Source organism: Schistocerca serialis, chromosome 3 (assembly GCF_023864345.2).
Source record: "Schistocerca serialis cubense isolate TAMUIC-IGC-003099 chromosome 3, iqSchSeri2.2, whole genome shotgun sequence".
Taxonomy (NCBI): Eukaryota; Metazoa; Arthropoda; class Insecta; order Orthoptera; family Acrididae; genus Schistocerca; species Schistocerca serialis.
Genome location: NC_064640.1, coordinates 528959809 through 529103987, shown reverse-complemented (window position 1 = coordinate 529103987; position 144179 = coordinate 528959809). Strand labels below are relative to the sequence as shown.

The 144179-nt window shown below is 43.4% G+C and overlaps 1 protein-coding gene across 1 annotated transcript; it reads left to right on the top strand.

Annotated features, from left to right (window-relative positions):
• The first annotated feature begins 67681 nt into the window (after positions 1-67681).
• On the top strand, positions 67682-143915 carry LOC126470981 (feline leukemia virus subgroup C receptor-related protein 2-like). The gene is made up of 7 exons (XM_050099026.1): positions 67682-67972; positions 83365-83589; positions 91296-91437; positions 109731-109951; positions 110521-110624; positions 140690-140800; positions 143145-143915. Exons 1-7 carry the CDS (start codon positions 67682-67684, stop codon positions 143488-143490), a joined length of 1440 nt encoding a protein of 479 aa, XP_049954983.1. The 3' UTR covers positions 143491-143915.
• Positions 143916-144179: the final 264 nt, after the last annotated feature.

Sequence of the window (144179 nt, the reverse complement as noted above, 5' to 3'; positions counted from 1 at the left end):
CAAAGGAAACAAACTTGGACATTTTGTCGTCTCGCAGGGATAGCCCCGGCGAGCAATTTAAGTCCCCTCTTGCATACTCTTTATACGCATGATTTAGAACGAACAATCACTCTCCTCAAAAAATATTACAATATGCAGACGATGTCTGTGTTTATTCAATTGTAGACTCATATATTCAGGCCAAACTGGAATTACTCATTATCGCGGAACACAACGACAAATGGCTGTCTACCAGCGGGCTGGATATTTGAATTGAGAAATCGATGACCGTACCTGTTTACAAATCAGTCGCTGCTTGCACTGACAGTGACGTCACACGTGGAAACTATACTTTTCGGATAAATCTCATGCTAAAATACTAGGAATGATAGTTGACTGCCTCACAAACAATCTACTGTTGATAGATGCGAAGGAGGGCACACTGTAATGTGATGGGGAGTGCATCAAAGTATTCTACTGCCCGTCTAGCAGTAGATTATTCGGTCTAGACAGCACCATGGCTGTACACTGTATCACAACGTCCATAAGATTTTTCTCGCCAAATTGGATGCTCTGCAATACAGAGAATTCGTACCTGCTGGAGTCATGCTTGCGACACGTACAGAAGCCCATTAGTAGTGGCAGGAGAGATGCCCTTGGACATTAGACTCAAATGCTGTCAGATATGGCTCTGAGCACTATGGGACTCAACTGCTGAGGTCATTAGTCCCCTAGAACTTAGAACTAGTTAAACCTAACTAACCTAAGGACATCACAAACATCCATGCCCGAGGCAGGATTCGAACCTGCGACCGTAGCGGTCTTGCGGTTCCAGACTGCAGCGCCTTTAACCGCACGGCCACTTCGGCCGGCTGCTGTCAGATAAATTTTTATTTAAGACATGGCGTTCATGGATTGACCAGTCTATGAAAGTAGAGACTGTGATTACAATTACAGACTTCCACCAACAGGAGAAACAAAATTCCAGCAGTTTACACCAGATTTAAGTTTTTGTCTCCTATCTCACATTTCATAATACATTTTTCGTGTTTGACTTTATTTGTATTTCGTCGGCTGCTATGGCCTCTATACGATGACAATAGCCAACGAGGTGCCGCCGGTATGTGTGTGCGAACGGGGGCATTTCTCCCAACAAGCCACGTGCGGTAGCCGCGCGGTCGAGGGCGTCTTGTCACGGTCGGTGCGGCTGCCCCGTCGGAGGTTCGAGTCCTCCCTCGGGCATGGGTGTATGTGTTGTCCACAGCGTAAATTAGTGTAAGTTAGATTAAGTTGTGTGTAGGCTTAGGGAGCGATGACCTCAGCTGTTTGGTCCCATCAGACCTTACCACAAATTTCTCACAACAATCAGTATCACGCATCCATACACATAAATATTACAACAACTGAAATAACTGCAAATCTCTATATACAAAGCACTGATTTATTAAGTAACACAAATACTCAACTCTCATGTGATACTTGTACAAACAGTCCAAGTCTGTGCCAGTGTCCCGTTCAGAGACTAAGCCCAAATTGGCGAATAAGACTACCTTTTCCCCGGCGCAACACTGCTTTGCGGCGATGTCGTGTTATTGGTGTGCTGCTGGGTTCACGTCGGGCTCGTAGTCGGTGAGTATGGCGACTCCTTCGATTGAAAAGTCAATGCATCTCGGAAAGTGTGCTACGATGGAATTGTTGAGCTTAATTTAACTGAATCTTCCCGGTAAGTGGTAGAACGCAGCTTATATCTGGTTTGAACCGTGATATGAAACTGTACCCTGCTTCTCCCATGCGATTGCTCACGTGCAACTACGTTCCTATTATGCTGACGACCGCAGTTGTACAAGGTGTGGGGTGGTGAGTAAAAATTTTATTATCATTCGTTTTTTAATTTTGAACGCAGTTAATGTTTGGTAGTCTTCAGCTATTTCTTTGTATACCACAGTATTTTACAAAGGCCTGAAAACTATTTGGGTGAACAGCCAGAAAGGGATGGATAATGTACTATTCAATGGTTCACTATTACTCAGCTCTCCGATACTGAAATAAAATGTTCTATCTCATTAAAATTAAAGCAAAGGAGTCAGGAACCACGGCGATAGATAAAAGTCTAATGTCTGATAACTGAGTCGTATATTCTGTGAAAATTTCACACGCACAAGTATGAAGTATGAAAATGATTATAGCCATTCATATTGTACTTAGCACTCGACAGCGTTCAGAGGTGATTTCTCCTCTTTGTTCCAATTACATAAAGTTAATTCTTCGCCTTGAAAGTGGAGAATAATCTAAGACACTTGCCATGCGGTTTTCTGTAATATAGCGGGCAGCACACAAAACAGGGAACCGAGAACGAAAAAGAATCGTTCCAGATAAACTCTTAATCCAAGTAACTTGACTATTTCACAGCTGAAAAAGATGTTGCAATATATCATTCACACGAAATACAACAATGGCAGTCATCTGCAAAGCTATTCGAGGCTTAATCGGCCACTATAGCGGACACAACCACGGCATATTCAGTAGCGGAGCGTGACACCTTTCCCTGTGACTGACAACGAAAGAACCACCCCCTCCACCCTCCTTCCCTAGATGCAGGAAGCACGGTGAAGGAAACACTTGCTGCAAAACTACTTCCAGCAGTTTAAATCTGAACGTTATTTATTTTCTACAAAACCTTTAGTCCCATAACTCCTAAATTTTGAACTCTAGAATTTTTCAAACGGAGTCGAGCGTAGATGGTGGCCTCTGAATTGTCTCTGTTTTAATTTCTGTACCTCTCTAAAATTACAATATTATCTTGAAACTTGGTATAGCTTCGTAATTACATATAATAAATATAACATTACCATCTTGGCTTTGTGTCTTAATAACAAAGATTAGGTAATCAAATTCGTTTGACAAAATTTAGGAGCGAAAATTGTTTTTTTTTTTTTTCTTAATAATCCAAGAGTAGATGAGGTAGCTTCCTGAAAACGTCTACCATATGTTTTATGATAAACTGAACCTAATTCCAGAAGTAGAACTCTGTAACTTTCATGTTACATGCTTTTAAAATTTTGCAAAAAGTGGAATAATTCAAAAAGTGGACGAGATAGCTTCCTGAAAACTTAGACCATGTGTCCTTACGATAAACCGCATTTAATTTCAAAACTGGAACTTTCTAACTTTAATATTACACGCCTCCCAAAATTCTACAGAAGATGGATTTTTGAAGTAGCTAATAAGCGAATCATGTTGAGATTCACAATATTTAATCCTTCGAAAATCGCTTAAATACTTCTTTATTATAAACAACCAGTTTCGACGGATTTTGTTCTCATCTTCTAGTTTTCAAAAATTTTTGTTGCGAAACGTGTTCGTTGTGAGTTGGAACCTGATACTAAGTACATCTACATCTACATCTACATCTACATTGATACTCCGCAAGCCACCCAACGGTGTGTGGCGGAGGGCACTTTACGTGCCACTGTCATTACCTCCCTTTCCTGTTCCAGTCGCGTATGGTTCGCGGGAAGAACGACTGTCTGAAAGCCTCCGTGCGCGCTCTAATCTCTCTAATTTTACATTCGTGATCTCCTCGGGAGGTATAAGTAGGGGGAAGCAATATATTCGATACCTCATCCAGAAACGCACCCTCTCGAAACCTGGCGAGCAAGCTACACCGCGATGCAGAGCGCCTCTCTTGCAGAGTCTGCCACTTGAGTTTATTAAACATCTCCGTAACGCTATCACGGTTACCAAATAACCCTGTGACGAAACGCGCCGCTCTTCTTTGGATCTTCTCTATCTCCTCCGTCAGACCGATCTGGTACGGATCCCACACTGATGAGCAATACTCAAGTATAGGTCGAACGAGTGTTTTGTAAGCCACCTCCTTTGTTGATGGACTACATTTTCTAAGCACTCTCCCAATGAATCTCAACCTGGTACCCGCCTTACCAACAATTAATTTTATATGATCATTCCACTTCAAATCGTTCCGCACGCATACTCCCAGATATTTTACAGAAGTAACTGCTACCAGTGTTTGTTCCGCTATCATATAATCATACAATAAAGGATCCTTCTTTCTATGTATTCGCAATACATTACATTTGTCTATGTTAAGGGTCAGTTGCCACTCCCTGCACCAAGTGCCTATCCGCTGCAGATCTTCCTGCATTTCGCTACAATTTTCTAATGCTGCAACTTCTCTGTATACTACAGCATCATCCGCGAAAAGCCGCATGGAACTTCCGACACTATCTACTAAGTCATTTATATACGAGTATATTGTGAAAAGCAATGGTCCCATAACACTCCCCTGTGGCACGCCAGAGGTTACTTTAACGTCTGTAGACGTCTCTCCATTGATAACAACATGCTGTGTTCTGTTTGCTAAAAACTCTTCAATCCAGCCACACAGCTGGTCTGATATTCCGTAGGCTCTTACTTTGTTTATCAGGCGACAGTGCGGAACTGTATCGAACGCCTTCCGGAAGTCAAGAAAAATAGCATCTACCTGGGAGCCTGTATCTAATATTTTCTGGGTCTCATGAACAAATAAGGCGAGTTGGGTCTCACACGATCGCTGTTTCCGGAATCCATGTTGATTCCTACATAGTAGATTCTGGGTTTCCAGAAATGACATGATACGCGACCAAAAAACATGTTCTAAAATTCTACAAGAGATCGACGTAAGAGATATAGGTCTATAGTTTTGCGCATCTGCTCGACGACCCTTCTTGAAGACTGGGACTATCTGTGCTCTTTTCCAATCATTTGGAACCCTCCGTTCCTCTAGAGACTTGCGGTACACGGCTGTTAGAAGGGGGGCAAGTTCTTTCGCGTACTCTGTGTAGAATCGAATTGGTATCCCGTCAGGTCCAGTGGACTTTCCTCTATTGAGTGATTCCAGTTGCTTTTCTATTCCTTGGACACTTATTTCGATGTCAGCCATTTTTTCGTTTGTGCGAGGATTTAGAGAAGGAACTGCAGTGCGGTCTTCCTCTGTGAAACAGCTTTGGAAAAAGGTGTTTAGTATTTCAGCTTTACGCGTGTCATCCTCTGTTTCAATGCCATCATTATCCAGGAGTGTCTGGATATGCTGTTTCGAGCCACTTACTGATTTAACGTAAGACCAGAACTTCCTAGGATTTTCTGTCAAGTCGGTACATAGAATTTCACTTTCGAATTCAATGAACGCTTCACGCATAGCCCTCCTTACGCTAACTTTGACATCGCTTAGCTTCTGTTTGTCTGAGAGGTTTTGGCTGCGTTTAAACTTGGAGTGGAGCTCTCTTTGCTTTCGCAGTAGTTTCCTAACTTTGTTGTTGTACCACGGTGGGTTTTTCCCGTCCCTCACAGTTTTACTCGGCACGTACCTGTCTAAAACGCATTTTATGATTGCCTTGAACTTTTTCCATAAACACTCAACATTGTCAGTGTCGGAACAGAAATTTTCGTTTTGATCTGTTAGGTAGTCTGAAATCTGCCTTCTATTACTCTTGCTAAACAGATAAACCTTCCTCCCTTTTTTTATATTCCTATTAACTTCCATATTCAGGGATGCTGCAACGGCCTTATGATCACTGATTCCCTGTTCTGTACATACAGAGTCGAAAAGTTCGGGTCTGTTTGTTATCAGTAGGTCCAAGATGTTATCTCCACGAGTCGGTTCTCTGTTTAATTGCTCGAGGTAATTTTCGGATAGTGCACTCAGTATAATGTCACTCGATGCTCTGTCCCTACCACCCGTCCTAAACATCTGAGTGTCCCAGTCTATATCTGGTAAATTGAAATCTCCACCTAAGACTATAACATGCTGAGAAAATTTATGTGAAATGTATTCCAAATTTTCTCTCAGTTGTTCTGCCACTAATGCTGCTGAGTCGGGAGGTCGGTAAAAGGAGCCAATTATTAACCTAGTTCGGTTGTTTAGTGTAACCTCCACCCATAATAATTCACAGGAACTATCCACTTCTACTTCACTACAGGATAAACTACTACTAACAGCGACGAACACTCCACCACCGGTTGCATGCAATCTATCCTTTCTAAACACCGTCTGTACCTTTGTAAAAATTTCGGCAGAATTTATCTCTGGCTTAAGCCAGCTTTCTGTACCTATAACGATTTCAGCTTCGGTGCTTTCTATCAGCGTTTGAAGTTCCGGTACTTTACCAACGCAGCTTCGACAGTTGACAATTACAATACCGATTGCTGCTTGGTCCCCGCATGTCCTGACTTTGCCCCGCACCCGTTGAGGCTGTTGCCCTTTCTGTACTTGCCCAAGGCCATCTAACCTAAAAAAACCGCCCAGCCCACGCCACACAACCCCTGCTACCCGTGTAGCCGCATGTTGCGTGTAGTGGACTCCTGACCTATCCAGCGGAACCCGAAACCCCACCACCCTATGGCGCAAGTCGAGGAATCTGCAGCCCACACGGTCGCAGAACCGTCTCAGCCTCTGATTCAGACCCTCCACTCGGCTCTGTACCAAAGGTCCGCAGTCAGTCCTGTCGACGATGCTGCAGATGGTGAGCTCTGCTTTCATCCCGCTAGCGAGACTGGCAGTCTTCACCAAGTAGTCGTATTAGTGGATAAAACATAGCACATTATATAAAGGTTTCTCAGAAATAAAACGTTTATAACCAGGCAATCAATTTGGATTGCAAATCGGTTATTTTAGACGAACTGTTGTTTAAAGTGCTTCATTTTATCCACCGATGTGACAACTTGGCATGGGATTCTAACTCACAATGAACACGACCGTTCCTTCTCATTTATCAACAACAGAAAATTCAGTTTAACCTTTTCAGTCTCACATAATCTGACCATACCTTGAAAATGCATATAAACCTTTAATTTTGCATGAATATATTGTACAACGTGTTTGTTAGCGGCTTGCAGTGTGCTATGCTGTGTTGGACTTTGGACAAGTGACAGGAAAAAATAAATAGTTTCCTCTTCGCACTAGCGTCTGCTTGCTTCCCCTCATGTAGGTGGACAGAAGCGTGGATACACCAAAAACAGAATACATTCTCATACCTAATTCAGGGTAGGAAGACCTTTGCCCTTCAGAAACGCTTCCAGTCGTCTCACAATGGATAAATACAGGTCCAGTATGGTTTTCCAGGGAATATTATACTATTCTTCCAGGAAAATAGTAGAAATTCAGGTAACTATGACGTAGGTGGATAACGATCACGCACCCTTCTCTGCAAAGTATACCACAAAGGCTCAAGAATGCTGAGACCTGGTGACTGTGGTGGCCAGGGGACATGCGGCAATTCATCGTCATCCTTACAAAACCAGTCCTGGACGATGCGAGCTGTGTGAACAGCAACACAGCTCACCATTGAGGAACAAACATTGTACATGGGATGGACCCGATCAACCAAAATGGTGACATGATCCCTGTTAATAATGCGACCTTACAGAGAAACTACGAGGCCCACAGAACACGATATGTCCAACCAAATCGTCACCAAACCCCCGGCATATTTCGCTCTTGGAACGTAAACTCGGTCAGAAGTTGCAGACAGTATGAAACAAGGCTCATCCGATCAGTTGGCTTTCTTCCATTGCTTCATATTCCAGGTTTCCGACCCCGGTAGCTGAGTGGTCAGGGCGACAGAATATCACTCCTAAGCGCCCGGGTTCGATTCTCGGCTGGGTGTCCTAATCATCATCGCTTCATCCCCATAGACGCGCAAGTCTCAGAAGTGGCGTCAAATCGAAAGACTTGCACCCGGCGAACGGTCTGCCCCACTGGAGGCCCTAGTCACACGACAATTATTATTCCAAAAAAAAAAAAAGGTTCAAATGGCTCTGAGTACTATGGGACTTAACTACTGAGGTTATCAGTCCCCTAGAACTTAGAACTACTTAAACCTAACTAACCTAAGGACATCACACACATTCATGCCCGAGGCAGGATTCGAACCTGCGACCGCAGCGGTCACGCGGTTCCAAACTGACGCGGTTAGAACCACACGGCCACACCGGCCGGGCCGGCTATTATTCCAGGTTTTGTGGCTTCGGCACCATGTTTTCCTGTTACCAGCAACTTTGTCACTAATCAGTGGTTTTGGAATTCCAGCTCGTCCCGGAATTCCGTACTTTTGAAGCTCCCTTCGAGTTGTTTTAGTGTTGACAGTGTTCGGAAGTGCGACATTCAGTCCTTCAGTGACTTTTGCAGCTGTGGTCCACTTATTTTTGGTTATAATTCTCATCAATGGCCGTCTGTCGCGATCACTCAACACACGCTTTCGTTCGAATTGTGGCTTAGGGAATGATGTTTTTCCCTGTATGCGGAATAAATCTTTGATATAGCTCCCTTGGTTACGGAAGCATCCACCATACGAGCACCAACAATTTGCCCACTTTCGAATTCACTTAGCTCCGATATAATGCACTCACAACTATACAGAATCACGACTGGCACTTGCAACGTATAGAGGACATTGCACAGGTCTCTTTGTGATCTAACAGAACAGCGCAACCTGCAAGCAACCTGCAAGCGTTTATGTTCTCTCGGTGTTTCCACATTTTTGTCCAACCGCAATAGGCCGCTGCAGTTGCTAGCGGTCTCGTTCAGTCTGGTAGTAGGCTAACCCGTGCAACCTCTGTTGCTACAGGGAAAGCTGTATTGCGGTGAAATAGAGACAATGCTAGAGCTCACGCAGGCTTACTTGGTCGGCGCGGAGATAGGCATTCTCGTTCTCAGCACTCGGCGAGTCCACCCTTCTGTTCCAAAGGGGCGGCCGCCTCATTTGCCTATCGCCTATCCAGCTGTGAGCTTCGTCCATTACAAACGAAACATTCTCTGCTAGCCGGCCAGGCCGGCGACAGCGCTGGCGTGGAGTCCACACCGGGAGTTGCGGTCGCTCCGCCCTGCATCGCTGACATCGCCGCACTCGTGAAGGCTGAGGTAAGTGCCGCGCTGCAGGCTAAGGAGACGCTCGGGCTCGTTGTTCAAACCATCACTGATGCTGTCACTGCAGCAGTGACGGATAAAATACAGAAAACTCTGGAGGCGAATGCGAGCGATATCCGTGCACTGGACACATCGTTAAAAGCAAGTGAGGAGAAAGCACGACTACTCGAACAGAAATTGATCGAGAAGACGGACGAGCTCGAACAATATCAGAGACGCAATAATCTCAGACTGTTCGGCATTCCAGAGAGCAGCAGAGAGAACACAGATGAACTTGTGATAAACCTTGTCCAGGAAAAGCTAGGCGTGCAGGTGACTCTGAGTGACATTGAAAGAAGTCATAGAGTGGGTCGTAAGTCGCCAGGTTCTACAAAACCAAGACCTATAATAGTGAAATTTATGTCGTATAGGAAAAGATCTGAAATCTTCAGAGCAAAGAAGAATCTCGCGAAGTCGGGTCTGACAGTACGCGAGGATCTGACCTCTGAAAGACTAAACATTTTGAAGAGTGCGATTTCGAAATTTGGGCTACATAACGTATGGACAAATGACGGCAGGATAATGGTTAAGACCGAAAACGGAAAGAAAACAATTTGCAGTGTTAATGAACTCGAAAGCCTGTGCTTTAGAAGCTAAATCATGTCTAACCTTGCTGCCACTAACCTGTATGTTTATATTGTTTACACTGTCAACCATATCGTAACTAATGTATTATCAAATTGTTCGTTTCTCTACATAACTATTTTTTATCTCTAATTATTTTTTCTCGTGTAATATTTGTTATTATTTGTATTATCAACTTTTCGTTTCTCCACATAACTATTTTCATTTTTAATTGTTTTTCTCATGTAATTTTGTTAATTATTACAAAAGGTAGTCTCACTTCCATCCTTAATTAGCAACCCACCATCATACTTCAGTTGTTATCCTCATAAGTGCAATTAATATCACACTCTGTCATAACGTGCAGATTACTCCCGTTGTGTTTAGCGAAATTCCTTCCCCTGCCAGCCCACGGCTACTTCCAGAACCGTTGCAGACCTCGCTGACCTTGGCCGCAGATCCCGTTGTCTCCACGGGGACCTACCCCCACCCCCTCCCGGCCGCTTTCACTGCACAGAACTGGGAGGACACTCCCTCACCTCCCTCTCCTTCACACGCCTTCTGCATTCCTCATGCCAGACCCTCTTGTCACCGCCAACCACGACCCGCAAACATCGATCGGCAGCCTCCTCGGGCAATCAACACCCGAACGCACCAAGCTGCATATTGCACATGCAAATGTCCAGTCTCTGCCAGCTCACTTCGACGAGTTCAAATATATATTTCAAACTGCTGATATACACGTAATACTTTTGTCAGAGACTTGGCTCAAACCAAGTATTCCTACAACTTCCTTAAACCTAGATGGCTATATCTTTCTCAGGCACGACAGATGCAACAGACGAGGGGGCGGAGTAGGGGCGTACATACGTTCTGATTTGTCACCTACAGTACTACACACATCCGACAACAATGTGGATAAACAAGTGGAATATATGTTCATAGAGATCAAATCACTTAACAGAAAGTGCTTAATATGTGTCCTTTAAAAACCTCCTAAAGTACGTGGGTTCGCCTGCTTCGAAACTGCCCTCTCTAGTCTCGAATCGTCATATGAACATGTAATTATAGCTGGTGACACTAACATTAATTTTCTGTGCAATAGTCCTTCCACTGGGAAATTTAAGAGGATGCTTTCTTCCTCAAATATGACGCTACTTCAGCTGGCACCTACTCATCACACGACTACCAGTCACACTTTCATAGATATATTCGCAACGAAATCTCCGAACAGAATAATCCCCACCTCTCAAATATCTGCGCCTGGCATGTCTGCCCATGACATCATTTCCATGACGTATTCACTAGAATGCCCTAAAAAGAAACAAAAACTGTCTACATACCGAGATCTCAAACGCATAAATTTGCCTGAACTCGAAACTGAGGCACAAGAAATGGTTTGGAGGATGACCTCTACTCCCCTCGTGGACATAAACGACAAACTCCGCGATTTCACTAACAAAATTACTCAACTATTTGACAAATATGCTCCAATAAAGACCAGAAAAGTAAAAAGGCAACCTGCACCTTGGCTGACTGATGAACTAAAACAGCTCATGAATCTCAGAGATGCTGCACATCGAGCATACAAGATACACCCTACACCTGAAAATCGCGCTGTATACAAGCAGAAACGAAACAAAGTCAGTCAAGCGGTGAGAAACGCTAAGCTCAGACATGCCCGTACATTAGCTGACAATAGATGTAGACCAGCTATCCTGTGGAAAAATCTCCGTAGTCTCGGTTTAGGCAAAATAAAAGTTGCAGAAAATCCCATGGTCCCAGCTGAAGAACTGAACCAATTCTTCACATTACCTGCAATCAAAATTGATCCGCAAAAAAAAAAAAAAAAAAAAAAAAAAACAGAGAATCATTGATTACTTCATGGGGATGAACGACTGTAGCAAAGAAAAATTCTATCTACAGCACGTCACTTGCAGTACTGTCAAGAAAGCCATAATGCGGATTAGATCAGCATCTACTGGACATGATGGTATCACTATCCAGATGGTAAAACTTATTATTGACCAACTACTGCCCTCTATAACAGACATTTTCAACGATTCATTAATCACAAGTGTTTTCCCTGAGGCCTGGAAACTGGGACAAATTAAGCCACTGCCTAAAAAGGACATCGCCACAGCACCCTCTGACTACCGCCCCCTCTGCCTTCTTCCTGCACTATCAAAGGCCTTAGAGTATATAGTTCATGCCAGCTCACCAACTACCTAACTACTAACAACCTACTAGACGAATTCCAATCAGGTTTCCGTAAACATCGAAGCACAACATCCGCTCTTATAAAGGTGACAGATGACCTGAAACTTGCCATGGACAGACAAGAAGCGACTATCATTTGCTTCTTAGATTTCAGCAAAGCATTTGATACTGTCGACTTCGACATCTTACTAGCCAAACTTAGCGGTCTAAATTTCTCACCAAGCGCAGTGCAATGGTTTCGCTCATACATGACGTCTCGTCAGCAACGCGTTCTGTCTGGGAATATAAAATCACAATGGCGGCAGGTAGTGTCAGGCGTTCCCCAAGGCTCAGTATTAGGTCCTATACTCTTCTCTCTTTATGTCAATGATGTGTCATCGGTCCTGACCTATTGCAAATACCATATGTATGCTGATGACCTTCAGTTGTATCTAAGTGCGAAACCAAGCAATCTCAAGAAAGCTATTGAAAATTTCAATACTGACCTCGATGCACTGTCAAAATGGGCACAGGACGTAGGTCTAAAACTAAACCCATCTAAAACCCAAGCGGTACTTGTTGGTCACTCTAAGCTCATTAGCCCAAAACATCGGGAATCCGTACCACCTCTTATCCTAAATGGAACAAATATTAAATTCTCTCCCTCAGCAAAGAGTTTGGGAGTAATAATAGATGAAAATCTAAATTGGACAGAGCACGTAACTGCAGTGTGCAAAAAAGCATCAGCATCCCTTCATGTCCTACAAAAATATAAAAAACTCTTCCCTTTCGACCTGAAAAAGAAATTAGTACAAACGCTTATACTCCCAATCATTGACTACAGCGATATTATCCTACAAGGCCTCTCTCAGGAAAATTCCCGACGTCTAGAACTGGTCACGAATGCCTGCGTCCGATATATCTGTGACGTTCGACTTTTTGATCACATTTCACCAGCATATGCAAAATTGTCCTGGCTGCGTGCAGACAAACGCAGAGATTTCCATACACTCTGTCTCATCTACTGCCTTATAAATGTACACTGTCCCTCATATCTCTCCTCGTCCCTAACACTCATGTCGGAACAACACGACAGAAACACACGTTCCCATCATAATAAAATCCTCTCCGTTCCACTGCATCGCTCAGTCACCTTCTCCAAGTCCTTTACAGTAGCGGGAACCCGACTCTGGAATAACCTCCCTCGTTATGTTAGAGAACATAAAAACATGACCGGCTTCAAAAAACAGTTAATGACGTATCTACTTAAGCAACAGTAATGCCTTCCTCTGTACATGAGTGCACTTCACGTCATTAGTTCCCTCTTTCCCCCTCCTTAAACCTCCCTTACCCAAAACTCGCTATACTAGTAAACATCTACTTTACACACCAAGATATTAATGTACATCTGCACAAACTTTCATTACTATTGCCAATCTTTCTCATGTTTGTCATTATTATTTGATTTTTTTTTTACTGTTATTATTATTGCTTTCACCATAATCTGTATGTATAGCACCTGATGTAAAAATACTGCCAGCATTTACTTTATTAGGTCTTAGTCATGTTTATCATTATTATTTGATATTTTTGTTTTACTGTTATTATTATTGCTTTTATCATAATCTGTATGTATAGCAACTGTTGTAAAAATACTTCCGCATTTACTTTATTAGGTCTTAGTCACTACTCTTTGTTCATATTGTCACTAGAGTAAGCTAATTTTCTCATTTAAACTATGTTCATGATGTAACTCTGATGTGTGAAATGCTGCATGTGTGGAACACTGGTCCGATGTAAGAGAGGGCCTGATGGCCCTAATCTGATTAGGTTAAATAAATAAATAAATACACTGTGAGAACGGCGGCTTATGCACGCTATTTAGACTGCAAACTTTCTCAAACGATTTTAAAGAAACTATTCGGTATACACATCTCATAGCCTCGTTTCTTAGTTTCATTATGAACTGCCTGTCATCTTGCTACCTACGTGTCATGCAGTTATCAAGGGTACACGAGTGGGCCTTTGGCTCAGAAAACCCATATCGATGATGTTTCGTTGAATGGTTTGCACGCTGACACTTGTTGATGGCCCAGCATTGAAGTCTGCAGCAATTTGCGGAAGGGTTGCATTTCTGTCACGTTGAACGATTCTCTTCAGTTGTCGTTGGTCCCATTCTTGCAGGATCTTTTCCCTGTCGCGGCGATGTTGGAGATTTGATGTTTTACAGGATTCCCGATATTTACGGTACACTCGTGAAATGGTCGTATGGGGAAATCCCCACTTCATCGCTGCGTCGGAGATACTGTGTCCCATCGTTCGTGCACCGACTATAACATCACGTTCAAACTCACTTAAATCCTGATAACGTGCCATTGTAGCAGTAGTAACCGATCTAATTGCGCCAGACAGTTGTTGTCGTATATAGGCGATGCCGACTGCAGCGCCGTATTCTGCCTGTTTACATATCTCTGTATTTGAATACTCAAGCCTATACCAGTTTTTTTTTGCACTTCATTGTAAATCGCTCTCATTGATTCAATTTCTGTATAATCCTGTACAAATTGTGTTTTTAATAAGAAACGATTCAGTTGTCGAATTACTTGTCATACTGGCATAATCTTCTGTTAATACGATCCTTTGCATACTCGCTAGCCGTAACTTATATGTTCTGCGCGGTAGTCGTTTGTGCGAAGGCTTTCAGTGTAGAACTACACCTCTATCGTACTGTCCTGTCCTCAAGACAGCCCCATATAACAATCGTTGTCCCCTTACCTACAGCGCCTTCTAAGCAGCTAGCGGCCAAGTAATACTGCACGCACTCTACATATGGTCACAAAATCTATCCCCCCTCCCCTTCCCTCCAAGGAAATTTCCTCTTCTGCTTCTACTACTGTGGGCAGATAAGATACAACTCTATGCAACCCTCTGCGCTGTTACTGATGGGCTCAACCCCCATATGTTGTGGTTGCTTCTTGGTATCGGCACTGGTTGATGGCGACGATTCTGCTACATCTCCTTCTCCCTCCTGGACTGCCTTGTTGTCCCCATCTGAAACTGAAAAAGATTTGTATCTTCTGGAATGAAAAAGATATCGTGTACCATCCGTAGCTGATACATATGCTTATGGCGGGTAATATCAAAGCACTCCGTCTTCAGGCCACAAGAGACCCATCGGGACCAACCGACCGCCGTGTCATCCTCAGGTGAGGATGCGGATAGGAGGGGCTTGTGATCAGCACACTGCTCTCCCGGTCGTTATGATGGTTTTCTTTGACCGGAGCCGCTACTATTCGGTCGAGTAGCTCCTCAATTGGCATCACGAGGCTGAGTGCGGGTAACATCAACTTCGTCCATTATGACTTCCAAACCGCTCCTCGGTTTACATACTACTGTCCCTGGGTACCATACTTTCTTCCGTATATGCACCGCTGAATATATGATTTTATTATAATTGTTGAATCACGTTTTCCTAATTTCATTCTCTCCTGCAGCAGTTATTTCATGCTTATGAGGTGTTGTTAGGGAAAATAAAGCTCTCATCATCCATGCTTGGAGATGCTCAGTTGGAGAGTTTACTTTCGTGTGGAGTGTTCTGTAGAATATTAGAATCGTCGTAGTGCATCTTCTACGTTGTATTCGTAACATAGATTTCTCATTCGTGCTTTAAATGTCCTGACGGTATGTTCAACTACACCATTTGATTCATGGTTGGATGGTGTTACGAAGGTGCTGTATTTCGTTTGCCATACAAAACTTTTCAAATTCTGTAGTGGTAAGCTATAGGCCAATCTGGTGTAATGTAAAAGTTCTCATTTCTACCAGCAGGTAAACATGATAGGATATCTGTGTTATTGTGTATTGAGGAAGGAAGATGTTCTGTTAGATAACTGTACGCTAGTAGCAACGATGACCACCTTTGCAACTTAGTTGACTTTTTACCGGAATTCCCGCTTCAGGGTTGAATATCGTTACAAAGTTTTGTGGTCAGGTAGTAGAAAAACTTTCCACTCATACAAATAATTATGGAATTTCTTTGCAAGAAATATAGGGCCTATAACTTCTTTTTTATCTGATAGTAACCATGTTGCTCTGAATTGAAAGTTTGGAAAACTAAAGCAATGAGTTTATCCACATTTCCCTCTCTATGTGACTTCACTGAACCAAGTCCTCTATCGGAAGCATCGGATGCAACTACTTGGGCTTGCTGAAAAGTAAAGCCTCCGAATTTTTATGTGAAAACCAACAAAATATGTTAAATGAAAAAAGCATTATTAACATCTAACATCTTTATTCTTCTGTCTACATATTTCCAAGCCTCTGCCTCAGAGGGCTCCGAAATGCAGCCTGTAACATGGCGGTGTGTAATGTAGTTATGCTGGTGTGTGAGAAACAGCGTGCTGTAATCCAGTTTCGAATTCGAAAAGTTAGTCCACACGTGGAGCAGCCTCTCCTTCAGCATGACAATATTAGGCCATACCACATCGTGTGCTACCACATCTACAACAACCTGACGCCTTAGGTTCACTATCATCGATCATTCTCCACACAGTACCGATTTGGCCACATCCGATTTTCACCTGTATCAAAACTTAGAGAACACCTTCGAGGACTGCACTTTCATAGTGATGAGGCGGTGCAAGCAGAGGTGAGGTTGTGGCTCCGTCAACAAAGTCAAACTTATGCAGTGACGGTATCTACAAACTGATCTCTCATTGGCAGAAATGTGTTCGTCGCCTGTGTTACTATGTTTGAGAAATAAATACGTAGACAAGAAGAATGAAGTTGTAGAATGTTAATAAAGTTTGTATTATTTAAAAAGGTTTGAGATTTTTCATATTGAAATTCGAAGACATTACTTTGCAGCATGGCCTCGTATTAACTGCTTCTTAGGGTTGTATATTACAAAGTATTTAGAATACAACTGAGCACTTTTGAGTTTGTCAAAAGCCATCCGACAACCCTTCATCCAATTCCATTTTTCTCCGTTTCATAGCAGCTTGTGTAGCGTTTGGCTATTGTGATTGGCACAGGAATGAATTTTCTATAATATATAATCTGATCTATGGTCAACGGCAAGATTTTCACATTTTTCGGTACTGGAAGCTTTGCAAGTGTTTTGTTGTAGGACGTGTACCCTCTCCTAATTGTACTTGGCCGCGCGGGATTAGCCGAGCGGTCTAGGTGTTGCAGTCATGGACTGTGCGGCTGGTCCCGGCGGAGGTTCGAGTCCTCCCTCAGGCATGGGTGTGTGTGTTTGTCCTTAGGATAATTTAGATTAAGTAGTGTGTAAGCTTGGGGACTGATGACCCTAGCAGTTAACTCCCATAAGATTTCACAAACATTTGAACATTTGAACAATAGTACTTGACATAGATAAGCTATCCCTTCTTGAAAAATGGAACTTTCTTCGTTATTAACGCAAAGCCCTGCTTTTGGTAGTCCTTTACATAATTTCTCTAAGTTATGAAGTGTTCTTTTATAGTACTTCGTGATACTACTATGGCATATGTGTAATTTGATGTTGCTGGATTCTTTTCTGATTAATTTATCTCGGTATATCTGATATATTCCGGAAGTTAATCTCTTATACAGTATTCATAGATGCCAAATGGTGTGTTATTGACCATTACTTTCTTGCTTTTTCCATCGAGTTGCAGCTGAAGATCAGTGTCTTTTAAATAGCATCTACCTCCATTTAATTTTGTCATTCTCTCTCTCGCTCTTGGGATTGGGTATGCATCAATTATAGACTGGGCATTCTCAGCTCATTCTGTTTCTCTGAAATTAATAAGAGTGTGGCCTGATGACTGTTCGTAACAGATTCAGTTACGCCCTTCCATTCCGAACTACACTCCTGGAAATTGAAATAAGAACACCGTGAATTCATTGTCCCAGGAAGGGGAAACTTTATTGACACATTCCTGGGGTCAGATACATCACATGATCACACTGACAGAACCACAGGCACATAGACACAGGCAACAGAGCATGCACAATGTCGGCACTAGTACAGTGTATATCCACCTTTCGCAGCAATGCAGGCTGCTATTCTCCCATGGAGACGATCGTAGAGATGCTGGATGTAGTCCTGTGGAACGGCTTGCCATGCCATTTCCACCTGGCGACTCAGCTGGACCAGCGTTCGTGCTGGATGTGCAGACCGCGGGAGACGACACTTCATCCAGTCCCAAACATGCTCAATGGGGGACAGATCCGGAGATCTTGCTGGCCAGGGTAGTTGACTTACACCTTCTAGAGCACGTTGGGTGGCACGGGATACATGCGGACGTGCATTGTCCTGTTGGAACATTAAGTTCCCTTGCCAGTCTAGGAATGGTAGAACGATGGGTTCGATGACGGTTTGGATGTACCGTGCACTATTCAGTGTCCCCTCGACGATCACCAGTGGTGTACGGCCAGTGTAGGAGATCGCTCCCCACACCATGATGCTGGGTGTTGGCCCTGTGTGCCTCGGTCGTATGCAGTCCTGATTGTGGCGCTCACCTGCACGGCGCCAAACACGCATACGACCATCATTGGCACCAAGGCAGAAGCGACTCTCATCGCTGAAGACGACACGTCTCCATTCGTCCCTCCATTCACGCCTGTCGCGACACCACTGGAGGCGGGCTGCACGATGTTGGGGCGTGAGCGGAAGACGGCCTAACGGTGTGCGGGACCGTAGCCCAGTTTCATGGAGACAGTTGCGAATGGTCCTCGCCGATACCCCAGGAGCAACAGTGTCCCTAATTTGCTGGGAAGTGGCGGTGCGGTCCCCTATGGCACTGCGTAGGATCCTACGGTCTTGGCGTGCATCCGTGCGTCGCTGCGGTCCGGTCGCAGGTCGACGGGCACGTGCACCTTCCGCCGACCACTGGCGACAACATCGATGTACTGTGGAGACCTCACGCCCCACGTGTTGAGCAATTCGGCGGTACGTCCACCCGGCCTCCCGCATGCCCACTATACGCCCTCGCTCAAAGTCCGTCAACTGCACATACGGTTCACGTCCACGCTGTCGCGGCATGCTACCAGTGTTAAAGACTGCGATGGAGCTCCGTATGCCACGGCAAACTGGCTGACACTGACGGCGGCGGTGCACAAATGCTGCGCAGCTAGCGCCATTCGACGGCCAACACCACGGCTCCTGGTGTGTCCGCTGTGCCGTGCGTGTGATCATTGCTTGTACAGCCCTCTCGCAGTGTCCGGAGCAAGTATGGTGGGTCTGACACACCGGTGTCAATGTGTTCTTTTTTCCATTTCCAGGAGTGTATTTACACTGAGCTGACAAAGGTCATAGGATAGCAACATACACATATACGTATGGCAGTATATCGGGCACACCACGTGAAAAAGGGCGGTGCATTGTCGGAGATGTCATTTGTACTCAGGTGATTCATGTGAAAAGGTTTCCGCCGTGATTGTGGCTGCACGACGGGAATTAACAGGTTCTGAACACGGAATGGTATTTGGTGCTAGACGAATGGAACATTCCATTTCGGAAATCGTTAGGTACTTCCATATTCCGAGATCCACAGCGTAAAGAGCGTGCTGAAAATATCAAATTTCAGGCATTACCTCTCACCACGGATAATGCAGTGGCCGATGGCCTTCACTTAACGACCGAGAGCAGCGGCGTTTGCGTTGAGTTGTCAGTGCTAACATTGAAGCATGGAAAATCGTGTACTGGTCACATGAGTCCCAATCTCAGTTGGTAGGAGCTGATGGGAGGGTTCGAGTGTGGCACAGACCCCACGATGCGATGGACCCATATTGCCAACAAGGCACTGTACAGGCTGGTGGTGACTCATTAACGATGTGGGCTGTGTTTACATGGAATGTACTGGGTCCTCTGGTCAAACTGCAACGATCGTTGACTGGAAATTGTTTTTTTAGGCTACCTCAAGACCATCTGCAGCCAGCAGCGATGCAATTTTTATGGGTGACAATGCGCCATGTCACCGGGCCACAACTGTTCACGATTATTTTGAAGAACATTCTGGACAATACGAGCGAATGAGTTTGCAACCCAGGTCACCCAACATGAATACCATCGAATATAATAATCGAGAGGTCAGTTCGTGCACAAAATCCTGCACCGACAACACTTTCGCAATTATGGATGCTTGCAAAGGGAGTGTGGCTCCATATTTCTGCAGAGGACTTCCAAAGGCTTGTTGAGCCCACGCCACGTCGAGCTGCTGCACTACTCCTGGGAAAAGGAGGTTCGGGGCGAAATTAGTTTGTATCTCATGACTTCTTCGATGTAATTTATGTTCCACTTTATCATTTACTGCTTGAGGTACTGGCCTAGCCTTGCTAAACTTAAGTATTTTGTTAGGTTTGAAGGTTATGCGCACCTTGCAATCCTTTACACTCCCTGCGGTTTCACAAAAATTTCTTTGTAGTTTGTACATGGTTCTGCACATTCTTCTCTCTCATCCGTCACTTTTATTTATTTTGCTGAATCATGGAGTGTAAGCCTAAGGTTTCGAAAGAGGTCGAGTCTTATGATACTTGTAACCGTTTGACACTACGTCACAACCAGTGTTGCTTCTATTATGATGTTATACTTCGCATTAACTGCGTAGTGTCGGTTTATTTTGATCTTTTTATCACTATAGCTTCTTAGCGTATTCTTAAATTTTCTTAATTTAGGTAATTCAAAAACATTAATAAATTGTAAAATTTATTATAGTTTTAGAAGAACTTTCATCTACTTGGAAGTGTACGCTATTCGCATTTATTTTTTGACTATAGTTACTGCCTTAACACTACTCTATGGTGCTATATGTATCTTACTTTCGAATTCTTCATCTGTCCTTTCATTTACTTCCTTACATGTATTATGCTTAATTTTCCTATCTTTGTTGTAGGTATAATTTTGCCTTATGACTTTTTGGCTACAATTAAAACAATTCCTTTAATTTGTAATGGCATACTTCTCTATCATGTGCAATGAAACGTTTGGAAAATGACTTTACTTAACTTTGCTTATTATTGTCTGTATATCCAACCATTGTTGTATATCAACGTTTTTGCGGGTAATTTTGTGCTTCTGCCAAATGTCTATCTCTTTGAGATTTCTGGAGTCTTAAAATTCTGTTTTAAGGACTTCATTTTCTGTATTACCTAGAGTCCTTCTTGTCTTTGTTCAAGTGCCTGAATTACATTTAAACAATCCTTTAATGTTGGGTTATTTACCATAATTAGGTCATTTGTGAAATTTGCGTCAGGAGCATGTACTGTTACCATCTCCCTATCTGTCGTATCCGCACATGACAGTTACTCTCAGAATTTTCTCATTTAAATTTACGGTGTCTGGTTGAATCCTGGAACACAGCGACCAATTTCTGTCATATGATTTATTGTATGTCCTGCGAGTTACTGATAGACTGCAGCAGGTCCAATACTTGCATCATAATTTTAAGTTGTTGCCACGTGTGAAAATCTACTCAACATAGATAACTGTTCGCTTTCTCGTACTGGAAGAAATTGGTTTAGTGCAGGTTAGGCATAAAATTTTTGTAATTATGTACAACTTATTTAAAATATTCTACTACACTATATTTTGTCATTATTGTGGCGTTCTACACCACTGAGTCCTCGAGTCATTTTCACAGACTATTCCAACTGCACCAAGTCCGTTATATCCGTCTGTATAGCCTCGTCGCACACAAACAAGTTTGTCGCCAATGGGTGTAGCTACTGGCAATACTCTTTGTTGACAACAGTCTACGAGGTGCCGCTGGTACGTCTGTTTGAACAGGGGCGATATTCCTACCAAACAGTATCACAAACACATACACATAAATATTACAACTACCTAAATGCAGATAAATACATATGACCCAAACACCGATTTCCTCAGTAAATCATCACGCAACTTTTATGTGTCTTTGTACAGATAGTCCTATGCTGTGCCCGTTTCTCATTTAGTGACTTAACTTCAAATAGATGAATACGACAATCTTCTTCTCGGCGTTGCCGTTGCTCCTTGGCGAGGTCTTGCAATGTCGCTGGAATACTTATTTCACATTGGACTCTTCGTCAGTGAGTGTGGCGATTCCTTCGGCGAACAGGTCGATGCTCCTCAGCAGATAGCTGCGACAAAATTGCTGAGCTCGAGGCAACTCAACACAACAACAAGCAGCGGGCCGTGGCTTCAAACCGATTTGCCCAGTCATATGAAACTGTGCACAATTAGATCCATGTGAATTCTAACGTGCAACATAGCTCCTACACTATGTGACCAAAAGTATCCGGACACCTGGTTGAAAATGACTTACAAATTCGTGGCGCCCTCCATCGGTAATGCTGGAATTCAATATGGTGTTGGCCCACCCTTAGCCTTGATGACAGCTTCCACTCTCGCAGGCTTACGTTCAGTCAGGTACTGGAAGGTTTCTTGGGGAATGGCAGCCCATTCTTCACAGAGTGCTACACTGAGAAGAGATATCGATGTCGGTCGGTGAGGCCTGGCACGAAGTCGGCATTCCGGAACATCCTAAAAGTGTTCTATAAGATTCAGGTCAGGGCTCCGTGCAGGCCAGTCCATTACAGGGATGTTATTGCCGTGTAAGCACTCTGCCACAGGCCGTGCATTATGAACAGGTGCTCGATCGTGTTGACAGGTCCAGTCGCCATCCCCGAATTGCTCTTCAACAGTGGGAAGCAAGAAGGTGCTTAAAACATCAATGTAGGCCTGTGCTGTGATAGTCCCACTCAAAACAACAAGGCGTGCAAGCCCCCTCCATGAAAAACACGACCACACCATAACACCACCGCCTCCGGATTTTACTGTTGGCACTACACACGCTGGCTCATGATGTTCACAAAGCATTCGGCATACGCATACCCTGCCATCGGATCACCACATTGTGTACAGTGATTCGTCACTCCACATAATGTTTTTCCACTGTTCAATCGTCCAATGTTTATGCTCATTACATCAAGCGAGGCGTCATTTGGCATTTACCGGCGTGATGTGTGGCTTATGAGCATCCGCTAGACCATGAAATCCAAGTTTTCTTACCTCCCGCCTAACTGTCATACTACTTGCAGTGGATCCTGATGCAGTTTGGAATTCGTGTGTGATGGTCTGAATAGATGTCTGCCTATTACACATTACGACCCTCACCAACTGTCTGCGGTCTCTGTCAGTCAACAGACGAGGTCGGCCTGTGCGCTTTTGTGGTGTACGTGTCTCTTCATGTTTCCACTTCACTATCACATCGAAAACAGTGGACCTAGGGATGTTTAAGAGTGTGGAAATCCCGCGTACAGACGTGTGACACAAGTGACGTCCAACCACTTGACACGTTCTAAGTCCGTGAGTTACGCGGAGCGCCCCATTGTGCTCTCTCGCGATTTCTAATGACTACTGAGGTCGCTGATATGGAGTACTTGGCAGTGGGTGGCAGCACAATGCACCTAATATGAAAAACCTATAATCACATAGTGTTGCAGGTGAACCACATGTTAGAGCCTGCGTAGTAGGCTATCCCGTGCGATCGGCGTTGCTAGAGGGAAGGCTAGCTTCAGGTGGAGTTGCTAACACGCGACTCAGGGTCAAAGCACATACCTAAAAGGGCTACAAAACGAGGCAACAGAAGGAAAAAAACGAATACAAGTGACGAACGACAGATGTGAACCGACTGTGGCGGTCAATTAAAACAGGAGAGTTGGGTCTGTTCATTTCATGAATAGAAAATAATGTTCATGGAAAAGAAGAATTTGCGTAGGCGAGGCGATTTCAAAAGGTAAGCTACGCACTGGCATGACAGGACAAGTAACTTTTATTGAATGCTGCTCTACTTTTAATAGTGATGAACATACATGATTATTTTTCAACATAGTCACCACATCTCTGTGCTCGTAAGCATTGGTCGGAACGTTATACCAATATTTGAATTCCTTGACGATAGAAATTCTTTCCTGGACCACGGAGCCATTCGAGAACTACTGTGTAAACGTTCTCGTAGTTGGAAAATCTGTGATTACTGGGAATCAGTTCCTAGGTTGCTTGGAAAATGGCCTTCCTTCCCGATCAGCATCATCCAGGCCTGTGCGGCCTTGATCAAATTGTTGACACTATACATTATGGATGGTCGTGATATTGCAGTTGGTCTATGTTCCGCCAGAATTTCACAGTGATTCAGTGTGCAATTTAGACATTTTGGCCTCACGTATCATACTGTCTTCAACTTTGGAGTCCGTTTCCAGGTGCCACAGCACTTCACTCACACACTCTGGTCCAGTTATCAGTGCTGCAGCAGAACTGTGTCTCCAGGAAATCCAGTACACGTACTCACTTCTAACAATGTACCACACTTGTCGCGCAATGGTCTTACTTAGCTTGGAACGAGATCTGTAACTTATGAAGAGCGTTCAATAAGTAATGCAACACTTTTTTTCTCGAAAGGAAGTTAGCTTTAATCAGGATTTCAATGTACCATATTATTTTCGGCTCTTTTGGCTACAAAACTCTATTGTTCAACATGATCTCCATTCAGTGCGACGGCCTCATGCCACCTTACTGGGAGAGTCTGTATGCTCGCATGATACCATACCTTCGATTACAGTAAGTGTTGGACGACTGTATTAGCACTACCAACAGAGACTTCCGGTTGTGCAGCGAGGTGTTTGATTGTGATCCGTCGATCACCTCAAATGAGAGTGTCCGCACGTTCCAACATTGCAGGCGTCACAGCTGTGAGCGGCAGGCGAGCACGGGGGACATCGGACTGGTTTGTGTAGTGTTGTTGCGATGATGACAGAAGTCTCGCCCAACGACTCATCGTGATTTTGTCTACAAAGACATTCTACAGGCCTCTTTGAATATCTGCGATGTCATGTCTTACCCCGAAAAGAAACTCAATGACAGCTCTCTGCTTTGAATGTATCTTCGTTACAGGGGCCATTTTGAAGCCTATATATAGCGTCGGGAGCTGGCGGAACTTCATGAAACTGTAGGGACTGAAGCGTGAGTATTCCACGGAGTTCCACTATAAATTCTTCGGTTTTTCAACCGAAATTGGCTAAGGAAATGAATGTGTTGTATGTCTTGTTTAAAACCCCTCGAACTTTTGAAGTGCAGTACTAAAATAATGAAGAACTTAAATACAGGTACAAAAGATAATATGTACATCGAAGTTATAAGAAAGTCACAATGGCCAGATTACCATAAGAAATTTTGGAAAAATAATATGAAGCAAATGGAAAAACACAAGAAGAGATTGTAGCACCTGAAGGGAAAGAATATGTATGACGGAATTAGAAATGTGCTACGTGAAACGTAAATCGGAAAGGCACCGGCAAGCACCAATATAAACCTCTAATTCGTCAAGTATGCGACTCTTCCCGGCCGGGTCGGAGATTTTCACCGCTCGGTGACTGAGTGTTATACTCTCCTTATCCTCGTACCGTCATTACTGACACGAAAAAGCCGCCTAGCTGGTGGAGCATGAGAAGTCTTCAGCTCATGTAACTTCGTACCAAGGTACGAATTCAAACTACTGTGTATTCTGAGTTTCCAAAACAAACACTGTCGTTTCTTATTTTCACTATTAAAATTGTCGTATAGGCACGAACCTGAAGCAAAACATTAAAAAAAAAAGAATTATGCATCTCCTCTCATGTAACACTGAGAGAATTATTGGGGCATCTCTTTATTCAGTACTAGATATAAAATATATTCTAAAAGAATAACACAAAGATTTGCAGTAATTTTAGAAAATATTTTGTTCGAGGAGCAAGCTATGGTTCAGGAATTATCTTTATTCAAGTACTACTCTTCAGATAATACGTCTGCCAGCAGACAAATAATTGAAAAGTATGTGAAATTTAATAGATAAACGCATCTGCTATTTGTTGACTGCGTGAAAACCTTTGATAAGCTAGATAAGAGAATGTTGTGGGAAATATTAGACGGGAAATGCGTACCATAGCACGTACTAACAGTTATTCAGCAGATGCACGAAGACTCCAAAAGTGTCATTGCCAGAAAGGAGAACGTTAAAGTAACAACAAATCTAGGCTAATGGGAAGGATGCAGTTTGCTACCAATACTTTTTAATATGTATGCTGATGATATGTTGAGATAAATGCTAAAATAAATACAGTTTTACACCCATAACTTTTACCGAAGACGTTATCTAATAACAACAATATGTACTGATGACTAGCTTCTTATAGCTGACAGCGAGGACATCTTTACAAAAGATTTTTAAAAAAAATTAAGTAATACAATCTCGACGTAAAAGACAAAAGTCATGGCATTTAATGGTCAAGATCACGTCTCAAGAAAAATTGAAATAAACGATGACAACATAGAGAGAATGAATGAATTCAGCTTCTTGTGAAATAGTATCTCCTACACAAACGAAAAAGACATACCGAAAAAATCGAAAGATTCAAGTATGTTAATGGGACCATATACACAACAGCGAATGAAAGATAAGGGAAGAAACCCTGATAAATATGTACAGAGCACTGACAGTACTATCTATACTTTATGGCAGTGAGACTTGGACAACATTGCTTAGCATCTAATCCGATCTGATCCATTAGAAATGGTTTGTGAAAACCTGTGACTGTGAAAACAATAGGTTTTCTTATAAATAATTTTTAATAAATATTCTTATAAATAATTTTTTTCCAAATACAGTTTTCAGCAATCTACCTGCCGAAAAACTGCATATTGGCTTCTGTCTCTGGCTCTTCGGCCGACATTTGTTTGGTGGTTTTTCTGACGTTTCGCCACCACGAGTAGCTGGAATTATCAAAAACTTCACCCTCAAGTGCTGGCGGTGGACTGGAGTCAACATCGCGGACGCAGATTGTATGTACCTGGTGCTCCAAAGACCAAGGACTTTTCCTTGGTCATTTTCGGTGCTGTTCTCTTCTTGCTACCTACAACGGACGTTCGCTGGGGACACACGAATGCAGGATCAGTCCACCTTGAGGCTTTCTTCTTCCTTGTTGAAGGTATTCTCATGTTTGTAATTTCTGTAGCTTTTCTGAACAACCGGGTGTGATAGCTCTTCTCTACAACCAGAACTTATGTGCCGCCGAATTTTAGTATGAGATCGCCCTCACACACGGCGTGCTCTGTTTGCCACGGTTGATTTCTCCACCTACCCCAACATGCATTGCCACTTATGTCCTGTGATACTGGCGTTGACTGATCGTCCAGTGATTCCAGCATAAAGCGCATGTGCATGGTATGCGGTATATCCCGACAAATATGTGGGTCCCTTTTCTCCTTTTCCGACCTGAGACAATCTTTAATCTTCTCTGTCGGTTTATCAATAACCTTTACGTCGCGTTCGCGCAATATATGGCTGATTCTGTCCGTCAGTCTGGATGATGGCAGAAAGGCCGCGCCCAACATTTCTTTTTCCGATGAATAATTTCGCCAGCTCTGTCTATGCCTGATATCTTGTGGTAGGACACTGCACCAGGTGCATGAAAACTACTACAACAATCAGTTTCTGTTTATCGTCGGATCACTACTGCTGTCGGAACCCATTGCTTCGCTTCTGCAATATACATTATTGTAACCTGTTGCGTGATAAAGTTTCAAGGATTGTTTTCACATTATGGTAAGTAAAGTTTAATATCGGTAACAATTACTTTTTAAATAAAGAAAAAATATAAAATAAAAAAAACAGGAAACGCTGTTTATAGCACATAACAGCCCACAAAACGGAAGTGGGAAACCCATTTATCATCATAATTTTAATACCTTACAAAGGTGTCGTGGTGATATATGTATCACCATAGCTTTTGGTCCTAAATCACAAAAATAAAATTAGCAAAAAATAAATATAGTCAGTTGATCACAATTCTAATAGGATTGCAAAAATTTTTTTTCGTTGAGTTGCTGCAAAAATTGCGTCCGTCATTCCTCTTTTCTGGCTCGGGTAGTGATTTGACGGTCTGTGCAAGTATCGGACCGTATGTGCCGGTTTTAGATATATGCTGTGTTCCAGGTGTTCACCATCCTTTGTGATCAGAAGGGGTAGCTGTTTGTTTTTTTCTACTTCCATCTTAAATTTTATTTTGGCATGGAGGCTGTTTAAGTGTCTTAGGAATTCACCGACCTCTTCTTCACCGTGGCTCCACAAAATGAAGGTATCGTCGACGTTTCTGTACCACACCTTAGGTTTACAGGGTGCCAAGACGAGTGTCTGTGCTTCGAAATGTTACATGAAGAGGTTGGCCACCACTGAACTAAGAGGACTACCCATGGCAACTCCTCCAAGTTGTTTGTAGAAGTTACCATTCCACTTGTAATAGCTCGAGGTGAGACATTCATGAAAGAGCTTGGTAATGTCTTGCGGGGAAATGGAACCGATGTGCTCCAGAGGGTCACTGACTGGCACTTTGATAAACAAAGAAACAACATAAAAGCTGACCAGGGCATGGTCTGGTCCAAGTTTTAGTTTCTTTAGCTTCTCAACGAAATATCCTGCGTCCTTTATGTGTATGTCAGTCTTCCCCACATGCGCCTGGAGCAGAGAAGCCAGGAGCGCTAATAGTCTGTCTCAATGGAACATTATTCGTATGGGTCTTTGGTGATCCATCCAGCCAATGTGGTAGTGCTTCTGAATTGCTCAGGTACCTCTGTATGTCTGCAGAGAGAGAAGACGCCTTGAATAACCGATCCGTATTCCGTGTGATCCGCTGCCTCGGCTCTGCCCTTAGTTTCTGTACGTCGTCGGATCTAATAGGTCCCGGATCTTCTGCTCATAATCTTCGGTCGTCATTACGACGGTTGCATTTGCCTTATTGGCAGGCAGTGCCAATATACTCTTGTTGGCGTTAAGACTCTTCACAGCTTGTACCTCTTCTTTCAGGTTGAAAGCTTGTGGTTTTACTCAGCGCAGTATCCTGATTGTTTCAGTGCGTATTTCCTCAGCTCTTTCACAAGGAAGGGTCGGATGGGTCGGACTAGTCGCTTCGGTATTAGCAATGATGTCCTCCATAGGTACAGTTCTCGGGATGATAGCGAAATTTCCTCTATTTTGAAGGACAGACTATTCCTCTTCGGTCAGTTGTTGCCCTGTGAGGTTGATCATTGTGTGTGACGTGTCGGGTATCACCTTGGCAATCTGCTTCCGGCATCTTGCAAACTTTGTCTTCTGTCGCTCAGTGCAGCGCTCGAGTTCGTTCTGCATGTTTCAGTGAGTGATGCTGTCGATCTTATCCTAGTCATCTCATTGTTATAAAGAAGTTCACGAAATATAAGCGCCTATTCGCCACCGCCCAAGCACATCGTATCTACGACAGAATGGGACTAGCTTTTCCTCCTGAGCGAATTCATGCAAACGGAGATACTTGGCAAGAACGGCTGAGGAACGTTTGGATATTTTCTATCAACAAAGTAGTAGAACTGACGTTCGTAACGGCAGAAACGAATCTGGTGCACCCTAAGAAAGACAGACACGTTTAACATGTACAACCATTGCAGACTTTGTAAATTGTAGCTTCACAGGTGAAGTAATTTCAATTACTTGATACAGACCTTGATACCAGATGACGAATTTCTTCATTTTTCCTTTTGGGGTGTATGGGCTCATTAATGTCGCCCACTGTCCTACACAGTAATAAGGTAGCTTTGCATTTAGCTGCCCCACTCGTTCCTGACATATTGGCTTTTTGTACCTGCTTTTACACCTCTCATAATGCCCTTGGGACACTCCACACTGGCTCGCCTTTCTTCCTCACTTTTGGTTTGATTACCTTAAACTGTGACGGCATTTTTCAGCCATATATTACTTTGCATGGTGACTTGCCTGCGCTTTCATGGATCTTAGAATTATAAACTGTGACAACATATGGCAATAGGGTATCGTAATCCTTGTGATGATTATTCTGCGAGTAGCTTAGCATTTTTCTTATTGTCTGATGCATTTTCTCTGTTCTTTCGTTCACCTGAGGATGCAATGCACTTGTTCTAAACTTACGAGCACACAATACATAGCACAGCTGTTTCACCCATTCTGACATAAAATTGTTGCCCTGATGCAAATTAACGTTTCCAGAACACAAAATTTCGGCAACCAATTATTCACTATTGCAATTTGCATTCCTATGATTTCTACTAGGTTTATGGATAACTTCAACATCAAATTCGCTTAGCTCCAACACCTACCACATTAATCTACTAGATGGATCCTTTAACCTTAATAACCATTTCAGAGCCAGATGAACCATTACTGAAGTACACATTTTACCATATAGACAATACTGTAAGTACGTCATGCCATATTTCCTTCTATGTAGGAGAATAAATTTTCTATGCTTCATTTAACTGATGTGATGCAAAGGCAACCTTATGATCACTCCCCTCCCCTACTTCTTGACTTGAAACTCAATGCAACACATGATTGTTTGCATCACATGATTTGGAAGACCAAGATTGCACTAGTTCCAAATTATTAAGGCTTTGATGGTCATTTGTTGACAAACTGCCTGCTGGCCTCGGTCTCGGGTTCTTGGGCCAACGTTTATTTGATGATTTTCCTGACGTTTCGCCCCCACGAGTGGCTGGCTTTGTCAAAGCATCACCCTCAATGAATGGTGGTGGACTTGTGTCGAGCTCATGGCCGCAGTTTATATGTTGCTGGAGAGCCAACGTCCAAGGGCTTTTCTTGGTCATTTCCGGGTCGATTCTCTTGTTGCCATCTGCAACGGACGTTCGCTGCAGCACACGAATGCAGGATCCGTTCACCTTGAGGCTTTCTTCTTTCTTATTGGAGCTATTCTCATGTGTGTGTATTTCTATAGCTTCTCTGAACAACCGGTGTGATAGCTTTTCTCTATAGCCAGAACTTCCGTGTAGGCGAATTTTACTATGAGGTCAGCTTACACAGCGCGTGCTCTGCCACTGCAAATTCTCCATCTGCCCCAATCTGCTAAGCTGCTTATGTTCTGTGATCCTGGTGTTGATTGATCGTCCAGTCATTTCAACACAAATTTTTTCCCATGTGTATGGTATGCGGTATATCCCCCGCGCGCTCGCAGAAGTGCCGCAACACGACGTGGCATGGACTCAACTAATGTCTGAAGTGGTGCTGGAGGGAACTGACTCCATGAATCCTCTTCTGAACAGCACGTTGCAAGGCACCCCAGGTATGCACAATAATGCTCATGTCTGGGGAGTTTGGTGGCCAGCGGAGGTGTTTAAACTCAGAAGAGTGTTCCTGGAGCCACTATGTAGCAATTCTGGACGTGTGGGGTGTCGCATTTTTCTACTGGAATTGTCAAAATCCGTCGGAACGCACAATGGACGTGAATGGATGCAGCTGATCAGACAGGACGCTTACGTACGTGTCACCTGTCAGAGCCGTATCTAGACGTACCAGGGCTCCCATATCACTCCAGCTTCACATGCCTCACACTAATTATATGACTTCCACCAGCTTGAACAATCCCCTGTTAACAGGCAGTATCCATGGATTCGTGAGATTGTCTCCATACCCGTACGCATCCATCCGTTCGATACAATTTGAAACGAGACTCCTCCGAAGAGGCAACATGTTTCCAGTCATCAACAGTCCATTGTCAATGTTGACATGCCCAGGCAAGACTTAAAGCCCCGAGTCACGCAGTCATCAATAGTACATGAGTGGGCCTTCGGCTCCGAAAGCCCATATCGATGATGTTTCGTTGAATGGTTCGCACGCTGACACTCTTTGATTTCCCAGTATTGAAATCTGCAGAAATTTGCGGAATGGTTGCACTTCTGTCACGTTCAATGATACTTTCCAGTCTTTGTTGGTCCCGTTCTTGCAGGATCATATTCCGGCCACAGCGATGTCGGAAATTTGACGTTCTACCGGATTGCTGATGTTCACGGTACACTCGTGAAATGGTCGTACGGGAAATTCCTCACTTCGTCGCTACCTCGGAGATGCTGTGTCCCATCGCTCTTGCACCGACTATAACACCACGTTAATACACACTTAAATCTTGATAACCTATAATTGTAGCAGCAGTAACCGATCCAACAACTGCGCCAGACACTTGTTGTCTTATATAGGCGTTGTCGAATGCAGGGCTTTTTCTTGCCTACTTACATATCTCTGTATTTGAATAGGCATGCCTATAGCACTGTCTTTGGTGCTTCAGTGTATTTCCTACTTACAGAATTGTGTTACGTCTGCGGTCTTGAATTTTTGGTCGGCAGCTTAGTTTTTAATACTAAGCTGTGAATGGCTGGAATAAAGGGGGTGAGGAAGGGGATGGGAGGTGGAGTGGAGCACTGGAGCAGAGGGGAGGGGCTGGGGAGGTGAAAGGGGTATTGCTTGATAATGTCACACATAGGAGTGAAGATGTCACTGATGACATCACTCATGAGAGTGATGGCATTAGATCAGTTACCTCGGTCATGTTGTAATACCTATTTTGACATGTTTTGTATATGTATCGTTATTTCTATGTCAGTTTGTAGTACTGCTTATGTATAATGTTGTATCTGTCATGGAAATTCTTTGACTATGTATACATGTTTCAGTTATGTGGATCTTTTAAACTATGTTGTTTAAAATGTGCTTTTGAATTTAAATAAGACTGAAATAATTGTTATGTAATGCGCTGTAAATGACTTGGTCCATAGTTAGTGAACATAGGGTTGAATGTAAAATATGTGGGGAAGCCCCACAGCTACGGAAGTAGCCTGGTGGAGTGGAAAAGGTGTGGTTGGTGCGCAAGTGGCAACTCGTCCTTTGTGATGAGTAAGGAGTCTCAGTAGCGGATCATTGTGGCTCCTATTCCTGGAGTTTTGAGGCGAAAGAGCTTAAGGGCAGAATTTATGGGCCGCGGGTGCTGCATTATATAATTCCGACGCCAAGAAGATATGTAACAGGACGAGACCAACAGTATTGCTATGACTGCATCGCCGCCAGGTTAATAGCCACTGCAAATTATGCAACCAGTGCCACCAGCCTTCCACTAAATTGTTTATATTTGGCACTCAGTAAATGGACTAGGTATTTGTGAAATTTTGTTGATTTTATAGTTCAAATGGTTCAAATGGCTCTGAGCACTATGGGACTTAACAGCTGTGGTCATCAGTCCCCTAGAACTTAGAACTACTTAAACCTAACTAACCTAAGGACATCACACACATCCATGCCCGAGGCAGGATTCGAACCTGCGACCGTAGCAGTCGCGCGGTTCCGGACTGCGCGCCTAGAACCGCGAGACCACCGCGGCCGGCTGATTTTATAGTATTAATTGTGGTGTTGCTGAAAACTCTGTCTTACACCCGTGATTATCCCAAATCAAAAACCTGGATAGGAATCCTATCCCAGTAAATTTAATTCCGAGTGTCCTAGTTTCTTATGAGAAATTGGTTGAACTTGAATTTAATGTTGAGTTATCATTTGCACAGAGAATTATAATTTTGAGTAGGTCAATAGACTGTTTATGAAAGCACATTTGTTATTTAAAGAGTTATAGTTTATTGTGTTTTACTTAATTAATAACTAATGATAAGAATACTTACCATTTCTGTTACATACTGCTGTAGTCTTGTTAATCAGCATGGTTCTTCAAACCATGAAAGTTTAAGGGTCTTCATGTACAAGGCTAGTTAGTTAATGAGGCAATGCAAAGGCTCCATCAGAGCCAGTGTAATTAGATTTGCATTCTGTTTACTTGCTTAAATCCGAGTTTAAGAAAGAAATATTTACTGTGTTATCTATTCTAATGCAAGCTGGTTTATGTACAGGAATAGAGACTCGGTATTAAGCAATGAAGTTATAGGTTGTGATGATTATCAGACGCCCAGATTTAAATTCAGAATCACTTCAAGGGTAATTGGTTTTATAAACTTTTACACCTAATTCATTTAAGGTATATGTTGTTGAGAGGCATCTGTTACTGTTTACTATCTCTTTAGCCATTTCTTACTAGCCCATTTATCTGCAAGGTTAGATTACTGTGTTGTAGTATGAGCAGTTGTAAGGAAAGAGTTTAGTCTGTGTGTGTGTGTATGTGTGTGTGTGTGTGTGTGTGTGTGTGTGTGTGAAGGAAAGTTAGGTTAGCCTTAGCACTGCCTTCTGTTTTATCATTTTTCTTGACACAAGAATGCCTAATTAGGCTGGCGACCGGTTTTAGTACGTAATGTTACAACTTGCTTTTGTATTGGAAGGACGTCTGTTATTGACCCACCGTTTACTGCTGCTTACACTTTGCTGGAAGATTTTGGAAACGAATCCCAGTTTCATTTTTCTGTTTCCATTAGGTTATCTCACGGTCACATCTCAAACATTCCTCGCAGAGGTATAACGCTAGCATCGATTGTAGGTTAAGGTTGTCGGTGGTGCTGTTACATTGTGACACCACAAGTGTTAACAAGATGAGGCAGAATGCCCAAGGCATAACTACTTTCGTGTTTTCCCATTATTCTGCATATAATGCGTCTCAGTATTTTGCAACCACGACTCTTAAACTGATGGTTTGTTAATATTCAAACCAGTCAGCAACTGCCTTCTTTATAGTTGGAATTCTTACGTTCTTGGTTCAAGTGGCTCTGAGCACTATTAGACTTAACATCTGAGGTCATCAGTCCCCTAGGACTTAGAACTACTTAAACCTAACTTAAGCAGTCCCCTAGGACTTAGAACTACTTAAACCTAACTTAAGGACATCACACACATCCATTCCCGAGGCAGGATTCGAACCTGCGACCTTAGCAGTCACGCGGTTCCGGACTGAAGCGACTAGAACCTCTTGGCCACAGCGGCCGGCTATTACGTTCTGCTACACATTTGAAGGTATTTCGCCTGCCTCATACATCACACATATCATGTTGCATAGTCGTGTCATAGATGGCCCATTTAAGGATCTCAACAATTCTGAGGGAGTATCGTCTACTCCAGGGTCATGTTTTGAATAAGATCTTTCAGTGCTCTGTCAAATTCTATTCACAGTACCGATTTTCAACTCTTTCTTACGTACCTCCTTTTTCATAGCTACAATATTGTTTTCATTGCCTAGCTCTTGTATGCATTCCTTCAACAATTCAACATTCCCATGTTTGCCTAGCACTGACATGTAATCTGATCTCCTGATATTCGCACAGCTACTTGTCCGAAACTTTTCCTATAGACTATCTATATCTCTACATAGTCACATATATTTCTATAGCCTTGAAATTATATTCTAGCCATTCCCACTATGCCACAACTCACCAGATGAGCGTACGTAAGTAGCAGGGAGATTGCGGCGCTAGCGCAATTTTGATATCAAATAGATACGCAAATTAAGTAATTGATCGATTAATCTCCCTCTGACCCTACCCAGCCCCACCCCCGGATGGCGTCATGTGTTTTTTCTCAACCTGCAGGTGGGCTACCATCTCGTCCCCCTTCCCCTCTCCCCCACCAACCCTATTGTCGGGAATTTCGAATTTTGGCGGGAGTTTCGAATTTTGGCGGAAATTTCTTTGTGCCACGGCTGTGCTGACGTCCCAACCCACCCCCCACCCGGGAATTGGAGGGAAATTAAAAATAGCGGTACGCTTCCTGGGACTCGAACCCTGATCCTCCTGGAAGGAAAATCCAATTCCATTCCCCTAACACAATTATATCATCAGTGTCGCTTGAAATTGGCAGTAGCCAATAGAAACGCAGCATCCAATCACAATGGGGATATAAAGTGGTCCGAGCAGCTCTGCAGCCTCAGTTGCAGTCAGTCAGTCAGCATGAAGCACCAGTCGAGATCGTCCAGCGCCGGCCAGCTGCAGCAGCAACAGAATAGCAAGAAGCCGTAGAAGAGTCTTCGTGCTTATATCACCGCTTGTAACCATTCATCTTCTTTGCTCATCAGCAGATGCGACGTCCTCCAGCCTGTCGGGGTCAGCAACAGTGACGTCTCCCAGCCTGTTGCGACCCGCAGCCGCTGCAGCATCCGGGGATCCTGTCGCACACCTGGTCAGATTGTTGGAGCAGGACAATCAGATGTTACTGTCGGATGAAGACACCCTGTGAGCCCCTGAGTCGCTGACGTGCACCGGGGGTCGTAATCAGCATGACGCAAGTTGATACTGAGCTCCATAATACGCGCCATAGCAGAATGTTCCAGTGATACTGCATGGACAAAGTGAGGTTGTACTGGCTGAGAAGATACCAATTAAGCCTTGTGCACCACTACTCTTCTCTTATGTGTATAATTTAACCGCTAGTCGTTCGAAAGTTTACATATTGCAATAGAAGCAGCCATAGACAGAGAGTGGCGTGTTGTGACAAAGATCGAGAATGTAACTAAAAGTGTTAAAGTTCGGTTTACGGAGGTGAAATGAGATGAACTCTTCGTGAAATCTTCTCGGGTGATCAGCCGAGTAAAGGCGTCGTCTTCTCGCAACGTTTCGAAGGGTTTCGTACCCATCATCTTCAAGCGAAGTGTCGAGATGCTGTGTTGCGCGGTCTTATAAAGGCTCCTGGACCAGTGACTGATTCCGGGCGCCGACCAATCAGGTACCTGCGGAATCGGCCGCCGCGCCAGTGGTGGAGGGTTCGCGGCGCGGACCGGGCGTCGAGTCCCTGCCGGTTCCTAATACGTCTGTGGCCGCTACCGTCTTCGTGCCGGAGCGTTCTCTTCTAATTTTAGTTATTGCGGGATTCCAAGCTGTACTAAGTTGGAAACCAGTGTCTCGATTGATCAGGTTGCTGTTCAACCGAATTTCTACAGCCTCTTTGAAAACTGAATCCCAAAATCCTTTAGCGTCACACAGCTTCTTCGTACCCTCAAAGAGGAAGGTGTGTCCTTCGTTAAGGCTATGTTCCGCTACCGCCGATTTTTCTGTCTGACCCAGGCGTACATTTCTAATGTGTTCCGAGCGCCTTTGCGTGATGCAGCGCTGCGTTTGTCCGATGTATTTCGTACCACATTCACATTCAATACTGTATACGCCCGGAGTCTGCAGTCCTAGGTGGTCTTTGACTGAGCCAAGTATGTCCTTAATTTTACTTGGGGCATGAAAAATTGTCTTGATGTTGTGTTTCTCCAGAATGCGGGCAATCTTGGCTGTTGGCGGTCCCGCGTATGGTAGAAATGCCAGGCATCTGGTCTCATCTTCTTCTTCTGGTGTGTCTACCTTCCTGCTCTTGTGTAGGGCGCGCGAGATTTGCGTCTCATTATAACCGTTGCTGCGGAAGGTCTTCCTTAGGTGTTGTAACTCTGCAGGTAGGCTGTCATCATCACAGATAGACTTGGCCCTGTGCACAAGTGTGTTAAGCACTGTGTTGCGTTGTGCTGGGTGGTGGCAACTCTGTGCATGAAGGTATAAATCCGTATGTGTCTTCTTCCTATACACAGCGTGACCCAAGGTGCCATCAGGGTGCCTCTTGATTAGAATGTCAAGGAAGGGCAAGCTTCCGTTTTCTTCCACCTCCATGGTGAATTGTATGTTGCTGTGTATGCTGTTGAGATGTCGCAGGAAGTCTTGCAGGTTCTCTCTGCCATGTGGCCACACGACAAAAGTGTCATCCACATATCTGTAGAAGGCTTTAGGTTTCAATGGGGCGGTGTCCAGGGCTATGTCTTCAAAGTGCTCCATGTAAAGATTGGCGATGCCTGGAGCTAAGGGGGACCCCATGGCTACACCATCCACTTGTTCATAAAATTTGCCTCCATACTTGAAGTAGGTGTTTGTTAACACATGCCGGAACAGCTTTATTGTGTCCTCACTAAAGCGTGTTTCGAGCAGCGCTAGGGAGTCTTCCAGCGGTACTCGTGTGAAGAGTGAGGTGACGTCAAAGCTGACAAGAAGATCTTCTTTATCCAGGCGAAAGCCTTGTAGTACCTTCACAAACTCCGCTGAGTTCTTGACATGGTGCTCACAGTGACCCACGATCGGTTTGAGCAGTTGTGCTAGGTACTTGGCTAAACCATATGTCGGTGAGTTGATGGTGCTCACTATGGGTCGCAATGGAACTCCGTCTTTGTGGATCTTAGGGAGCCCATATAGCCGTGGTGGTGCCGGTGCTCTGGGGTACAGCTTCCTGATGACGTCCTTTTCCAGTCCAGAGTCATTGAGCAAGGCGATGGTCTTGCGAGTCACGGAAGCTGTCGTGTCCTTGTCCAGTTGCTTGTAGGCAGTATCTTGTAGCAGTGAGTTTATCTTCTGCCAATAATCTTCTTTCCTCAGTATCACCGTGGCATTGCCTTTGTCAGCAGCTAGAACGACAGTGTCCTCATCCTCACGTAGGGCCTTAAGAGCCTTCCATTCAGCAGACGTTATGTTGTTCTTGGACATTTTTGCCTTCTCCAGGACCCTACACGTCTCTCTCCTAACTTCCTCAGCTGCCTCCGTAGGGAGGCCGCGCACGGCTTGCTCGATGCTGCTGATAATGTCTCGCTTAGGTAGTGTCCTGGGTACTGGAGCAAAATTAAGTCCTCTCGACAGCACTGATATTGTGGTCTCGTCCAGTTCTTTGCCTGCCAGATTGATGACAGTCTTGGCATTGGTTGTGTGGTCGGCATGTTGCCGGGCTCCAGACAGTCTGGTGAACTTGCCACATTGTTTTTCCGTGGCTTTTCTCTTGTGGATCTCACTGCTTGCATATGTGTTTCCGTCGATCCACTCCCATGTGTGTGGTGGGAGATAGGATGCCAATCGAAGGTGTTGAGTAAGCAGCATCCCTGCGTTCTTATCTAACTCCTGCCTGGTGACCCGTATATGTTCGCGCACCAGGGCCGCACCGGCTCGTTGTAGTATGCGTCTGGATCTTGTCGTGCTCACAGGGTGTCGCAAGTTGGCAAATTTCGGCAACACTTCTTTATCTCGACACCGTTGTAAGAAGGCCAGTCTGCTAAGCAGCTTGCCCGTCTTGAGTCGTAGTTTCTGTAGCATCTGGTAGCTGCGATGGATATCCTCCCCGTAGAGGTATGTTAAATGTGATTTGAGACTTTCTCGGCGTATTCCATTCGTGAAATCTTCTCGGGTGATCAGCCGAGTAAGGGCGTCGTCTTCTCGCAACGTTTCGAAGGGTTTCGTACCCATCATCTTCAAGCGAAGTGTCGAGATGCTGCTGCTGCTGCTGCTTACATCTGTTACTTTCCCCTCTTTGGGGAAGTGTGTGTGGGGGAGTTTGTAGCCTTTCGGCTTTTACTCCCCTGTGAACTTGTGTGTGTGATTTTTCTATAGTTTTTTGGTGTCTGTGACTTGTGATGTTTGTTGTGAGTGAGTCTAGTACTTGCCTGAGGTAGGCGAGAAGATTGGTGTTACATGGGAAGGAACTGGATTAGGGATTGGGTATTGGGATTTTCTCTTCGACTTAATCGTCGAAGATCGTCATAGGGCGCTTATGCTTATCGCGGGACATGTCGTACCGACCTAGGGAGTGGATGAGATGCTGTGTTGCGCGGTCTTATAAAGGCTCCTGGGCCAGTGACTGATTCCGGGCGCCGACCAATCAGGTACCTGCGGAATCGGCCGCCGCGCCAGTGGTGGAGGGTTCGCGGCGCGGACCGGGCGTCGAGTCCCTGCCGGTTCCTAATACGTCTGTGGCCGCTACCGTCTTCGTGCCGGAGCGTTCTCTTCTAATTTCAGTTATTGCGGGATTCCAAGCTGTACTAAGTTGGAAACCAGTGTCTCGATTGATCAGGTTGCTGTTCAACCGAATTTCTACAGCCTCTTTGAAAACTGAATCCCAAAATCCTTTAGCGTCACACAGCTTCTTCGTACCCTCAAAGAGGAAGGTGTGTCCTTCGTTAAGGCTATGTTCCGCTACCGCCGATTTTTCTGTCTGACCAAGGCGTACATTTCTAATGTGTTCCGAGCGCCTTTGCGTGATGCAGCGCTGCGTTTGTCCGATGTATTTCGTACCACATTCACATTCAATACTGTATACGCCCGGAGTCTGCAGTCCTAGGTGGTCTTTGACTGAGTCAAGTATGTCCTTAATTTTACTTGGGGCATGAAAAATTGTCTTGATGTTGTGTTTCTCCAGAATGCGGGCAATCTTGGCTGTTGGCGGTCCCGCGTATGGTAGAAATGCCAGGCATCTGGTCTCATCTTCTTCTTCTGGTGTGTCTACCTTCCTGCTCTTGTGTAGGGCGCGCGAGATTTGCGTCTCATTATAACCGTTGCTGCGGAAGGTCTTCCTTAGGTGTTGTAACTCTGCAGGTAGGCTGTCATCATCACAGATAGACTTGGCCCTGTGCACAAGTGTGTTAAGCACTGAGTTGCGTTGTGCTGGGTGGTGGCAACTCTGTGCATGAAGGTATAAATCCGTATGTGTCTTCTTCCTATACACAGCGTGACCCAAGGTGCCATCAGGGTGCCTCTTGATTAGAATGTCAAGGAAGGGCAAGCTTCCGTTTTCTTCCACCTCCATGGTGAATTGTATGTTGCTGTGTATGCTGTTGAGATGTCGCAGGAAGTCTTGCAGGTTCTCTCTGCCATGTGGCCACACGACAAAAGTGTCATCCACATATCTGTAGAAGGCTTTAGGTTTCAATGGGGCGGTGTCCAGGGCTATGTCTTCAAAGTGCTCCATGTAAAGATTGGCGATGCCTGGAGCTAAGGGGGATCCCATGGCTACACCATCCACTTGTTCATAAAATTTGCCTCCACACTTGAAGTAGGTGTTTGTTAACACATGCCGGAACAGCTTTATTGTGTCCTCACTAAAGCGTGTTTCGAGCAGCGCTAGGGAGTCTTCCAGCGGTACTCGTGTGAAGAGTGAGGTGACGTCAAAGCTGACAAGAAGATCTTCTTTATCCAGGCGAAAGCCTTGTAGTACCTTCACAAACTCCGCCGAGTTCTTGACATGGTGCTCACAGTGACCCACGATCGGTTTGAGCAGTTGTGCTAGGTACTTGGCTAAACCATATGTCGGTGAGTTGATGGTGCTCACTATGGGTCGCCTCTAGGGAGGAGTTCAATCTGATTGACTCCTACCCTATCTTCACAGAGTGGCAGATGCGCTGTATCATCATCTCTCTGGTAAACGGAGAGTATGATAAAGCGGGATGCATTTTGCACAACATCCCAACCGAGGAAGGGCCCTCAACAACAGCCAAGAAGAAGAAGAAAAGTCGCCACACCGACAAGTACAGGAAGTAGGTCATCGGCACTCCTTGCCAGTACAGAGAAACCTACCAGTACAGACAGAAGATCCAACCAGATTCCCAGGGGAGTAAAGGCCAAACGGCCACAAACTTCCTATAGAACATCCTCACAGTGAGGAAGTCACAAAAGGAGAGCAGAGGGAGCATCTCGACACTTCGCTTGAAGTTGGTGGGTACGAAACCCTTCGATACGTTGCGAGAAGACGACGCCTTTACTCGGCTGATCACCCGAGAAGATTTCACGAATGGAATACGCCGAGAAAGTCTCAAATCACATTTGAGATGAACTCTGTCGTCCAAAAGCCTACATCAAGCAGCAGTTGACCGTCAAGTATCATCCGTGCCGTCCTTCTCGGGACATTTGCTATGCTACTCTAACTCTCCCCTTTACAACAGTGTACAATGACTCAGCACTCCATGTGAAATCAGATGACACATCCATTTATCTACAGCACTCCAGCAACAAATTTTTTTTCAATCTACAGAGGGTGGCATCCATTGTGTTGGAAAGACTGAACAGATGGCTGCCTTGTGTTAAAGCTGTGTATGGAGACATTACATAGTGAAGTATGAACAGAGAGCATGTAGACGACTTCGAACAGTGGGTCAGTATGGTGCTGGCGAAAACTAATGTACTATCAGTAAGTTTAAGATAAATACGTGCTGGATTCTGTGCTTCAAGAAGGCTTTATTTTCTATATTCTGTATTGGTGTTAAAATAAAAAAAAGAAAGAATATACATGATCACAACTGGTCTCTCTAGTTAACATGATTCACTTTCACCACGTAATGATGGAAAGGGAGAGGGGAGCGCGGATCTGGCTTCAATGTAATTTTATGCAGGCACACAATTATACCTAAATCCATGAATATTACAACCAATTACTAAAGGTCACTCAGAACAAGTTCAGCAAAGACACTACAAGCGAACTCGTTCAGGGCGGAAGAGTATTTGCCTAAAAATTTCAATTTTCGTTGATACGTACGCTGAAGAATCGGTAGCAAGTGCTGCACTTAACTATTAACGAATCTTGCTTTGAGAAACAACACCACGTTACTGAGCTGGGGGGAAGAACAAGCTGGCCGGTGTGGCCGAGCGGTTCTAGGCGCTTCAGTCTGGAACCGCGCGACCGCTTCTGTGGCAGGTTCGAATCCTGCCTCGGGCATGGATGTGTGTGATGTCCTTAGGTTAGTTAGGTTTAAGTAGTTCTAAGTTCTAGGGGACTGATGGCCTCAGATGTTAAGTCCCATAGTGCTCAGAGCCATTTGAACCATTTTGGGGACGAACATTTACTATTTACTACTAAGTCCTTATTCTATCAATAGGCATTAAAATCTGAACTTTTCTGGATACAAGAGTTTAACCCGTATATTTTATGTAACGTGCAACATTGCCAGCAAATCAAATAGTTGGGGGCACAAGAATCATTAACTAATTATCACGTTAATACTATTCCACACACGTGCGCAAGTTGCACTAGCCAACAGAAATGCAAAAAATGCGGACACACGAGATTATACCTTCCCTGTCTTACACTCGCTCACTACCGTATGGTTATTCACTCGTCTACAACACATTTCCAGACCGAAACTGCACGTTACCAATGTGGCGGTTGCTCAAACCAACCACGAGGTGGGAAAGCAAGTACACAAAGAGAACATATGAAAAATAAGTAAAAGTCCCTCAAAATACTACTGTAAAAGAAAGACCTCATTAAAATACATTAAATGAGGGGACTTCCGTTAAACACAGAGCAAAAATACGACCGTGAGCTTAAGGCCCATGGTGCGTGGTCTGACCAAGGCACAAACGCAAAGTTCTTACTGAAATTTGACTAAATTATGAAATTAAACCCCCTTATGGGGTTTGGTGGTAATCTCACACCTGATTTCAGCATCTGGACTTTATTATTAGCAGTTTTGAGATCTTCTGATACCTTCGTTAACATTACCAAAATCGAGAGCTGCGTCTCCAAGTCTGTCCAGCGCCGCTACCCAGGAACAAGAGCGGCTGCGAACACCTCGCCTAACCGTTGTTCGTTCAAAAGGTGGTAGAGGGGATGGTTCGCCAACCTGACACAGCCAATACTCGTGTCTTCGCGACCTCTCTGACCTGACGTGCACACTATCTTTGCCAAACTTGTTCGCGTTTAGGGGTTGGTACTATCCTACCAAAGAACCACTCTACTCATCCAATGCTACGACCTCTGACCAAAGCTTTCTGCTACTTCACATTACATCTCCATACAGTCCAAGGTCGCATAAGGGAAAGGATGCAAGGAAACGTGACACACACGAAACAAAACTAAATAATTAAATAAACACCGCTTGGCCCATTCTCTACTGCTTGTTACTCACATACTTACTTCTGCAGAGTAAAAACACTCTCGCTATAATTCTCCTGTGCCGGAATTTATTGAGAAAAATATGGAATGGGACAAGAAATGGCTCTGAGCACTATGCGACTTAACTACTGAGGTCATAAGTCGCCTAGAACTTAGAACTAATTAAACCTAACTAACCTAAGGACTTCAAACACATCCATGCGCGAGGCAGGATTCGAACCTGCGACCTCAGCGATCGCTCGGCTCCAGACTGTTGCGCCTAGAACCGCACGGCCACTCCTGCCGGCTGGGACAACAAGTTCCGTTTCAAAACTACCAGTCAAATTACACATTCCTGGACATAACTACTGCGGACCTGGAACAAAACTTCATAAATGCTTGGCACGCGTTGATGAGGGGATAAATCTACTCGACGAAACGCGTATGGAACACGACATCGCTTACGCAACAAATAAAGATCGTCATACCACCGATCGAATTTTAGCTGATAAAGCTAAGACAATACGTACGAAAGGGATATTGGTATAGGTTAGCGCACTGCAGCATTTTCAGCTGAAAAAACTATGTGTGGTAAAGTTAAGTTAGGCTTGGGCGTGAAGAAGTTCAACTAAGCTACGAACGCTGCACGTAGGGTGCCAAGGAGCGTTGTATGCAGCTAAAAGCGCCCTGAAGCAGAAAGAAGAGAGAAAAAAAAGATCGATTAAATCACCCAGTGTTCTACCAATACCCAAGACGTCGGGTGGAATTATTCCCTTCCTCATTCCTGCCCTTGCCGGTCTCTCAGTGGTTGATTGACTGGGTGGGGGTGCTAGGGCTATTGCCAGGACAGTCAAGAACGCACAAAACTCTCAGGAGCAACTTCAGGAGGCATGAAGACATAACCGCACGACTGAGGCAGCAGCCATCGGAATAGGGCTATACTTGAAACAATATAAGAAAGGACTAGGTGTCTTCAAAAACAAGGCCCGCTAGCAGTCCTACCACACAGGGCGCTTACAAATACAGATCTATTTAAGTTTGTTACGAAGGAATTCAACATTCCGAGATTCCTAGGTGTGTTTATGAGGAATACCTTACCTAAGACTACGTGGAAATCAGGAGAATGCGGAACTGTTAATCTGGCTATAGCAGGGTAGCATATGTTAAAACAAGAAATGCAAATAACGTCTACTATTTCGAATTATTCGGTGACCTGCGACCCCAAGAAGAATTGCAACGATACTTCGCAGGCAGAAGACATGTGTTCTACAATTTTCGACGCTACCAAGACTTTAATACATTCCTGTGTGGTCATCTATGCATCATGTCGCTCCTGACGTTTACGAATGATGCATAAGGACGGGTATTAAGCACCCACCTACCGGTCGATGTTTGGATGCAATGTTGTACACTCTGACTTTAAAAGAACGATCGTCTGTACTACGTGCGAATTACTTCCCACCAATTGATTTAAGCGTTGGAAATTGGAGCATCTCGCTGATTGGACTGGAGACATTCAAAACCATCCCAAATGTCACAAAGCCTAACAATAAACTGCATCTGGAAATTATTGGTAAAAACGAAATTGTGGAAGCTGAACCTGGTGCATGCAATGTTGACGATTTAAACGAAGTTTTAAAACAGTCTGAAAAAAGGATTGAGCTCTGTGCAAACATCAGTACACTTAAATTTGAAATAAGGACGATGAATGCATCGATTGACTTTAAGCAAAAAGGTTCAATAGGCCCACTACTGGATTTCACAAAGGGACATGTTTTGAAGACGGATCCCAATAAATTTTACAAATCTGATCAGACAGTGGATATTGTCCCTGTCAGTACAATCCGTGTTGAGTATAACGTCACAACGAACTCGTATCTCAACGATAGATTGGTTTATTCAATTTACGGATTCTTCCCATCAGTTGGAACAGGGTATAAGATGTTGAGACTCCTGCCAACGCTAAATGCCTTCCAGTGGCAGTTCAGACGCTGGACTACCTGGAGCTGCGTATTGTGGATCAGAATTATCAACTTGTTGACTTTCACGGTGAGGAAATCATTGTGCTACTACATCTAAGACAATATGGGCGTAAGATATAAAACCAGGCACACAGCGCACAGCACCGCACTTCGCAGCAGAACGTGCGAACTACGAGTTTATTAAATCAGGAGGCTTGAAACCTCGCAATGACGCCGTCGCTCAATATATCTCACCCAGTGGAATATGATGAGCGAATCATACTCCAGGAATACTTCTCGTATAAACCTTATGCTTCAGCGGTATTTAACAAGAACACACCTACGGGTGTCCTGTCATCCAGCACCAAGACGCTTTAACTCTTCCATGCAAGAGTTTCATATATTTGGATGGATCCTTTAAGAAAAAGGATGGTAGTCATACAGTGGGGTCAAAGTTTACACGTAATGGCTTGGCATTCCTGTTCCAGGAAATACGTTATGGGGTAGAGATTGAGCACACACGTTATGATATCATAGCATCAATGCTTAAAACATATGTCTCATCATCACCCTCTAATTTGAATGGCTTAGAAAATGCAGAATGGTTCATAGACGAGCCTGCGGCAGAACAGCCCGCCGGAGTGGCCGAGCGGTTCTAGGCGCTACAGTCTGGAACCGCGCGACCACTACGGTCGCAGGTTCGAATCCTGCCTCGGGCATGGATGTGTGTGATGTCCTTAGGTTAGTTAGGTTTAAATAGTTCCAAGTTCTAGGGGACTGATGACCTCAGTAGTTAAGTCCCATAGTGCTCAGAGCCGTTTGAACCATTTTTTTTTTTTTTTTTTTTTTTTGCGACAGAACAGCAGAAGAGTACCACCTATTTACTACATGCATACCTCTAAAAATGCATATAGGGTACTTGGGGACATGCAGTGGATTATTATGAATGCTAAACAGGAGCTTATTCTGGTTCGGAGCGCAACGGATAGGATCTCATACATTCAAGGAGCTCAAGGTTTTAAAAGTTCTGAATACCGGTACATATCTGCCTTTAACTTTCCGCTCGTTGTAAGCTTTTGAGTACCAGTGCTATCGACAGCGATCAGACAAACATGGGTTATTAGAACATCAGTGCAGCTGTAAACACCAAGATTCATCACACTTGCATTCCAGACCAATGGGAGGTGGAATTTAGCAAATGATTCCACAGTATTTGACAACAGTAATTTAACTAATGCTAGAGTCTTCTTGAATTCCGAATTCCGTACGTATGTATGCAAGGTTCCATGCTTCTTACTATGAAGGTGTTGAAGAGGAAGGATGCGTACTCAGTCCACGGAAATCGAAGGAGCAGGCACCAGCCATCGTGATAGACTGTTCTAAGCAGAATGAGATAATTAAATCAGTACCAATAGATGTATGAATCGAATTTGAATCCTTATCAAATTTCCAAGAACACATTGCAGTCTATGCTCTAGTTCTACATGACTGTGTGATTAACTATTGCCCACTTACTGGTGTTATGCAGCGTACTGTATAAATGATGAAGTGCTGTGGCATGCCAAAAGCATTTCACAATGACAATTTGCAATGTGAACGCCGTTGCCGACATTCAAGGTTTCCATGATGATGAGGGTAGACAATTCACATTTAAAAATGTTGCACTCATAGTATACACAGAAGATGCTGTTGTAATAGAGACATTCTCAACAAGAATTGCATCACCAAGGCCTTTCAAGGGCGTGAACTGTGTTACAGCACGGAGGAGTGTAAAGTGGCTTACACGTTTCTTTCATGGACTCTACTGGGACGATCCTGGTATACCTTATAAAGAAGTGACGACGTCACTTCGAATATTCGATCATCGTGAGACCATCATCTATGTCAAAGGCGAGGAGAAGATCACATGGATGCAGCGAATCTTCAAGTCTGCATCTATTCAAGGTTTGGAATTCTACGGGTGTCCTGCTATCCGTAAGCTCAAGAAGAAGAAGATGTGTGAAAATAGTGCTGTATCTGCTTATGAAAATGTAAAATTATTTTTAAATTGAATTAATGAAAATAAATGAAGTTTTTACCTCACATTCTGTGTTTTTCTTTCTTTCTACCCAGCTCCTACTTAGATAGTAAGTAGCTTTGCCCAGATCCTATGTCTGTGGCTTTGTTCAAGCACAGAAGATACAATTTCAGCCACGTTTGCTATGTGTCTTTGGAACCGGACACGAATACGGGCCGCCGTGCAGCACGATAGGCGAAATACCATGTAATCGTTTGCCTACATCTTGAACGTCACGTCCCTCATGCTTTAAACTAATATCTTGTGCATCTTGCACAGCCTTTATATACATCTGGATGTTGTGAAGTAACAATAAAGATGTACGGTAACGAATAATAATTTTTTATTTGGACATAAAAACAGCTTTACATCCACAAATTTTGTTGTTTTTACAATACACGAAGTAATACTGATTTTAAATTCACAGTCCCTGTTACTGTTTGAATTATTTTTATTTGCAGTTCTTGGTTTTAAAAATAATAGCACTGATTGAAAAAAAATTACTTTACATTGCAGTACTGATTACAGCTATTGCAGAGCTATAATTCTTCTCACGCTAATACTATTAATACTGAAAGTCCACCCAAACACAAGACTTAATTTATACTTTGAACTGGGCGGCTCCAAACATTTCCCACCTCAAGCAGCTGAAATAATTTAATAATAAAATGAGGCGGTTGGCTCTAAAATGTTCATCCCAAACATAATGCTTATATATTCGTGCCTAGATATTATGCTACTTATTCAGAAAAAAAGCAGAATATATTGTACACAGGCATACATATTTGCACAGGCGTCCACACTCAAACGCACTCACATGCATACACACAGACATACATAAGCACTCACACATGCAGGCACGCCATACATCACACATACAATATTTAAACTACGATAAAAGGGCCATACTATAAGGTACAAGCTCTCACTCAGCCAGTCACTCTCTCTCTCTCTCTCTCTCTCTCTCTCTCTCTCTCTCTCTCTCTCATTCACACCATCCACACCATCAGAGTCCTCCATCCTCTCTCCCGCTTCAAGTGAATAGTGTGAGTAGGGGAGGGTTTCAATCCCATAATGAGAAATGGCTCTTTTATCGTGAAGAGGTGATAATCAGGCTTTAGACTGCAACACAGTGTACACCTCATGACCTCGCAATCGAATACTAGTATGCTGCGCCAAATGCGGAGGTTGCGGCGGAGCACCGCGAACGCCACATTACCGTGACACATGATTACTTCATGTGGATTACAGTTCTTCACCCAATACATGAAGCTATCTGTATCCATATAAAGTAACTTTGGTTCCACGAAATGAGTTTTAGCAAACCCATAGTGGAAGTAGTCCATGTGGAGTTTGGAGATGTCCAGTACACACATACCAAAATAAATTGGTTTTGTAAATTCTACTGAAACCTTCGACATCTCCACAGCAACAAATTTCTCATTGAAAATAATGACCTGCTTAAAATTTGGGCTAGCGATGCACTTTCTGACTCCACACTGCCCGTCCCATTTGGTCCTAATCAAAATATCGCATTCATATCTTACATTCTGTCTGGTTTTACTGAAAATGAAATTATTCATCTATTTTTAAAAATCTTTTTCGAAATCACTAGTCGCGCCCGCCCTCTTTTCGGTATTTTATTCAATATACTCCTTCAACCAGGTGGAATGATTGGAGGAGATAGCTCCATTCCTAACCTGAGACACTGATGGAGATTATGATAATGAATTACACAAACCTCTGCTTGAGTCCAACAGAGATCATCAGTTTAGGGATAATGATTCCTTGCGGGACTTGTTGTTCTGGACATAATGTCAAATACCTTGTCATTTCAAGAAAATTAACAGCATATATGAGATCTGCCTCCACCACATACCCTACATCAGAATCAACTGCCAGACTCAATATTTTTTCACCTAATCCCTCTAATTCGTTTTCGGGCACCCACTGAAACCCACCACCCAGCAATGGCTGCATTATGGTGTGCCCGTATAAGGTATTCAAATCTAAATATAGAATATAAGTTGAATCGAGGGATTCGTTGAACCCTGCACACATACGTGGACTATTTGCCTTGGCGTGTCTATGGACACATTGGAAAAGCCTTCCACAGATCCCGCCCTCAAAGAAAAGAAGCATATCAGTATCAGTCAAAAGTTCGTTGCTGCACCTCGTTTTCTTGAGTATTGCATCCAAGGACAACCCAGGTGCCATGTAATAAAAGATGGTGTCCAGAGGATGTGGCCATGCATACACTCCATAAATTTTCAGAAACATCCACAAGCAACCGCACGTCGGTGTCCACGTATAGTCTTGCGTATTCACCAAAATTTAGAATTTTGAATTCTTGCCAGACATTCACGGCATGCTCATAATCTGTACTAGTCATGGCATCGCTTGTGAGAGTACTGGTAAATGGAGAGATGTTGGGTAGCCTGCTTCCATCGAGTTTCGCCTTACTATCCAGATGCTCATAAGGGAAAAATCCTTTCCTAGCCACAAACTGAAACTTTTCCTCATTGGGGTATGCAGATCGGGTGATATGCATATCCTCCTGAGGTAGAGTGTAGCCTTCATAAAACGTTGCGTGTCAAGGAAGCGGAGCGTAATTTTTGGCGTCATTCGTTTGGAGAATGAAATATACTTCTCAACACTCTCAGGCAGGACACTGACCTGACTTTTCTCCCAATCGAAGTTAACAAATTGTTCAACTAGAAAGTGAGCGTCTTACCCACGTAAATTATGGAAGAAAACGGGTATGTGCCATGGTAACTGATACCTCAAATTGCATGCTCTATGAGCTGCACTGCGGAACTTTCCCGTTAGATAACGATGACCTCTATGGGGAGTTCCAGCTTTTCTATCTAACGGCAGCCCACAAATATGTCGGTTAACCGCATCATTGTATTACTTTTTATCTTCCGTTGACTCGGTCATGGGGAAGTTGGTGCTGTAAAGCCCATCATCACCCCACGAGAGTTTTTCAAGTTCAGTGAGCAACCAAACCACAGGAATATCCCCGACGTAAGACTTGATCATACGAACATGCAAGTTGGTATGCCACTGCATGCGGTACATGCTTTTACGTGAAGGTGGTATGTGAAGTTAAGGGGTTCTCTTCACAGCAGGTGATAGGGGCAAGGAGACATTCTAAGTCTGTGTATACAACAAACAGATATCGTTCCTGGTGGTGACCATTCTTGAATTTAATGAGCGCGTTTTCTTCTGCAGGCACAACAACACGTACCGGTTCCTTGGATTCACAGTCCTCTAGATGCGTTTTTAAATACTTTTTTTCTGAAAAGGTGTTTAGAATCCTAAAGCAAATGTGTTTTTTATGTTCGTGTTTCGACAATTGGCTTTAAAGGAGGCGGGCCATGTCTTTGATCCATATGTAATACTGGTTATCACCTTCAGGGAAGAGCAACATGTTTACATGAATATCACGCTCACCTGCATATTTCGAAAAATGGAATGATGCATCTAAAGTATGCCTGTCCTGCTCATTTGGCTTGCTTTTCTGATTCTTCTTCAGGCCATAAACATGAACTGATATTCTGGGATTTTGTGTCTCAAATTTTGGTATGTCCTGAATCTTTACAGGGAACTCAATACTGTCAAAGTTATAACATCCATGAATGTTAACATCTATTCCATATCGAGATGTGCCCTCTGGATTTTGTTTAATTTTTCTTTCACAAGCCAGGACTGACCATCCAAAAGAAGTGTTATACTTTGCATTTTGATTGTTAATACATACATGCTTATTCTTAATATCATCAGGGAGTTTGATATAACTGGACAGCCCATTTAAGGGACCGTAGACACGAATATGGATGTCGAGATGTGGTATTTAGCTGAGTGCTTTAGCTGATCCTCTCATTTCCATCTCGGAAAACCAGGCCAATATAGCACCCAAGGTGGATTCACTATGCCACTCGGCTATTGATGGACTCCAAAGCCATTAACACCGCAGTTGTAGTGCAAGTTTTCTCCTCAGCAGCTCCCTGCTGTTTGGGTGGGTGAGTCAACTCACTGCAGAGTAGTGCTTTGAGGAGCTCTGTCTCCAGCACTGGGAGGCATGCTTCTCGAAACCTGACTGGGTTGCGATACCCCCCAACCGGATCCTCAATTCCATTAAATGAGATACTCCCCTCAAAGGCCCTAGCAACCGCTAAATATTCTAGAGGGCTGATGACACCGCCAATCTGATGTCCTTCACTACAGGATGGGATAGAGCACTACCAGAGCCGCAGGTTCATTATCATTAATACCACAACAAGGAGACGACTGCGTCCAGCAGGTGGATGACGGCATTGGGGGCGAGGCGCTTTCAGGTTGTGGCGAGGGTGCCCGTTGATGCTGCAGCATATTGAAACCTACACCATCATCATCCTGTCGGGTGGGAGATCGTTGCTCTGACTGAACCACACACAGTCGCCAGAGGGTATACAGTGGCTCAGGAGCTGGTACTGGAGCAGCTGTGGGCACATCTCGCACAGCAAGGAGTGGCACTTTGCACAGCGGTGCATGCTGCTAGGGTGCATGTTTGATATCTGCCCCCACAACCACCACTCAAGGTGCACATGCCACAGCAAGCTGTTGTTGTGGCAGTGTTGGTGGCACATTTGTGACATGAATAACAGAAAAAATTAAGCACAAGGCTCAAGATTTTTTGAAACATATGCTGTAAACAAACAATAACAATTAAGTACATAAGCATTCCAGAATAACAATTATATGCTGTAACGATAATGGTCACATTATAATCACCTTTTACACTCTGGATTCCAGGACTGAGCAGTTCAGACGATCTTCCTGGTTGTTCTCCCACCTAGTCAAATATCTCCAACTCCTGTTCCAGAATGGAGAAATCACATTGCCTTTCAGGAGCCACCACCCCACACTCTGACTCAGGCATTTCACCCTTGCCAGAAATGTGGTCCTTATGGAGCCACCGATCCATCTCATCAAAGTCGTCTACAACAAGATATTGATTGTCAGAAAAAACAGCAAGAAAGTTTGTACTGAATTTGACTACAGTGAGATATTGCTTATATATAACTACGAAAAAATTAAATAAATACACTCCTGGAAATTGAAATAAGAACACCGTGAATTCATTGTCCCAGGAAGGGGAAACTTTATTGACACATTCCTGGGGTCAGATACATCACATGATCACACTGACAGAACCACAGGCACATAGACACAGGCAACAGAGCATGCACAATGTCGGCACTAGTACAGTGTATATCCACTTTTCGCAGCAATGCACGCTGCTATTCTCCCATGGAGACGATCGTAGAGATGCTGGATGTAGTCCTGTGGAACGGCTTGCCATGCCATTTCCACCTGGCGCCTCAGTTGGACCAGCGTTCGTGCTGGACGTGCAGACCGCGTGAGACGACGCTTCATCCAGTCCCAAACATGCTCAATGGGGGACAGATCCGGAAATCTTGCTGGCCAGGGTAGTTGACTTACACCTTCTAGAGCACGTTGGGTGGCACGGGATACATGCGGACGTGCATTGTCCTGTTGGAACAGCAAGTTCCCTTGCCGGTCTAGGAATGGTAGAACGATGGGTTCGATGACGGTTTGGATGTACCGTGCACTATTCAGTGTCCCCTCGACGATCACCAGTGGTGTACGGCCAGTGTAGGAGATCGCTCCCCACACCATGATGCCGGGTGTTGGCCCTGTGTGCCTCGGTCGTATGCAGTCCTGATTGTGGCGCTCACCTGCACGGCGCCAAACACGCATACGACCATCATTGGCACCAAGGCAGAAGCGACTCTCATCGCTGAAGACGACACGTCTCCATTCGTCCCTCCATTCACGCCTGTCGCGACACCACTGGAGGCGGGCTGCACGATGTTGGGGCGTGAGCGGAAGACGGCCTAACGGTGTGCAGGACCGTAGCCCAGCTTCTTGGAGACGGTTGCGAATGGTCCTCGCCGATACCCCAGGAGCAACAGTGTCCCTAATTTGCTGGGAAGTGGCGGTGCGGTCCCCTACGGCACTGCGTAGGATCCTACGGTCTTGGCGTGCATCCGTGCGTCGCTGCGGTCCGGTCCCAGGTCGACGGGCACGTGCACCTTCCGCCGACCACTGGCGACAACATCGATGTACTGTGGAGACCTCACGCCCCACGTGTTGAGCAATTCGGCGGTACGTCCACCCAGCCTCCCGCATGCCCACTATACGCCCTCGCTCAAAGTCCGTCAACTGCACATACGGTTCACGTCCACGCTGTCGCGGCATGCTACCAGTGTTAAAGACTGCGATGGAGCTCCGTATGCCACGGCAAACTGGCTGCCACTGACGGCGGCGGTGCACAAATGCTGCGCAGCTAGCGCCATTCGACGGCCAACACCGCGGTTCCTGGTGTGTCCGCTGTGCCGTGCGTGTGATCATTGCTTGTACAGCCCTCTCGCACTGTCCGGAGCAAGTATGGTGGGTCTGACACACCGGTGTCAATGTGTTCTTATTTCCATTTCCAGGAGTGTAGATTAAATTTGGTGTCACCGCCAGACACCACACTTGCTAGGTGGTAGCCTTTAAATCGGCCGCGGTCCGTTAGTATACGTCGGACCCGCGTGTCGCCACTATCAGTGATTGCAGACCGAGCGCCGCCACACGGCAGGTCTAAAGAGACTTCCTAGCACTCGCCCGAGTTGTACAACCGACTTTGCTAGCGATGGTTCACTGACAAAATACGCTCTCATTTGCCGAGACGATAGTTAGCATAGCCTTCAGCTACGTCATTTGCTACGACCTAGCAAGGCGCCATGTTCAGTTACTATTGATATTGCGAATAATGTACAGTCAAGAGCGACGCTCATCATTAATGGATTAAAGTTAAGTATTCCACCAGCTACGTCCGTTTTTCTAAAGTCTAATTTCCTTGTCCTGTTCCAGACCTCACGCCAGCCTGCGTGAGCTAAAACGCGTGCCTTTCGGCTTCCTCTAGTAACCCAGTGTTGGTTCTCCTGCCAACCCACAACAAAATAAATAAAAATTTCATACCAGATGAAATTGGTAACTCCTGATCATCATTTTCGACGCATACCCCTACTAGAATCTCATTTTCCTCTTGATCTGCAGCATCATCTACAACAATGAGTAATATATACCTCGCAAAACTATATACAATGAAAAAAAGTCTAATGGCAATTTATTAGAATTGTACTTACGTTCTGCTGCATTTCAGTCTGCAACAGCAGCTCAATGTTCATCGGTAACTGCTCTAATGCTGCAACAGTGAGGTCAAAAGTCTAATAAAGACTTGTTACGATCTGAATACATCAAGAGCTGTTTTGAGAACATGTTAACTATCACACAGAATTTGGAGATGTAATTACATGATGTTAGCATAAACTCTTCCAGCTGCTGTTGCTCTAATGCTAGAACAACAGTAGAAATGTTATAAACACTTGTTACAATTTTAATACTTTAAGAGATACTGTCACACACAGAATTTTGAGATGTTCTTACATGATGGTAGCACAAACTCCTCCGCTTGCTGGAGACTTTCAGCTTCCAACTGGCGTTCTAGTTCTAACAAAATTTCGGAAATGAATGTTGTAATGGTAATGAAGAAGAACTTTTATAACCATTTGTTTCCAAAATGTATCACAATTTCGAAAAATTTGAATACTGTCACAGTTTGAATTCATAATGTTATTTTATAAACTCTTACATCGAAATTGCCCCAAATTTGGCCGTTTCCCACTAGCACTACCGCTGGCGTCACTGCTGGCTGACCATTTCATATTGCAAGAATTACACTGACACAACTGGGCAGCCGGCCGGTGTGGCCTAGCGGTTCTAGGCGCTTCAGTCTGGAACCGCGCTGCTGCTACAGTCGCAGGTTCGAATCCTGCCCTGGGCATGGATGTGCGTGATGTCCTTAGGTTAGTTAGGTTTAAGTAGTTCTAAGTTCTAGGGGACTGATGGCCTCAGATGTTAAGTCCCATAGTGCTTAGAGCCATTTGAACAACTAGGCACTGTCAAAGACTGATGATTATTCTAGTGGAGTTGCGTTTCATATACCTTCAGACTTCACCCTCTATTTTGCAGAGGACCAACAGGAACTAAGAGGGCCAACCAGTAGATTATAACTTGACTTATTTATTTCTTCAACCAAGCTTGGTGCAGGCGTTTGAGGAAAAAATTGCACCTGTGGGGAGAGGATAAAATCTAAGGAAAACATCCTTTGTTTGCTGGCAAGTGGCACCTTTCATGTCAAACTGCCTGCAGCAGGCCAGAAGACAGGGGCAGGCAGCCGTCATGGATGCGGCCTGGCTGGGAAGGGCCCGAGCCAGCAAGATTAGGTGACGCCTGCTACCTGTTGTGAGTGTGATGGGGGGGGGGGGGGGGGGTGCTGGTGGCGCAGAGGCAGCTACAACAGTGTTGGACTAGCCTGGCAGCGCACCGCGGAGTGTCTTATTGACTTGCAATCGCACTATACAAAGCAATGAAGCTATCGAAAGTTAAACGAGAGTATCCCTGTCCTTTGAAATGCAAAGCAAGGAAGCGATTAGAAGTCAAACAAGAGTATCCGTGTCCCATTAAATACAAATTACGTCCTTACCAGAGCATAATTCTCCAATTTCCCATCCTATGAATTGTTTCATTCTTTCGATTTCTACCATCTATTTCGGTTTTAAAAACAATTTCTGTGAACAATTTCTGTTAATTTTATGTCCTCTGAACTGACAATTGAACTGTACAGCGAAAATTCGGAATTGGTGCCAAAATTCGAAATTCTCGCCAATACGGTAGGTAGGAGAGGGGAGGAGGGGGCTGGTGGAGAGGGTGAGGGCGCTGGAGCCCACGTGCAAACTGAAAAAAAAAAGTTCAAATGTGTGTGAAATCTTATGGGACTCAACTGCTAAGGTCATCAGTCCCTAAGCTTACACACTACTTAACCTAAATTATCCTAAGGACAAACACGCACACCCATGCCCAAGGGAGGACTCGAACCAGCCACACTGTGCAGGCTGAGGAAAACACATGACATCGTCAAGGGGTGGGGGTGGGAGTGGCTAGGGGGACTAATTGATCAATTTCATTAATTTGCATAGCAATTTTATATCAAAATTGCACCAGCACTGCCATCTCCCGACTACTTACATAATTCATCCAGGAACATAATCGAAAACGATAGTTTTTGCTCTCAGTGTGTTATGATGGGGGAAGCCATAATGTTGTATGGGTGTACTGACCTCGAAATGTTTTGAACCTGGTACACTCAGTGGTCAACGTTATTATGACACCTCACTGCTTCCCCATGTGCATCTTTTCAGGATGGTATTCAGCCCTGAATTGATTTAACGAATGACAGTGCGCCAACCCATCGAACAGTGCAGGTGCAGGATCTGTTGGCAGGAGAGGATATCGGCGAATGGGCTGGTCTGCCCGTTCCCTAGACTTAAATCCCACTGAGCACGAGTGGGGTGCCTTGGGGAGATGTATTGTGGCACCACCGTCTATATTTTGTCAACTGTGCTGGCAGAGGAATGGAGAGCTCTACCCCAAGAACTCCTTACCAACTTTGTATCCAACATGGGAACACGTTGCAGAGCATGCATTGTCGTCCATGGTGATCACTCAACCTGTTAAGAACCAAACCGGCCCTTTGTATTGTCCAGGGGACAATTATAAATCTTGGCGACTTCTTTGAATAAAAGCGTCTTTTCTGTTTGTCTCATTACGTACTTCTTTCAGTTACTTTCTGTGCTGCACTGTAGCAGTTCTGTCTGTGGAAGGTCCAAGTTTCAATGAGGTATGTTACTTTTCATTGATACGGCATGTGAAAGTTACTTTCGTCCTTCAGTTTAGCGCACCAATGAATTACATTATCTCCACTGCATTTTAGGAGTAATTTAGTCCCTCGGATTTAGTTGCAAAAGCTTCGCTAGTGTATCAGCTAGGATATTTATTAGTCTATTCGATGTCTCTGGCTGTAGTATTCCATTCGACTTGGAACCAATGGGCCACGATCAGTTATGGGGACAATGTTGCATATTGCGTGCTTCGTTGAAATTCCGCAAACAATAATGGCTCAATCTTCTCTGCTAGTCGCTTTAATGGTCAAAATACAACCTTTGAGCTTAGATGACAGGCAGTTATTGTTCTAACGTCTGACTCTTACTGTAGCTAGTTGAACCCAACGATACGCAGCAGGAAAGGAGAGGTAGTTGGAATTGTGGAAAGAGGCCAAAATGAGCGGCTGTCAGTTACACTAGAACACATATAACTTTATTTATTTGGCCAAACATTACGGAACAAATCCTTGAACTTAGTTATCGGCTGAATATGACACACTATCTTATGCCTTAAGGGCACAACCAATTTAATTTAAAAAAAACGGCTAAAAGCAATTAACTCAAAATTCAGACGCCAAAGAGAATATTTAGAAGGCAGAAGTCCTCGCGTCAAGTAAGTTCTATAATTTGGCTGAAGGCCCAGAAATTTAACACTTAAAAAGCAACAACCTTAATTTAAAGACGGCTCAAGGCCCATGATTTAAAACTCAAGGTAAAATTAAATAAAAAAAGAAACACAAGGCAGAAGGCCTTATCTTCAATTAGGCTTAAGGCCCCAAACAGTCTGATGCTCGAAAGACAAAGACCCTAAATTAAAAAACGGCTGAAGACCCCATGACTTAAAACTCAAGGTAAAATACACTACTGGCCATTAAAATTGCTACACCACGAAGATGACGTGCTACAGACACGAAATTTAACCGACAGGAAGAAGATGCTGTGATATACAAATGATTAGCTTTTCAGAGCATTCACACAAGGTTGGCGCCGGTGGCGACACCTACAACGTGCTGATATGAGGAAAGTTGCCAACCGATTTCTCAAACACAAACAGCAGTTGACCAGCGTTGCCTGGTGAAACGTTGTTGTGATGCCTCGTGTAAGGAGGAGAAATGCGTACCATCACGTTTCCGACTTTGATAAAGGTCGGATTGTAGCCTATCGCGATTGCGGTTTATCGTATTGCGACACATCGCTGCTCGCGTTGGTCGAGATCCAATGACTGTTAGCAGAATATGGAAACGGTAGGTTCAGGAGGGTAATACGGAACGCCGTGCTGGATCCCAACGGCCTCGTATCACTAGCAGTCGAGATGACAGGCATCTTATACGCACGGCTGTAACGGATCGTGCAGCCACGTCTCTATCCCTGAGTCAACAGATGGGGACGTTTGCAAGACAACAACCATCTGCACGAACAGTTCGACGACGTTTCCAGCAGCATGGACTATCAGCTCGGAGACCGTGGCTGCGGTTACCCTTGACGCTGCATCACAGATAAGAACTCCTGCGATGGTGTACTCAACGACGAACTTGGGTGCACGAATGGCAAAACGTCATTTTTTCGGATGAATCCAAGTTCAGTTTACAGCATCATGACGGTCGCATCCGTGTTTGGCGACATCGCGATGAGCGCACTTTGGAAGCGTGTATTTGTCATCGCCATACTGGCGTATCACCCGGCGTGATGGTATGGGGTGCCATTGGTTACACGTCTCGGTCACCTTTTGTTCGCATTGACGGCACTTTAAACATTGGACGTTATATTTCAGATGTGTTACTACCCGTGGCTCTACCCTTCATTCGATCCCTGCGAAACTCTACATTTCAGCAGGATAATACACGACCGCATGTTGCAGGTCCTGTACGGGCCTTTCTGGATAGAGAAAATGTTCGACTGCTGCACTGGCCAGCACATTCTCCAGATCTCTCACCAATTGAAAACGTCTGGTCAATGGTGTCTGAGCAACTGGCTCGTCACAATACGCCAGTCATTACTCTTGATGAACTGTGGTATCGTGTTGAAGCTGCATGGGCAGCTGTACATGTACACGCCATCCAAGCTCTGTTTGACTCAATGCCCAGGCGTATCAAGGTCGTTATTACGGTCAGAGGTCTTTGTTGTGGGTACTGATTTCTCAGGATGTATGAACCCAAATTGCGTGAAAATTTAATCATATGTCAGTTCTAGTATAATGTATTTGTCCAGGGAATACCCGTTTATCATCTGCATTTCTTCTTCGTGTAGCAATTTTAGTGGCCGGTAGTGTAAATTTAAACAACAAAGCCTTATCTTAAATTAGGCTGAAGGCCCCAAAAAATCTAACACTTGACAAGCAAGGAACTTTAATTTTAAAGCGGCTGCAGGCTTCAGCTTTAATTCAAAACCATCGGCTATGAGCCATGCAAATACACACAACAGAAAATAAGAAAAGGCAGTGCAGCTAACGGCGCTCAGAAGTTTCGTAGGTCAGACAGCACTTGAAATACTAACTTTCACTTAGGTGAGATAGGCAGTCGGCTCAACCATTCTCGATCCGACGACAACCCAACCAACAGACCCACCGACAAGGTAACTTGCGCTCCACTCGACCAAAACACAACCGGGAGTTCAATGCAAACGTAAAAGGCATGGACGCCCTCAATCACCCACATTAAGCTTTCGAACTACACACCGTGCTGGACAGCGACAACACGGTGAGGAAAGGACACTGCCTAAGTTTACGTCAACGGCCAGGGCAGGTAACCGGAACGTTAACGGCCACAAGGCAGAAAATTCCACTGGTGCACTTCAATTGCAAATAACCAAATATTGTTAGACTCCACTGTACGGTAGCTAAACCTTCGCCAACTCGAACACATACGGTGTTGCTCATGGGAATGTCCCAACAGCCAACGACGAGAACCAAATGGCACAATGTGTACTGTCTTGACTTGCTCGTAAATTAAATCCAAACTCAACTTTCGTTTCCAGGGTTGCGGTGAGCCACGGACCTCGTAGCAATGGGAACAGCGCCACACACTCCAACACTGCGTAGAGACCGCCAGCGGGGCCCGGCCAAACCAAGCCCCGCGGAGATTTCCTCGCTGCTCAACGCCAACCGACCGACTCCTTACACACCAGCATGGAGACAGCACAAAATAACTGAGCAGCCGACATCACAAGCTACACACAATTTCACAAACACTAGGGCGAAGAACGCAACCAATGCTAAAAGCAGTGACCGAGCAATGACATGGCCAAACCACGAGTTGAGACACACACCGCCCACACATAAGGGACCGGCGAGCAAATACACGTCGTCTGGCAAGCCGACCAACCGACGATCAACCAAGACCGTCCCCAGTTCAAGTCATGTGTGCTGGCGACAGTCGGGCGCGTCATGGTTATCCAAGCCTCACTACTGCTCCAACCTGACCGACTTCCGCCGCGTCCCCTCTCTACGACTCCCAGGTCCGAACTGCACTGCAGGCGCGTTCCAACTCGCTGCACGACAGATGTCAACGGGGAACTAATAGCAGTCTGTAAAGATAATACGGCAGGGCTATATTGATAAGCACTGCTGCTGCCGCTCACGGGCAGGCAAAGCAGCAACTCAGATCCAACAGAAATTGAAACTAACATAACGAGGTGGCAGTATGGTAAAAAAAAGGATGTAAAATAAGAGATGGCGCGAATACGAGCCACGCATGGCTCACCCAGTTCCCCCAATGGCTGCAGAAACAGCCTTTTCAACATGTTAAATGAGGCTTCCAGCCACACACACTGAGTGCTCTAGGTGAGCCTTCCTAACCCTTGTGCCATTTCCCCATTGGGTATCAGGTTCCATGTGCGTTCCTGCTTTTGATTCGTAGCATAAATTAAGACGAAAGGCAGCATGATGTTTTGATGGGTTTTCTGTCAGGTATCGTCGTGGATGTATCCACTTGTAAACAGCGGGTCTTGCAAACAAGGAAGTCTTTCTCTAAGATGTTGTTCTCCTCCCAAGTCTTACCGATTCTTCAACAAAGTATGGGCCTCTATTCTAAAAAGGCACACGTGTCTGCAGTGTTAAAGCTGTTGTCACAGCTGTTCATACATCAAAAAAATGGTTCAAATGACTCTGAGTACTATGGGACTTAACTTCTGAGGTCATCAGTCCCCTAGAACGTAGAACTACTTAAACCTAACTAACCTAAGGACATCACACACATCCATGCCCGCGGCAGGATTCGAACCTACGACCGTAGCGGTCGCGCGGTTCCAGACTTTAGCGCGCAGAACCGCTTCATACATCATTACTAGCAACTTGTAAGTTAAGAAGTATGTGTCATAAGGCGACCGGCAATGCATTCCACAAGTGGAATTTGTCGACTAGCGAGGAAAGAGAGTGGCTGTAATAGTTCAGTAATAGTTCTGTGAAGTTTTTATGGAAGTTTGAAGAAACGAAAGGTAAGGACGTCAACTTGACATCGAGGTAATTAGAAACGGTTTTAATATTAATATTATTTTTATTGTTTGATTGGTATAGTTTTCATCGTTGGAAGTTTAGATTTCACACCAATGCGGAGACGAAAATACCCTGGTAGAGGGCTGGTGGAAAGTGAGAGACTGAGAGTTGGTTCAAATGGTTCAAATGGCTCTGAGCACTATGGGACTTAACATCTATGGTCATCAGTCCCCTAGAACTTAGAACTACTTAAACCTAACTAACCTAAGGACAGCACACAACACCCAGCCATCACGAGGCAGAGAAAATCCCTGACCCCGCCGGGAATCGAACCCGGGAACCCGGGCGTGGGAAGCGAGAACGCTACCGCACGACCACGAGATGCGGGCTGAGACTGAGAGTTGGAACAAGTGGCAAAAATATCACTGCATTTCTTGAAATGGAGTTGCAGCTCTGAACTAAATTGGCAGGAAGGAGAGTAGGGTGAGAGATTAGGGTTTAGTGTCTCGTAAACATTAAGAACATTATGGGCGAGGACAAGCTAGGATCGGAATCAATGTCGGCTGTGTCCTTTTCAAGGGAATCATTATAGTAACCGGAATACGACACGATCGGGAGATATTGGCGACCGGTCGAGAGCGTCGAAAGGTGAGTAGCCAAAACCCACCAAGGACAAAGAATAAAGCACAACGACAACGACAACGGTGGACGAACAACAGGACAACAAGACGGAATGACAAGTCCGGAGTGTAAACCAAATCGCGAACCTAGGCGTAGCAATATGTGAAGCTAAAGCAACGTTGCGTACAACGAGCGATGCGTAGGCGCAGTCGGAACACGACTGAGATCTGGACCCCGCCGCTGTTGACGGGCGGTGATAGGCTGGCGCTTGAGACGCGGCCCGCGCCTGGCGCTCAGGCTTGGACAGCAGCGCACGCTAATAAACACAACAAAAAAGTTTCGCATCACCCCGGTTCCCAGAACCCCTGAAGATAGACGTTGACTTTGGATATTGTATCACAGACACAGTCCCATTGACTGTTCAGAGATGTCACTAAACACGCCCAAAGATGTAAACAACCATGCAAGAACAACACCTCTTAGAGGGAGGGGTCCGAGAGCCGATCAGTTTCAGTCATTCCACCAGGGAAAAGGTATACGGCTAGTGTTGACTGTAGTTCAACAACGCCTGGACGGTCAATACCGCGTTTCGATCGCGTCCGCGTTGTTACTTTGTGCCAGGAAGGGCTCTCAACAAGGGAAGTGTCCATGCATCTCGGAGTGAAGCAAAGCGATGCTGTTCGGACATGGAGGAGATATAGAGACAGGAACTGTCGATGACTTGCCTCGCTCCGGCCGCCCAAGGGCTACTATTGCAGTGAATGACCGCTACCTACGTATTATGGCTCTGAGGAACCGTGACAGGAACTCCACCATTTTGAATAATACTTTTCGCGCAGCCGCAGGACGTTATGTTTCGACTCAAACTGTGCGTAATAGGCTGCATGATGCGCAACTTCAATCCCGACTTCCAAGGCGAGGTCAATCTTTGCAACCACAACACCATGCAGCGCGGTACAGATGGGCCCAAAAACATGCCGAATGGACCACTCAGGATTGGCATCACGTTCCCTTCACCGATGAGTGTCGCATATGCCTTCAACCAGACAATCGTCGGAGACGTGTTTGGAGGCAACCCGGTCAGGCTGAATGCCTGAGACACACTGACCAGCGAGTGCACCAAGGTGGAGGTTCTCTGCTGTTTTGGGGTGGCATTATATGGGGCCGACGCATGCCGCTGGTGGTCATGGAAGGCGCCGTAACGGCTGTACGATACGTGAATGCCGTCCTCCGTCCGATAGTGCAACCATATCGGCAGCATACTGGCGGTGGAGAAATTCATGGAGAAGAAATAAAAACTTTGAGGTTCGCCGATGACATTGTAATTCTGTCAGAGACAGCAAAGGACTTGGAAGAGCAGTTGAATGGAATGGACAATGTCTTGAAAGGAGGATATAAGATGAACATCAACAAAAGCAAAACAAGGATAATGGAATGTAGTCTAATTAAGTCGGGTGATGCAGAGGGAATTAGATTAGGAAATGAGGCACTTAAAGTAGTAAAGGAGTTTTGCTATTTGGGGAGAAAAATAACTGATGATGGTCGAAGTAGAGAGGATATAAAATGTAGACTGGCAATGGCAAGGAAAGCGTTTCTGAAGAAGAGAAATTTGTTAACATCCAGTATTGATTTAAGTGTCAGGAAGTCATTTCTGAAAGTATTTGTATGGAGTGTAGCCATGTATGGAAGTGAAACATGGACGATAAATAGTTTGGACAAGAAGAGAATAGAAGCTTTCGAAATGTGGTGCTACAGAAGAATGCTGAAGATTAGATGGGTAGATCACATAACTAATGAGGAAGTATTGAATAGGATTGGGGAGAAGAGAAGTTTGTGGCACAACTTGACCAGAAGAAGGGATCGGTTGGTAGGACATGTTCTGAGGCATCAAGGGATCACCAATTTAGTATTGGAGGGCAGCGTGGAGGGTAAAAATCGCAGGGGGAGACCAAGAGATGACTACACTAAGCAGATTCAGAAGGATGTAGGTTGCAGTAGGTACTGGGAGATGAAAAAGCTTGCACAGGGTAGAGTAGCATGGAGAGCTGCATCAAACCAGTCTCAGGACTGAAGACCACAACAACAACAACAACTGGCGGTGCATTCGTCTTCATGGACGACAATTCGCACCCCCATCGTGCACATCTTGTGAATGACTTCCTTCAGGATAACGACATCGCTCGACTAGAGTGGCCAGCATGTTCTCCAGACATGAACCCTATCCAACGTGCGTGGGATAGATTGAAAAGGGCTGTTTATGGACCTCGTGACCAACCAACCACTCTGAGGGATCTACGCCGAATCACTCTTGAGGAATGGGGCAATCTGGATCAACATTGCCTTGATGAACCTATGGATAATATGACACGACGAATACAGGCATGCATCAATGCAATAGGACGTGCTACTGGGTAATAGAGATACCGGTGTGTACATCAGTCTGGACCACCACCTCTGAAGGTCTCGCTGTACGGTGGTACAACATCCAACGTGTGGTTTTCATGTGCAAAGCAAGGGTGCAAATGATGTTTATGTTGATCTCCATTCCAATTTTCTGCACAGGTTCCGGAACTCTCGGAACTGAGGTGATGCAAAACTTTTTTTCTATGTGTGTATGAGGAGCGCCGCCTAGCGGCTGCCGTCTTGGTTCACGTATTGTGGCGGGCTTTCAGATTTGTCGGCCCGGTATACCAGAATTATCATCATCATTATCATCATTATTATCACCATCATCATCATCATCACCATCAACATCCTCATCGCCTTCGTAAGGTATCGGACACTCCGTTTTCGTCAAATCGAGAATCAAGCTCATTCACAGGCGTTCATCATGTCTCCAACCAGTGTGTTTGTAAAATAAAGCCTTTTTCGACGTCTTTTCGTCCTCCGTTCGTAACAACTCCTCGTCCCAACTGCAATTTTGTTCTACCTTTCATTCTACCTTTCTTTGCATTAGATATCTTTAATTCGCATATGATACTTTCGTTTTTAAGAGTGAGCATAATGAAAAATGAATTAGTCACCCCCTCGAAAAGTAATTCTAATACCGTGTAGCGCCGCCTCCACTCATGATAAGGGCTTGAATTCGGTAAGAAAGAGAGTCCACGAGTTTCTTGATGCGTCAGATATCCAGCTCAAGCCACTCGCACATCCCGTAAAGCTACTAAATTGCGGGAGCGATGTTGATTGCTACGTTTGACCCGATTTTCCAAACAGTTCCAGGTATTTTATATGAGATTAAGATCCAGTGAATTACTGGGCCAGTCAAGATGCGATAAGGTGCCTGAGTTTTCATCAAACCAGTAGCGTATCCGTGCAGCCCCGTGCACATGGGTGTTGTCATTTTGGAAGGCAGAAGTTTGCACAGCATAGTCATCATGTTTATGTAGAAGAAAGGGCAACACCTGAGTACCGATAATGTTAAGATAAACATCCTAGTAAATGTTTATGGTAACCTGAAGGCATTGGCTCAAGCCACGGTACGAAAAACATCTTTCGAACCTCACAGAACAATTTCCAGCCTGAACTGCACCCTCCAAACATTGCTGATTGAAGGTCTCATTGGACGTCCCGTGCTGTATCAATTGAAAAGGCATAAAACAGCGACTCGTCGGACCACACTACACACCACTACTGTTTGTTATTTGGCTCATTGAATACGTGCAGATTTATGTGTTGCTGTCTGCAATGTCCATTGGCGAGGTAGCCGGTTCAATTTGGCCGCTGCACGTTGTTTCGCAGTGTGAGCATGGAAACTGATTGGAGTGGACGTATATTGATTGCTAGCAGTAATTCGTCTCGGATTTGAAACCTATTGTATCTGACAAGGACTGTCATTCATCTTCAGTCTTAGTCAGTTACGATCTTCATACAGCCACTGTTATCACACAGTGTTACATGGCTGTGAGTGCTTGGACAGTCTGCTTTAGTACACAAAAATATCGGACAATCTCATTCACGGCGCGGTCAACGGTCGCATTGAAATACAATTGCTCCTTTCATCGATTTTTTCACGACTCATCGTACCGCGGTGACTCCATACACCCACCTGCCACGTGGAGGGTCACGTGATCGCCTGGTACCAGTTATACACCATCGACAGAGTGGTTATAACTAAACTTTCGCTACTTGAGTTAGAGTAGCAGGAAAGCTATTTTACGTATGGTTAGCCAACTTTATAGGAATGACGCTTAGTCTGTGTGCTCCTGGATTTGCGTGGTTAGTAGCGTTAGTGTCATGACTTGCCGTTAGGCACCGGTACTCTTACGGGGACGTATAGGAAACTCAGACCTCCAGGATCAAGGGCAAGCAGTGTGAATGGCAAACGTTACTGTGATCTGCTTCGCCAACACGTGATCCCCGCCCTACGCGAGAGAGGTACTTACGACTCAACTGTTTTGATACACGATCGAGCTGCACCTCACGCTGGACGTTAGGTCACTCTGCTACTTCTAACACATTTGGAGAAAACCGAATCATTGGCCGATCTTTCCAAACTGCGTGGCCACCAAGATAACTAGATTTGAACCCGAGTGATTTCTGACACTGTGGGGTTACCTGAAGGACAGGGTTTATCAGTGGTACACTAACACATGTTGGATGTTGAAGATGAGCATAGCGAGAAAGGTAGACAACGTCACATGTGGATGTTTTAGGCACCAGTAGTGCGGTTGCAGACTGTTATCGATACAGATGATCGTCACACTGAGCAACGTTTCTAACCTGGAACGTGCACATGGTACGCAATTAACAAATGTAAGCCTCTGATTTGGAAATTAAAATGTGTTTGTTTCATTGGTTTATTCGTTATTTCTCTTCCACATGTCCTTATAAATGTTTCCACGAAGTTTCATTGTCCTACGATCACTCGCTTTCCATGAAGACCCTCTCAACTAGGGAAAGTTTAATTATAACAACCCTACACGTCAGTCCAATGCGACCAATTGCTCTTTTAACGGGGCGATTAAAATTTTATCCGGTGAGCTTATTAATCACTCACTGAAGTAAGATTTTACGCTTTATAGTGAGTTTAGCACTCTACTTAGTTCTTTTGTGCGGAAGTGTATTCCTCCGTTACACAGCCGTTTTATCGGTGCCCTCGCGCTTCTTATAGACATATATACTGTGTGTGTGTGTGTTTGTGTGTGTGTGTCTGTAAATCAGTGAAAACAGAGAAAAATAAATCCATTTGGACAAATTTTGAAGCAAACTTCCCTTAGATATTTCTAACAAATTACCATGTGACAGTACGTTTTTTTATATTAATTTTTGTTTTTGCACATTCAGATTTGTAGCCGCGTCGCTTCCCTTCACACTTTTTTTCCTCATTCTGCCTTAAGCTACCATCATTTAGAGCTACACCAGTCAGTTACTCAGTGCTCATGATAAAATTTCAGTTCAAACAGCACATCACAAATCCTTGTCCCAATCTTGTACGTTAGTTTTTTTTTAAGAATTGTTTGCCAGTACGTGCTAATCTCGAAAGACAATCGACTCGGCTTTAACACATGACTCGGCTGAGAGCGCGTGCTGGCGTACGTAAGACGACGGAGAGGAGTCGGGATTAGGCACTGGCATGTGACACTGGGCGCCAAGTACATAAGTGCCGGCACCTTGAGCCCGCCGGGAGTCCATCGCAAACGTCGCGGCGCGGAAGATGTCCATCAAGAATAATTACGGCTCGCCCACGACGCAAGATGCGGAGGCACGGCCACATGGCGACCAACCGACCGCGTTCAAAGTCTACCGCCGGCGATGGGTCATCCTTGCCATCTTCATATTGTTCTCCATGTGCAACACGTGGCAGTGGATACAATACGCAATAGTTGGAAACTTGATACAAAAATACTACAATGTTAGCAGCTATGCCGTCGATTGGACTTCAGTGATTTTTATGTTGGCCTACATTCCATTTGTATTTCCGGCATCCGCCTTCATCAAGCAGAAGGTAAGCGTAATTTCGATTTGGCTTCCGATTGTTTCATCTGTTTATTTATATTTAATCCAATACACCTCCTCTTCAATGACAAGTGGTGATGGAACAGATCATTAAACTCCTAAAAATTAAAATAATTAGAAATATAAAACTACTGAACAATGAAATGCCAAAATGCAAATAGTAAACGACGTAGTAATAAATCAGTATAAGATTTTTCCTGTTTTAGAAAGGTTAATAATGCGAAAGGTCTCGTCCATGGCCTCTCAATAGGAACCACCCCTGAATTAATATAGAGTGATCTTGGAAAATTGCGTTCAACTTAGATCAGGGTAGCTGGGTCACGTAAATAAGCCTTATTCCTTTTTCCAAGAAAGAGTTTGCATTTTCCACTTCAGTTTGGTGTGCTACAAACCCAAGAACAATCGAGCAGACGTGAAGAACTCGTATATGCATTTCAGGGAACTACAGTCATCGTACCACAATTAATTAAACCTTACGTTTTTCGTCAAGGTATAGGTGGTGTTGGTCAGGAGAGAAGTTTTTACTTTGACTCTGAAAACTTGTGATTTGTCATTAACAGTCTTCTGTACATGCAAAAATCTATTGAAAATGTTCGTTGAATAATGCTACACACTTTGTTGACTAGCAGTTGGATGTGGTTGTAAATTAAAAATCGTTCTTCATTCATATCTTTAATTAAGTTGATGAGTTGGGACATCAAGTGCCCGTATGAACAGTAACTTAAAAGTTTATCTTCCTATTCATTTTTGTGCAAATGACATTTCAAAGCTAAATGTGGTTTCGCTCAGTAATATCTTCAGTGGGATATGAATGGATGAAAACAGGGAAATGAGCATGTTAACGTTCTGTTATTTTCTTAACACTGCATAATATGCAGTACATAAATTAGTAAATTTGTCTGAAGAGATGTGGAACATGATTTCAGTGCCCAGTTGTATTCAACATACTAGTGAAAAATGTTTAATTCCATTTTTAGTACCGATATTCATCCTGCTTATTCACTATTGTGGGGTCTATGTCGAGAATAGTACAGAATTTGGTCCGAGCTGGAGAACCGTCCATTTATTAAAAAAATCAGCATAATTTTTGTATTAATAACATTTGTCATCCCTCATGTAGAGGCTTCTTCACAGCAGATTTAAAATGGTTGAAGCATCCAGATGACACACTATTAAGACACAAAAAATGCGGTTAAAGATTTTATGTGCACAATTAGGACGTCCTTAAAATATACAAAATGCACGTGTTGTTTGCGCAGCACGGTCGATTTTATCTTAGACATGAAATGGTTTGGTTTGGAACAAGTTAGGTCAACACAGAATATGATTACTTCAGAGCAGCTTAAGATGACATAACGCGATGTGTGGTAGTGTAAGTAACAATGAAACGAAGTGAATATCATTATTAGTGCGAAGAGAATATTATTATTGCGAAACCAATTTCAGCACAACAGGTTACAGGTGGAGAACTCCTAGCAGCAAGGGGCTTCCAGAGAGAATCTGAAGACATTCTCTTCTGTATTCACGTCGGGAGATCAATTTTCAAGCACCTAGCGTTGAACTGTTTGATGTTTAAGATATTTTTTGATAAGACAAACTCTTTGTGCCCATACTAATGTTCTTGTACGGTAAAATAATCGTCCATTTACCTAATACGAAAGCGGTATGACTATCAGCACAAAAGTTGACGTATGAATTTTGTATAAGTCCTCGTCGTGAGACGTCACCTTCTCTCAGCACTATGTGACTTAACTTCTGAGGTCATCAGTCGCCTAGAACAGGATTCGAACCTGCGACCGTAGCGGTCGCTCGGGTCCAGACTGTAGCGCCTAGAACCGCACGGCCGCTCCGGCCGGCGATTCGAGATAAAGCCAGGCTAAATAAGTGGAGAATGCCGAAGAGTACTCTCTGTAAAATCTTGGGATACGCATCAGCTTCCGCACGCTCCATTTCATGAAGCACCCAGTTCAATTTCTCTTCACTTTTGGCGACCGCTGTTATGTCAACAGCGTACCATATCATGCTGATTTTCTGGCTGCTACAAGTAACTTCCGCAACGAGACAGTTCTTTACTTCTCTGATTACCTCTTTAACACACAAATTACATAGCTATGTTGCCAGTGATCAACCTGACCTTACACTTTCCTCGACTTTGGTGTCATGGACCATTCCGCCAGTGCCTGCTGCTGCAATTCGCCCTTCTATCCAAATAGTTGATACTACCATTTCACGTTATAAAAATCTTTGTCGAACTCCAGAAATGAATGTATGTGTCCATGTTCTTGCTATATATGCCCTCTAATGTTAACTGTAGACCTAAAACAGCTTCTCGGGCGCCTCTGCTTCTCCTGAAACCGAATTTGTCGTCTGGTAGTCTACTTTAAATTTTCCAATTCGTTGTTCCATACAATAACCTATTGAATTATTTGGTTACTGTCCATGAAAAACTGATCCGTTTAACAAGTTCATTAATGCGGATGAAAGAGTTATTTATTCTTTGGTGCACAAGCATTGTAGAGCTGTCAGGCGTTGCTGAGGAGCAAAATTCGTACGAATACGATTAACTCAGTTTCAGCGAGGTCATGTTGTGCATGGCTAAGTGTTGCTTCGAGAACTTTTCCAATACAACGGTTGAGACGTGTTAGTTCTTTGTCAATATTGGTTCTGCGTTCCAAGGAAAGAGGACATATTCGTCGTCCTGTTTCCGGTAGTGCCTTGCACATGCTTGGTTGGGCCGCTCCATGAAACGAGCAGACGTTGCTGATGACACGTCGATGGCCGCGATATCACACTCACGTTGTCCGACTAGAGTATCAGGAAATGTATATCGCAGGCTGGGCTGCGAGCAAGGATGCCAATCGCCGGCTTCCTCTCACACTTCATGATTACACAGCTTACTTACGATTGTATAGAAAGAGATCAAACTGGACGATGAATGATGCAAAGTTGTATTTAGTGATGAGAGGAGATTTTGCCTTGGTGCCGTTGCTGGTACAGTGGTGTGCAAAACTTAAGGAAGGATGTAACTTCCACATGATGTGTCAGTGGTAAGTAACATAATTCGATGAAATTTGGATCATACGTAGAAAGAACTACTACAGTAAAGTACAGAAGGTAACTGAAAAGAATAAGCAGACTGACAAATAGAACTGACACTTCTATTCCGTGACAATAATAACACTGAAGTCACAGGGAATTATAATGGCCCCTGGACATTACAAAAGCCGGGCCATGATCCTTAATGCGATGAATGATCACAATAGACTGCAGTGCATTCTCCACAACGTGCTCCCATGCTGGCCACAAGGTTGTAAAGGAGTCCTTGTGGTATGGTGTTTGATTGCCGAACCAGCGCGGCTGACTAGTGTTGGACGGTCGTTGGAACATATGGACGTGCTGCAGTACGTGTACCCTACGCATATCACACGTGCTCGATGGGATTTGAATCGGGGGAATGGATAGGTCAGCGCCTACGTCGAATATCATCTCGTTCCAACGGGCTCCTCCACCTGCAAATTTAGATGCAGTCACTGATTGTCATCCATAACAATGAAGTGAAGCCCGAAGACATACCCGAAAAGACGCACATAGGAAAGGAGTGCAGTGTCACAGTAACATTGACCAGTGAGTGTACCGTGTTCAAAAAAATAAATCTTTCTTATTGGACAATGCTGGGTCTGCCATCATATGGCCCTAGGAACAATGTCGAATATGATCGCCTTAGTGGTCCAAGCTTTACGATCTGGGACACACAATGTTGCATGGGCGTAATGACCTTCGAAGTTTTGAACACGGTATGCCTACCGCTCAACGTCACTGCGATATTGTACTCCTTCTCCATCTGCATCTTTTTCAGAGGTGCCATCGGCAATGACTTCACTTTTTGGACGACAATGCACGAACAGCGCAGTCGGAGGCGTTCTTGGGAAGAGAGTATATTCAGCGAATGGACAGACCTGCCCGTTTCGCCGACTTAAACCCCATCGAACACGTATGGGATACATTGGGAAGACGTACTGCAGTATCTCCACAGGCACTAACTACCATCCAGGAGTTGTCAACCGCCATGGTGGAGAAATGGAGCGCCAAGCAGGACTTCCTTACTCACATCGTGGCCGTTGCAGTGCATGCACATCCGTCCGTGATGATTATACACCATTTTGTAATGTCCATGGGACCATTGTAAATAGCAGTGACTTCAGTGTAATTATTGTCTTTGAATAAAAGTGTCATTTCTCTTCGTCTCATTGCGTATTTATTTCAGTTATATTTTGTGCTGTAAAGTAGGAGCTCTTTTTATTTATGGTCCAAGTTTCATCGAGATATGTCACTCGTCAGTGACACATCATGCGTAAGCCGTTGTTGTCAGCCGCGCTGGTTGAGGAATGCAACGCCATACCACAAGGACTCCTTTCAAACCTTGTGGCCACCATTTGTGGCATGGGAGCACGTTATGGAGAATGCACTGGTGTCCACTGTGATCATACATCCCATTAAGGATCATGGTCCAGCTTTTGTAATGTCTAGTGGTCATCATAATCCCTTGTGTCTTCAGTGTTATTATTGTCATTGAATAAAAGTGTCAATTCTATTTGTCTCCCTGCTTATTTTTTTAGTTACCTTCTGTACTTTACTCTAGCAGTTGTTTCTACGAATGGTCCAAGTTTCATCGAATTATGTTACTTACCAGTTTTGCTCGACAGTTTTGTTACAAATATTGCAGCCACGGAGAAAGCGAAACATGAAATAAACAGTTTCCATCTAGATCGCTTAATTTTGTACTTGTTAAATGTAAGATTCTAAATATTTCTTGTCAAATTTGTCTTCGGTTTAAAAAAAACTATGTTAACTCGGTTTTACTCTATCATGACATAAACATATTAAGAAATGAGTAGGTTCCAGGTATGAGTTAGCGACAATTTTCCTATTCGACTAATTAATCTCTGTCTCCACTTTCTCATAAACTGACCTACAGATTTTTCCAATAGATGGATCTGTGTATTGTATATTTAAAAAACAGGATCTTTCACTGCAAACCTATGTCATAAGCTTAACTTAAACAATAATTCCAATCGTGAAGCCTTTTTAGGTACTGAATATAAGTACAATATGGCCGTTTTTTGTGATGTGGTAACTTTTACATCTACCAGATGTTTCAGAACAATACATTTCTTACTCTTACAATCATTAACGTAGCCGACGTCACTAAGGCACGCCTGTACGACAGTGCTCTACTTGGATGTAGCTGGGCTGATTGCTGCTCGTGAAAAAACGTTGAGTGTCTAGCAGGCAAGAGGATAGGTGGAGGTGGGGCACAACCCCAGGTCACCAGATATTACGCGGGGTTCTAAGTTAAATTCAAAATACCTCCACATTGTCTCAGGGAATAAGGACTTGTGACACTGTTGATGACCATCCGTCCTTCCGATGGGTGCGTTAAGCTAGACGAACTTGATGTTACTCGAGAGGAATGGCCTTTTTGCTAGCTCCGGGTTTCATCCTCTCCCTAGTCATTAGCAACATCATCATCATAAACAACAACAACATCCTGCGCGCATTCACTACAGTGTCCTATACACAGCAGTTTACTGTTAAAAACATCTGAAAAGTAAGTCGCCCAAGGGGCGTCTGCTAGAATACTGCACCAGGCCGTACTCCACCCGAGTAAGCAAGAAAGAGAAAAAGTTCTGTCATAGACAGAAAGTAAGACATACTTTTGCCTCAGTACAAACGAAGATGTCTATCAGAATGAATTTTTGAATCGGGAAGAAACGCAGAGTGAAGTTCCACAGTTTCGTGTGACCACTTACGTAATGGATGAGGCAAATATTAGAGCACAGTTTTGCCTAACATCACTCAGATTCCAGGAATAAAATTCTGCTGGGATTTTTGTGATTAAGACGATAAGATTGCGTGGTGACTCGTATTTCATTGTCTTGTTTACGCGCTGCAGGCGGACTCTTACAACCGCCAGATACGTATGGCTACAGCTCTGCAGTCACATGGAGGAAACACCATCTCTCGAGCGGGTATCAAGCACAACTCAGAGTCAAGTACCTTCACGTTTTTTCAATGTACAGCTCCAACTTATTTTATCCGTTACTCGCGGTAACAATCAGACGCCGTTTACCATGGACCTAAATAAGTAGTTTCGACAAAACGTTGTACGTGCATGTCGATAAACAAAGAATTAATCTTACCTTATCTACCCTTGATGCCCTAAGGATAGTATAATTTTTATTAATGCGTAGGTCACATAGACAGTGAATTCTTTTGAGGCCGACAGTTAACTCATTTCAGCGGCAGAAGTCAGCCACAATATGGCTTTAGGAAACATTATAAGCGTAAGTAGGATAACTTATTATACGTGTTCGGACAAGTACTGCAGTCGGCAAGAAATACACAACAAGGAAAAAGTAGTATGAGGACCCTAAAATTAATTCCATGTTCAGAATCGAAAAAAGCGTAAAGAAAAGAAAAGTAAATAGATCATCACAAAAATTCACATACCCGTAACGGTCCATTATTGTCACCAAGAAATTGGTCTATGATAAATAAACAATTAAATAGTCGGGAGAAAAAGTGGAATCTGTGTCTAGCCTCAGTGCATGTAGTACACATTTTTTTTTCATTTCCTAGCACCTCTGCGGTTTTCTACTTACAATCAAAAGCAAACCATGTAACTGCTGCTTCTTCTTCCTTCTTTTACGTAGTGTTTGTCCAGTGTATCGTGAGATCTGCTCTTTCAGGATATGGTAAATTTAATTTTATTATTTAACTTTGTGGCCAGATGCCCATTAAGACACAACAGCTGTCAAGATAACCTAACGGAGGGAAGTCATGTGTGCCATCCGTCTGTGAATCGTGGAAACTTTGTTCTGTATGTAATCATATTCAACTGTTTGTGTATCGCATTGTCAGAGGTGGAATTTGGTGACTAGCCCAGCGTTTGGCTAAACGAAAGTGGGAAACCACCTAAAAACGACACACAGGCATGCACGTCTACCAGCCCACGGTTGTTATCTGCCGCGCGAATTCGGTCCAAACCTGTCTCATATTACAGGTCTCACAAGCTAGCGCATTGCGTGTTAAGCACTCGGCACATGGGAAGAAACAGCTAATGTACACATGCACGCAGACAGGATATCCAGCGTCACAAGACACAACGCCGTTGGAACACGGGCGATCTGGTTAACGTGATTTTGCGCTCTCAGTGCTCTCCAACGACAGTTGTCAGCCTTATTTGGCCCGCAAACAAAATAGTTTGTTCACGGAAAAGGACGCGCGTAAAATTCCTACGTTAGCTCCATCAAAACCCACATTTCCACACTTCTGATAGAGAATGTACTTATATTTACATAACATCAAGTATTAAGGAAATTATTTTTATCACCTCCTTAAGAAAGTCACATTACATTTTACGTGACAGTTAAAAATTTAGATACAGCAGGACTCGAACTCTAAATAACCACATATGAAAATTCTTTAACCACCAATATGATGTTTCACGTCTTTTTATTACAACAAATCGTAGCAGTAACGATTAGTTCTCGAGACATTCATTGTGCTAGTGCTTAGAAACAGCATTTATTCACCTCTGTAAGAAAGTCACATTACATTTTACGTGACAGTTAAAAATTTAGATACAGCAGGACTCGAACTCTAAATAACCACATATGAAAATTCTTTAACCACCAATATGATGTTTCACGTCTTTTTATTACAACAAATCGTAGCAGTACCGATTCGTTATCGAGACATTCATTGTGCTAGTGCTTAGAAACAGCATTTACTCATGGGATATAAGGTGTAACATAAAACTCACCGAATATACGCTCTTCTACTGAACGTGACAAATATAATATGGCGTCTTGCTTTCTGCAGATTTCAGGCTTTCTACTTGTGACCTACAGAGCTTTCTTGCTTCCTATTGGTTCTATTCTACGTGACATGTCACCAAAATATCGCAGACCTCACTTTGAGTTTAACGTGACGAAAAGGCTCTTCAACATGAAATAGCAGGAAGTGACGTCATCATTAGGTAGCTTGCCCTGTATTCCGACAGCTTTACGCTATACGAGCAGGTTCATACAGCTGCTACTATAATCATTTAAACGGGAGAAAGAGAAGAAAATGTATATTAATTACATAAAAAATGAAGTCTAGAAATGAAAACTTACTATCTAATTTTTTTCTTTATAGTTATTTCATACCCCTACACCATGTGGGTAGGGGTGGGCTGGCAGCGGCACAGTTCGCCACTCTTCAGCCAAGAGACTGAATAAAATCGCAGGAGAAACAAATGTATAAAATATGGGAATAACAGATGAAGTTGATACAAGGAAAGGGGAAACAGAGGAAGTTAAAAAATACAAAACAGGAGTAGTTTGACGAGGCACGTTCACATAAAATCCATGTATAGATAAAATGACACTGGACTAGGATGTAGCAGATAAACACTGGTGGCATGAAGAGCACGATTAAAACGGCATTCACAGTATGAAGGCCACAAGGGACAATCACACTTCAAACACACTGCACTTGAGTGACAAGCACGGTAAGCACCAAAACACGATGGAGAGTAACTGGACTAAAACTCAAAGGACCTGCCAAGGGAGGGAGGCCAAAGAGGAGGGAAACAAGAGGGAGAGGAGGGGGGGTCGATGGAGGAGGGGGAGATGGAAGGGACGGAAGGGAAGGGGAGCCAGTAGCACACCAAGTGACAGGAGATTTGGAGGGTGGGGAAGGGAACAGCCCAAGAAGGAGCACAAGGACTGGGAAAGGGGGAGCTGGAAGGGATGGAAGGGAAGGGGAGCCAGTAGCACACCAAGTGACAGGAGATGTGGAGGGTGGGGAAGGGAACAGCCAAAGAAGGAGCACAAGGACTGGGAAAGGAGGAGTGAGAAGGACAGGGGGTGAGAGGGGGAACAACAATCAGGGAGAGAAAGACGAGGGAGCCCTGGGAATGAGGGGAGAGGAAGAGGAGGGTCAGAGTTGGAAAGAAGGATAAATATTGGGTTGAAGTCATTATCCAGGATGAGGAGACACCAAACGTTTCTTTGGGAGAGGAGATGGAAGGTTTGGAGACGCAGAAAGGGCGGGACACATCGGTAGAGACATGGCAGCAGGCAAGGGGTGGAAAGGAAAGGTGACACCAGCGTGTGAGGGGGATCGAGGTGGCGTTTGGTGAAGAGGATATCGATGTGTTCGAGGAAAAGGAGATGTACGAAAGGGATGAGGTCATAGAGGATTCTTATGGTGCACTGGAGGTGGATTCAGAAAGTGAGGCAGAGCATATGGTGTTTAAGGATTTGGAGGGCTTTATGTAACTTGGGAGGGGTGGAGATCCAGGTGACACTGGCGTAAAAGAGGATGCGATAGATAAAGGATTTATAGGTATGAAGGATGGTGGAAGGATGCAATCCTGTCCAGCCAGGCAGGAGTTTCAGGCAGCAGAGTCTGTTGTGGACTTTGTGTTGGATGGTAAGGAGATGGAGATTCCAGGTAATGTGATGGTCAAGGTTGAGATCTAGGTATTTGAATGTGAGAGTAAGTTTGATATGATGGTCATAGATAGTGATGTAGAACTCATGGAGTTGGAATGAGGAGGTGGTACATCCTATTGTGATTGGCCGGCCGCGTTGGCCGAGCGGTTCTGGGCCGTTCAGTCTGGAACCACACGACTGCTACGGTCGCAGGTTCGAATCCTGCCTCGGGCATGGATGCGTGTGATGTCCTTAGGTTAGTTAGGTTTAAGTAGTTCTAAGTCCCATAGTGCTCAGAGCCATTTGAACCATTTTTTATTATGATTGCCTGGGTTTTTGAAGGACTGATCTGAAGAAGCCACTGGTTGTACCAAGCAGTAAACTGATCCAGGTCGGTTTGGAGGGAGCGCTAGAACCATTGAAGGCTAGGATAGAGGGCAAGAAAAGTTGTGTCATCAGCATATTGAAGGAGATGGACGGATGGGTGTGGTTTTGGCATATCAGCGGTGTACAGGAGGTAAAGGAGAGGAGAAAGGAGAGAGCTCTAGGGCACAGCTGCAGAAGGGTAGAAGGTACAGGAATTGGTATTATGGATGGTGACATAGGAAGGACAATGGGAGAGGAAGGTGGCAATGTGATGGATGAAGTTGATAGGAAGGACATAGGTATGGAGCTTGAAAAGGAGCCCAGAATGCCATACGCAGTCATAGGTGTTCTGTAGGTTGAGGCAAATAAAGTTAGCAGACTAACAGGTGTTAAGTTGGAAGAAGAGGAGATGGGTTTCATATCTAACAAAAAACCTGCGTAAAATCTAATTCTAAATGAAAATTATCACCTTAGTACATGTGCTCGCCCACAGTAAATTCGTTTTCTCAAATTATAGTATCATGCTTCGGTTCTCTGTGACACATGCTGCTGGCTCCCAGGTTTACTACCTGCCTATTATGTACCACACATTTTCTTGCTATAGACACAGTCCCGTCTGATTAATGTGATTACCGCCTATGTTCGAAGTAAACGTGCAATAACCACTCACAGACGGCAGATGGCAGCACTAGCAGTGGAAGGTATATAAATCATGTTGGAGGGACACGGAAAACTGCAGCAGCTGTTGCTATGGGCAAATGGAGCGATTTATCAGACATCCAAAAGGGCATGATCATCGGCATTCGGGCAAAAAGTTGAAGCATTTCCGAAATGGCTAAGTTTTTAAACTGCTCGGGTGCTGCCGTGGCTAAATTACACTGTGCGTGGCAAAATGATGCTATCCAAAAGCGGCGCTGGGGCCACAGTGGTGTACCACGGGCCATAGATGACAGGGGCTAACCACGGCTGCGGAGATGTGTATGGGCGAATAGATGTGCAACTGTTGAGCGACTGACCTCTCAGAGTAACCACTGGGCTACCAACAGGGTCTTCTCAAAGACCGTTAAGCGAACTTTGGTGCGTATGGGCCTCTCTACAGCAAGCACGTGGTCCATGCATTCATGTTGACTGCTTATAATAGACGACGAAAACTGAAATTTGCAAAACAGTACCGCAAGTGGACGTCCACTGAGTGGCACCAGGTAGCCTTTTCAGAAGAATCACATTTTATACTCCATCAGACAGGTGACCGTCAGCGTGTACGGTGCGAAACGTCTGTAAGCCAACATCCTGCAACCAGGAGGGAATATTGTGATTTGAGGAATGTTTTCGTGGCATTCTCTGAGTGATCTCGTCATTCTGGAAGGCACAGTGGATCAACAAAAGTACGCATCTATCCTTGGGTCAGTTTATTTTTCTCGGCATGATGACATCTACCAGCAGGTCGATGCGACATGTCACACAGTTCGCAGTGTACGTGTGTGGGTCTAAGGGCAGCAAGATGAGGTTACCGGGCTACCGAATCCTCAAGTTTTAAACCCAATCGATCATCTGTGGGATCGACTCGATCGGATTGTTCTCGCCATGCATCCTCAACCGGGAAACTTATCGCAGCTAGCCACGGCACTGGAGTCGGCTTGGCGCCGCATCCCTGTCGTTACCCTCCAGAACGTCACTGACCCTCTTCCTGCATGTCTCGCGCTGCAAAAGGTGGTTATTCAGACTTTTGACAGGTGTTCACATTAACGTAACTAGGAAGTGTATATTCATTTTCTTGTAATTAGTTGTAGTGTTACGAAATGTATCAGGATGCTTGCTTACAAATTTTGTGGACTACCACGTCTTTGTATCACCTTGCGTCCACTAAGATAAGCCCTCACCGGGTCTATGTTTATTGCAACTCTTGAACGCTGCTTCAGAAACTTGACATCGACCTGATGTTTCCACTTAATCTGAAACATGTAGGTTCAAAATGGCTCTGGGCACTATGGGACTTAACTTCTAAGGTCATCAGTCCCTTAGAACTTAGAACTACTTTAACCTAACTAACCTAAGGACAACACACACATACCTGCCCGAGGCAGGAAGCGGACCTGCGACCGTAGCGGTAGCGCAGTTCCAGACTGTAGCGCCTAGAACCGCTCGGCCATACCGGCCGGCAAACATGTAGGAAGTGATAACCTGGAGTGGCCCGCAAAGGGTTCTCCGTTTATCGACATCCTTACACGCTGCAAATATTATCCCACCTATTTTATACACTGCTCAATGGCGCATTATTACTTAAAACTTAAATACTATATGCAGTTAATGATAGAGGTATTTTTACGTGCCATGAGCTCCTTATTACTTACGAATTGTGTAGTACACTGGACAAAAATGAACACCGTGTTTAACTCATTCATGTGAGGTGTTAACGATTCTCCTGACTCGAAGTGTCGCTCACGATTTTAGGCGTTTTATTACTATTGTTTCCCTTGGACGGTGTCTTCCTAAATGTGTTTCTATGACATACAGTATCACTAGCTCTAGCTATGGTGCCTGGTATCTTCTTGTGGCCAGTCACTAACGACTGTGCATTAAACTCTAACCTTCCTTCCTTCGCGTCGGCTTAGTGGCCGAGCGGTTCTAGGCGCTGCAGTCTGTAACTGCGCGACTGCTACGGTCGCAGGTTCGAATCCTGCCTCGGGAATGGGTGTGAGTGTGATGTCATTATGTTAGTTTGGTTTAAGTAGTTCTAAGTTCTAGGGGACTGATGACCTCAGCAGTTAAGTCCCATAGTGCTCAGAGCCATTTGAACCTTCCTTCCTTCCTTCTTCCTGTGACTGGATCTTGTATTGTCAAATACTACAAAACGTCGTACAGTTTGCAACTGTTAATCAATAGACTCTTCTCCTCCTGCAGAGACTCAATGTTCCGCAGGTGTCATCTATAATTAAATCGACACAGCTGACCAATGTATGGGATTCAAACGTCTTTTCCCTCCTAGGAGCACACGTTTTTCATCGCTGGAAGCTGTTATGGATTCGCGTTATTACGGCCACCACGGTAATATTCGATTGCACTACGCGTAGCTATTTGATGAACTGGCAGTAGTCAGGAAACAATGGAAAAGTATGGTTTAACGCGACGTCGACGATGAGCTCAGTACAGACTAAGCACATTATGGATTGCAAAGGTATACGTCCATTTCCTGTTTAAAAGAACCATTCCGATATTTGTCTTAAACAATTTAGGTAAACCAGAGGAAACCTAAATTTGAATAGCCGGACTGGGATTTGAAGGGCCGTCCTCCCGAATACGTGTCCAGTGTCTTAACCATTGTATCACCCTGCACGTAAGTGAGTCAGATAGCTCCCATGCATACTTGGAACCAGTTTGTTTGCAACGACTACTACAGCTATTCAGAGATGCGTGATAGAGGATTCTCACAGTGTTTATGAAGATAGACATGGACCCTCAGATTTTCAGTCGGATTATGATACTCGTAATGTGTGACCGTAGGAAGTACTCTGAAGTCTTGATCATGTTCTCCCAACAATTTGCGAACTCTGTTACCCATATGGTGGATGACATTATCCTCTACGTGTTTTATATCTTTATTTACTTTAATCCAGATATTGTTAGGAGAATGGCCAGTCTGGGAAGTGAATGAGGGAGTCCAAAAGCAGAGGGCACTATACACCTATCTGTCAAAAACTCATTGTATACATCTCTAGAGAGACCAAGGTGCAAGTGTTTAGTACCGCAGTGCGACATAAACGTACCTACTGCAACGACACCTGACGAACGTAGATGATCTCATGTTACGGTCTTTGAAATAAAAGCACTTCTGCTAATCTTCGGATCAACATTCATCAGTAGTGAATACAAACGATGCATCAGTGGAGAGGTGCAGTAGCTACACTTCAGGCCTAGCACAATACATACAGGCTGCCTCATAAGTACGGAACACAATATCACAATCACATTCTGGGACGACCATGTGAATCTCGCAGTTGAGAAAGAAAATGCCTTCCTTAGGAAGGATTCTGGGGCGAGCAGTTTCTGTACGAAACAAACGTGCGTCACTGGTATCTTTTAGCATTCTGTATTGGTAGTTTGTCGAGAAAATTGTCAAGTCAGAATAATTGGTGAAAAAAATGGCTCTGAGCACTATGGGACTTAACATCTAAGGTCATCAGTCCCCTAGAACTTGGAACTACCTAAACCTAACTAACCTAAGGACATCACACACATCCATGCCCGAGGCAGGATTCGAACCCGCGACCGCAGAGGTCGCGCAGTTCCATGTTTGGTGAAATTGCATCTAAAAATAATATACGCAGTGTCAGGCATTGCCTGACACGATCAGAGCTATTTTCGTGAAAACGTCAATCATTTGTAGTATACTGAAATTAAATAAATTTTTTGGAGGTTGTTGGCGTAGGTAAAAGTTCAACAATTTTGTCACTCCCCCCTCCTACATATTGTGTATGTCAGGTGGGTCCTATTGGTATAATTTAACTACAGTCTACTCTCCATGTCACCAGCAACAAAATTGCCATCCATACAGACTCAGAAACTTCACCTGTAGCCGTAGTTCTTCGGACGCGGTTATGTTTGCTGTATTCGTGACCGTACTGCACGCTGCGTTTTTACCGTTTATGTTGTGATAATCTCTGTAATTTTTCAGCTCTAGACACTACGCCCGATTATTGCAATTCTGAAGGCACTTTATCTTCGTGTATTGCGACATTTTAAGAAAATCTTAAAATTTTAAAAACTTTTGAAATTCCTAAACTTCTCTCGTTTTCAAATTCTCGTGACGATCACTTGGAGGGCAAGACAGGTTTGAGTGCATGCATCCTTCTTCAAAATAATCACTCGGGTCGCTGGAATTGGGATAAATCTCAGGCAAATGATCACGTTCATGTACACATGGTGAGTTCGTGATGTCCTTCATAATGATTTCACATAATGCGGTCGGAATTTCGGATGTGACACTGACACTATCTTTCATCATTCGGCATTAAAACGAGACTGAAATGGAAGCACTATGTCTTGTTTTAATGAATTCAGTGGAATTTCGGATTACTTCAAGAAAATCCGTTGCTTAACTGAGTGTGAATTCTCCCCACATGTTTTCTATTTTAAAGACATTTAAACATGAAAATGGGAGTGTCTTTTGTCACCGATTTACTTTACAGGTATTCATGCACAACAAAGTGACATACACTTTCATTGACCTTCAGTCAAATATTTTATCGGTTTTATCGTAGCGAGCCATACGAGGAGTTACTTTTAAAAACGCGAGATCTTCACTGCACAGTGTATTCTGAGAATATAGAATTTGCTTCACAGCTCGAACGCAAGGACACCAATGATACACAAAAAAACAAATACTGGATCACGTATGGAAGTTGTCAGGTGGTTGCTTACCCTGTGTGACCTTCTTGTCTGGATTATTAGAGGATAAGATAATGGTGGTAATAAACACCCTGAGTCAAGCGGTCTGTGCTGGGTGTGTAAGCGCTTACCTTGCTACCTACAGGGCTTGCGGCTGTCGATCGTGGTGGGCGCGGCTATGAACGCTGCGGCGACGTGGCTGAAGGTGCTGGCGGTGGCGCCCGACCGCTTCTGGCTGCTGCTGCTGGCCCAGTCCATTAGCGCCGTGGCGCAGGTCTTCGTGCTCTCCGTGCCGTCCACCGTAGCTTTTGTCTGGTTCGGCGCGGAGGAGGTGTCCACGGCCTGCGCGCTCGGCGTCTTCGGCAACCAGGTGCGTCGTTAGTGTTTAGTTAGTCACTTCATACCAAAAACTGCATAAAGGAACAACCAAATCGTTCGTGTTGCTATTAGGAAATGGCTACCTTGAAACTATCTTACAAGGTGCAAGCAGTGCATTATGAAAGATGCACTGAAGATACAATGAATATACATATAGTTAGATGTTCCTCAAGGATGAGTTTTAGGGCCACTGTTATTTTTGTGGGGGGTGGGGGGGAGGTGGGGGGGGGGTGTCTGTGTGTGCGTATATACACTGAATACACTGATGAGTCAAACATCGTGACCATCTTCTTAATAACTTGTTTGACCGCCTTTGGAACGAAATATATCACTGATTCTGTGTATCAGGAATTCGACAATTTGATGGCAGGCTTGTGGAGGTATGTGGCATTAGATGTCTACGAACAGGTAATTGGCGTAAACAACGAGTCACTGATTTGCTTCCGCAGTGATGGCGCTCGATAGCGACCCAGATGGGTTCCATAGCATTTACATCAGCGAATTTGGTCGTCGAGACATCAACGTGAATTCACTACAATGCTACTCAAACCACTGTTGCACGCTTCTGGATCTGAGATACGGACAATTATCCGCTGAAAGATGACATCGTCGTCGGAGAAGACATCAAGCATGAAGGGATGCAGATGGTTCGCAGTTGTCAGCTTGCCTTCGAGTACTACCACAGATCGCATGCAAGCGCAGGAGACTGTCTCGCATAGAATAATACTACTGCAATCAGCCTGCGTCCGTGGCGCGTTGCACGTTTCACCTCGACGACGGCATTTGTGAAGACGTCCATCGACCTAGTGTAGCAAAAATATGATTAACCCGGAGAGCCAGTACGGTCGAATGCCGATGGTCCCGCACCCGCTGCAGTCGTAATTGACGATGTCGTTGGGTCAACATGTGATCACATAGGGTTGGTCTACTGTGGGGTTCCATGTTCAACAACATACGATGAAGGGTATGCTCTGAAACACTTGTGCGTGCACCAGCATTGTGCTCTTTCGGCAGAGATGCTACAGATCACCATCTATCCTACTTTACAGAGCAGTCAAGTCTCCCAACACCATGTTGTGTGAAGAGTCGTGGACGTCTGACCATTTAGCGTCTACTGGTAGTTTTACTGTCCTTCCATTTCTTTCCATAGATACTCACGACAGCAGCACTTGAATATTCGACCACCTTCGCCGTTTCCGAGATACTCGTTCACAGGTTCTGTTTAATAATAATCTGCCCTTTGTCAGAGTCGCCTATCTCAATGGATTTCCCCATTTGCAGCCCATATCTTCATTAGGCTGATCCGCTGCCCATGTCTGGTCCGCTTACATACACTCCTGGAAATGGAAAAAAGAACACATTGACACCGGTGTGTCAGACCCACCATACTTGCTCCGGACACTGCGAGAGGGCTGTACAAGCAATGATCACACGCACGGCACAGCGGACACACCAGGAACCGCGGTATTGGCCGCCGAATGGCGCTAGCTGCGCAGCATTTGTGCACCGCCGCCGTCAGTGTCAGCCAGTTTGCCGTGGCATACGGAGCTCCATCGCAGTCTTTAACACTGGTAGCATGCCGCGACAGCGTGGACGTGAACCGTATGTGCAGTTGACGGACTTTGAGCGAGGGCGTATAGTGGGCATGCGGGAGGCCGGGTGGACGTACCGCCGAATTGCTCAACACGTGGGGCGTGAGGTCTCCACAGTACATCGATGTTGTCGCCAGTGGTCGGCGGAAGGTGCACGTGCCCGTCGACCTGGGACCGGACCGCAGCGACGCACGGATGCACGCCAAGACCGTAGGATCCTACGCAGTGCCGTAGGGGACCGCACCGCCACTTCCCAGCAAATTAGGGACACTGTTGCTCCTGCGGTATCGGCGAGGACCATTCGCAACCGTCTCCAAGAAGCTGGGCTACGGTCCCGCACACCGTTAGGCCGTCTTCCGCTCACGCCCCAACATCGTGCAGCCCGCCTCCAGTGGTGTCGCGACAGGCGTGAATGGAGGGACGAATGGAGACGTGTCGTCTTCAGCGATGAGAGTCGCTTCTGCCTTGGTGCCAATGATGGTCGTATGCGTGTTTGGCGCCGTGCAGGTGAGCGCCACAATCAGGACTGCATACGACCGAGGCACACAGGGCCAACACCCGGCATCATGGTGTGGGGAGCGATCTCCTACACTGGCCGTACACCACTGGTGATCGTCGAGGGGACACTGAATAATGCACGGTACATCCAAACCGTCATCGAACCCATCGTTCTACCATTCCTAGACCGGCAAGGGAACTTGCTTTTCCAACAGGACAATGCACGCCCGCATGTATCCCGTGCCACCCAACGTGCTCTAGAAGGTGTACGTCAACTACCCCGGCCAGCAAGATCTCCGGATCTGTCCCCCATTGAGCATGTTTGGGACTGGATGAAGCGTCGTCTCACGCAGTCTGCACGTCCAGCACGAACGCTGGTCCAACTGAGGCGCCAGGTGGAAATGGCATGGCAAGCCGTTCCACAGGACTACATCCAGCATCTCTACGATCGTCTCCATGGGAGAATAGCAGCCTGCATTGCTGCGAAAGGTGGATATACACTGTACTAGTGCCGACATTGTGCATGCTCTGTTGCCTGTGTCTACGTGCCTGTGGTTCTGTCAGTGTGATCATGTGATGTATCTGACCCCAGGAATGTGTCAATAAAGTTTCCCCTTCCTGGGACAATGAATTCACGGTGTTCTTATTTCAATTTCCAGGAGTGTACTTTCGTTACCTCGTCACGTGCTCGCAACGCCACCAGGTGGCAGCCAATGTCGCGGTGAGCAGTGGTTATAATGTTTTAGCTGATCAGTGTACGCACTGGAATAAATGGAAAATGTTACACCATGAATCACAAGTCAGATAGTTAACAAACTTTGTAAAGATATTCATCATATGACGGTTATTAAACGATTAAGCTTTCATTCCAGTCGGAACTGATGTCCATCGTCAAAAGTCTACACATCTTCAGGGCAGTTGTGATGAGAACTGCAATGTGGGCTCTTGTTTATCCTGTTGGAAAATGTCATTTGGTGCTCTGGTCATGAAGTACATGACAAAAGGGTTTACCATGCTTGCCTCATACTGGTACCATTCAGTCTCACTTCAGCAATTACCAAATCATTCCTGTTGTCATATTCGGTAGCTCCTCACGCCATTGTTAAAAGAGCTGGAGAGGTATGGGTCTTGATAATCGCTGTTTTCAACAGATAGTCTACAGAAACGTTAGTGACGACGTGACTATCACAAACAGAAACAAGACTCATCACTGAACACTACAGAATGTTACTTATTGTCCCAAATGACTCTGTCTACCAACATGGAAGTCTCTGTTGTGTTTGGTATGCTGACAGCGGTAAAAGACATATGGAAACTCGATATCTAACCCATGGTGGTGAAAATACGCCCGGATTTCAACTTTTACCATTCATTAATGCGTCAGGGCCAGTTGAAAAATTTTGCGATCCTTTCGTGTTGTAGTCCTTGCCAGACAGCTGTCCTGAATCCATCTAGACACCACTCGCTCGGGACTCATTGCACTGCAGCCAACAGTCTGAGCGATTTGGCGGTATGATAAACCCATATTCCTTAAGCCATTGACTGAAAATCCGAAAGATGACGGTAAATTGCGCGTGCATGTACTTTGGCAAACTGTGCTCCGATTTCCACGTGAGAGGTTCCAGTATAGTTAATCACACCCAAGAGCCATGATGTTTTCACACGATTCTTCATCTGTAGGGCTGGCTGTTTTCTGTGTTGAAAATAAGTTCAAATAAGACTGACATTCTAATCAGCATACCCCACAGGCGTTGAGGCACAAGAGTATCAGCTAGGTTGCGTTCGACCAAGGTTTTCATGGTGTAGCTTTTGATTTCCGTCAGTATACGTAAAGTTGATCATCACCCACACAGAACTGAAAATTACAGGCTGCAAATGTGAACGAGCATCTCGGAAACGGCGAAGCTGATTGGACGTTTCTGTGGTGCTGTCATCATACAATGCGGAAGTCGGAGGCTTGCGCGCTCTGTAAGTCAGGAGAGGCGGCGATCTGTTGCAGATTTGAAGGCAGAGTTCAATGTTAGTGCACGAACATTTATTTCGGGGCACGCCGTTCAGCGCACGTTGTTCAACATGGGGCTCCACAACAGATATTCCCTACATGTTTCGATATTGACTCAACGAAATCGCCCATTACGATTGCAGCTTGAACGTGATGATCGAGATTGGACCGTGTATTAGTGGAAGTGAGTCGCCTAGTCGGATCAATCACGATTTTTGCTTCACCAGGTGGATGACTGTGTCGGGATACGTTCTCGTTCGAACGATAGGCTGCTCGAAACATGCCAAGCGCCATAGACGTAGGCCGGTGGGGGCAGTATTATGCTATTGAGGACATTCACTTGAGCTTTCATGAGACCTGTGTAGTAATCGAAGGCACCAAGGCAGCTGTCCAGCAGGGTAAGTATCATTGTTACAAGGGCACAATCGTGCTACAGTGGTTTCAGTAGCATGGTAGTGATCTCACGTTGGTGTCTTGGCCATCAAATTTTCTTGATATTAAGCCCATGAAATTATCTGTGACGTTACCGGGCGCCAGTTACGCACCAACAAACCACCGTCCTGTAATTCACGGGACTTGCGTGAAGCCATATTGAAGCGGAGAGCTACCAAGGACTTGTCGAATCCATGCCACGCAGAACCACTGTAGTCTTGCATTCTAAACGTGGACTGTCAGGATATTAAGCACGTGGTCATAATATTTTGGCTCATGAGTGTACGTATCCTAAAATATGTCCTCCTGCAAAACATGCTTGCTCCTGTGAATAGCTCTATAGACAACAGCACACATAATAACAAGGATGACGTTTAGTTCCTGTCCTACTGGACTATGATAATGGCTGTTAAAATCGAATGACTTATGGTGAGGGTTACAATTCAGTGTTAGATAAATGTATATTAGATAATTACAACGGAGTCTGTGTTGCGCCCATTAAAGAACATGGAGAATTACGATGCACGTTATCAAGCAGTACTGATGATGCGGCTCAGGAAATTCCTATACAAGGCATGCATACTAGTACTGCAGAAAAGCAAAAATATAGAACTAAAAACCAAGATCAACAGAGAACAATTTCTTGGAAAAACACATGACATCGTAAGGGCTTCCTCAGGGCATAAAGTATCTGAGATGCTATTCGCAAACGTACTTCAGTTTCAGCTAGTGGAGCAACAAATGGAAGAGAAAAACACAATGCATGCATACGAGACATCTATACGCGATTATTCTTTGGACATATCAGGGACAGGTATTTCCTGCACTTCTATGCATTTCTTTCTCCCCAGCTAGCCCTCAGTACACGCTGAGACGATGACACATCAGAAGAACATTGTGTACATGAAGTGCAGAATGTTTCATAAAGATTTATCCTATTTTACAAAACTACATCTTTTACATTAATGAAGATAGAAACTTCAAGTAAATTTTAAGTTACGCATAAGATTAAGAAGTTTTATTTTAAAAAAGTACCTGCTTCTACTATGGTACTTCTTTTACGTGCAGGTCTTTTTAATATGTTCTGTTGTGGCGTAGCAAGACAGCCACGCCACGGAAGTAGCCGAAAGGCACGCGTTTAGTTCACGCCGGCAAGAGATAGGTCTCTAACAGGATACGTAATGAATGCTATAAAGAAAAGTACGTAGCTTCTGGAATACTTAACTTTAATCCATCCTTGGTACATCGCTATTGACGATATAAGTGAGACTCCATAGATACATGCAATGTTACTAACGGCGCCTTGCTAGGTCGTAGCCATTGACTTAGCTGAAGGCTATTCTAACTATCTGCTCTGCAAATGAGCAATGCTTCGTCCATGTAGTCGCTAGCAAAGTCGTCCGTACAACTGGGGCGAGTGCTATCCCGTATCGCGAGACCTGCCTTGTGGTGGCGCTCGGTCTGCGATCACACAGTGGCGACACGCGGGTCCGACATGTACTAATGGACCGCGGCCGATTTAAAGCTACCACCTAGCAAGTGTGGTGTCTGGCGGTGACACCACATGTTCTATGTGCCTTCCACCGGACGCACAAATAACATCCAGACGATAGTAGAACTCGACCCATACTTTTGCAAGCATGCTTAGAGTTACTGCACCGAACGTGGTGGTGCAGTGGTTAGCACACTAGACACGCATTCAGGAGGACGGCTGTTCATATCCGCGTCCAGCCAATCAGCGTTAACTTTTCCGTGATTTCCCTAAATCTCTTCAGGCAAATGCTGTACTGATCCTTTCGAAAGGGCCCAGCCGATTTTCTTCCCCATCCTTGAAACATTCCGTCTCTAATGACCTCGATGTCGACAGTCTGTTAAACAATAATGTCCCCTCCTTCCTTGCCTTGAAGTTACCGCATTCACTGCAGCTTCTATGTAGCATCGCTCTTCCCTCAAAGTTGTTGGAAGGGGAAGCATATCATCTGAGTCTGTGACGAGACTTGCGACAATTTTGACGCCACTGGAATCCCCTGGTGAATCAGACGTCGCTGCATTGTTTGATACGCAACATCTGACTGGTCCATCCTCACTCCAGAGTGGGTGGCAGACAGTGGTGGGTTCACGTGTCACTGGGCGGAAGGCGAAAGAGGGAGCAGGCCGTGCGGCTGGCTCCCTACGTCTTAGCAACAGGTACGAGGTGCTACCCAGTGTTGATGATAACTCTGAGCCAGCACGGAATGCCTCTCCTGTTGGGCTAGTGGTCGAGTTTCCTGCCCAGTCCGGACAAGTACAGAGGGTGGGTACGCTAGTCATTGGGAGCTCCAATCTTAGGCGGGTGATGGAGCCCCTCAGGGAAATAGCAGGCAAGGCGGGAAAGAATTCCAGTGTGCATTCGGTATGTTTGCCGGAAGGTCTCATCCGTTATGTGGAGGAGGCCCTGCCAGCGGCTATCGAGCGCACTGGGTGCAACCTGTTGCATGTAGTGGCACATGTCAGCACGAATGACGCCTGCCGCTTGGGTTCTGAGGCTATCCTCGGCTCCTTTCGGTGGCGTCTGTGTGTCTGTATTGGTGGATCATAAAGTGCAATGAATAATCTCCTAAGCATGATAAGGTGGTGTGACCTGTAGGAAGAGATTCAGGCATGTTCTTCGAGAGTATATTCAGTGGAAGCATACCTAGAACTTGGGATGACAGAGAATCTATTAATTAAACAGCTGATAATGGTATACGCTGATTATATTATGTCTTGAGGAAAGTAATACACTATTAGGCAGAAACATAATGCTTAACCCGAAATTCCTTCTAAACTGCAAAAGATTCTGTCTGTTTTTGAAATATAGGTACCAACTGCAGGATGAAATTAACAAGAGTAAAGAATAGGACATGAAGTTCCTGAAAAAAATGACATTCACAAAAAAACCTGTTGTGTTAGACAACAGATGTGTTATCACACTGCACCTAGCCACAGTTGCCAATCAGTGTAAACTTCCATCACTCTTCAATAAAGATCAGCTACTGAAGCGCTATTAAAGCTAATGGACGATTTGCTCTATACTATAGACATCTAAGAATAGAAAGCATTTTTCAGGGGCAAAGAGCTTTTAATACTGATCTAATTAGCTGTTATGCAAGACGACAAAAGTACAGCTCACGAAAGAATGGATGTCTGTTGCAGCTTGGAGTATCCATTAGCTTCCTAGTGAATCCCCTCGTAGTACGGGATCACGAGAGCGTGGAAGACATTGGATGGGACCTCAAAGTGGCAGCCTACGCCTTCGCTGGTGGATGCACGTTAGTGTTCCTGCTTGCCCTTGCATGTAAGTAACGCCAGCCCGACTAGCAAGTACATTTAAATTTATAATAACATGGATGCCATTAAAACATTTGTAACATTGTAAACTGTTAGGTAGATGCTGAGAGTTGCTACACATAGCACTCGAATTTCAAAGACATCTTGCATTCTGTAGGTTTCCAGTAGTTTGTGAAGAGGAAATACTAAGTTAAGTGTATCATGTACTCCACCATAAAGACCGACCGAGGGAGATGGAGGCTTCATTAAGACCAATGGAAACTCTAGTGACAGTTTTTTAGGAGCTCACTTTGGATGAGACTTTTGCAAAGATCGGTTTTTGTGGTCAGGACAACATTGGGAGGCTATGTTAGGTAGTGGTCAGTATGATAGTGCGACTCTAGAAGCTAATTTATGTAGTGGTGCATTTATTATACTACCAAGCTTGTTTCTGAAGAGGAAATACTAAGTTAAATGTATCATGTACTCCAACACAAAGACCGACCGAGGGACATGGAGGCTTCATTAAGACCAATGGAATCTCTAGTGAAAGTTTTTTAGGAGCTCACTTTGGATGAGACTTTCAAAGATCGGTTTTTGTGGTCAGGACAACATTGGGAGGCTATGTTAGGTAGTGATCAGTATGCTAGTGCGACTCTAGGAGCTAATTTATGTAGTGGTGCATTTATTATACTACCAAGCCTGATAATCTCTTTTATATTGATAACGTTTTTTAACTATAAACTTTTTCTCTTGAGTGACGCATTTGTAATTAATATGAGGTAAATGAATTAGGTGTGCTAGCTGCAGGAACGTTTTATTTCACTAAACTTCAGCTGATTCAGGACTACAGATTAACTGATTCAGTTATCCTTTGGAAAACTTATTCTGAAACAATTATCATCTTTTCGCCATCATTAAAATTAAAAAAGATAATATACCCATTGTTTCATTATTATCTCAAGGTCGCTTTCCTGTAAGTTAGTTACAGAATAATTGCAAGTGGACTTCTACTTATGTGCATTAATAGATGGGTGTTGAAAATGTGAAGTCGTGACGATTTGTGGACAGGACAGATTATCCTATGTAGCAGGTGCATGATGACGGCAGCGAGCTGTGTGTGCAGTGGCTGTGTCAAACTAGGGTAGGCATTTAGTGGCTCCAAGTGATGGACATAATTTATGTCCACGACCAAAGTCTAGAGTCATCGCCTAACAAATGTTGAAATATTTTACATCTGCAAAAACAGTACGGTGTCCTAGTAGGGTATGTCACACACGACATTCCACTGAAATATGCCATTGTAAAACCATTGCATAAAAAGGGGGATACATCGGAGGTCAACAACTATCGCCCAATCTCTCTTCTGACAGCTCTATCAAAAATTTTTGAGAAAGTAATGTATTCAAGAGTAGCCTCCCATATTTGTAAAAATAAAGTACTAACAAAATGTCAGTTTGGTTTTCAGAAAGGCTTTTCAACAGAAAATGCTATATACGCTTTTACTCATCAAATATTAAATGCTCTGAATAACCGGACATCACCCATTGGTATTTTCTGTGATCTCTCAAAGGCCTTTGATTGTGTAAATCATGGAATTCTTTTGGATAAGCTAAATCATTATGGTTTGAGGAGGGCAGTGCAAAAATGGTTTAATTCATACTTAACTGGAAGAATGCAGAAAGTTGAAATAAGTGGTTCATGTAATGTTAAAACAACAGCTGATTGCTCAAACTGAGGGGCTATCAAGTACGGGGTCCCACAGAGTTCGGTCTTAGGTCCTTTACTGTTCTTGATATACATTAATGACTTACTATTCCACATTGACGAAGATGCAAAGTTAGTTCTTTTTGCTGATGATACATGTATAGTAATAACATCCAAAAACCAAGAACTAAGTGATGTAATTGTAAATGATGTTTTTCACAAAATTATTAAGTGGTTCTCAGCAAACGGACTCTCTTTAAATTTTGATAAAACACAGTATATACAGTTCCGTACAGTAAATGGCACAACTCCAGTAATAAATATAGACTTTGAACAGAAGTCTGTAGCTAAGGTAGAATTTTCAAAATTTTTGGGTGTGTCCATTGATGAGAGGTTAAACTGGAAGCAATACATCGATGGTCTGCTGAAACGTCTGAGTTCAGCTACATATGCTATTAGGGTTATTACAAATTTTGGTGATAAGAATCTCAGTAAATTAGTTTACTATGTCTACTTTCATTCACTGCTTTCGTATGCCATCATATTCTGGGGTAATTCATCGTCGAGTAGAAAAGTATTTATTGCTCAAAAGCGTGTAATCAGAATAATTGCTGGAGCCCACCCACGGTCATCCTGCAGACATCTATTTAAGGATCTAGAGATCCTCACAGTAACCTCACAGTATATATAGTCACTTATGAAATTTGCTGTTAATAATCCAACCCAGTCCAAAAGTAATAGCAGTGTGCATAGCTATAACACCAGGAGAAAGGATGATCTTCACTATGCAGGGTTAAATCTGACTTTGGCACAGAAAGGGGTAAATTATGCTGCGACAAAAGTCTTTGGTCACCTACCAAACAGCACCAAAAGCCTGACAGATAGCCAACCAACATTTAAAAATAAATTAAAAGAATTTCTAGATGACAACTCCTTCTACTCATTGGCTGAATTTTTAGATATAAATTAAGGGAAAAAAAACCCAACTTAAACATTAGTGTCATGCAATATTTTGTGTAATGTAATATCTTGTACAGACATCTTTTATTAACCTGACACGTTCCACATCATTACGAAGTGTCGTATTCATGATCTATGGAACAAGTATTAATCTAATCTAATCTAATCTAATCTAATCAAGCTGTTCTTTGGGAATGTCCCTACATTTTATTGGATAATTTGTACTCTGAGTTCCGCCATTGAATTTATTTTTTAGGAACTTTCTTGCTTTTGCGTAATGACCTTCTTCCCTGTGTGAGGAAACAATCAGCAAATACGCTCATTTCAAAAAGCATATTAGTCTTGTGTAATGTTTAATTTCTGTGATATCTGCAAATTCCGTGTCCTGTTGGGTCAAAAATTTTGTCAGTGTCCTTGGACTGTCTTCTCCATTGTAATATTAGTGTACTGGCGTACAGGTAAAAAAGTAATAAGCACCTATTCGATTCTCAGGCTACTTTGGTAATATTCTCCAGAAGGCGACTGCAACGTCATTGCCTGGTGAGTCCCTCTGTTTCCCATGCCTGTGACTCAGTTGGCTTGGTGTCCCTTCAAATAGACATGCAGACATGCTAAGACTCGTATTTGAGGCACTCGTGGTTCAAATTCCGGTCTGGCCGACTAAATTTAGCTTTTATGACTTCTCTAAATCACTTGAGGGGAATGCTGGAATGATTCCTTAAAACAAGACCAAGTGCTTTGTCCAGTCCGAGCTTGCGCTCCGTCGTTGATGACGTTGACATCGATGGGACGATACAGACTGACCTTCCTTCCTTTATCAGAGCGGCTGAGATTCTGCACTTGGCACATTGGATGGCTATACAGGCAGCCTAGTGATGTGTACAGTGGTAGAGAAGCTACACTGCAGAATCACAGGTGACCTCATTGCGGCATTATCATCCATATGTTAAGCACCTCTGTGACACAGAAGAAGCATCTAAAACGAAAGTATGTGGTTGCACAGCGTCTAAGATTCAACACACTATAACGACCGCACAATTTCTGATTCGACTATGGATTTCGTCTCGATACATACCACAGTACGTAATTACATAATACATTCATGAAAAATTAAGTTACAGACTGCTGATTTGTCGGAGAGAGATCGTTTATGTAGCTGCAGAGAATGTAATGGTTCCACGTATCACGTGACTGGGATGTCAAAAGACGTTATACTGGGTATTTGTGTGACAGATGGGCGAAATATGGGCAAGATATGCTATACCAAAGCATTTCCTTGTTGCGATATAGTGGGTAGCTGATGCATGGTATAATCTAATTCCGATCTCGCACAGACACGGGACCTTTCACGTGCAACCGTGTCAACGGTCTTAAATGAGTACCTCCATTCGTGTAAAACAGCTTGCGTCGTATAAACTAGCCTGGACCGACCAATGCCGAAGATACAGGGTGCTGTCGACTATTGCGGGTCGCAACAACGGTTTGACATGCAGCCGTATCGAACATCAGTCGCCAGTTCGAAGATGAGAGATCTGCCACATCTGGCTGCAACAACGGCTCTTATCCGGCTCGACATCAAGTCGACCCTTCTTTCCCGAAAATATTTTCCGGCCTTTGTTTTCTCCCTGTAACGTAATGCTTCTCAGAATGTTCTGAGTCATGAAGAGATGCGGCGCGTTGCCGCAAGAGATCCATTTCCCACTTAAGATAACTTCCTGTGGTACACAAGAATTGCTGATGATACTAACAGTACTAGTTTACACCCACCCAGAAGTACGAACTTATCCCAGTTTTCATAACTAACAATAAAACAGCATCAAACCACATAAACTCAAAAAATCTAACAAGTACAAAATATGTTATCACAGCTGTGCTGTTCAAAAACCAGCAACACTGTGATTTGCTGGAGTCCTTTAAAACAGCAGAAAATACCAAATTTAACGGAAGGGTAATAGATTAAGCTTATCCACTATAGATGTTTATTCAATATAAAACAGAAAACTGCGACAAATCATTTGCTTAAAATACACGTTTATCCCATAAACCGGTTCTGAACTTTTCAGGCTCATCTTCAGATGGTGCACATGGAAGCTACATGACTATTTCACAGCGTGATACTGGGTACTGGCTCTGTGACAAGAAGAAACAGTAATACACACATCAAAAAAAGTTTTGCGTCACCTCGGTTCCGAGAGTTCCAGAACCTGTACAGAAAATTGGAATAGAGATCAACATAAACATCATTTCCGCCCTTTTTATTGCTCATGAAAACCACAAATTGCATATTGTACCACCATACAGCGAGACCTTCAGAGGTGGAGGTCCAGCTTGCTGTACACACCGGTACCTCTAATACCCAGTAGCACGTCCTCTTGCATTGATGCATGCCTGTATTCGTTGTGGCATACTATCCACAAGTTCATCAAGGCACTGTTGGTCCAGATTGTCCCACTCCTCAACGGCGATTCGGCATAGATCCCTCAGAGTGGTTGGTGGGTCAATTCGTCCATAAACAGCCCTTTTCAATCTGTCATAGGCATGGTCGATAGGGTTCATGTCTGGAGAACATGCTGGCCACTCTAGTCGAGCGATGTCGTTATCCTGAAGGAAGACATTCACAAGATGTGCACGATGGGGGCGCGAATTGTATTACGAGAAGACGAATGCCTCGTCAATATACTGCCTATGTGGTTGAACTATCGGTCGGAGGATCGCATTCACGTATCGTATAGCCGTTACGGCGCCTTCCATGACCACCAGCGGCGTAAGTCGGCCCTACATAATACCACCCCAAAACAGCAGGGAACCTCCACCTTGTTGCACTCGCTGGACAGTGCGTTCAGCCTCACCGTGTTGTCTCCGTACACATCCCCGACGATTGGTTAAAGTCATATGCGACACTCATCGGTGAAGAGAACGTGATGCCAATCCTGAGCCGTCCATTCAGCATGTTGTTGGGCCCATTTGTACCGCACTGCATGGTGTCGTGTTTGCAAAGATGGACCTCGCCATGGACGTCGGGAGCATCATGCAGCACGCAGTATGCCCATCATGCAACCTATTGCGCACAGTTTGAGTCGTAACACGAAAAGCATTATTCAAAATCGTGGCGTTGCTGTCAGGGTTCCTCCGAGTCAGTAGCAGCCATTGAGCAGCCTGAGGGAGACATGTCATCGACAGTTCTTGTCTCCCTGGATCTTCTACATGTCCGAACAACATCGCTTTGCTTCACTCCGAGACGCCTGGGCACATCCCTTTTTGAGATCCCTTCCTGGCACGAAATAACAATGCGGACGCGATCGAACCGGGGTATTGACCGTCTAGGCATGGTTGAACTACAGACAACACGAGCCGTGTTCTTCCTTTCTGGTGGAATGACTGGAACTGATCGGCTGTCGGACCCCCTCCGTCTAATAGGCGCTGCTCTTGCATGGTTGTTTACATCTTTGGGCCTGTTTAGTGACATCTCTGAACAGTCAAAGGGACTGTGTCTGTGATGCAATATCCACCGTCAAAGTCTGTCTTCAGGAGTTCTGGGAACCGGGGTGATGCAAAACTTGTTTGATGTGTGGATTTTAATATATCGCCATGAGTAATGTTGATATGGTATTTGCAGTCAAAAATTAATTCTGTACTTACTGCGACAGTATGGGCGCCTTTGTAATTAGTATCCATCTAGCAGCTTCCATTACAGATCATTTACTTTTCACTAGATATGAATATATATAAAGATTGTCACAATACATTTCCAACATCCAGCATGTAATGTACAACTGGTGCTTGTTACAAAGATCCCTCACTTTACATCCTATACATCCTAACTACATTTATGTCTATGTCACTAACCTGCCAAAGAATACATCTTGTACTATGAAGATAAATATCCAAGCCTTCTACTGTTAAAATAATTTAATACTCATATACATATTATCATGTTAGATGCAATAAACCGAATTTGATTTTATATTAAAATATTTTTCTATCTTGTTACAACAGAACCAGCACCTAGCATCACGTTATGAAATGTTCATTTAACTTTCGTGTACACAATCTGAATACCGGCCTGAAAAGTTTAAAAAACTGGTTTATGAAATAATCGAATATTTTAAAAAAGTTACTGGCTTCAGTTTACTGTATTTGTGTAGAAGGATGACAGTTGTTGCTCTGAGAGCAAAACATGGCAGCTGGAGTAACCAAGTTGGTAGAATGGCACAAAATGCAATGGAAGGTCATTGGTAGAACAGTATCAGATCAAACTCAGACAGCTGGTTAGATGTTCGTCCCATTGTTCACAGTGAGTGGCAATAATAGCTAAATATAAATGGTTCAAATGTTTGTGAAATCTTATGGGACTTAACTGCTAAGGTCATCAGTCCCTAAGCTTACACACTACTTAACCTAAATTATCCTAAGGACAAACACACACCCATGCCCGAGGTAGGACTCGAACCTCCGAAGGGATCAGCCGCACAATCCATGACTGCAGCGCCTCAGACCGCTCGGCTAATCCCACGCGGCAGCTAAATACAGATACGGAGCCTCTCTAAAATAGTAAAAGGGTTCGACGACCGACGTGTTAGGCTGAGAGATCGGAGAAATAGAACCGCAACCCCGTAAACAACGCTGTGCTCACCTTCAGGATTGGTGATATGATCAACTACTGTCTACAGAAATCTTCATGACTATGGCGTGTATGCGGTGAATTATCTTCATTGAAAGGATCGTTTACAGTTGCCACGTAAACGTAACCACGCGACTTCAGAACAATAAGCGACGGTACTCTTCTCGGTTTAGCGTGTAAAGTGATGGTGAATTTTGATTTGCTGCGAGAGTGGATCACATAGTTATCCAAAAGGCATCCGTGAAAGGAATGTTTTCGGACGTGACATGATCTGTTTGTGGAGTGCCATGCGTATTGGTTAAGTGAAATTTTTCAGCTATGGGAAGATGACTAGTTGATCACCAAAGAACACCGGGGCAGATTGGTCTGGAACGAGGAAACAATTTCACAGCGAAGGAATGAAATAAACGTGGGCACAAAATAAGGTCAAATGACGTTTCCAAGTACTTTGTGCAGCTCTAAATAGGTTCATTTTCATAAAAAATATGTAGGTGCCCGATTAGACTAGTATATCTTCCCGCGTGGAGCTGTAACTGCTCAGATATGCAGAGATAGCGTCTTTTTGCATATGTACGTCCGTATGTCAGTGAAAACGCTGATGCCATTATCCTTGAACGCGACAACGCTATGCGACATATATTTTCCTTGGTGAATGGCTTCATCAACAAACAATTTAGTGAATAGAGTGGCGAGCTCGACTTCTGAATTCGGAATAAATGGAATAGAGGATCCTCAGTGTTGTTGATCGGTCAGCCCTCAGCTGCTGATATTGAGTCAGCTTTTTATTTTTGTCTTTGTAGAACTGAATAAGTGGTATTTAAATTTATTCAGATGCGTTTCTCCTCGGTTTACTGAATCATCAAACACATATATTCTACAGGTGGCCACACTGCAAAAACTAAATATAATAGCATGTGGAAAGGTATGTGTACAGTTTGTATTGCTGGAATGACAAATATTTTTAGTGGTTGAGGCAGAGGAACAGGTCACCTATAACATAACATCAAAACATACTCTGACTTACAAATCATACCTCATCAGCGAGAAAGAGCCAGGGCCCGACTTTTTGTATATTATCCTTATAATGGAACAATAACTATATGAAAAGTCCAGCATTTAAACGAAAACGTGCAGTGATTTCATAACAATGAAGACACCTCAACATATAGTGGCGACCCGCATTTGGTAAAATGTAAATTGCATTTATTCCATTGCACATAGTCACAAGCTAAAAATAATTAGTATGATGAATAGTACAACTTCAGCACGCTCTCAGATGGCATGTTACTGCTTGCAGTGCACTTCTCCAAAGTTTTTCAGAACCGAGTGCAGCTTTACAAACCGTGGGAAATTTATTTACTATAGAACTCGCTCATGAAAGTTAACAGCACAACAATTCAGGCTGAATGTGGTTTACTAATGCACGGAGTAACAACACTCTATAGCCTTGAAACATCCACTCTGAATACTTCAAAATATTCTATGTTTGAAGATAAATTTTAATTTAGAATTGTGGTTTTACTTTCATTTATGCCGTCTTATGTGCTCTACAATGCATTTTGGTTAAGTTTCATCGCATGCGAAGTACGAAATTTTGAGTTATTATTTACGGAAACCTGCAAGTAATTAAAATCACAATGTGGAGTTAAAACACAAACCTGATAACCATAGCTCTGTACGTGCCCAGCAGAGTGGCTATCATTGCTAATATTTCCAGAGCAACGTGGTGTATTTGTAACGGCAGTGATTAACTGATGAGCACTGAGTGGTAGTACATCAGAAGTACGAATTTAGAAGCAAGTGAATCATTGATAGTTACCACCACAACAAAATGGGAGTAATAAAAGCTAAGCATCAAGAAAGAGATGTTCATCGTATGAAGGGTGTTGGGCACGATTGCACACTATCACTACATTTTCGTTACGCTTTTGTCGAAGAAGTAACGAAGGAAGTCAAAAAAAGTTCAGACCACAAAAACATGAAGAGGGAACTGCAACCTATGACTAACCGATGACGCAGTCCTGTACTAGAGGAGGGATATCGTAATCGATTGAATGAGCTGGTAAGGTAACTTGGCAGTCTTTCGGTTAAAGGTAAACAATTTAAGACATAGTAGTAAATAGAGAAGACAGTGTTTAAATCTCATAATTGGGGTGATGGTAAAAGAAGCAGAAGTTATAATCTATCTAGGAATCTAAACCACAAAAAAAGAATAACAGAAGTAGTTTCTTATAGGCAAAGAAACCTTACTTTCACAAATGCACGTTACTAGTACAAAATATCTACATAGAATTAAAGAAGACATTTCTGAGACTGCAGATCTGGAGTACAGGGTTACTCGCAACTAAAATATTGCATATGGGGAAACTGGCTAGGAATAGACTGGAAGCATTTATTGTTATTACTACAAAGGGAACTGGAATGAAGCAATGAGATAAAGGACGAAACGAAGATGTACCACTAAGAAATAAATAAGAATAAATTTATCAGAAGCACTTATAAGAAGAAAAGGCTGGCTCCTCTAACACATTTAGGATAACTTAGTTTGCCAAAAAAAAGCTCTGAGCACTATGGGACTTAACATCTGAGGTCATCAGTCCCCTAGAAACGTAGAACTACTTAAACCTAACTAACCTAAAGACATCACACACATCCATGCCCGAGGCAGGATTCGAACCTGCGACCGTAGCAGTCGCGAAGTTCCGGACTGAAGCACCTAGAACCGCTCGGTCACCGCGGCCGGCTTTAGTTTGTCAGTGGAAGGGGAAAATCATTGTGAGAGACAAAGATTAAAATACACGAAACAGATTACTGAGGATGTTGCATGTAACTGATATGAAGATATCTAATGTGTGCTACAAATGGGAAGTGGTGGAGAATCACGTCAGTCACACTAAGAAAATTGAAACAGAAAACAGGAATATTTGTGCCGTTTAGACCCACGTCGTTTTGCAAGACTTCCTTCCTATTTCATTAAATAGGTATTTTTCGTATGTATTTCAGCTTCGTCCAATACGTGTGAGATATTCAAGGACGTATACGACGGCAGGAGACTTGAACAACAAAGAATGTTTTACTTCTCGCTTGTGACAAGCTAACCATTTCATGAAACTGTCGAGATAAGTCTCCGTGATTGCTTTATGAAGTTCCTGGCAGACATTCCCCCGAAGGTCTTCTACATCTGTGTATCTACTCGACAAGAAGTTATGATGCTCATGGAGCAGAATAAGTTGTTATGCAGTTGGGGAAATTGTTTGGAACACCGACTCTGAATGCTTCCGTAGGCTCCATAATCTTCCTTATCTTGACGTCATTCTTCTTGCTCGAAATATACTTTGGAGGCCACAATATCGCTCTGCGGTCTATCTGTCGTAACGGTTTTCAAAATATACTTTCCATTGTTTTACGCGATGACTATGGCCTTGGACTGGTGTTCGAGAAGAGCAGAGTTCAGATCCCTTAACTGACATTTGTATTTAGGCAAGGAGTTACAGAAAATGCCGGAATGCTTACTCGAAAGCTCTACAACTTCCTTCGTTCCGAGAGTACCCTTTAGGTATTAACAATATTCTTTTCCTTGTAAGACGTTTTCTATAGAGTGAAGCGGAATGCATGGTTATCACACAAATATCGAACACCGTGATAGTGGACGGTGATATTAACGATTAAGGTCAAGAGCGTAACCAATATCGCACTTGAAATGAAAATCCTAGGCAGGCTTGTAATATTTCTATCCGTTCCTGAAAAGTAATCTCGGTTACCGCTGGCAGCAATCAAGTCAGATAGTGGAAACATGAATATACAAAAGTTGTGGTGAGGTCACTTTCTCAAGGTATATATTCAACTTCGTGGACGTGTCCCGGTAATTATGAGGTGTGTCAACCCTAAAGACGCAAAAGGTAGCTCTGTGAACGTCTCAGGGTATGAAACATAACTATATGGCATGTGTGACACTTCCATAGTAAACTGGACAATTCAGTTTCTTTAGCAGACGACATTGCTACGAGAAAGAAGAAGCGTCGACGTATGTGAATAAACATTGCATATTACTAGCCTCCGAAAAGATGAAACGGATGCGGAACACAGGTACACTGCTATTTTTATACGTATGTTAATAGTAAAATGAATTCTGTGGTATATAAAGGACCTCATTGCAACAATTACCTCGGAAAGCTAGAGTGAGTGCAACTCCCTAAAATTACCACGTCTGCGGAAGGAATCCTCTGTGGCTGTAGGCAGCAGATCTTGCAGGCATTCGGATGCAGCAACTTACGAAGTTCCCTCAGGCAGCTTAACGCGGTTTCCGATTGTAACTGCGACTGGGACCTGCTGCTTGACGTATCTCTACTGAAAGGAAAGACTCACGTGTCCTTCCTTCGTACAATCGCGTACAGCCACTCGTCAAAAATTACGTTTTTCACACAGAAACCGTTTTCACAATGTTTGCTTGAACGTTTTGTCGTATAGTTTCCTCCGTGTTAGTTTTCGATACTGTTATTATACACTCTGTATTTTAGTGACGAGCAGCTGATTAAAGAAGAAATACATGGTAAATATGACCCAGGTTATGCAAACTATAACCGCATCCTTCACAGTCAAAATGACTGTAGGGTTTTTCTGCGTTATTGTATTAATCATATTGAGTTACGAAATAAGAAGTGATTATAAATGAGTAGCTTAGAATCCTCTGCTCAATTTACGTAGAATATATTGCCTATTTAAGGCCACAGAAACATGGTCTTTTCCGAATGCACTTCCGGCCAAAAATTGATTCTGGCAGCTGAAGTCAGAGGTTTCTGTTCATCCTGCCTGTTGCGTTTCCTTGTGGTGATATTTCCATAGGAACTTTCATCCACGAACACATATTTCTTTATTTCTAACCGAGATCCTTTATTTTGCCACATTAAGGGCTGAATTTCCAAAAACACTGAAACACATATTTTTTAATTTCTAACCGAGAAATCAAATACCAATTTTAATAGATGTAGCTTTTAGTAGTTCTTTAATAATGATTTATTTAAAAAAAGTCCACACACTATTTCACAACCTTAGGGATTGGATTACCAAAAATGCTGAAACACTTATTTTTTTTACTTCTGACTGAGAGGCCTAATATCAATTTTCATAGGTATAGCTTCAAAATTGCCTTTAAGCGAAATATTTTCGAAAACCTTTCAACCCCGGTTTTCTTTATCCCCATAAGGGTGAAATTCCTAAAACTTCCTTCTTAAATGATGCTTACAGTATAACTTTAACACCCTCAGCAAACTTCAAGTTTCTCTCCGTAGCCTTTTGGTCTTGGTGATGATGAGTCAGTGAATTAGGGATGACATTTCCTTTTACATATAATTATATTTTTGTTGCAAGTGATTATCTATATTCTACTTGCAAGGAATACAGGTACACGAAAAACTTCGTCATTTGTAAAAATAATTGCCTGTTTATATATCAAAACAACACTAAACGAATTGCATCATACATAAGGAGTGCTGTGCCACGGCCTCCTGCAGACTTACCGGTTGTTCGTTTCAATAATTCGAAAGTAGAGAACGTTTTCCATTTGTAACACTTGTGGCAAAGCATTGCTCTCATCAAAAACACTATACCTACAACGAGACAGCAAATTCGCTATTCCCAAGACGACACCTGGAGGAAAAGTTTCCAAACTGCTAGCGAGAGGGTTGCTGACAAGACGCTCACCTGGAACACTCTTCTGTAGCAGTGTCGCCAACGGATGCGTATGCAGTGCTTCTCTGCCTGAACATAAACAGTAGGAATCTAAATAACGAAAAAAAGTAATCATGGAATTTGGCCACGAAGGGAAGGAAACATTGTGGCATAAGCTTCCTGATCAACATGCGAAACCCCCGCACTGCCTCCCTCTCCCTCGCTATTAAAAGAGCATGAGAAACGATGCTAGTTAATTGTCTATCTAGATCTCTCCCCTGTGAACCACGCCAAATAACTGTACGAAATTCAAAGATACGGTAAATTCCTGAGTTTATTAGCACAAGTTGATTTCGTTAAAACTTTGCCAAGTAATTTATTAAAAGTTACTCGAAATACAACGACAACAATAAACACAAAACAAGAAAAACTGAAGTGACTTATGGTTGGCAAAGTCCAAGAAGGGAAGCACGTGATAGTAAGTTCAGCTCTCGAACCCATTCAATTTTAACTGAATCAAATCCGCGACTCGACACTAGTGATTGCATTCATACTTGGAATATAAATAAAGTTGTGCAGCTGTGCCTGCCACAGTAGCCAGGTAGAACCTAACTGAAATTGTTAAAGGTTCGCAAATTCTTAGCGACCTATACCGCTGGTGTTGCCCGTAAATCTCACCATCACTAAAGTGTGAAGGTGCTGGCTTCGGGAAATGCTGATGGCTTGCTAAGCGCGGCTGCGTAGACACTTCTGCTGCATCGCCCTCGGACGAGTTCTGACACAATAGTATGCTAGAGAAGTTTCCACCTAGAGCGTCGTGAACGCGAAGTGCCCCAGCTGCGTGCGGAACCCAAAGTATCTCTATCGAGTGTACGACGCGAAGTGACTTGCTGCAAACAGAGGCCGAAGTGTCCCCTCTGGAAGCAGAACCTGAAGTCACTCTGCACAGAGCAAAATCCGAAGTGAAGATAAAATAGCAGAGCGCGTCATTGCTGAGGACGTTTCCCGCGTCTCAAGCAGAAAGTAACATTTTTGTTCCGCCAATGAAAAGTTTGAGCAGACGCCACTGTACTCCCAACTAGGTAGGAAAATTCGCCTCCGTAGCGTAGCGGTAGCGTTTCCACCTACCACACAAGGGGCTCGGGTACGATTCCCGGCAGGAGACTGGGTGTAGTGTGCCTTTCATCATCATTGACAAGCAAGTAGCCGAAGTGGCGTAAACTAAAAAGGACTTGCCATACGGCGGCTGAACTCCCCCGCATGGGGCCTCCCGTCCAACAATGCCACACGATCATTTCATTTTTAGGTAGGAAAAATGCCGCCCTTCCTGTGAAGTGTACAGAAACCCCTCTACCAGAAACTTACGCGTAAATAATACTCCATACAGTCCAGAAGTTTTATATTTGGTGCCTTTTAAGTGTTGTTTTTTAGCGTAGGAACGCATAAAGAGAAAAAAGAAAAGTGAAAAATGTTGAGTTAGATGCTGAACAGGCGGCGAAGCCTGTGACCGTCATTTCGAGGGACTGCTCGTGTCTTAGAAAGCTTTTAGATCGATATCTCCCCTGGAAAGTGTACGTGAGCGACAATGCCGAGCTCTTTCCGATTTAAACTATTACTAAGTGCAAGGCGGCAACTGTCTACAGCAAAACGCGTCCGCGACGGAGACGCTGCATCTGTTGGATGACATCAAAACGGAAACTGAATGGACTGGGGCGGTGACGGTCAGGCATTTTATGACTTCGGAGATGCCGCCCCGTAGTGAGTCACCGACCCAAAAAAATTGGGTCATTGGCAACTTACATGCAGGAGTAAGGGCCAAAGCCTACCTGCTGTGATGTAGTGAACTGACCAAGTATTTTGCTGGCAGAAGTTTCACTTTATGGCTCTGTCCCAACAGTCGGAAAAGCGGTTCTCATTTTGCTCCTATATGCCGTTTTGAGTAAACTAACAACTCTAAAAATGACCGCCTCGGTAGCTGCGTGGTAGCTGGTATTGTTCATGACATAGAAAATCTTTGGTTCGCATTGTAAGCTGGTAATACCCTTTGACTTGTAAGGCACTGTATTTCTACATCTCTACAACCTCTGGACGGTGTGTGTTGTTGTTTCGTGTTTCTGTGGCACATAATGATGAAAATGTATGTACATGACGTCAGGCAGGATTCTTTTAGCTCGACCACCTTACAAATAACTTTGTTATTGTTTTAAGATATATAACTGAAGTGCTATATTACAACAAAAAGTAGCAAATTATACCTTATTTGCATCGAAATGAAGTCCAAAACAGACGCTTTGCTACACCCAGCCAATGACATTGGAAGTAAATAAAAGTGGCTGTCACACATAATTAGTTTGATTTTTCTTCTAGATTGAAGACCCAGATTCTCGGAAGTTTCTATGAACAGCGATAAATTTCTTCCAGTTACAATTACGCCTGTTTTGAAAGTTTTCTATTTCTATTCATTCGATTTTCGGGGTACAACATGCTACTGCATCACACATGATGAGCCTTGAGTAAAAGTTCCTTTAATGTCTAATGCTCCATATTCAGCAATCAGATACAAACAATAAACGTCGGTAAACCACATCGTGGACACATCACAGATTATTATGCATTGATTCTCAGCATCCTAAGGCCGATAGTCATTAAACATTGGCAGTTTACGAAGACGTGCCTCGCATGCATAACTCATGAAAGACCTCGAAAAGCCGGTCGGGGTGGCCGAGCGGTTCTAGGCGCTACAGTCTGGAACCGCGCGACCGCTACGGTCGCAGGTTCGAATCCTACCTCGGGCATGGATGTGTGTGATGTCCTTAAGTTAGTTAGGTTTAAGTAGTTCTAAGTTCTAAGGGACTGATGACCTCAGATGTTAAGTCCCATAGTGCTCAGAGCCATTTGAACCATTTTGAACCACGAAAAAGGTAAAATATTCATTTCCGGCTATTGTTTCTTAATCTTAGAATGCTCAATTTAGGATCTTCTACAGTCTGTATATTTTTAAACCTACAGGTTTGGCGTAACATATTAACGTTAAATCGTTGGTATTTTAATATTAGTGTACACTTGAGTTATGAGATGTCAGTATGCCGCAGCATACACGTAGATATGATCATGATGTTTTGAGATAAGGAACCAATAATCGGAAAAGAATATTGTAGGCTGTATGAGAATGTGAATGAACAATGCAGTTGTAATGTGTCCACGGCGGAGTTCACCACTGTATATAGTTAATAACTGGGTGTCGAAAATGAAGAATTAATCGCTATAGGAACTTCCACACATGCATTTAATGTATGCTGCAGCTGTATGTAGAACCTGGGAAGCATAACGAACGTGAAGAGAGAAGCTTTGAAATAGGCGTCAACCTAATTATCGAGAAATTTAGCGCCTTTGACAGAAACTTATGAGTAGCTAATAGTTAAGAAAAGTTCGAAAAATATATGAGTTTATCTTCTTGCGCGAGAAATGTACAGTACGAAGAGCATAATGCGAAAGATACTGGTGGAGCACGGATTACACCCCCGTCTGGAAAATCAGTCATATAAGAAATCGAGCAAAATGATTTTGAATCCAAAAGTTTTGTCAATGGATTACGCAGTTGCAATATATGCAATGAAATCGTCAGTCATCACTTCGAACCCATGCTATGATCATACGTTATTCCTGTAAGGTGTAGGACCTTTATGTCAATAGAAATTAAGTATTCATGATTTGCATTTTTCTGCTACCAGTCACGTTTATTTATTTGATGTTAAATTAACCTAAAATAAATGAATAGGATTCCTAGAAGAAAAATACAAATAATTCTTCTGCGCTGTGCTATTGTGTCTGAACGTGGCCATGACCACTTTGTGAATGAAGATGCGCGATTTGTTGGTGTCGACGCAGACTATACTATGTGTCTACAAGGAATGGTTTGCCACTCGTCACCGTGTAACATGGCATAAGAACACTAGTCGTAAAAAGATCACAAGCGACAGGAAATGGAGATGGCTGTGACGTCTCGTCAATGACAACCCGTCAGAAATGGATGGTGTCTGTGAATGCTCGTCCAACTCAACAAGTTCCCGAGCGAACATGGAGAGAGAAAACTGCATGCAGTAGATATTTAGAGTCGAGTACCTCGCAAAGACAATTATTCACAGCGGCACGTAAAATTAGACTTCTTTGATTAACCAAACTACATGGAAACTGGACAGGTATGGGACGGTCACACGAGTTGTCATTTTGCCTTAATTTCAGATTACACAAGGCATCGAGTATGGTGTCGTCCAGAGGTCGCAGTGCCACATTAAAGTCGTGAATCGATACAACAGACATTAGCGAGTGCTCGCTGCAATCCGCAACAACATATGGGGGGGGGGGGGGCGCTCCTGCAGATCACGTCTCTTCCCTGGTACTGCAGCGCCCTCACACTGAGGTCAATATAGTGCTGAGCGTGCAAAAGCTCTGCCCAGTTCGAGACCTCATATAGAGCAGTCAACATCATAGTATAGGACCACGAGTAGTTATGATTTAAGATGAACTTTTAGTGTTGTTAATGTTGAACTTTGTACCTCATGATAGTTTGCTAATTAGCGCGTTGAATGGTGCTTTGCTAGTTCATGACAGTAGTAAATTTTCCAGTACTGTTGTGGCAAAGGGGTGTGTCAAGTTAAGTGAATCTTTTATTCAGCAATGTAATAAAGTTCTCTAGTATTTCACGTGTTCTAGTCTGATGAGCCTTCTCCCATAGCAATAAAGAATCCACAGTTGTGGCCAGATGAAAGTAGTCATAGCTTCGCGTGCTCATAACATCGAGTGGACTGATGTGCCAAAGAGGCTTTTCACCTCGAGTATATGGAGGGTGTAGTTCAAGGCGGAGATGGTTCTGATATGTTTTGGGGTTGTTTATTGTTGCATGACTTGGAACCGCTCATTCAGGTTACCGTGGACATGAACCAGAACGTTTATTTCAACATTCTCGTGACCAAGTGTTTTTCTTCTTCATGTTTATGATGCGTGCACTGTGGACACTTGGGCCTTCCAAGTTTACTACACCAGTGTTCACAGGGCTGCATTATACATATGTGGTTTGATGAACACTCAGACACACCATTGCACCTCGACAAGCCCGCTAAATCATGCAATCGTAATCCTATAGAAAATATCTGGGACTACCTGGAACAGGCAGTGAAATATAGTAGTCAGCATCTCCGCAGTGAGGTAGTTCTGTGGAATCTAGTCATCAGTGAGTGACTTCAGCGGGATAGGACATACACGAACAAAATTGTGGCCGTACTGCAACCTTTACCGAGGGCAGAGGCGCGGTTTCATGGTATTAGCTTCATGTTTCCTCGGGTGACTATCTTGTTTGTGGCGCTTAGTTTTCCAGGACAAGCCGAAGACGCCGCCGAGCGCGGCCATGGCGGCGCGGGAGGAAGTTCCTGCGGGGGAGGAGGGCCCCGACCTGAGCACGATGGCCGTTGTTCGCCGCCTGATGCGCTCTGTGCCCTTCCTGCTCGTCGTGCTCTCCTTCAGCCTTGTCCTACTTGCCTTCAACGCCATCGCCACGCTGCTCAACCCGCTCATCCTCAAGTACTTTCCGGTAAGTCCCCTACAGTTCACTCACTCCCTGCGCTGCTCCCACTCCCGCCCGAACACACCGGCTGAAATCAGGTAGCAACACGTTGTTTCCAGATTGAATAGTTCACTCTGCAGCGGTGTCCTGAAATTTCCATTTCCTCACGGGACTCGGACCCGGAACCTTGTCTTTGTGGAGCAATGTTATTACCGACTAAGCTAACCAGGCACAATTCACGCCCTGCTTTCACTGCCTTACTACCTCTCTCCTACCTTCCAAACGTCACAAGAGAGGATGGGATAAGAGTCTCTTGTCCAAGCCTAACATTAGCATCCGACATTTCCACCTGCCACACACAATGTTGCCGTAGCTTAATTTTTGTTAACGTGCCGTTAGGTTGCGGTTGTTCCTTTGCATTAAGCACGAATGTGCAACTGAACTACTGCTCTGTGTCTTAAGTAGCTGAGGCCTTAAACTCTTAACTTGCTTTTCTAAATGTAATTTACATGTGATATTGTCTGCAGAGCAACTGTACTGTATGTTAACCAATTTAAAGAATTTAATTTTTAACAGAATTGTCTTGCTTTTTCTAGGGCGGAGAGGCATTTGCTGGACGCGTTGGACTGCTTTTCGTAGTCTCAGGAACTGTTGGTGGTGTCATCAGCGGATATATTTTGGATAAAACACACAAATTCAAGTACGTATTTACTGTCAGCATCGATCTACATCACTGGTTATGTACGCAAATCGCTACACTGATCAGCCAAACCATTATAAACCACACTCGTAATAGCGTGGTTGCCACACAGAACCGCTTCACTTCGTCACAGGGCGAATCTCAAAATTCTTAGTTTGTAGCTAGGTGGTGGCAAGTGTCCACGGACACATTACACGCACGCTATTTACATACTTCGGATAACTCTCGAAGACATCGCCATTGCGTTCAGTAAGTCTGCTATCTGGCTAGTTTGGCGGTGTGGATCTCACCTGAAACTCCTCGGCCTGGGCCTCTAACCATAGTAGCATAGTTCTTGACTTCTTAGGCGGAGACGTTATTCTCCTGGAAGAAAACACAATATTCGTTGGGGGATACGCTTGATTAGTACTGATATTGAACTAGTTCACTGTTTTCGTAGTGTCTTGGAACGACTGTAGGCGGTTGTCTCCCTTGGGACAACTCTGCAACCATCGGACCATGTATTATCATGGTCAAAAGTATCCGAACTACCTGAATTGCATTTCTCCTGATTCGCATGCAGCCCACATAACGTAACTGTCTTGCAGATCTTCTAATCTCTTTTCGGTACAATCGCTTGACTGCACAAAATGGTTACCACAAATAACCACTATAAAACATTGCTCTGTATTGCAATAGCTCCAGGTGTAAATCAAAACCACATAACTAAAAATATCAGAAAACCCGAGACAGTCCTTAACGCTTGTATACACACATTTATTACAAGAAGTGACATTTCTGAACTTTTACAACTCTCATTAGTATCTGACTCAAACAATGCCAGCAACTCTTGAAACATCAATTATTCCGTAATCCGTACTCAAAACTACATTGTTTTGTGAATAAGACATTTTCAAGAATATCTGGACTTCCAAATCTCTGTGATTACCCGAAATATTCTTGCTCTCTTAAAGGTTTACCAACCACTTATTAACCATCGTTCACTAAGAGAGAACTTCTGCATAAACTGAATAATGAACTAACCAGTTACAAAAACCATGATTAACAACGTCACATGTTCCATCAAAACTTCACTATCAACAACGTATCACCAGTAATTTCACTATCTTCATGGTGGCACGTTAATCTATGTACGAGGGTTGCTCAGAAAATAATGCACTACATTTTTTTTCTCAGCCGAAAACAATACCACGAATGCGAAACGTCACGTAAGAATTATTTGAAAGCTCCCGAGTGAGCTCGCCAAGTTTCCGTCACTTCCGACAGATAGCGTAGCTGCAGAATAGTTTCAAAATTGTGTCTGCAGGTGATGTACATTACAAGCAACGTGCCGTCATTGAATTTATCACTGCAGATAACGAAGCTGTGAGGAATATTCACAAGCGCTTGTGCAAAGTCTATGGAGCATCTGCTGTCGACAGAAGTACAGTTAGTCGCCAGGCACGGAGTGTGAGGTCATCAGAAGGTGGTCCGGCGGAGCTCCACGATTTGCAGCGGTCGGGGAGATCATCCACAACATTCACACCTGACATGTTGCAGCGAGCTGATGTTGCCATTCGCCATTAAAGGATGCCATTCATGGAACACATATTGAGGACGATGAGGAGGTGATTGACACAGTGAAGCACTGGCTCCACCGCCAGGACAAGGATTGTTGCCGGCAGGGCATACATGCCCTTGTTTCGCGCCGGAGGAAGGCCATAGAACTGGACGTGTGTGTAAATAAAACACCATTCTTTCGTGTGTGTAATTCTCATTATGTTCAGTAAGGAACTGTTGAAGAAAAAATATGCGGTGCATTACTTTCTGGCCAACCCTCGTATAGTTCAAATAACAAAATGGTTCAAATGGCTCTGAGCACTATGGGACTCAACTGCTGAGGTCATTAGTCCCCTAGAACTTAGAACTAGTTAAACCTAACTAACCTAAGGACATCACAAACATCCATGCCCGAGGCAGGATTCGAACCTGCGACCATAGCGGTCTTTGCGGTTCCAGACTGCAGTGCCTTTAACCGCACGGCCACTTCGGCCGGCCTTCAAATAACACCTATCGCACTTATTATCTAACACAAAGTGACATAAAAAAGTTATTAAGGAGCATGTAGCTGTGGATATGTTTGAACTTTAAATGACATGATGAACTGTTTTGTTCTGGATATTACTAACTAAGCAAAATATTCGTACCTGACCGAGATTCGATCACATCACTGATCGTCATTGATGACTAGCTTTAAAGAGACTGATATAATATATTTTTATCCAGTATTAGTTAGCATATCTGAACTTTAAATTACACAACGGAAAGTTTTGTAATGGATCGAGACAAATATCCAGAAACTGTTAACTAACGAGGAATGATGTTAAATATGGTTTCAGTCCCAAATAACAAACCTGAAATGACGCAATGTTTGTGTTGGATGGCGATTCGAACCCAGCGCCGAGTCCGATTGTTATGTAAGCACAGTCATGTTTCAGATATCGAATTTTCTTAGCAGTAGCCAGATTTTTGGAACTGCAATGACAATAAAAATAAATAATATATTCTTCCCCGGGATTCGAACCCGGAATCTATGGCCGTTGTTTTGAGCCACGAAAGGACATTAAATGTAGATTTTTTTCACAAGAAGCGAGATGAACGCATGTTTGAACTGGAAGTGACGTGACGAAGAGTACATTGATGACTGGGAGTCGAACGCCACACATATCATCGTTTACTACACGCGAAGACACGTTAACTATCGAATTCTTTTTCACCAGTATCTAGGAGTGGCATGTTCTGTGAGTCGACTTTCTCTTTATCTGGTTGCTTTTCGCTAGAAGCTTCTGATATTTAAAATATAATTATCTGTTTATCTCAGTATCAGAGTAACCATTTCTTCTGAAAGTAATTTTTAAACGATTGAGCTCTTTCTCCAATTACTGTGGCTCACATATTTTTCCAGTCCAGTACACAAACGTATTAATTACTCCTGTTTTGTGCTCGGGAGGATGCTGACTAGAATTTTTGTGGAGGTATCTGTCAATATAGAGGGCTAGCTTTAGGTCTTGTAGCCTAAAATTCCGCCAGTTCTCCCATTTATTTGTACTACCGTTCTCAAACGTATCCGGAAGATCTGAATTGCGTTCTATCAAATTTGCATGCAACGCACATAGTGTAGCTTCCTTGAAGGCACTCTGTTCTCTTTTCGGTACAGTACTATAGAAAACGAGTACTTTGTTCTGTATGAAAGAGAGAGATGAAAATCAATACCACAAAACGCAAATATCAGTAAGAACGTTATTACAGATTATACAGTCTTTAAATGTTCTCAACTCAAATTTATTACAATAAATGGCATTTCAAAAGACTGTTCTCACATTAAATTACATGACGAAAATTTTTGTATTGGTCCATGACCCGGGACTCTTATCCAGCGACTGTTGTCCCAGTTAACCAACCACAAAATAGCTTACATATACTTTCAGTCATTGGTAACAATGTGTGAGCATCTTAAATCTTGAAATGACATGATGAAAGTTGCGGATTGTTGACTTGTCACAATTAAATATTAGACATAGACTTTTTCTCCCAGTACTGAGTTCACAAACTGAAAGGACGAGACAAAAAAAATTTGCCTTACCGTTATTCGATCTCTCACTTCTCTGGCCACGAATAGACGTTAAATATCGCTTTCTCTCACCGTAGTGAGATGTGTATGTCTCTGAAACGGAATTAATGTCACAAAAGTTCGGCGCTGACTGGAAGTCTAATCCCACACCTATCATTGTTCTTGACTACACACAAAGGGACATTAACTACTGAATTATTTTTCACTCTTAGCTAGGAGTGACATGTTTGAAACTGAAATGATGTAGCGAAAAGCTCTGTGTTCGACTGAAAGTCGAAACAGGCACCTATGGTTATGGTTGACAAAGCACAGGAAACGTTAAAAGTCATAATAATTTTTCACCTGCTGTTTGATGTGCATATGGTATAGCTTGAAATGATATGAGGAAAACTTTTGTACTTGACGACCTGGGAGACCCGTATAGAGGCTCTGGACCTTCCTGTTACATTGGTTTCTTTCTGTCTTAAGCAGTCTGCAAATTGGAAGCCTCATTCAACAGACACCTTTCACTTTTACTGACAAAGCATCACCAGCTGTTAGATTGTAATCGTTATGAGTAGATAATACTTCCTTTGGGTTTTATAGACTGAATGTCAGTTTCCCTTAAGGATGACATATTAGAGACGTTATTGTCAGAATTTTGTGTTCCTTGTTCCACATTCCCAACAAAATTGCTTTTCCTTCCGTATTATCAGAATCTGGAATCCAACCTGCGCTCCAATCACTCATTTCTTTCATTTCCTTCGCAGTTTTTTGTGTAATATTTTTCGGTCATGCTGGAAAGTTTCCATCCACAGTTTGCTTCTCTGGTTTACAATTATATTTTATTCACAACTTGCAAAAAATGCGTAAGTGAATTCACTTGAAACTCAATGCCGAATTTAATTTACGTGACTGATTTACTAACACTATAATTTTTTTAGGCCCTAGCAGTGAATCTTAAGGTGAGGGACTGACATAATATTTATCACTAAAAAAATAAATGTGATGGTAAACTCATGATTTAAATGCACTCTATGGTTTATTACAAACAACTTTTAAAAATATGAAGCTTTCAAAACAACTGTGAAATTATCAACGTTACAATGACATACTTTCCGATGAGAATTAAAAAAACTAAGACTATCAGTTGGCAAAGTTACTTTATGGGGTGGAGTTGCTTAATCATCTCTTATCTAACTCTCCGGAATGTATCGCAGCCTCACTGTATCACGATTACAATGACTGTTGGTGTGAACCAAAAACTGAAGAATCCCCAAGATTTGAGGATGCTCTGACGAACATGAGACAGTGGAACCTATCATGAATCTGAACTCCAAACTCTTGCTCGTCTAATATTCCAAAGCTGTAACACGCTCACTATAATGTTGGTGTAACATGAACAGAGTGGAGACACCGCACCTCACTATCATGCAGCTCACCACCATGATCGATCGTCTGAGACTCGAATATTGGACTTGAAGGCTCCGCCACATGAGAGAGTAGCCTCCAGAGCACGGATCTGTTCACCTCCAAGCCCCGCAACGAAGTCCCTACTTTTCAGTTCCGTAAAAAGCTGCTTTCTCCCTTCTTGCTGCCAGTAAAATGCGACCAACAATCCTCTCAAAATTTACTACAGCCCTCCAATGGCGTTCTTGTCTCTTTAACGAAGTATACTACTGAGAAAAGGTGAAACGTGAACAGGGCAAGGAACTGAATTTCCTCCCCTCTTCTTTAAAAAAACTTCCCACTAAGTGTTACGTCGTGCAGTCGCCACTTCTATCACACCACCAGCTTACCTTCATATTACAGGTAATGAGAAATGTTAAAAAACTGTCCATAGGGCTAGCTGATGACTCGGTCCAACTTCTAAACCTTTAGTAGGTCAGAGATGTTTCACCATCTTTTATTGTAAAGCCGGGAGCTGTTTATCTGCTGAAGTATTTCTACTTCAAGCTGAGAAAGTTCCGCCCTCCAGAATGAGTGCTTTTATTTCAGTCATCCACAGTGGACCCATACTGCAAACTGCACAATGGATCCTGCACGAGCAGAAAGCGACTTTAGCTTCGACAAGGCGAGGCTGCTTTACTTGTTGCTCTCCTGCCCTCAATTCTAGGAAGAACGTTTCATAAAGAATCTACGATTAATCTCATATCCTATGTTGTGAATTACACTGAAGAGCCAAAGAAACTGGTACACCTGCCTAATATTGTGTAGGACCTCCGCGAGCACGCTGAAGTTCCGCAACACGACGTGGCAGGGCCTTGACTAATGTCTGAAGTAGTGCTGGAGGGAGCTGACACCATGAATCCTGCACGGCTGTCCATAATCCGTAAGGGTACGAGGGGTGGAGATCTCTTCTGAACAGCGCGTTGCAAGGCATCCCAGATACGCTCAATAAAGTTAATGTCTGGAGCGTCTGGTGGCCATCGGAAGTGTCTAAACTCAGAAGAGTGTTCTTGGAACCATTCTGTAGCAATTCTGGACGTGTGGGGTGTCGCATTGTCCTGCTGGAATTGCCCAAGACCGTCGGAATGCACAACGGACATGACTGGATGCAGGTGATAAGACAGGATATGGGACCCCAATACATCTAGATACGACTCTGACAGGTGACACGTTTGTAAAAACGTGTCACCTGTCAGAGTCGTATCTAGATGTATTGGGGTCCCATATCACTCCTACTGCACATGCCCCACACCATTACAGAGCTTCCACCAGCTTGAACACTCCCCTTCTGACACGCAGGGTCCATAGATTCATGAGGTTGTCTCCATACCCATACATATCCATCCGCTCAATACAATTTGAATCAATCCAATCAGGCAACATGTTTCCACTTATCAACAGTCCAATGTCGGTGTCGATGGACCCAGGCGGGGTGTAAAGCTTTGTGTCATGCAGTCATCAAGGGTACACGAGTGAGTCTTTGACCCCGAAAGCCATTGTCGATGACGTTTCGTTGAATGGTTCGCACGCTGACAGTTATTGATGGCCCAGCGTTGAAATCTGCAGCATTTTGCGGAATGGTTGCACTTCTGTCACGTTAAACGATTCTCTTCGGTCGTCGTTGGTCCATTTCTTACAGGATGTTTTTCCGGCCGCAGTGATGTCGGAGATTTGATGTTTTACCGGATTCCTGATATTCACAGTAGAGTCGTGAAATGGTAGTGTGGGAAAATCCCCATTTCATCGCTACCTCGGAGATGCTGTGCCCATCGCTCGTGCGACGACTATGGCATCACGCTTAAACACTCTTAAATCTTGGTAACCTGCCGTTGTAGCAGCAGTAACCAATCTGACAAATGCGCCAGATACTTGTGTTGTCTTATATAGGTGTTGCCGACGGCAGCGCCGTATTCTGCCTGTTTCCATATCTCTGTATTTGAATATGCAAGCCTATACCAGTTTCTTTGGCGCTTCAGTGTATATGTTAACGATCACTATGGCAATAACAGCATACTGCAAGCACTACCGGCTTGTTAGCTAAGTAGTAACACGGCTGCTTGGTGAAGATACGTCAGCTATTGGTTCTAATCGCGCTGGAGACCTCCACAATTTTTCGACTTTCTACTCGTCTTACCAAGCTACAAGGTTCCAGATTGAAAAGCATTAAATGAATCTTAATTTTTCCATCTTAATTCTCCTCACCATTTTGATTTAGTATCCCCTAGACCTACAGGTGAGAAGTATAAGAAATTGCGGCATTGCACCTTTATTAAAGCTTTGTCCCCTTATACCAATATAATTTTTAGTTTCTTATGAATACACAATTGGATTGATTTATGTGTGGCATTGAATAATTTGTGAACAGTGTTTCTTCTTGGGTCTACTGTCACTGCCAGATTTACATATTTTCATGGTAGTTCCAAAACACTTCTCTGGCAGGGCTCACGTAGATACAGACCATACCGAAGTCAGACGTACATAATATCTCACTAATCCATTAAGGTTTGGACAGGCTCGTATTACAGACACTATTTGTTTTATTAAATTTGACTTCTGTTCAAATGGTTCAAATGGCTCTGAGCACTATGGGACTCAACTGCTGAGGTCATTAGTCCCCTAGAACTTAGAACTAATTAAACCTAACTAACCTAAGGACATCACAAACATCCATGCCCGAGGCAGGATTCGAACCTGCGACCGTAGCGGTCTTGCGGTTCCAGACTGCAGCGCCTTTAACCGCACGGTCACTTCGGCCAGCTGACTTCTGTTGTGAGGTTCTCTTGTAAGTTGCGATTCAATAATACTAGAACTCTTCATAATTCTATAATGTTTCTCGTCTGTCTATTGAACAGATTTTATACTACTTCTCTTTTGTTTATTAGATAACAGAAAAACTAAAGATAGAAATTAATCTTCAAAAATATATTCTCTCACATTAAATAAAGAAGTCTTATGATGCACAGAAGTTTTTGGATTCTCTACTTGTAGAAAGCTATTCCTGAGGAGATTAAGATAACGTCAATCCAAGTTTAGAGTGCATATTCTTCCACAAAGAAATTTTCTTGAGAATTGTTCGATAAGGAGCAAGAAAGGCAAACATTTAAGGGTGCTAAGTTAGAAGAAATGTGTGATAGGGATTGCTTTCCAGTCAAGTTCCTGCATAGGTTCTTTTGTGAAATAAGAAGAGTGTAGACAAGTGTTCTCGTTCAGTAGCAACACCTTATGTCGTTTCGTTGTTCGTTTTTATTATATGGCCACCGCAAAGCGTCTTTATTATTGGCAACAGATGCCAGCTGAGACGGGCACAGCTCCGGGATGTAGTTCATAACATAATACACCTTCCTAGCGCCACCAATATGTGTACTCACACTGACCTTTGATGCAAATATTTTTTGCTAGGACCGACCATTATTTTCATTTTATGAAGTTAACGCACAGTGCGTCTTGGCGGGATTTGAAATTCCGTGTGCTGTGCAGGCTGCAAATTAGAAATTCACCTACCTCAGAACGGCGTCTGCTCGATGTCCCTTCACTCGGCAACGTAGATACTTACAAGATGATGTAAAGGCAGCGTTGATAAGAAACACCATCTAATATCTACAGTTACTGAGGTCGCACAACTCTAGTAATGAAATAAAGTTCTGTAGGAAAACTGTCAATAAAAACTTTATCGGGCAGTAAGATAAGGGATTGGCTTCTGGAAAATAATGTCCGAAATTTCCACACAAAGATGTTAATTTGTTCTTATAACCAAAGAAACGGTACTATTCAGTCTACATTTAAACTATTGGTTATTTTCGTCAAGTTCACAATTCATACACTCATTTCGCACGCACAGCATTCAGAAATCTGTCCAAATCCGACCCGAGTTAAACAACATTTCCACATTCATTAATTTCACCACTAACATGGGTTATTACGTTCGGTCCTTCTGGTGGATTTGAAAAAAGAAATTGCTCGCCAAAAATGCTCAATGGTTGAATACTGAAACATGCCACGCGGATACTATGAAGACCAAATTTTCACACGCCAATATCATTCCAATAATACAATTCTAAAACTTCCAAACTTCACATAACTGTCCGTAACTACATCAGCGTTAGTCACGACACGTATCAAACACGAGGAACTCAGTATTCCTTCATGTTACACATTATTGTGACTCGCGCTAGTAACATGACCGTCTGCATTCAAAGCTAGCGAGAGACTCCTTCTTGTGGCCTCACTCCCAGTATAACTCTCAGGTAACGAGTAGGAACCGTCTCAATTCTGATTGGCTAACCATACTCGCTGCCAATCAGAATGCTTGCTCATGATCATACTCGCGCCAAAACTGGCCTGCACCAATCCTTACATACAGACGCATCTCGGTCATTCTGATGTGCAAATATTAAAGTTATGTTTAATAAATGAAAACGAAAAGGCAACAAATCTGGAAATTTCTTTAGACAGAGATAATACTTCAGCTGAATTTCTGGCTGTTCTGTTACAATAGCAATCACACCTAGAAATATGTCATCAGTGAAGTGGGTAAACTCCCTATGAACATTTTCCCACTACAGGCTTGCATTAACTCTTGCAGGTTTCTTAAGGCGGTATATAATGCAACATTAACATTCGACGAATGTCTCACGTACACACTCTCATTCATTCACATATACTCCCACAACAATCTTAGACACCTATAATAATTTTGTCCGATTTTTATATTACGAAAAATAAAGTTTTAATATGAAAACCTCAATTAATTATTTCTGCACCCTGCGAGTTCTGTTTATGTTTTCAGATAATACCAAAGGATAAACTATTATATTTCCAAACTGAATTTAGTTTCCTAAGTGTTGGTTTTTTACTTTCTTAGCGATTTTTTATCTCTGAAACTATGATTGTTATAAAGCTGAAATTTGGATAAAAACTTCTCCTGAATGTCAAAAGGCAGTATATCGATTTTGAAAATGATTGAATAATATTTAATATCATTTATTTAGGTTCTTATAGGTGGTGAATGTACGCGTGCAGTAAGAGACATTGGATAGCTTTCCCACGGCAGGTAGTGACAGATGGTGTGTCTCCCGGTTAGGCCGGCAGATGTCAGCCCCCGAAGTTACAAGCATTCTAAAACAAACGTGCGCTCGGAACAAACTTGCGACGCTACAACAGTAATTCAAATTCCCGTCTGGTTATCCTGTTTTATGTTCTCTGTGATTTCCTTAGTATTTACTGGAATCTTTCCTTTGAAAGATACAGTCGATATCCTCCTCCTCCTTCGTTGCCAATTGTAGCTTCTGCTTCGTCTGTAATGACTTCGTCGTCGACGTAGTGCTTAACTATAATAATCTTTCCTTCTTTTTCGCCCAACATTGCCTATTGAAAGGAACTGTCTCACCAAGGTTAAATGGTCGCAGTTGATCACATTTGTCAATAACAGGTTGGATCCTAGTAGTAAACAGTAAAAATTCCCTTCATCATACTCCCATTGGTCTTCTTGAATGTGTCAAATAATTCACGTCGACAGGATCGTACTTGAAAGGAGAAACGTAGGTTGTGACGTGATTTTTTTCGATACACTTACTCCAAACATGACAAAAATATTTCTAGCTGCCTCCGCTGCCTGCAGCTCTCCTTTAAAACGAAGGAGAACAAAATGTCACAAGTGTTAGAAAACGGAGTGTGGAATGGAAAAAAAGTTTAATAATGAAACAATATTTCTTATAACCTTCAACTGTACAATATTCAATAAGTCACGCGAGAACAATTACAGAACCTTAAATAAAATTGTTATATATGCTTACAGCAACCTGTGTGATAAAACACCAAACAAAATCACCAAGAACTTATGCACCATGTGATAAAATGCAAAAAAAACACCAAGAACTTATGCACCAATCGACTTTTTTCAGGAAGATTTTATCTACAATGGTAAAAACGTAATACAGTAATGGTTCAAATGGCTCTGAGCACTATGGGACTCAACTGCTGTGGTCATCAGTCCCCTAGAACTTAGAACTAATTAAACCTAACTAACCTAAGGACATCACACTCATCCATGCCCGAGGCAGGATTCGAACCTGCGACCGTAGCAGCAGGGCGGCTCCGGACTGAAGCGCCTAGAACCGAATACAGTATTCTTCATGTGTCATGCTGCAGAAACCATGATGACAACGCCTACACAATTGTATCAGAAGAAATGCCTTTTACAAAGTAACGACATCAATGCCCTCCATATTTCGGCTTTGCATCTATACTGCACCACGTTTTACACTAGACACTATTACATACAGCACCACAGCACCACCACAGCAATATTTCCTGTAGAAATTTTCGCATCGTACCGTGCTGCCAGTTCGTGCAGATGTCTGTTACATGATTTTGTTTCAGTGATTACAAAATCAGGTCGAAGCACTCTTTGGGTATCCGAGGCAGCGATGAATGGCGATGTGGCAAAACAAGGAAACTGTTTTGATAGGCCTGTATATCACTTCAGGGTGTCAAAGTCCAGTGTGGAGCATCTTTTGATACGACAGAAAACAGTAAACTAGCGCTATATTTACTTGCAGAGATGCTTTTCGTGCTTAAGGGTTGCATTCGAGTCTCACGTGTCAGGCTAGCAATTTTAACAAGCAGGAACAGACACTCCTCACCTGTGATAACGCCAACTGAACAACGTAGGTTTGCGCAGTGGTTCCAAATCCACCTTAAACATTACGTCCCTTGGTTATCGACTGGAGGAGAGTCAGTGTAGGCTGGGTCATGAGAGAGACAGAAGTCGAATCAAGGTTTCTTGGACCAGAAATTTTGTTTCATTTATGGACGAATCGTCGTGTAATGTCACAGGGCAATTATTTCTTGTTGTATTTGAACTCGAGGTTTTGAAAATATTGGTCCTGGATTGGTATTAAAATTTAGATTTACCTTTCATGGGATTTGACCTCTTCGGGATGATACAGTTCCATCGTTTCAGTGTTTCTTCAAGGGTCCAAATTCTTCAAGGTCTCCACGAAAAGCTCATGTCTAGATGGAATCCTAATCCTGCACAAGCAAACTATAGCTGAAAAATAATAAAATGGCTCGAGCACTATCGGACTTAGCGTCTGAGGTCGTCAGTCCCCTAGAACTTAGAGCTACTTAAAACTAACTAACCTAAGGATATCACACACATCCATGCCCGAGGCAGGATTCGAACCTGCGACCGTAGCGGTCGCGCGGTTCCAGACTGTAGCGCCTAGAACCGCTCGGCCACCTCGGCCGGATGAAAAATAATAACTATTTTTAACATCTCCCCGTGCATTGTCAACAACAACAACTGGTGCTTGTTTTGGCTCCCAGTGCAACACAGAACTTATTTTGATATCATTCCAGATTCAAATATACCACTCCTAGTTACTGGTGAATATCGTCTCATCGTTAGTAGTCAACGACGATGATATGTGCGTGTTCTACTCCCAGTCAACACAGAACTTTTCGTCACGTTATTTCCAGTTTAAATGTACGCACATCTCTCTGCTGGTGAATAGCCTGGTATTTAACGTATAATCGTGGCTAGAAAACAAAAGTGATAGGTGCCAGTTTCGAATTCCGGTAAGGTTATACTTTTTCGTCTCGTCATTTCTGTTTCAGTCATCTAGCTACTGATGAAAAATATCGTTAGCCTGCTTTTGACTGTGTTTAGTTAACAGTCGATTAGGTGCTGGCTTCGATCGCCACCCAACACAAACTTTACGTCACATTGTTTCAAGTTTAAATATTCACATACTTTGTTACTTGTGGCTGAAACCTTATCCAAGATATTTTGTTGTTGGTTAAAAAAGGCAATAACTGCTGGATTGGAGACCCGGGCTCCATTCCAGCACAAAAATTATTGTCATGTAACTGAAAGGTGAAACTTGTTTTCTAGAAGTGTCGTTTATTGTAATAAATTTGAGTTTACAAGCCTCTTGTAATGTGTTTCCTGATATTTGCATTGCCATGGCATTAATTTGCATCTGAACCGATTGCCATACAGAGAAATGTTCTCCGGTGGTCTCTAAAGAGGTTAGAACACGTGCAAGCAAGTGACGTTATATTCCTTGTATGCAAATCAGGCGGAATGCAATTCAGGTCGTTCGGATACTTTTGAGCGTGATAGTACATCCAAAAGTGAAATTTGTCTCTTTTTCTCTTTTTCCATTGAGAAGTTCTTTTAGAACTCATATCACTAAGAAAATTTAGAAATTTGGATAGTTTATTTTCTCGATGAGTCCATGAGACGAAAGCGTCATCAAAGAACTGAAATCAAAAAGTGGGCTTCTTCTTGGCCGTCTAAAGGACTACTTTTTCAAATTTCTTCATGCAGAAATTCGTTACAACAGCGTTGAGGTATTCCCCATAGGCAAGTTACCAGTTTGCTCATTCCATTCGATTTCTGTAGTACTCATTTTACGCGATCATCCCATTTCATAGCACATCCCTTTCTTTGTATTGCCCCTAAATACTTACACGATGTGTCGTGCTCAAGATGTTCATCCCTAATCTTGTAATCAGATACTAACATGCTCTTTCTCTTTGTTGCAGCAATTTTCTTACGTTTATTTACATCCAAGGAAAACTGCCATTCATTACACCAAGCGAAAACGCTTTCCAAGCCTTTCTGCGTTTCCCTACGTTCCCCCAACGACGATACTATTCGGCAGTTTCCAGTTGCTAAAGTTTGAATTTGAAAATTAACTAACTTGCAGCGTCTACGGATGTCTCCCGTAGTTGGAGATGAAAGTTTAGATACAGAACATGCCTTAGAACAAGCCTAATGTCCATAAAACTATTGTCAACTAGCACATATTTCTGTTATTGTAATAAGTTCCATCGTACAGCTGGTGATACTATCTGCATATTCGTCAGTGTGGCATGCTGCATGCAGAAGCTTTAGCATTATGTTGGGCATAGTCATGCCACCTCACTCGATAGAAATCGAGAGAATCTGCCGACGTGGAGTAGCAGACAAGACACAGTGTGATATGTGGTGACACCATAACTACAGTAAGGCTCTTGAAACACGAACAGCTGGCCTTTCAGTTTCGACTACGTGAAAGGTATCCTGCAGGGTTAGTCTTGGGCCCTCAGCACCTCAGCATCGTTTTCTCTTCTTCAACTCTTTGGATCTGGAAGGATAGCAATGGCGGCACATTGTAGTTCGAACTTGATGCAAGTGGTGACCGTGCATTTCCGTGCTGCAGCAGGTTCTATAATATTACGGCGGTGTTTCTAGGTTTCGCATCCCAAACGGTAGACGCTACACCAAGCTGCACTTCTGTGTCTCTCCTTGGCTTTTCAGCTGCTGGTATTTAAATTTTATTTTCAGTCTTTCGTTAGCATCAGTAGTCTCCGAATTTTTTCGTTCTGCATCATTGCTGGGGAACTAGTCAGACAGAAAGCCGAATCCTACACGTGGCTGCACAGACATTAGCCAAGGGCCCCTAATTGATTGTTACTGGTAGAATTTCCAAAGTATCGTAATACGTTCTTCATACAGTAGGTTAGCAGGAAACCGAAAGTATACTTTACTTGTGCAGGAAGAATGACATTTTATCATACTTACTCCTTGTTTGATGAACGCATTAGTTTTTCTGGACCCAGATTGGAACATTGAGTGGTACCTGAGTCTCACATTCGATTACCATAAGCTTTTTCTTCTTCTTCTTGTTGATAATTTGAGTTCTGAATGACGACTGCGTTACTCTTCCAACAAAGACTGCCAGCTGGTTCCTGCTGAAAACAAGAGTGGTAGCACCGTTAACAAACCAAAAGTCGAGAATGAATGTTTCCTCTGTAGCTAAGTATGCACTGATATGAAACTTCCTGTCTGATTAAAACTTTGAGCCGGACTGGACTTGAATCTGGGACCTCTGCCTTTCGTGCTCAAGTGCTCTGCCAGCTAAGCTACCCAATCACGACTCACGACCCGTCCTCACAGCTTTACTTCCGCCAGAACCTCATTTCCAACCCTACCAAATTTCACAGAAGTTCTACTGCAAGTTTCGCAGTAGAAACTCTGTGAAGTTTGGAAGGTGGGAGATGAGGTACTGACGGAAGTAAAGCTATGACAAAGGGTCGTGAGTCGTGCTTTAGTAGTCCAGAGCACTTGCCTGTTAAAGGTAAAGGTCCAGGGTTCGAGTCCCAGTCCGGTACACACTTTTCCTCTGCCAGGAAGATTCGAACACCAAGTAGTTAATTTTTCTTCCATCAATCTATACACCACCAGTCAGCCCTTCTAGTTTTTTCCTTTATGACATACCGCGATAGCTGTTGTATAGTTGCTGATTCAACGTATAATCATACTTGATGCGTTTTGTTACTTGTGTAAATTTACATGAATCACAATACATTTTTACCACAACAGATAGTTCCACAAAACACCTCTCAGTCAAATTTCAAATTAAACAGAATGCAATATAACAGAATTCGTTTTGGGAATACAGGGGTTCCCGCAGCAATGTGAAATCAGCATCCTCATTTATGTGTAAAATTGACAGAAATTTGAAGTCATCCAAAAGGTTCAGTAGGAAGGAGATTATTACAAGAAACGAGCAATGAATTTTCCCCCTCGTCCAGGTTGCCAACGGTAAAATACGTCATTAATACCTGATGTTGTGGTCTTCAGTCCAGAGACCGGTTTGATGCAGCTCTTCATGCTATCTTATCCTGTGCAAGCTTCTTCATCTCCGAGTTACTACTGCAACCTACATTCTTCTGTATCTGCTTAGTGTATTCATCTCTTGGTGTACCTCTACGGTTTATACCCTCTACGATTCCCTCCAGTACTAAACTGGTGATCCCTTGGTGTCTCAAAACGTGTCCTACCAACTTGTCCCTTCTTTTAGTCACGTTGTACTACAATTTCCTCTTCTCCCCAATTCTATTCAGTACCTTCTCATTGGTTACGTGATCTACCCATCTAATCTTCAGCATTCTTCTGTAACACCACATTTCGAAAGCTTCTCTTCTCTTCTTGTCTAAACTATTTATTGTCCATGTTCCACTTCCATACATGGCTACACTCTATACAAATACTTTCAGAAAAGACTTCCTGACACTTAAATCTATACTCGATCTTAACAAATTTATCTTCTTCAGAAACTCTTTCCTTGCCATAGCTGGACTACATTTTATGTCCTCTCTATTTCGACCATCATCAGCTATTTTACTCCTCAAATCGCAAAACTCATCTACTACTTCAAGTGTCTCATTTCCTAATCTAATTCTCTCAGCATCACCTGACTTCATTCGACCACATTCCATTATCCTCGTTTTGCTTCTGTTGATGTTCATCCTATATCCTCCTTTCAAGACACTGTCCATTCCGTTCAAATGCTCGTCCAAGTCCTTTGCTGTCTATTACAGAATTACAATGTCATCGGCAAACCTCTACGTCTTTATTTCTTCTTCATGGGTTTTAAACCCTACTCCAAAATTTTCTTTGGTTTCCTTTACTGATTGCTCCGTATGCAGAGTGAAGAACATCGAGGATAGACTAAAGCCCTGTCTCACTCCTTTCTCAACCACTGCTTCCCTTTCATGCTCCTCAATTCTTATAACTGCCATCTGGTTTCTGTCAAGTTGTAAATAGCCTTTCGCTTTCTGTATTTTATCCCTACCACATACAGAATTTTAAAGAGAGTATCCAGTCAACATTGTCAAAAGGTTTCTCCAATACTACAAATGCTAGAAATGTAGGTTTGCCTCTCCTTAATCTGTCTTCTAAGATAAGACGTAGGGTCAGTATTGCCTCGCGTGTTCCAACATTTCTACGGAATCCAAACTAATCTTCCCCAGGTTCGGTTTCTACCAGTTTTTCCATTCGTCTGTAAAGAATTCGTGTTAGTATTTTGCAGCCATGACTTATTAAACTGATAGTTCGGTAATTTTCACACATGCCGACATCAGCTTTCTTTGGAATTGGAATTATTATATTCTTCTTGAAGTCTGAGGGTATTTCGCCTGTCTCATACAGCTTTCTTACTAAATGGTAGAGTATTGTCATGGGTGGCTCTCCCAAGGCTATAAGTAGCTCTAATGGTATGTTGTCTATTCCTGGGCTCTTTTTTTCCTTAGGTCTTTCAGTGCTTTGTCAAATTCTTCACGCAGTATATCTCCCAACTCATAGTCATCTACGTCGTCTTCCATTTCCATAAAATTGTCCTCAAGTACATCGCCCTTGTATAGACTCTCTATATACTCCTTCCATCTTTCTGCTTTCCCGTCTTTGCTTGGATCTGGTTTTCTATCTGAGTTTTTGATATTCATAGAGGTGGTTATCTTTTCTCCGAAAGTCTCTTTAATTTTCCTGTAGACAGTATGTATCTTACTCCTAGTGATATAGGCCTCTATGTCCTTACATTTGTCTTCTAGCCATCCTCACTTAGCCATTTGACACTTCCTGACGATATCATTTTTTAGGCATTTGTATTCCTTTTCGCCTGCTTCATTTACTATATTTTAATATTTTCTCGTCTCATCAATTAAATTCTAAATGTCTTCTGTTACCCAAAGATTTTTACTAGTCCTCGTCTTTTTACCTACTTGATCCTCTGCAGCCTTCACTATTTCATCTCCCAAAGCTATCCATTCTTCTTCTACTGTATTTCTTTCACCAGTATTTGTCAATCGTTCCCTAATGCTCTCTCTGGAAATCTCTACAACTTTTGGTTCTTTCGGTTTATCCAGGTCTCATCTTCTTACATTCTTACCGTTTTGCAGTTTCCTCAGTTTTAATATACAGTTCATAACCAATAAATTGTGGTCAGAATCCACATCTGCCCCTGGAAATGTCTTAAAATTTAAAACCTGGTTTCTAAATCTCTGTCTTATCATTACATGATCAATCTGAAATCTTCCATTGTCTCCAGGCTTCTTCCACGTATACAACCTCTTTTCATGATTCTTAAACCAAGTGTTAGCTATGATTAAGTTATGCTCTGTGCAAAATTCTATCAGGCAGCTTCCTCTTTCATTCCTGACCCCCAGTCCATATTCACCTACTACTTTTCCTTCTCTTCCTTTCCCTACTATCGAATTCCAGTCACCCATGACTATTAAATTTTCGTCTCCCTTAACTATCTGAATAATTTCTATTATCGCATCATACATTTCTTCAATCTCTTCATCATCTGCGGAGATAATTAGCATATAAACTTCTACTACTGTGGTAGGCGTGGGCTTCGTATCTACCTTGGCTACAATAATGGGTTCACTATGCTGTTCGTAGTAGCTTACCCGCACTCCTATTTTTTTATTCATTATTTAACCTACTCCTGCATTACCCCTATTTGATTTTGTATTTATAACCCTGTATTCATCTGACCAGAAGTCGTGTTCCTCCTGCCACCGAACTTCACTAATTCCCACTATATCTAACTTTATCCTATCCATTTCCCTTTCAAAATTTTCCAACCTACGTGGCCGATTGAGAATCTGACATTTCACGCTCCGATTCGTAGAACGCCGGTTTTCTATGTCCTGATAACGATGTCCTCCTGAGATCCGAATGGAGGGGTATTTTACCTCCGTAATATTTAACCATACAGTAAAGTTGCATGCCGTCGGGAAAAATTACGGCTGTAGTTTCCCCTGCCTTTCAGCCGTTCGCAGTACCAGCACAGCAAGGCCGTTTTGGTTAATGTTATAAGCCAGATCAGTCAATCATCCAGACTGTTGCCCCTGTAACTACTGAAAAGTCTGCTGCCCCTCTTCAGGGACCACACGTTTGTCTGGCCTCTCAACAGATACCCTCCGTAGTGGTTACACCTACGGTACGGCTATCTGTATCGCTGAGGCACGCAGGCCTCCCCACCAACGGCAAGGTCGATGGTTTATTGGGGGGGGGGGGGGTATTAATACCTACAGAAACATATTCTGGCAACAGTTACTATTATGACTTTTTTCCACGTTGAATGACCCGTTAATTGAGAAAGTCTATTTGCACATGAGTTCATATTTCTTGGAAGTGGTGCTGGAAGTGGTGTTCAAATTCTGTATATTTTTCATCTTTCGATTATTGTAAGCCTCAAAACGGGAATTGGTTAAGAAAGATATTTTTTACGAGTTGCATACAATTTTAATTGTTTCTTTCGACAGTTTGTAATATAAACTGTTTTCTTTCTTTTTTGCTCTCGGCAGACTAGAGATTCTCCCATCTATTGAATCTTATATGATTCTTATGAATTCCTGTCGATCAAACGAATAAATGAGTATGATAATTTCAGGCCACTGCGGGAATCTGAGTGTTTATGAATGGTACTGTATCATAAGGCATTCCTTGGCACTTGACATCGTTGTGGAGAACCATTTGTTGAGAAGCAGTCTACTAAAGAACAACTGGATGACCATTCATCTAAATCTATCTTGGTATCAAAAGCCACCAACTACGATTGTGACTGAAATATAATAACAATTATAATAGCTACTGCGGAAGGTGACCACACAAACAAACCTTCTGACGATGTTTGTGTCTTCACATATAGCCACCGTCCATAAGCACGATCACAGCTGGACAACTGAAATGGGGCGAAATAACCCCTTGAAAATATTAGATATTTGTGTTGTCGATGCTTTACGAAACAACTATCTGCTAAAGAGCTGGAATGGCACAGCAACGCGTGCAACAAATGGCCGCGATATCACAACACGTGGTTTAGTGTGCCTTCAGTTAATGTCGTGAAATAATTTGGCGCCGTCTTTACGGCACTGCGCCTGCATTCTGGTGGGTCGTGAGTCATTTACACCTACATCGTTACTTTGCAAATCACACTTAAGTGCTGGCAGAGGATTCATTGAATCATCTTCACACTAATTCTCTATTGTTCCACACCCATATCTTTCCGTGCGAGCTCTGATTTCACTTATTTTATTATGATGTTCGTCTCTCCCAATGTAGGGATCATCTTTCAGCCATCCGGATTTAGGGAATCCTTGGTGTAAGTAAATAAGTGATACTAACTCACATGAATACACGAAATGTAATCGCAATATCGCGAATGTGGACAACCTTCAGCTGTATAATGGAATGACTAGAACGAAAATTTGTACTGGACCGGGACTCGAACCCTTACCAGTTTTTTTTAAAATTAAAATTTGTGCCGCGGCCGGGACTCGAACCCGGGTCTTCTTGCTTACTTTTTTTTTATTATTAAAGAACCATATGAAGAACATAAGCACAAAAACAAAATAATGAAGTACTGGAACTGTTTCCATACAAATTATGTCCTACATTAGACGAAAGAATACATTTGGATATACTTAGTGTCATTTCGAAGCTTATAAAACATAACAAAAATTGTAAACTGACAACAGCATCTTCAGTACAGACAGAGACATAGAACTAAAACGCAAACATATTAAAGAGAATTACAAAAAAATAAAATATAATTGACTGTCTTAACTAGAATTGTAGCTCTGTCAATTGATTCACACCCGTCCAAACTCTTCACAGGAAGCCATTTGGAGCATACAAACTAATAACAAAGACTGGCACAGGCAACATAAATTACGGAAATGGTCACAATGAAGTTAATAAACACCGTTGAGAGGTTGGGAGCAATCCAGGGAACAGATGTATTCCCTCATTTGTTGTGTATTTTGACCGATACATCGTCGTGTATGTGATTTGTGCCCTTACCGATGTCGAGAATTACCCTACGCCTTGTTTTTCAAAAATTATGTCTGACATGTTACCAAACATCGTCCTGACATTTGGGTAACGTTTCATCTTCCAATGTGCCGTCCTCATATAAGCCTCGATACTAATGAGATTATCTTCACTATTGTGGACGATGGTATATGTCACACACTGCCTTAACAGCCACATCAAGGTGTTGTTCTTGATAGCGGGAAAATGTTTCATGTCCGGTCAGAGCAGGATGTCGGTGCAGTGGCTGGCTGGGGTGCTTCGGGTTATCAGGCCCAGCCTCTGCTGCATCCATTTCCAGTTAATGATATGACCGCCATAAGTGAAGCGATGGCGTAATGTGTGGACCAGACCACAGTGGACGCATTTATCACACAAGCCGATTCTATGCAATCTTTCATTAGTGGTGGATAACATCGTTTACCACTATATACCATGAGGATGCCACCTCAGCAGTGTGGACGGTTAAACTGATGTTGTCCCAAACTGCTTTCCAATGAATACTCGGGTATTTAAGTTTAATGGGATTCCGGACCATTGGAGATGTTCATCTTCTTAATAACAGGTGCGTCGTCGGTAAATCCTGCGTGAGATAGTTTCCATCTATATCGCTTACTTCAAGAAAAAACTACTTGACATGTCGTAGTTTGTATTGCATTTTACCTGCATCAATGGGTGGGTTCATATCGGTGGGTTGTAAGGTACGGAGGAGCCAACTGGTTACGCTGAGAAGTTCCTTGTGCAACAAGTGGGTGATTCGTTTACTATATAACGCCGTACACTTTCGGTTAATGTCAGGCATATTGAGTCCGCCGGCCTGTCTGGAAGACGTCAGCGTGGTGTATTTCACTTTAAACAGATGCCCTTGCCAGATAAATCTATTAGAGATTTTGTGTTTGGCCTGCACCTTGGGGACTGGAAATATTTGGGCTTTACTGAATATATAGCTGCTGGGAGTCGTATGCGTTGGAGAATGTCAACGTACCGCCAATTGTTTTCATAGATAGCCCCTTGCATTTTATTGGTGACCTGCTTCCAATTTTTTGCATTCATTTTTAGCGGGCATTTGTCAATAGTCATCCCCAGAGTGTTGTGGGCTTCGACACGCTTCGCCCAAGGTACAATAACTGCGTCGAATCCCCGAAAGTTGACAAAGGTGCATTTATCGGCGTTGATTTTAGCACCGGAAACAAGACAGTACTCGTCTACCGCGGTCTTGAGGGTTGATACGTCTCTGTCGTTGCGCAGTAACACTCCGATGTCGTTGGGGCTGGAGTAGCTGTACGGGGTACTCGTAGCTGACGCGGTCAAATGCCTTACAAAAGTCGATAAACAGCCATGCGAGATTCACGTTAGTAACTGACGCTATGGCTATTACATCTCTATATTCCGAAAGGGGCGTCATAATAGTGTGACCATGATTGATGGTTGTTAATCACTTCCTTCATTAATGGAGACAATCTGCTGCTGAGTGCTCTGGCAAAGGTTTTGTAATCAAAATTGAGTAAAGTAATCGGTCGGACGTTATCTAAGGTTTTTCGGTGTTTGCTTTTTGGTATCAATACAATTCGACCTTCCTTCATTTCGGCCGGCACGTCACTCCCTAGCATCACTTCAATGAGAACATCTGTAAATGCGTGTCCGATTATGAGCCAGAAACGCACATAAAATTCCCGTGGCAATCCACAAGGGCCTGGGGATTTATTCGATGGTGAGGCAGAAATCAGTTCAAGGTCTTCGTCTGGAGCAAAATCGTGTACGACCGCCGAGTTCTCCGCAGGCGTGACCACGGGGGGCAGAGTACTCACGATCTCGCCACCGACATCACCATGTGTATCGCATTGCGGGTACAGATCCGTGTAGTACCGGTAACTGCAGTAAGAATATCACTCTGTCGGGTCGAACGGAGTCCATCAGCTGTGTCCAGCTCCCCGATAAAAGCTCGCTTGCGATTGGCACGATGTTTTATGAGGTGATACAGCGATGCAAGTTTGTCCTATTGAAGCGATTTTGCTTTAGATCTGATCTTCAGTCCTTCAAGCCGCGTTCGCTTTATGACAATAAGCTTCGCCTTCATTTGTTTGATGGTCGCCAGCTGCTTGTTGGTTGGCGACATAGTCGCATACAACTCTCGCAGAACTGTCTGGTAAAAATCAATCGTGCGTTTGACATCTTGTGCTCGTTGCCAACTGTGGTTTTTTAATGGTAATCGCATTTTCCGTTTGACCACAACATTCCACCAGGCTATCTTGCTCGGATATCTGCAGCATTGCTTGAGACAATCCGCCCATGTCGTGGAGATGACATCTCGTAGCGCGGCATCGGCGAGAGTAGAAACATTTCGGCTCCACGGAATTCTATGCCATTTAGTATGTTGTTTGGCCAGATTTATCCTGACACAGAGGGTGCAGTGGTCAGAGAAACTAGCCGGAATGACATCAGCGTCCAGAACATGTTGGCAAATGTTCTCAGAGTTGCACAAACGATCTGACGGCTACATGCGGTGGAGGTGAGGTACGTGTACTTTACTAGGGCAGGAAATTTTAGATCTCACGCATCCTTTAGCTGCAGGTGACGCACCAGATCATGTAGTTCCCTACAGTAATTAAGTTAGCTCTTTCTGATTTTAGAGTCGTTCCAGATGGAGCATAGATATTGACGATGGTGACGCCAAAAATTTGGCAAGCTATGCCTCTACCGGAGTCCAAAATTTCGATATTGCTCACTAGGATTCCGTCTCGTGATAGAATGGCCGTACCTGTATCCTCGTCCGGCGCAGTGTTTACGATTGTTGCAAATCCTGATACATGAAAACTTAAGATAGACACTCTAACATTCTGCGTGGTGTCTGTTTGTTCTAAGTCGTGTCTCCCTACCACTTTCGCGCAACGACGCTCTGAGCGTGTTTTTTAGGGAATTGACTAGTTTGAACATGGGACCTGTTTCTGGTAAGGAGACGCCAGACCATACATGACATGTAGAGTTCAGAAGAGTTCAGTGAGACTAGCGATGATATAATCAAATACTTAATGATTTCAGCGTCAGCTCCACTGCACTCCCTGTAAAATAATCTTAATACTAACTAAATTTAGTAGAAGGGGTTCAAGGCTCTCCTATTTTTAGTTAGCTGGTAATTTAACTTCGAAAAATGAGTTAAGTTTACCATTGGAATTTTTATTTTACTCAAAAAACATTGTTTATAAATTGTAGTATTGATAAAAGGAAATGTTTTAATACAGGATGGTAAAAACCAACTGCGTTCAACAAAAATGTGAACGAATATTCCCTGAATGGGTTTCCAAGTTCTATAATGGATCGAAGGATGACCTATGCCATATCACATCTATAATCTAGGTTTAAATTAAGTTTCATAAAAAAGACAACTTCCAAAAATGGTCTACAGTGACCCTCAATCATCTTTAATTACTTATTTAATTTGTCGTAAATTACAGTGGCTGATGTGGCTTCTCAATAACTATATAACAGAAAAATCATCGCATTTTAGATTTTAACTTCAAGTAGCAAATGTGAATACCACGAAGTTTAATTGACGATCGACACTAGTATAACATAAAAAGGGGATGTAACAGATGTTCTGAGTGAAGCCTTATGCGCTCTTATACGGCATCGCGTGCGTTCATTACCTTGTCGGTGGTTAGGCAGCGTCACGGGCGGCTGGCGGCGCAGCTCCACACACCTCGCCGTCTCGGTAGCAACTCTTTCGAACTTATCCTTACTGCTGTTTACCGAAGTTGGTTTAAGAAAAAGGTATCTGGCTGTGTTTTCACCTGACCAGTCAGCGTCTCAATGTTAACCTTAGGCTCCGCCTACAAAAATTCCGTCTATCCAGTGAGAAACGTTATACTTTTTGTGGTGGGGCAATGTTTTTAATGTTTGCTACGTAACAGAGACACGTATAGTCTCACGCTAAAACTTGCAGCTGGTGTAGCCCTTTTAGTGTAAGATCTATACTGTCCTTCTGGAGGGCTCTTTTAACATGGGCTGGGGGATGGACCTCTTGGCGGTCGGCTGGCGATGTGGGTGTCCTATTGTCCTGCTCTTATTGTAGGGCCTTTTAGCCTACACGGCTCTACTCTCGGTTTCTGTTCTCGTTTCTCCCCTCAGAACTGCGTCTGTTTCACGGTGGGAAGGTATGACATGCATTTAGACGTTCTTGTGTTAGTCTGTGGTATTCCATTTGCTCACTCGTTGATCGTATTACTTTGGTTAATTTAATGTCAGCATTTATTTGGAGCTATGTGACATATTGCCGGATTTGCTATCATGTCAGGGTTTTCATGGAAGGTGTTGGATTTGCCTGACACCTTACAACACTTCCTGAAACAGAACTATATCAGCTTCGGACTCATAGATAAACTGCCGGAGCATTGCTAATTTTAGGTCTGTCCTAACCCTATTACTGTTCAGGACAAAAACTTATAAGCTTGACTCATGATCGTCAGAGACGTGTGGGTGTTGGGAAGTGTTGGAAGCCCAGCCCGTCTCACTGTCGGACTTCGAACCTACATCCACAGGTTTTGTACCAGTTTTTGCGCAGACTTTATTTTTGACTTACTTCTAGCCACGGAGTCATTTCGTTTAACTTTATTTTGCCGTCGTAGAGTCGTCCGAAGTGTCATAGAAGACGGCGGAGCGAGTCATGGCTGTAAGCAGTATGTGAAATTCCTTGTTTCGGAACGGGTGACGGCAAGTCCGAAGGAGCGTCTTTAGTAGGCTCAATGTGTTTGTTTGGAGCCGCACTGGCTGTTTGTATACAGCTTTCCGGTTCCTCGCGTTGTTTGGAAGCAGTTCCGAGGTGGTGGGTGTTTATGTTATGCTCTACACCGCGTGCATCATCCTCTGTGTTTACGATTGTCAGTTGACTGACCTCCGCCTCTTGTATGTTGACCCCTGTGGCGAGTGGAGAAGCGGCATCGCAATGGATTGCTGTAAACACTATACTGCACTCGTATTGACAGTTTCTGCGACGGGAGTTTCGATGTGAATTTGGCAGTTCGTAACTGAGCCGTCCGACATATGCGTGTCCTGTGTGGAGGCGCGTGTCTCCGCGTTATCGGTCTGATTTTTTACGACCTGGATTTGGAGACCTAACTTCTACAAATTCACCGTGACGAGAGGGCCCTGCCCTGTTTAAATCCCGCCAGTTCTGATGCAATTCAGGTCTGTCGTTACGATCATATCGTCTGTCGTCATGTCGGTAGATTCCATAGTTTCTTTCTTGTCGGTCACGTGGTGGAGAATTTCTCCCTGAGTCGTAACTGCGCGCTGGACCGTTGCATCTAAAGTTATTCTGTCGCCCTTGATAATAATTGTTTTGGTTCCCATATTGTCTGTTTCTCTGATTGTCTCTGTGATAGTCATTACCGCGGAGAGGTGATCTTTCCCTGTAATTATTACTACTCTGCCAACGGTTGTCGTACGGGTGGTGTCTATTTTGGTCACGATTTGCGTTGTAAGAATAGACCTGTCGTGTCCAGTTATTGTTTCTGTCGTCACGGAATTGTGACGGATGTGACCTGTAGTGATTGTTTTCCTGTTTTCGCATCCCGCGACTGTCTGTGTCAATTTCTAATACTTGTAAGAGTCCCTGAAAAGCTTCAATGTCGTCTTTGCAACGTCCTGCCAAAATAATATGTCGTAAATGTTCAGGTAATTTGATTAAGCAAATGCAGATGAGTTCTGAAGGGCTGTATGGGTTTGAAAGATATTGATTCTTATGCAACATGTCTTCAAAATATTTGACAAGACTGGAAAATTCAGATTGTTCAAAGTGTTTCATCATCATGATGCTATGTTTTACTCGGTCTTGTGTAGCTTGAGACCAATATGCTGAGAGGAACGCATGATAAAATTCTCCTTCACTGTGGCAATCGTAAATGACCGATTGCATTCGCACAGCTGGTTCATTCTCTAAGTAGCCACACATAAATTCTAATCTATGCTCTAATGACCAGTTGGGAGGAAAACAATGAGAGAATTGATGGAGCCACGCTTTAGGATGAATGTCGTTGCCAGAATTCTTAAATGTTTTGAATTTACGTGTGGTAATGAAGAGCTTATAGTCAAAATCATCATGTCGGTGAGTCGCATGTCGGTCATTGTTACGTCGTGTCGGCGGTTCAATCTCAAAATTCGGTGCACATTGCCAATTTCTTTCATAATTTCCGAAATGCGCTGTGTTATAATTTTGTGGCTGTTCCGTATTTCTATGTCCCTCTTCCCGTATTGGGGCGCGAGTATCCTCTGAAATACGTAATTCTTGTACTACTTGTGCCAACTGATCTTGCACTTCCCGGATTTCTCTTTTGTACTGTGTATTGATTTGATTTTGATTTTGTTTGAATTTTCTAATTTCTTCATACTCTTCAGTGTCAGTGAAGGCTACAGGTGTTGTGTCATTCAGATCATCATCTACCTTTGTAGATAAGTTAGTGAACTGATCTGAAAGTTCGGCTACTTTATCCGATAGTGAAATTATTTCCTCTGTATGTTTTTCTGAACCAAGTTTCAGATTGTCCATTTGTGTTGAAATCGTATCTACTGTGTCCTTAAAGTTTTCCTGAGTTTTTGCAAGTTGCGTAACCGTATCGGTAGATGCAACTGAGTCAATTTTAGCTTGCAAGGTCTCATGATTTTCATGAACAATAATTTGCAGTTCTTTTATGGCTGCTTCGTGATTCTGTAATGCATTTTCATGCCGCGAAAAAATAGGTTGAAAATGCTCACAAATTTGTGTTTTTACGTCATTACAGACTTTTTGACATTTCAATTCAATGTTATGTAACTCAGTAGTTAAATCTTCACGTGTTTGTTCAAGCGTGGTGTGAAGATTTTGTTCCATTGCGTCTAACTGTTGCTGTGTTTGTCTCTGGTATTGTTCCATTGTGTCTAACTGTTCCTGTGTTTGTCTCTGATTTTGTTCCATTGTGTCTAACTTTTTAAGATTTTGTTCCACTGTGTTTAACTTTTTAAGATTTTGTTCCACTGTGTCTAACTTTTGAAGCTTTTGTCCCATTTCTTGCATTAATTGTAATAACAATGCACTGGTGTCTGAAACATGTTCCTCAGTGCTTTTCGGCAGTGAATTTGCACCGGCAACATTCACATTTTGACAAGCGGAAAATGTGTCTTGACTCATTTGAGAAAACGGTGAGAACCCAAAACCTGAGTCTACAGTATTTGCAATATTGTGTTCTGTCATTCCTGATTCCTGAGGCGAGCTGTTGCCGACCGATCGATCGATAATGCTTCCCTGTTCACTACCTGTTTCACTGTCTACACCATTATTTGACGCCCGCTCCATTTCCCTATGCACAGTTACCAAATTACTACTTTGAATGTCTGTTAATTCATTACACAGTGGTGCTGATAAGCTACGCTCGTCGTCACTATTACTTCTCAGTTTACTTTGTAGCCTAGTGTTAGGTTTTCACACGCCATTATTGTCACAATATTTCACACGATAACACAGAAAAGCACAATTTCAAGAGCAAAAACAAGAGAACACATTAAGATAGCACTGAAAACAATATCTAGTTAATTGCAGCTACGAAATACTTGGTGCAAATCTACATGCATGCCACAACTGTTTTACTGTACAACAATGAAAAACTACAACTACAAAGGAAATTCTCTCTATGATTATGCGCTAGCAATAAACAAAAGCTACACTAATCACACAAACTACAAGAAAAAATCAGAAGATTCCAGTGAGGTATCCTGGCAGGGTCGCCATATGAAACGTCCCCTTAGAACAATTATACACGACTGTGCTTAAACTGACACACAATATTTTGTTAGTGCAACGCAATCTGACTTTCAATAATCCCTACAAAAGAATGGGCCCTGACTAACATTAAACTATACCTTTCACAAATCACTTACCTCACAAAAATCTTCGCGACTCAAGCTACTGCAATACAGCGAGCGCCACTACTGCCAGCTAAATAAAAGATTCAAAGTACTGAAGGCACTAACTACTGATAGGCATAGTTAGCAAATGAAAGATTTTGATAGAGAACAACCAATGTATTTACCTCAATAGTCATGATATATATAGCAGTTCATGACAAATTTCAAAACTCCGCCATCTCTCTCCCCACATCCACCACTGCTGGTGGCTCACCTCCAACTGCGCAACGCTACGCGCTGTTCACATCCAGCTGCCGCTGCCCAACACTACAATGGCAGACACAATGCAAACTAGACACAGACTGCACACAGCACAGCCAGTGATTTTTATACAGAGGTGGCGTTACCAATAAAAAAACCTAAACAGCCTACTTACACACTGTTTATTTAACATGCATTTGAATCCTAACAGCTGCATTTCGCTCTCATACTCATCACTGTTTTTTGCACTATGGCAAGTATCGTTCTGAATTGTTCTCCACGAAAACCACGAAAATTTAGTCTAAACATCGTATGTGAAAATTACTGTTTCTTATTATTCACACGCGGTTGATGACTTTAAGCACTTGAGCACTAATGAATCAGAACAGTACTTACTTAAAAACCTGATCACCCATATTACTAATTAATAATCATATTCTCATGACGTTCCCTCGGCTGTATTCATCACCTATATTAATCTCACATTTCATGTTCAGTACTATTCCGTGTAATACCTTTGCTCAAATTTCTAACTGCCTCCACCCTACTCCAACGACTCACTCGCATGCAACCACACGAGCACTCGAATCAGAAACCTCCCATTGAAAACACTACAGTTATTACAGAACTGTTATAGCTACTGTCCGTCAAGTTACCAGAAAATATGGCCTTCGTAAATATGATACATTTTCAGTTAACCATGGGAAGGTAAACCTCTACCTTCTTCTCTTGGCCTAGCGCAGCCACAACAAACAAAAATTTAGGTGAGGCACTATAATCCTATCTGGTATCGTTCTGTTTCAGCAGACACAGTATCATTCTGAAATGACTGTGATTGCGCACATTACCCTGCAGACTTCTTGAGAATTTTTGCGAGGCGATAATACGTCTTCTTTGTGTTTACAGATCTGCACTAAAAGTGGATTACGTAGATATTCAGTGAAAATAAAACTGCTAGAATGTGTCTTTGGCTCTATATCTGGAATACACTATCGAAATGCTTTCTATAAATTCGTGGAAGAGACTCTTCCTTTAAAAGTGGTTTCCTGCGTACTTTAAGGGCAAATCAACTCCAGTGCTATCATAAGCTAGCTATCCGTGGTGATTTACCACCATGCAAGTAACTGCAGTACATCTATCAGTATATACGTCTAGTAGGTTAACGAAATACATATACATGTACAATGTAGTATAGTTTACAGTCTGCTTGTGAATCACCTTAAGTATTCTTTTAAACAGGGAAACCGCGGTGGTTATGGTTGTAGCCATCTTTGTGAGCATGCTGGTTTTCACATTCACGCTGCCCCTAAGAAACCAAGCTGTCGTCTATGCCGTCCTTTGGTTCATGGGGTAAGTACATTTAAGACATTTACACTGCGAGACACTGAGTTTATTTGTAATCTCACCTGAAATTTCATTTATGGAAAGTGTCACTATAGCGCACTTGCTAATATTTCGACAATATTGTTACTTTATTATAAACTAATTTTATGTCACTACTGTGCACAATTACGCATTGTCATCTTACGTCCGCATTTGGGTGATCTTGTCTGGCTGAAACGTGTCCCAGCAGCGTTGTGTACTGATACTACAATTTCACAGAGAGAGTACCCAAACTTTTAAAATCAAACTTAGCAGAGGTCCTAAACTGAGTACATTGAGATGAGGAACTAATTTTCGGAAACGAATATTTATATTTTATTGAAATAAACACCCTTCACCTTTTAGCAACAGCTTAAGGTCCTAGCAACTATTCAAAGTGGCGGCCGCTGTTCTGATACATACATTACAAAACGACACATAAAATTTCGCCGCAGTTTCTGAGATACCCTAGCTCTGTGATGTCAAATGAGATAGAAAGGACGAAAATTTTCAACCAGTTCCTACTGAGGTTTCATTCACTAACGATTTCATGGGACCCAACAAGAAAAAATTCATAGGAATGAGAGTCGGCCATCTCGCCTTTCAATTCAATGATGATGGTACGCTGTTCAGGTGCTCGCAGGTGTTAACACGGAAGTAGAATGGTGTTGCAAAAACGTCCTTTTGTGGCCAACAAGTGATAAAGTCTCCAACAACTGTGGTAGCTCGAATGAGCACCAGGTAAATTGCACTTTTAGACCGGAGTGACAGCAGATAAGATCCTATTAGTTAATCTGACACGATTACGGCCTAGTGTTTCCTCCTCAGAGCCCGAAATAACAAGTCGCAATAGCATTACGTACACCATGCCAACATGCATGGATTTCGAAAACATCGATCATGTGAAACCGTATTTGCGCATTTCTCACATGACATCCGGAAAGTCATGGATCAGGGAAGTCAGGTAGACGTAGTATTTCTCCATTTCCGAAAAGCATTTGACTCAATGCCTGTCGATTGGGGTAATTATAATATCGTTTAACTGGTGGGCGTGACAAACCATCTTGTAAACAAATATTAATTGACTTCTCAGAAAATTACTAAAAACAAATAGTTTGGAATCCCACTCTTAAGGGTAATATAGTAGATCAAATGGCAACACACTGAACTGACCTCTTTGAGAAAGTCCACACTGAAAGTGCTTTCAGTGACCATGGGGCAGTAGTAGCAACAAGGATAACGAAAGTGCAAACAGCCACTAAAACCAGTAGAAAGATATACATATTCAGTAAACGAGATAAGGAGCCAGTAGCCATATGGTCACCCCTGCCTGCATGCATCCAACCAGTGCATTACCATCGCATAAACTACGGCTCAAATACAGGAATGCCGTTGCGTCACACATCTGTTCAAATCGTTCAAATGGCTCTGAGCACTATGGGACTCAACTTCTGAGGTCATTAGTCCCCTAGAACTTAGAACTAGTTAAACCTAACTAACCTACGGACATCACACACATCCGTGCCCGAGGCAGGATTCGAATCTCCGACCGTAGCGGTCGCGCGGTTCCAGACTGCAGCGCCTAGAACCGCACGGCCACTTCGGCCGGCACACCCATCTGTGCGTCACCCCTCTGTGCCCATAGGCACCCAGCTATCCGCAGGCGCGCAGGGTTAGACGAGCGGTCTAAGGCGGTGCGGTCATCGACTGTGCGGCTGGTCCCGGCGGAGGTTCGAGTCTTCCCTCGGGCATGGATGTGTGCGTTTGTCCTTAGGATAATTTAGGTTAAGTAGTGCGTAAGCTTAGGTACTGATGACCTTAGCAGTTAAGTCCCATAAGATTTCACACACATTTGAACATTTTTACCCGCAGGCGGGCACTCAAGCTGGAAGAGCCAAGTCTAATTGGCCATATACTAGAATCAAAGTCCCCTCCGGTCATCCAGATTTCCCCCGTGATTTCCATAATCAGTTAAGTTTAATTCCAGAACAGTTCGTTTGAAATGGACATGACCAGTTTTCTTCCTCATCTTTGTCCTACATGAGTTTGTGCTTCATCTGCAGTGTTCTCATCGTCCAGACGATGTTAAACCTCAGTCTTCCATCCTTTACGTTATACAGATTGTCAAGGCAAAACAGCCTCCGTAACACAAATATATTCAACCGAGAATCTTGTCCACACTTATTAGGGCTTGGATCACCAACTGTTAGTTAAGACTGTGCCGCTAATGATTAAACATTGGACAAGACGTTACTTATAGACCTTAATTCTTTTTGCGGATGGGGTGTTTTGTAGAAGCATATGTTGGAGATGCAGTGTGTTCTGTTGACAGGATGAGTGCTGGCGGCTACTTCCCGGTGTGCATGGAGTTCGTGGCCGAACTGACGTACCCAGAGCCCGAGAGTACTGCCGAGGCCTTTCTCATGGCGGTGATGATGGGCACCAGCTCCGTTGGCACTGTGCTCTACGGCTGGATGGTCAACGTCACCGGCGACCTGTGGGCAAACGTGATGCTCAACGTGATCATGTTCTCCGCCATCGTGGTCACCGCCTTGATTAAACCTGACCTGCGCCGCTTCAAGATGTCGCTGGCAACCAACGCTCCCGAGGCGGTGCACATGCTGGCGACCGTGGGTGACTCCCGCAAGAACAGCGTCAAAAGTGACGCCCATCACTGACACCTGCCACGTGGGGACACCTGGCGGTGCAAAAGTAGTTGGTCCTTGTCGCAGGCAACACATTCTAGACTGCAAAAACGTGAGAAGAATAGAAATGATGGAGGCTAACGTTTGCGCCGAATGAAGTCAGTTTATATTGCGTGCACTGCAACCGAAGACTTTATAGTGTTCGGGCCTACAGAGTGACACATATGTGAAGGGAACATTTTCCCCGTTTCTGGCTCAGATTGTAAATGGCACCTGCAGGCGGGTGTCTGAGTACATGTGTTACTAGACACAACAGGAGTTCGCAACAGATTCGTGTCTATACGATGTGAATCTGCACTGTTTACTTAGTGACGTGACATTTCGAGTTAACCTTAATTTCGATGTACTAACTGACATAAAGAAGTACTGTATCTAGCACTGCTTCTTCTTCTGTTGCAATCGACATAAAAATAAATAATGCTGTTTTATTTACAAGAGAAGACAAATTACTTTAATTATAAAAGTCGTATGTAATTTCATGAAAAATTCCTTAATGAGAACAAGGTAAGCGCCAAGAAATAGAAATGTACTTTCTCAGTCACTACATTATGTTCGAGATCGGAAACTAATTATATGCAAATTGTTTCCGTCATCTTTGTCTTTTACTGTATCTATTATATATTGTCGCATCTTTCTTGAATTTCAGTAAGCGCAAAAATACG

Excerpts from the sequence above, each read along its gene's own strand:
- LOC126470981 (XM_050099026.1), top strand. The coding sequence starts at position 67,682 with ATGTCCATCAAGAATAATTACGGCTCGCCCACGACGCAAGATGCGGAG. Across the intron at positions 83,590-91,295 it reads TCGGCGTCTTCGGCAACCAG|CTTGGAGTATCCATTAGCTT; the intron begins GTGCGTCGTTAG and ends TGTCTGTTGCAG. Across the intron at positions 110,625-140,689 it reads GATAAAACACACAAATTCAA|GGAAACCGCGGTGGTTATGG; the intron begins GTACGTATTTAC and ends TCTTTTAAACAG.